Consider the following 144,179-nt stretch of genomic DNA (forward strand, 5'->3'; position numbering starts at 1 on the left):
AGAGCTGGTGGGAAGGGAGTCACATCTTTCTCCTGCCAGCACCCTGCCCTTTGCAGGTGTCTCTGATTTCCTGACAGGACTCCAGATGTCTTAATACCTCTGACAGATCCTCCTCTGACGGAGTTCTGCTAGTTGTGTACTGCTGCACAGAGAAACCAGGTCACAGCTTGGCTTGTAAAATGAGCCAGCGTCCAACCAGTGACATCTACTGTAGACTCTAAAACCCGGTCTGTACTCTGAGCGACAGCCTTCACTGGTTCAGCAACCCGAGAGCTTAAAGACTGCATTTCGTTTTAATCTATTTCCGGTTTTGCAAGTTTTGGGTTGTTAAATGAAAGCTGCCAGACCACATGCTATGTACCTTCATTTGAGTTCATTTTCCTAAATGAAAATAAGATTAAAAATGCAAAATGTGATTTGGGGCTTTAGCAGTATGGTTCGTAAAGAGTCCACAGCTCAGGAAAAACAAAGTGTATGAAACAGCTGTTCAATTGGAATTTTCTTGTGAGGATTGGTTGTCCCAAAAGTGTGAATGTCAGACTCGGAAAAAACAGGGCCTCCAGAGGGTAGGGTCCAGCCCAACAGAAAACTCTGGACTTCAACAGCTTGTGACCTGCCCATACCTTCCAGGTACTTCGGAGTTCTGAAGAGATCATGACCCCAGGTGGCACATTGTCGGGCAGCTAGCACGGCTGCCTCACAGCTCTTGGTTCCTGGTTTTGATTCCAGGATGGAACACCCTCTGTGTGGAGTTTGCATGTTCTCCCTGTGTTTGCATACATTGCCCACCAGTGTGTGATCCTCATTATCTGACCAAATATGGCATGAAATGTTGTATCCTGGTCATACAGTACATCACACCTGTAACAAGTAGATTGGCTATTGGCTACTTGCACTGTTCCAGTCTAGCTTGGAGGTTCATCTGATGAACAACTGAGCTGATGACTTGTGAGGTAACAGATAAATATATAGATTGTCATGGTATATTTGCAGGGTTTTCATTTGCCATATGATTTTGCCCAGCTTGTACGTTGTTTTACCATTTCTCCTTTTATGTGTGCCTCTTTGTGTGCCTCGCTGTGCTTATGTCTTGATTTCGCAAAGTTTGCAATGATACTTAGCTTTTACTATGGATTCCCATGAAAATTTTGTGAGGCCGCTTGCATGTAGGTGACTGAAATCGTTACCGTCGTTGACTGAATTCTGTGGTCCTACAGCTTTGCTATGAGGTTTGTGCAGAACGAGACTTGTGGAGAAATTTAAATTTGAACTCGGATCCTTGCACTAATATTTTCTGAGCTGTCTAACAGCATTTATAGGAGGCATGCTCAAGCCTGATGCCAGTCTTTTCTTTTTTGTTTTGCTTTCTTCCCATACAGGAATTCTTGCTAGCTCATGCAATGATTATAATGTGCATAACCCTTTACCCTTGTCCCTGATTAAATAGCTGTTAACGTTTATTGTGAAATTGAAAGAGAACAGAAGAGAGTGAAGAGATCTGGGGCAGTCAGCCAGGTGGCAGGTCTCTTAGGCCCCGAGGTGGAAAAGGAGTGGAAAGGAGCGCCCCCTGGTGGTTACATATGCTAAGCAGGAAGACCAGACTGTTTCCCTGGCTACACCTGACAGATGATGACATCCACCCCTGCCTATAGAGACTGAAGGAGGTCTGTCTTCACAAGTTCCTTTGCAGTCTCTCTTAAAGTCTGTTCCTTACAGTGGTGTTCTGTAGTGCACATTGCAGACTCAGTCAGACTAAGATTTTACCTTTATTCAGACAGCAGCATCTGTCTTTCAAACACACTGCCAGAACAGACTTATTAGTAATGGGACTTGATTAAATGGTCGCCAAAGGCATGTAATTAATAGACTTAATTAAGTGCGATGGACAACTTGTGTAATTTGCATTCCAGTCAGTCCTGTACAGCAAGCGGGCATCTGGTTTTTGTGTGAGCTGATTCTGCGTTCTTGGTGAACAGTTCAGGACAGGGGGCAGGGGGCAGAGTATGTTCTCAGCAGGGCTGAGGGCTTTACCCACTGTGCTCACTAGCTCTTTTAACACAAAGCACTGCCACATGCTTTCGAAAGAGACTACAAGGCTACAGTAGGTTTTCTTCCTGTTTTCCAGGAATTTTCTGGATGGGTGTCTCTGTGGGAGCCTCCGATTCACCTTTCAATTAATTTGTCAATGAAACCGATCAACAAGCAGGTAAATAACTAACAACAGAAGAGAGCTGGGGACTTTATAGCTAACTGTCCTGCAGATAGTTTTGTAAAGGACTTTAGCTTTAGGAGTGGTATTGCAATCAAAAGTATGCAGCATGGCTTTAATATTGCAATCAGATGTCTGCAACATAGCTTTAAATCTGGTACAGTACGTATGTCAGGACTCGCTTAACTATTGTTTATATGGGCTATCCATACAATTTTGTACCCTGCCATGGGCAAGATTTTGGGTTATGCTGAGGTATGTCTCTCAATGGCTTATTTTTCAGTTCAGCGTTGTTTTTCTAGTGTTCTGTAGCAACTCATATGGGTATAATTCCTTTACAGTTAAGTCATAAAGAGCAATCAGAGCAGCTCTGTGTTACAGGGCCTTTTTTGGGAATGTCATGTGAGCTGCCTGATACCATATTCATAGAAAATAAAGGCCGGGTTGTCTGGAGGTTGTGGAATTTTTGTAGCGGGGCCTGGTGCCAGAGATTATTTTGGAAATGGCAGTGCAGTGTTTTGTGGCTGTATTGGTGACATGATGCTCCCCTTTCCTCATATATTTATTTTCCCCACTAACTCCATTAAGGGCCATCTTTACTTCTGTCCTAGTCTGCCTTCAGGCCCTGTGTGACAGAGCATGCCAAGCTCCCAGGTGTGGCTGTGTTTGTGCGTGCTCCGTTGTGTGCTTGATGTTGTGTAATTGTTGTATTATCCTTCTTTCCCGTATATTTATCCTCCTATCTAGCTTTCACCTCAGCATGACAGGACGTCCTTTAATGGACAAGCATAGTCCATGTCAAACCACAGGCAGGCTTGACTTTGTCATACTGTAGTCTGTTAATAATGTGTTAATAATAGTGCATAGTTAGTCTTATATCAAGAATCTGTTATATATATACAGTACATGATTCTTCTTCTGGCAGTACAGTATTCAATGTCTGATTCAAGTTCTGATTTACCAGCTTGATTATAATTTAGCTAAAGGTAGCGAAAAAGATGAGTATGCAACTCTATACGATTATTTCATTTAATAGCTTTAAGTTTATTATTAAGTTAAATAAATAGATTATTTTCCTGTTCTTGCTCTTTAACAATGTAAGTCATGGAAGCAGATATGATTTTAGCGGAGTGCTAAATCATCACATCACTTTCAATAACCTTATCTAATTCAGGGTCTTGGTGTCCCAGAGCCTATCCCAGGAGTAGGAAACTGGGCACAAGGTGGGATACTGGTCTCTGCACTGGACAGTTGCAGAGAAAAAGAATTATGAGCAGTCTTTGTTTACTTGCTTCCCAGGTATTTAACCACCTGGATTTAATTACCCTTAATTGTGCTGAGGAAATTAAGGGTCCACTAATTATTTCACATGGACTGATTCTTTATTCTTCATTTTGTTTTGTACTTCATTCGCCATCGAGTCTCAAAAGATAATTGAATCCTTTTAGCTATTTAATAAAAGACCAGTTTCGATTAAAATGGTAAGAAATTGTAATTTTGATAATGGGGTGTACCCCAAAGTTTTCAGTTCAGTTTTTTGTCATATGAAATGCACATAAACACAGAGCAGCAGCAGCAGCAACAACAATAAGTGAAATAACATGCATGAATAATTGCTGAAACGAAAGTTGGGATACACAAAACCCACAATACGAAACAGGCAAAGACACACAGACGAGAAGCAACACGCAACACGTTGCCACTCTCCGGCGCCATGTTTTTTACTCTGCACAATACCAATTACCCAATAATAAAGTAATAGAGGTTAAGTATTGGCTTCAGACAACAGCTTTGCATGTTATCTAAATGTACCTGTCAGCGCTGTCTCCTGAGCGTCTGGTACTTAGAAGGCTTTTATGCTGATAATATGAGAATTACATCACATCCATTCAATAGAAATGTGCTTGTGGTGATTTGTTTGCACATGTGTTACTGCAGTTTTTCAGATTAACATGTACAGAATATATACTCTACTTTCTCAACATGATTAACTGGGCGTCTGCTTCTCAGCTATAACTTCATCATCTTTAACACATCAGTGCTAATAAGTTGACCAGATGAATCCAATCTGACTGTCCCATGGTACTGCTTAGAAAAATTAATACAAGCCTCTTGGTCATTTTTCTTTAATTGGTCTCATTATGGGAAGGTTGCATATACTGTACATTGAGATTATTATCTCTAGCTGGGCTGGGAGCTCAGCGATTTGGATCCGTGAGGGTTCAGGGCCTATTCTTGCCTTTCTGTTGTCCAAGAGAATACACATCATTGCCAGATGTTTTCAGCATCAGTCTTGGCACTGGAGGGGGTGACCGGACACGTCTGGCTGAAGTCAAGAAAGCAAAGAGTTTGTGATTAACGTGCTTGTTCAAGCACAGTTTTAGAAACTGATTGGTCAGGGGTCATTCAGTAGGATTTTCTTTTGTTGTTTTTGATGTTGTGCTAAAATAATTACAATAAAGGACATGATCATTATTAGGGCTTGTCAGAATAATGACAGCTGTAGCAGTAAGGGTGGAATCGATGGTTTTTGTAAGGTTCTGCCAAACCGTGATGAAACATGGCTACAAGATGGTTCAGTTTTCATTAGGGAGGAGGGTAATTAAGTGGAATATTAATTCTTATGACGATCCCTTTATCTTCTGGTGTATGACCATACTTCCAGCTCAGAATTCCCATTGGCTGCCCTCCTGCTGGCATTACAGAGCATTCCCCCCCCCCAACAATTCCAACCTGCGCCGTGTTTACAGCGTGATGCCTTCATTTCATTTCTGCCTTTCCCTGGTTCGCCGGACTTGAGGCCATTTCATTTATTTTCTTATTAATCAAAATAGCAAATAGCACCTCACCCGTGCAGTGATTGACAAGCAGCTCAGTAATTGAATTCCCTCATTGAGACTCGGGTATAAGAGACCACATAATGCCTTTTGTTCCAACTGCTCCCATTGTAATAGTGGATACATTTCTACTTCCTGTCAAGGGTTGCTTAACCCCTATTGACCAGTTAAACTGAAGTCATAAAAACAGGCAATATTTTTCAGAGTGCAGAGCTAGTGCCCCTTTCCTTAACTACTCTGGTGCGCACAGATATGTATTTGTATTTATGAAAGAAGGAAACAACACATATGACAAAAAGTAACAAAACCTTAGTTTTCCAGAGAATTCCAACTAACTGTTTTAAATATACGGGGCTAAGACAAATCTGGCTATGATACAGCACACAGACCAGCTTACATTAACCAGATGAAGACAGAGACGGACTGCTAGTCCCTTAGAATCAGGTTAAATACCCTAAGCTTCACTCCCAGCTCCTCCTGGTGGACAGATGAAATTCCATTTGAAGCAGGGGCAAATTCAGGTCAGTAACCCAGCACACGGTGATGGAACAGATAGGAGACAAGGACTGCGTTGTGGATCCACAAAAGGCCGTGCTTGAACAGGACCAGTGCTGTCCGGTTCACCATACTGGCACACCTGATTTTTCACACTGTCACTTCTTGTTTAGTCCCGGTTCTTCATTGTCATGCAAAGAACTAAATCAATTCCCCAATAACTCAGCCATTTACAATTTAAATCAGTTTAGCTTCAAAAGACATCTGATCATAATTTGTCATACTGAACACTCCAATATACTGTATATTTAGGTTTTTTAATCCAGGGTGTTAATACTTTGAGTTTAGTTAATACAAATTTCCTGAGCTTGTTTTCTGTCTAATTATTCTGACATTCCCAAGGTGACATTTGAGCTTTTTTTTTGACTGGGTACGAGGATCAGTTTTTTTCACAATTTATAAGGATAAATCCACAATGAAATGAGGCAGATTTCTATCTGTATAGTCTTTAGTCAAAAATGGGGCTTCCTGTTGTTTGCACATGGAGAGACACTAGTTTCCAGACTCGTTTCTGTTAAATATTTTGCCAGCATCAAGTATTTTTTAGATTGGGAAAGGGCCATGCTGACTCTGCTTTTGTTCCACATCAAGCGCAGATGGTCTGTCAGCGTCCCGTGTGGCAGTGAGGACGTGCTCAGTGTCCTGGGTGTGAGTGGCCCAGTAGGAAAAACCCTGGGTGATTGAGTCCAGCCTGTGTTCAGCCAGCACTGAAGACCAACACTTGCGTGAGAGAGGGAGAGCCCAAGAGCAAGAAGAGGAATTCTGTTTTCAAACAAGTCAAATCCTTTGTTTTTTTAAATAAATGTGAAAGGACAGGATGCCAGCTTCATTCCCTCCTCAGTACAATGCCCCCTTGGACAGAGTGCAGCCCTTTATAAAGATTTCTCTGTGGGGACAGGCTCCCTTTACACACAGCCCAAACATCCCTCTGAGCTTGGAGACTTGTCGCAGTGTAGCAAGTGTTTACAGTTCCAGTCCTAAATTGAGTTTTAATGCTCAACTATATCTAGTAGATGGAATGGCACGATGGCACGATGGCACAGTGATTAGCATTGCTGCCTCACAGTGCTGGGGCCCTGCCTTCACTCCTATTTGGTGCTATCTGTGTGGAGTTTGTATGTTCTCCCTGCGTTCACATGGGTGTCCTCTTAAAATCCAAAGACATTTAGGTTAATTGGCTTTTGGGAAAATTGGCCCTGGTGTGTGTGTGTGTATGCTCTGCAATGGACTGGCATCTCATCAAAGGTGCGTCTTGTGTTGAGCCCATTGCTTGCTACGATAGTCTCCAGCTCCCCTATGACCCTGTACTGGATAAGCAGATAAGAATATGGATGGGTGGATAAATCTAGTAGTTCATTAGTTAATGTGTTTTGAAATATATGCACGCCAAAGGTCATAACTGTGATACCCACAGAGTAATATGTTTCAGTGCAATAAAAATTATGTACTGTCTGAAGGCCCCATTATTTGGAATTTCAGTGTTACCCTGATTTGGCTTATCTTGAAAGATGATATAAGACTCATGTTATACCCTTACAATAATACCCCTAAATAGGGTGCCCACTAATTAATCATTCCTTTTAATAAACCACTGTAACAGTTTTAGGACCTCACCTTTCCCAGGAATAGAGAAAGTGTCAGACTGGAGGGAGTCTGATGCTCTGTCGAGTCACTCTGGGCCTAGAGCTCTAGGTAGTGATGGGTTTCCTGCTGCTTGCTGCACCACGCACTCATCTCTCTGAACTCCTCTGGGGTGGCCTGTTCACCCAGGGCTAGCCTCACACCCATCCAGTGCCTGGGAATAGAGGAATAGAGAGTCGGGCCCTTTCCTTTGCCAGCAGAAGACATCACGCACCTGTTGGAGCGCCCAAATTTGCTACCGCTAAAAATGAAAAGGACTCGATGCCGAACAGCTGTTCTCTCTGTGCTCTCTAGCTCTCTTGCTCCGTCTAAACTGCTCGCAAATGGACATTATCATGCCAATTTCCAAAATGCTCGTTATTATTCTGTCCATCTATCTGTTTTCTAACCACTTTATCCCATACAGGGTGGCAAGGGAGCCCGAGCCTATCCCAGCAAGCAGTGTATTTCCAATTCCATGTGTTTTGGTTTCTTCATTGTATATATTTAAGATAAAACCCTTGAAAAGTGCTTGTGCAGTTCACCTTATTTTAGCACACCTATTGTGTGTGGTACTTTACCATGGTTTTTGGTCCCTATTTTGCCATCCCTATGGGCTGCGATTTACCCCACGGTGCAGGAATGGCTTTATTGTCATTCCCTAAAAACAACAACAAAACAGGCCGCCGAAATTCTCTGTGAATAACTTGACTCCATCAGCTCCCTTGTGTCTAAAAGGACAATATACACAAAACCAGGCATTCTTGGGAAGGCTCCAGTACAGCCCCAGGCGCAAATGAGAATGCCAGCAATGTAAAGCATTCACAACTATGTGTAGTGTCACTAGCTGGCCCCCACAAAGATGCTCTTCTCAACTGTCAAAGACACCATTGTGACATCAGGGGAACAGAACAACCCTGTCAGGTCCTTTATTACTCTGACATTCCACACATGCTGCACTCTGGTGCTTAACACACTGGACGTCCATTTGCTTCCCTTTCATTTAGCCTGGCTCCTTCTTTCATTCTCTTCTTTTTTTTTCCTCTTGCTCTCTGTCCCCGGCCTTTTTTTTTTTCTTCCGCCAGACCCAGTGACCAGCTGATGCCGAGATGCCCGACGAGAGGCCGTCACTCATTCCTGTGCGTCACTCATTGACCGCAGGTCCTGGCTCCCGTGGAGGAGGAGGAGGAGAGTCTCGCACTGCCTGGCCGTGATGAGACACCAGGAAAGGGACGCCTCCCAGGACCCTGTCAATCAGGGCCTTTTCGAAGGTACAGTAGAGAAGAAGAGCAGGCGGCGCAGGCTCTGGCCTTGAGCAGGACCAAAGCGCAGAGCGTAATCTCTTGGAGAAGAAAGGGGGATAACGAGGACTTTAGCCCGCTTATCCCTTTTCGGCCTCAGCAGAGCACTTGGTTTTCCAACAGGGCGGAAAGGCCTAAGAGGATAACATGTCTCAATCCTAGGCCCGCAGGGCAGTCATACAAATTGAGAGCTAATTCCATTGTCCCATACACCTTTGTCATGCTGTCCAGCTTGAGTCTGGGGTTGGTTCTTAGACACCACAGGCTTGTTTGTTTTGGCTCTGAAGGAGGGCCACTGCTCATCCTGGGAATCTCAGTCCAGGGCTCATCCTGGGAATCTCAGCCCCCCCCTGTGGTGCCAGCGGAGAATTAGGCTTTCAAACCTCCAACAACGCCCTCCCCTCCTCCTGCCGCTACCCCCCCAACACAAACACATACTGCCCCCCCCACTCCTCTCTCTAGGTGCCTCACCAGGGCTGATTGACAACTATTTAGGGGTAGACTGACAGGAAGACATTTTACATATGTACGTTGCCTGCCTTCCTGTCACGTCTTCCTCCTGTCGCCATCTATTGTGATGCTGGGTGCAGGTGGAGAGCAGCTCCCAGGCTCCAGTGGCACAGAGCCCAGCCTGCTCGGTCCCAAACACGTGGAGGATTAGGGTCACTGCTCTGGGAATGCATTGGCAGTCGAAGTGGCATTCCTCACATAACGATGGCAGGGCCCTGACTGCCGACGTGAAGGCAGACACATTTTTAACAACAAAAAAAAGTAAACTTGCCACCAAACCGTTCCGGAGCCAAAACGAGACAGCCGGTTGGAATACCCGCTGTGAGGCAGCCAGAGGAGACACCTTGCTTTGATTTCTCGCATTGAGATAAAGAATGTTTTAGCCTCTTTATCTATTTTCAAAAGCATTTCAAGGTGTAAAATTAGTGCGTTGTGTCACTGGCATAAAGATGCATTTCCAGTTAATCAATAGGTTGCATCGAGGCGAGGTGTAGGGTTTTTATGTCTTGTGACAAGTCGTAGAAACATAGCGTTCCCCTGTGTCTCACTAAAGACACCGAGACTCATAAAAGCTAATCAGCTGTGAATGTGTGCAAAACTGACATTGAATACAAAATACAACAATATAGTCTTCAGAGCCATCACTGGATGATTGTGACTAGATTTCTCCAGCCGGCAATACACAAATGGCACACACAATTTTTGTCAGTGGTGGTGCTGGGATTGAGTGATCAGGGCTTTCACAGCTTTTGACGACACAGCACCTCCTGTGGCTTCCCAGGGGACCACAGGCCTGCAGTGGCAGCGTCTAGAATTTTGGAGTCCAAATTGTTTATCCCTAACATGCCGGAGAATGAAAAAATGGCAGGAGCGAGTTTGAGCAAAGAATAACACAAACCTTTTCAATCCATTTGCAGTTCTGTGCATACAGAACTTTACATCGGGGCACGTCATAATCCCTCTTCCAGAAATGATATTTTTTTATACACTTTTACGCCACAATTTTAAAACATTGCCAGTCGCAAGTCACAGCTTGTTTACTGAAGCACTATCCCTTTCCGCACGTTCAGGTGACATGTGACTGCACTCGGAATTATGAGAATTCTAGCCACTGAAGGCCGTGACCATTGCAGTTGTAGGTAAATTCAACAAAATGTATTCATTCATTTCCTTCAGAGGTGATCCCACAATTCTGAATTGGCGTCAGAAGAGTCAAACAGTATGTAGCAAAGCCATTGTACCACCAGAATGTGACAGAGATGGCCTCTGGGATATTGAAAGCTCATTTGAAATGCCCTAACCTTGCCATTCATATCTATGTGGTATTGATACAAGACAAAGATATTAAGGATATGTTGATTGTGCCAATTAGGCAGCTATTCCAGACTAGAGATACTTGGCTTTGATTCCTTTGTCTGAATGATTATTACGTTGGCAATTTTCCATTTCATAGGCACAGACTGCCTGAAAGAATCACATGAAATGAGTGTCCTATGAATAACATCCTTTATTTCATTGACTTCAACTAGGTAGATACAGTGCCATCTGGGTAAGTGACATGTTTGTTTTATGATCTCATGTATTTTGCGTATGCTGAGATAATTTAAAAATACTGTAAGTATGGTTGTCTTAGCCTGTGGGATGTTATCAATGCCCTTCTTTATGAATGTGTGTAAAAAAGCTATTTAGAATATTTTAATTGTGGAATATATGGGTTAATGGAAGTGGGTAAGAGTTTTACATTGATATGTCCTGTTTGAATTATTTGGGGGCGTTTCAATACAATGAGGCAGCAATAAAAGTTGGGTTCTTTGTAATTTTGTTCCAGTTTGACCCTGTGCATATGGTGCAACTGTGAAGCTCTGTTCTGCTGAAGCTCCACACAGCATAGATCTGCTGGGAATTGAGCTTGGAAAAGCTATGTAAGGGCAGGGGAGTCTATTATAGTGACTGGGCCTTTGAGACACACAGGAACTTTCACACACAGTCCCACAGTCCATGTGGTCCCTGAGGGGATCTGACTGTAATAGTTATGCTAATGGGGTACCTTTCACTGTACAGCATGCTGTTAATAAGCATTTCCAGGCTGCAACAGTTAAGCCTGTAGACTCATACTATTGCTAGCATTCCAGGTTGCTGGAAACGTACCACGCAATTTCAGCGCCCGTAGCTCCCCAAGACAAATGGAAAAATTGTCAGACAGCGATGGAAGTTGAGGACTTTGTCCTGCAAGACAGTCCCCATATGAAGCTTTATTGTGAGACACAGGAGTGTTGGGTCTCTGTACTGCAAGCTGAAGTTTGTTCATCTTCCTTCACTAATGGCTATACCACTGATGCACTGCCAACACCAAAGACTAACCCCAGCGTTTTTAAAGAGTAAAAAGAAAGAGCTACTCATTTACTTATTTTAAAAATGGTGATGATGAATAAAGATCTTAGACATAGCATATGCAGGTCCAGGCTGTAGGGAATGACTTTTAAAGTAATGTAAGCTATGAACCCTTGTATCAGAAAGAAGAAAAGGCCAAGGAAGGCAGAAACACTTTCCATTGGGGGGAGGTTGTGTTACATTTTATGCCACTCAAAGTGGGTCTAAATGTGAGTTATGTGACACTGTAGTGCTGTGGACTCACTCAGACGTTTGCTGTCAGAGTCCTAACCCTCAACATCTGGGAGGACTGAAACCAGGGAAGTTATTCATCTAAAGGGATATTGACACTATTGTGAGACATCCACCCATCCATTTTTATCCAATACAGGGTCTTTGGAGAGCCAGGGCCTATTCTGGCCAGCAACAGGCACAAAGCATGGTAAACCCTGGACAGCCAATTAACCTACTGTACCAGTATGAGTGTGGTGGGAGGAAACAGGAGCACCTGCAAGAAACTCATGTGAACACAGAGAGAACATACAAACTCCACACAAAGGGCACTCCATGCCCAGAACTGAGCCCAGGGCTCCAGTGCTGTGAGACAGCAATGCTAATCACTGAGCCACTGTGTCTACATTTTAAAAGTTATTTTTATGATCTAAAATAATTATAAAATAAAATAATCATGTTATATTGATCTATGTAGTGTGTACATAGCTGCTAAGCAAAGTATCATGTTATCTCTTAAAAACAACTTGCTCCAATTTCTTGTTTTTAAAAGCAGTTCCTTACACAAGTATCTTTTAACTAGAATGGGTCAAGTTTTAAAAGTAACTTTCCTTAACGCTGGGCACTGATGTGAAAAGGATACAGTTTTGTCAAGATCAGTCCATGTGATTGCACCAAGCCCCATATAATAGGGAGCATCTTAAACTACCTTGGGAAAACAGTTCAGGCCCTCAGTCTATTTCTGGGCAAAATCAAAACTTCAGTATCCAAAGATTATCTGCAGCTTTTCCATTAAGTTTTTTCTTGCTTGCAAGCAACATGCCTTTCAAAGGGAGCTTTGCTCAACTGATGTATTAGGATCAAGTCCTTCAGCTTGCGGCTAATGGCAGCACTTACTGCTACACCGCACAGTAATGAAATAAAAGTACATTTCTTCAGGGTCCTGGGTGCCTGTCGGCTTGAGGAGAGGCGTGCCGCAAATCAGGTTGCTGGTCTTACTTGATTAACCTCATCAGTCCGGTCCGCAGTAACTAACGGCCCTCTCTGAGGGCCGCTGAGGGGCAGGGATGACTGGGGACCATGGCACAGCAGAGAGGTCAGACTGGGATAGACACAGAGCTGGCATTGTGAGGAAGGAGGGAGGTGTGTGGGACTGTGTGGTGTAGGGGGTTCTCCTTTCAGATCTGAATACAGTATCTCTTTGGTTAAATAATTTCATTGTGAACAGTTAACTTGCTCTTAAGGTTTGGCCAGAGTGTTTTTACATACTGTAACTAATTTATGACTGATTTATTTCAATATGTGTAAATTTAATTTTTTTGCCCTCACAAAATAGAAGAGTACATGCAGAGAAGAGCAGGTCAGTCCATGTCCAACTCTGGTTACATTCCCAGGACAGTGTTGCATAAAATCTACTAGGTCTTCACAGAGCTCTCTCTTGGTCCAACACCTGTTGGCGTAGTTCTGTGTGACACCTGGGCAGTGCTCCAGCAAGTAATTACATCCCAAATTGCACTTCCTGTTAGTATTTTTCTTTTTGTCTGCCAGTCACTGTCGGTACAGCTTTGGGGCTGTCTGAATTGACACAAACGTGTGCGCCATCAAGTGTCTTGAGAGGTTTTTCAATTTATCGGCATTCGCAGTAGAGCACGCCGAGGGCAAGTTCCTGTCCTGCTACCATATTGCAGTCCTCAGAAATCAGGGACAGGCGATGAGCTGTTTGTGTTTTGGGTAGGATGGATCACAGCTTTGGGACATCCTGTTCTTTAATATGTTGGGAAGACAATATTGTTACAGCTATACAGGTGACTGGGAAGTGTCTCTAAGAGTTTAGATAAAGTGTGTATTGCCTGGCAGTGTAAACATTTCCAGCCTTAAAGCAGAGGGGATGTTTGACGCAGGGAGTCCAGTTCCTGTGATCAAAAGCAATCATAAAGTTAATCTTGGTTTACCTTAGTTAATTAAGTCCTGGGTAAATGATTGAGTGTCAATCAACAGTCCAGAAAGACACCATATAAGCTCAGATCAGGAGGTAAGAAAGAGAGAGAAGAGAAAAAGAAGAGAAAGAAGGTCAGACCACAAGAGAGAGAGGATAAGAGATGCAACTTGAGGCTTGTGCCAGGTGAGGGTCCCTACTTCATGATTATCTTAACAAAACCCGATTGGAGCTAAGTATTTGAACCTTGCTAGAGCGAGCTGGCTGTTCTGTATTTTTAGAGAATTTAGTGAATAATACCTCAGTTAAAGATGGACTTTCCTGCTTGTGGGTGCGTTTTTAGAATAGGGAGATAGGCTCTCATTTATTTTGTGCCAGTCAACTTGCAGAGAGAGAGAGATTTAACTGCATCTTGCACTGCATTTTTTTTTATTTAGAAGCCTACAGTATTTCCTCTAAATTTTGGTCTCTGTAGGCATTATTTAAGAGTTTAATACTTAATAGCAGTCTGGGTTTTCTAGGTGTTTAGGATGTTATGCATCTGAATCACTTTGTCTGTCCATATTATAAATACAGTAACTTGTGTGCTGTATGTTTACGTTGTGTGTTGTATAGTGGTTGTCTTGCCATTGTTAATAAATATTTGTTTGACCACGTATGCCTGGATTATTACTCTTTTCACCAAAGCTGTACCAGAGAACAAAGAATTCACATGCCTCTAACTATACCAACAACCTGAGTATAATCTGGCAGAAATCACTTACAAATTGGGGGTTATGAATATTTATTTTATTGTTGACTAATCCGCTCAGTGAATTCCTGCCTATTCTCCATTTTCGTAACCCCCATTTGTAACCATATGTACATAAAGGCATACAGCATATACACACATGTACAGTATATTTTAATTTTCCAATTTGATTTCATCTGTGCTTTGGCACCAGTTGTAGAACTTGTTTTATAGGTTTCAGGAGGTTCAGAATTCTGCATCTTCAGTGCAAAATAATACTATTATCACAAAGGGTTGATGGAGTCTGGAACAAGCTACTTAGATATCTTGCTGGAGCTTATACCCTGGCTTTTTGAAAGAAGTGTCCAGATGTGATCCTTGGATCAATTAACTACTAACTACAAACTAACTGCTGCTACCCAGGCATAAAGTACTGAATGTTCTATCTCCAGATAACATTAAGAACTTATCACTTCAATTAGAGACTTTGCAAAATAGTCAAAATTTTACTTAATTGGTTTAAAGTGCTAGCTTTTCACTAAAGATTTTATTGTGGAATATAGTTTTACTCTTGGTTTCACTAAACAGCACACTTTGTGTTTTTTTTCTGCATGAAGTTTTGCTTGTGTCTGTATTATTCATGCTATTGTACCCCACTTCGAATTTTTGGAAAAGGTTTCTAAATAAATTGAATAATATTATATTATTAACTATAGTATTGTACTTGCTGCTTTGTATTCATGGGGAATATGCCAGTAGGCTCCAGGGACTATGTATCTCCATTACGCCTCTGCTGTTTGTTAAATTGCAGCTAATTACAGCTTTCTGTCCTGATTAACCAAGCATTGATGTGTTCATTACACAAACTCACAGAGTGAAATCAAGTCTACAGTGGTGTCGTGTGATTTACCCCTGTCGCGTAATTGCAAAAGATCCCTTTTAACTGCAAAATGATGAATTAATAAAGCATAACAAATGCATTGGAAAACTGGGAGAACGTGCAGAATTAAATTGCTTATCAATGGTGAGCTGTTAGAAAAGTAAGCACTTTGAGCTCTTGAAACGAAACACCTCGTTTTAAGGGGTGCAAAGCCTTCTTAATGTATAACTGCATTGCAAAAAGTTATTAAAAGACATGTAGCTATTACTAAAGTAAAAATGAATGAATGCTCTTTACATGTATTACAGATCAGAAGGTGTTAAAACACATATTTGCAGTCCCTGTACTGAAGTGATACCAACTGATCTTTTTCTTATATATGACTCATGCACACATCTGTTTCACATGAGAGACTGAGGGCACAGCAAGAACGAAAGCAGATGACCATTGACTTGGCTGTTTTCTTGACTGCCTTTATTGTCTCATGCTCCCTTCCAGACCCCAAAGTTCCCAGTTGTGTAAAAAAATTGCCAGCAAGTTTACAGACTAAGACGAGCTCTATGGATTCCTGCAGTTGTGATTGTTCTCTGCTTTTCTGAAGCTCATAGTGTGACAGTGGATTCGTGTTGAGTTCTCTAGAGAGCAAGGTGTTCCCAGCTGCAAGAAGCTGGTAGACATGTTATCCACTGTTGTGCAGTGATGGTCCTGTCCCGCTAACTTCCTGTGCAAACCATGTGACATCCTGGAAGGATCTGACTGGCCGCTGGTCAACGGCTGTAACGTTTTTAGACAAAAAAGAGAATTTGAAAATGAAAACCCTGAGTAAAATATTGTGCATTACAAACCTTGGATCTGAACATTTAGAAAAACAAAAATGAGACACAAATGAAGCTAATCATAAGAGGAACCATAAAAGTTTTCTGCAAAATTATGACATCTGTCTATAAGGGATTATTTGCTGCTATGGCTTGAGGACAGGTGTGCGCAATTTTTATATTAACTATTTTTTTTTTACTTTCCTGCCAATGCCAGTACTCGTGTGACAAACTCGATTAGGACACTGAAACAGAGCCATACTGATGTAACCCTGCAAGTCGAAATGTCATAGGTATATTTTGACTATAAAACCTTTGCCAATATTTGATCCTTTCTTACATTTTTATTTACTCATTAGCTTTAACGTCTCGGATGCGTAGTTATTGACACCCACAGTACACCATTAAACTGTCCAAAGACAGCAGCATTTCTTGAAATAGGTAACAGTACAGCAGCCCTGGCAGCATTCTGCTCTGTCCTTCCACACATACCTGAGCTCATTATCTGCATCTTTTGCACAGGGGAAGTCTTGTCCTTTTGATTTATGGCTGGGTTTGTAATAAAACACTTTGGGCCAGAATAGGCAAGGCTGTCGAACAACAACGCTGTGCGTTTTGCGAGGACCTGAAATCGAACTCCCCATAGTTCACTGCCAAAACACTGCTCAGAGCATCGTGTGTAAAAATGACTTTCTTTTCAGAACTGGTTGTTAGAGATTCTTGGTTCTGGCCTGCACGGTTTCCATGGGAACCGTACCCGCATACCTCCAGACCGCTGTCGGGCCCTGTGTTTTTCCGCTGGGGCACTGAGATCTACTCCATCAGGCTGACCGACAATGTCATCGCTGATGGGTTGTGGGTCCTAGATCCAGCTGTCCTCTGCGCTGCCTCCTAGAGATGAAATAATCTACCTGCCACAGTCAGAACTGCAGGCTCACTCCCCATCTTCTGAAAGAAACTGAAATCTGCCCTCTTCATATATAGTAACTGACCACAAAGACCTGTGACTGACCATCACTTACTGACTCAGCTCTTATGTCACCACTTCCTGTCTGTCAAGCAGCACTGAACCATCTCAGTGATCTGCAACATCCTGGCACTTGATTAATACTGTGCTGACTGTTTTCTGTGGGTCTATGGCAGTTTTATGCTACTGTCATCTGCACTCTTTGCATTTCGACTGGGTGTGATTGCAAATTGCACTGGATTAAAATTCAGGACTTTTGCCCAGCAGTGCATACTTCCATCTTCAGGAAAGTGAAGAGATGCTTTTTGTCCCTAGAGAGCGCTTAAAGCACCCTGTCCCGATGCCATTATACAGTTAGTCTATTTTGGATCAAAGCATCAGGCAAACGAAGAACTGCACATATAAAAAGCCATCTTCTGACGCGGCTTTGTTCTTTTGACGACTTATTCCTTCAACATTGAAGTTCTTTTTGATGCACAAATTGTTTGATGGACAAAGGTTAGACAAGCAGAGCCAGCTGTAAGAATTAGGATTAGCATAAGCCTGCAAAGTATTTTGTTTCAAAATCCATGATGTACCGAGAAGGGTAAGTGTGGACACTAAACGTCTATCATTCTGCAAATGAGCATTCCGTCTTTCCTTTCAGTAGACACATTTGCCTTCTTGGAGCAGTTTACTTAAGGTATAAAAAGGGCATTCGCTCAGCAGCCTCTAAAATATGTTTTCGATTGCGATGCCCTTAATGGATTTCTTGTTGAAGCAAGCGCTCCGCTGACGTTACGTAAGATGCATCTGCTGCTCTCTTCATTAGATGAAAATTGAGGTTCCTCGGTGACGTCCTTTTGGATGGGTTAGATGTCATTCACTGCAAGGCAGCTCTCGGCATCGGCGGCCCGATCTCTTCTCATGTTCACTTTACACTTTCTATTAACCGCTCATGCGACCTGAAAGCGCAAGGGTTTGCTGTTACACTGAGGTAATTCAATTAGGTGGCCGCTGACGAAAATTGCCCAAGCATTGCTACTAAAAATTGCCTCTGTTTATTTATTAATTTGAGAAAGTGCTATAGTTCTAAAGCTAGGATTTCTTGCACTGCACGGATACGGGGTAAAGCATTAACGTCCGTAAGGGTTTTTTTTTAACCGTCTTCTGTAAGTTCACTGTTTTTCGCAGCAGCGCTTTCAATCGAGGTGGCTGTGACGGCGGAGGGAGTGAGCTGGGGTCGTCGCTCCGGCGTCTCCAGGCCTCCAGGAAACACGAGCGGGCAGTGAGGAGCGGGTGAAAACCAGCTCGGGGGGGTGGGAATAAAGAACTTGAAGGTTCGTTTACATAAGGGCCAGTGTTGACATGGTGCATGAGGGCCTTTGAGGTCTGTTTCGATGGCCTTCAGTGAGGACGGACCTAGCAGTGTCAGGGCCCAGTCTGCCGGAGCTTTGAGTGGAGCAGGAAGGGTCTGTTCGGAGCTCTTTACCCTGGGATTGACACTCCACTGCCTCCCCCTTTCAGGCTCAGCTCCTACACCGCAGTCAGAATGTGTTCACCCAAAGCTATACGAAATTCTGAACTGCTCACCCACAGGAATGAGTCCAGACACACAGTACTTCTGCTGCTACAGCACAAAGGTGTGGCATGCCATTGTAATAATATAATACTGCTGTAGTTAGTAGCTAAGCCATTCCTGCACTGCCTTATTTAATAACTGAAATTCCAGCCTCCAAGAGACACCTTTACTTATTGAGGTACCCTTGTATACATACCGTAAATGTGTAAGTTTCCAGGAGGTTACTTCATTATGACAGATGGTGATGTACCTATTGCAAATCTATTCATTCCAAAAGAGAAATCAGAAGCCCTCAGCCATGCCTCACCGTCCACCAACCTTATGAAAAGTGCGAATGTTGTCCAGATATTTTTAAAGTACATCTAGAGGAGCAGTTTACTGACTTATCTGTGAAAAATGCAGCCAGATGTACTGTCCAAAGAGGGAGCTAAGCCCGTTTCTGGAGGGAACATTTACAAAACACTGAAATTAATATCATGATATTTCAAGTTCCTCAACAATTAGCAAGAACCATGTGGCTAAAAAGCAATGCAGCATCTGTGGAATTAGGCAGTGGAAAAAAATGTGTGGAAACGCAAGGACAGGGTTGTGTTTGTATGATAAAAGAGTTATGAACTTTAGAAACTCTTGGAGCAAATGTTGTATTCTGACATCACAATGGCATCACCCAAATTTTCACACTGTATTTACCTTTCTTTCTCCTTGGTTTTCATGTCTGGAAAGTCACACGGCCTGTGATTTTTTTAAACCTTTTTATACCATGTGTACATGATTAAAAAAAATGACTTTTTATATTTTATATAAAAAGAGTTGCTTCTTTGCACTCTAGATGGTCACCCACAGTTAACTACAGGGAGGTGCGAAACAGAAAAAAACCCAACCAGAAGACATTTGTTTTGCACAAAGGGTTGTGGGAGTATTAAACAAGCAATGTATCACCTGGCTTTCAAGAAAGGGCAGGATGAGATCCTCAGATCGTTCAGCTACCAGCAACCAAACCAGCTCGAAGTGGCTGAATGCCCTCATTTTGTTTGTAACCTTTCTTATAAATATGTGCATATTTATACCTCAGTACGTCCCATAGGAGAGAACATTAGAAGAGCCTGATCTCTGCAAGGCTCCATAAGGCTTCATGCACAGCATTCCAGAGGCACGCACATGCCTCTGTTTTGCTGAACCATAGCTCATAAGTGTTTTCAGATGTCAGTTTGTCAGTTGAGGCTGGGCTGATGAGACTTGGCTCAAGGTGGTTTTTGCTCAAATGTCAGTCTAACAACCTCAACAGCTGCACGCTGCAGCACAGACGAGCACTAATTGTCAGAGACTGCCATGAGTCAGACAGATAATGGAGCGATAACCTGTTACACCAGAGGGACCTGAAGCCTGGTTTATGAATGAAGAAAAACAAACCAGCATCTCAATCTCATTCGGGGCTCGAAAAAATGAATGTACAGTAGGTTCTGTCCTCAAAAACCGCTATTTGTGTTACTCTTATTGCCCCGATAAATGGCGGGATCAATATTTCGGTGCACCACAAAAACGAGACTTAAAAATCGGTGCAGGACACAGACAGCCATTGCTTCAAAACATCCTGCAACCCCAGCTTTATTTTGTTGGCAAATAATTAGTTCATAATAAGTCAATAAGGCCACCACATGCCATTGAGTTTTTGTAATTTTCTCTCTGGCAAATGAATTTTATTTATTAATCACAGTGGAAATGCTCTCCCCTTGTACGTGGAAAGATTGAGTATAAAACTAAATGCAGATGAGGGGTGTTGCAATTATGTGCTCTGTATTCTGCATTCCGATGGCTTAGGATCACTCACGACCAAGCTAAAAATGTTAAAAAATGCAATAATATTTTGATTCCACTCCTAAATTAATAAAACCTATGATGCAGTTTTGCTCCAGTGTCGTTCTGCTGGCTGTGAGGAATTTGTAGATGATTTTGACAGAACTGTTGCATCCAGGTCCCTGAACTGTCTTCCATGTGTGGTTTAATTCTCCCTGAGTACACCATTTGGATCTCTTCACAAAGAGCGGGAGTCGTTTTGGCCTCTTGGCTTATCATATGATCTAGAAACATTTGAGTCGTGAATGGATTTGAATTGAATTCAGTCGCCTTCAAAACTGTAAGGAAAGCACCCCCGTTTCATTCGTAGATTGTTTACAAGTATTTTACAGTAAGTGGTCATTCTGCATTTACATCCTTGATAACCAAGCTGTGGAGCTGTGATATTTGTGTCCTCATTTATTTCAATTCCAGTTCTACACATCATTTTACTGTCAGGCCTGAGAGTTACTATGTTAATTAATCAGCTTTACAGGTCTGTATGAACTGCTTATAATCTCTGTCTGTACATTTACTGTATCAGCTGCAATATACTGTTAATGTTACTGTTAAACCTGTGTGCTACACCTATTTCTTCACTACCCAGGCTGGTTGGACTTTGACATTCGATAAAATCTTGATAGGTCATGGATTTTATGCAGTTTTCTACAAGACACAAGTAATTTATGTTTCCAGTGATCTGTGGAGTCTCATTTCAGTTCCCTCATGTTTGGTGTCATGGCCATTGTTCACTATCGTCTGTATGTAAATATTTGCAGTCATACTATAGATCCTTGTGAACTGACACAGTATTAGTTAATAGCCCTGCATTGGGCATTTAAGACATTTCCTGAAATTTCCTGTTAAAAAAGTAAATTAGGATAAAAAAAGAGAATCATCCAATTCAGGTACACTATCCCTGTGCTAGCATTATTTTCTGTGTCTCCTCTTCACATGACCATTCTTAATAATGAATTGTGTTTTCATTAACCAATGAAAGCAACGACTCTTTGGACCCAAGACATGAAAATAGACAAACTGATGTGTGAGCAATCCTGGTAATGTGGCACCGTTTCTGCGGCAAGGCATTGCTTTCTCTCAATCACTGTCTTTCTACGCTGCTTTCCTCTTCTCTAAGCTTCACTCCCGGAATTTGGCCTGAGCAGGACATTTCTGCGCCGTCAGATTAATTACCTCTCTCGCAGACTTTAAATAAATGGTGGTGTTGTGAATTTACATTCCTCGTTTGTTTGCTTTCGCTCGTGGAAAACACGCAGCCGGTTTGACAGTCTGCCACCCCTGAAGACAGTGATCTCATTGTGAATTCGGGAAGCTCGTGGCACCAGTACAGTTACATGATTGAAAAGCACAACATGACAAACAGATGGAGAAGCCTCGTTCTCAAGTGGAGCTGGGACTTTTGCTGCCAGATACTTAACCTATGAGACAGGTGTGGAGTGCCCACTAATTTCTTATTAAAGTGGAGAAATATTTTAGCAGTGCGCTGTTATTCTAGCCCCTGCCCGAGAGAGCAGTTCTCATTACTGAATGCATTTGTAGACTGTGGGGAGGGATGCAGAAATGCAACAGGTGTTGGCAGGTTTGGTATAGTTTCTGGAGACAAGGCTATCACCATCTCTCCTCAGTTCCTTTTCAGGAGATCTGGATATTGTTCCCGGGTGTCATACTGGTCCCAGCAGAGCGCATAGGGGGTGTAATCCTGCATCAGCTCCAGAGCATCACTGCCTGAGGAGCCCCGAATGCTTTCATGCCTGGGAGGACTGTGAAGGAGAGAGAGGAGTTTGCACTGCTGCCAATCTTTGATGAAGAAAGGCAACAGAATTAATTTAGCTCTGGAGCGCAATAGCTCTGGAATCACCCTGATCTGTGACCTCTGGGGGCACTGTGGCTAAGGAGCTGCGCCTGTGGCTGGAAGGTTGCCGGTTTGTATCCCACGGCCGGCAGAGGAATCCTACGCCGTTGGGCCCCTGAGCAAGGCCCTTAACCCCAGCTGCTCCAGGGCTGCCGTATAAATGGCTGACCCTGTGCTCTGACCCCAAGCTGCTCTCCCTGTCTGTGTGTCTCATGGAGAGCAAGTTGGGGTATGTGAAAAGACAAATTCCTACTGCAAAAAATTGTATATGGCCAATAAAGTGATCTTATCTTGAGGAGTGCTGTGTTGTCCTACTGTATCTCCCCTGTTGATAGATATAGAGTTTTGTTTTGCTTCCATTGGAAAACGTGAAAATTGATGAGAAAGTAAATATCCAGATTAAAGTCATTTAAAATTATTTATGCTTCGAATTAAATAGAAAGAAAATTTTAATTGAAGAAGCATCGTACCCATGTTTGCTCATTTTCAGCAGCGAATTGCAACTTTTCGTGATTATGTGACAAACTGTTCTGTTGGCAACAAACCCGAGAGGCTAAGATGGATCTGTGTTTGCTTTTCGGGGGGGTTGTATTTTTAAATATTTTATTTCAGCACTCAATAAAGTTGTTTATCTAAAATCTTTCCCCTATGATACTAATAGAACACAACATGGGGCCCTCAGTTAAAATTCAGAGTAGAATCTTTAGCTAAAGCCCTTCTCTAATGTACTGTAAGCTGCTCTTGATTTCCACTCTGTCGTTTTCTTTAGCAGCTATGTTAAAATTCAGAAAAAGCCTCCCTCACCTGTATTGCTCTGTGGTCTCCAGAATTTTAATGGACTGAAATGGTTTTGTGTTCATTGTAGGATAATAAAAGATGGGTCTACAATGCAATCTGGGCATGGTTTGGAATTGTGCAGTTCTCTGCTACAGATATCCAGCCTACATCCATTACTTCTTACTTCCCATGAGTTACTAAATGGAAGTCAGGGGGGTTGTCAGGGTCTTAATATTTTTTTTCTGGGATTTTCAAACATTCGCAATTTGGCACATCACCTGCTTGATTGATCATAGTTCAATTGCTTTAACACGTCTTTTGACCTTGATTAACCAATAGGTACAACTCTTCCTCCTCTGCAGTTTCTTCTTCCATGGTTTTGTGTCCTCAAAGGTTCTAGAACATTCTTGAAGGCCTGAAGCTTTTAGAACATTCTTGGAGGCCTGAAGCTGCTTCGACCATCACCAAGGCTCAATTCAAAATTCATGGGCATTGTTCTTCTCCGCTTCACTCAGCAGTTCATCATCTCTTCCTGTAGGTCACTGCCCTCTAAAACTGGAAAGGTATGTATTTCATGCAGAACTGTTTAGCACCGTTTTTATTTTCTGTCATGGTCTTTTGTTATTTGGCATACTGTTGATCTTCAGGGTGTATTAGGTATACCCAATGGGAGAGCTCTTTATCAGTTTGTATGTTTTTTTTTTTGGTTAACTGTGGAAAGTTCAGGATTGTATCTCCTGAGAAATAAGAAGGACTGGCTATACTTATAAACTCTGCTGATCGGTATGGGGGTCCTCTGATCTAGAGCATTGTGACGACTGGGGGTTGAAGCAGGGGTTTCGCCATACATGTTTTGTAAATTGTGCTCCTGTGCAGCTCAGAGGATTATTTGTAGCTCTCCAGCATCTGTGATTTTCAACATTGTGCCAGTGTCTGCCTGACTCAGATCACGTGCCTCAGGTTCAAAGTGTGAGGATGTGACTGTGGAGGTGTCACTTTCTCTGGGCAGTGCGCACTCACCACAGTGTTCGACTTGTACCAGTTTTATTCATCCATCCGCCTGTCCAGGGTGGAGCAGTAGCTGCCCAATTAACCTCTTCCCTTCCACAAAAAACAAAGTGGAGCCATCATTAAAGACCTAATTAAATAACTGGTGTGAAATTAGGAAAAGGGGGGGACACAATCTTTTAGCCGGGCAGTACATTTCTGAAAAGCCTCTTCTCTGCTCCCTTCAGTCTGACCAAATCCAGACCTGTTTTCTGGCACAAGGGAGAGTCTCTGTCCAGACAGCCAAACTCAGATCCTTTCCTGTTTGTCTGCACCCTAATTGGAAAGGCAATTTCTACCCAAGAATTGTTTTTTTTTTTGCTTTGCAGAAGTTAGCTGGTCCTTGAAAACAAAGGAAAATAGTCTCACTTTCAACACCTAATGTGCATGCAGGATGTCAAAAGGGATTCTGTCTCCCGCCAAAACTGTCTCCAGTCCCTTCAGCTGTAGCACAGGGCTTCACTGAGACAGATGTTGTGGCTCTCCCTTCGGTTTCAGAATTTGTGAGTAACCTTTTGAGGAAAACAACAAATTGATCTCTTCTTTTCCAGAAATTAGCTCACTTGCTGCATCTTGGTAATTTCCTCCGTCTCCGCCTGCAGCCTCTGGGTAGGTCTGCCTACGGAGAGAAATTTCTTACCACAACAATGGCTCTGGTACACAAAACAATGGCGTCATTTACATAATCAGTTAATGAGGAAGTGGCCCCTGGCTGTGTGCTGCGACAGAATGAGAATGGGGTTTTCAGTGACTTGGGGGACCTCACTATGCTGGCGATACTTTGAAGTCTTTCCCTATGACAGGAGGACACCTCACTGCCCAGCCTTATACCAGTCCACAGGCAGCCCTGCCTACCTAGGGTGGTCAAAACCAGGGAACTATGCTAACTTCTCTCAGAAAGACATTAAGACTGCAAACCAAAGGAGGCCACTGGGCAAATGTTTCTTGCTTACTTAATCTATAATATGACAAGGTGGAATGTTAGGGTTATGGTTATTAATCCTTCAAGGTGCTTATAGAGTAATTACACAGATATTTGATATACTGTATAGCGATAGATATAAATCAACATAACAGAGATGTGTTTCTTCAGATTAGGTGATTTTCGGACTTCTTTTTTTATAAAAGAGGGACCTACTGTACATGGTGAAAGTGTGTTAAGAGTGCCTTAAGAATGGTACAGTAGCTCCCAATTATAAATACTATGGTGATGCAGAAGACTTTATGTTTTAATGTTCACTTTAGAATTTCAAATCTCTAATCTATTTATTATTAATGTTAGCAATTCTGATTACTTTTAATGCACCTGCAAATACATGTTTAACTGCAGAATATTCCTAGGTTTTGGCATGTGGTCTTGAAAAATGACTTGGGGTGTCTTACGCCACCTTGAATAGTCCTCAAAGACAGACATTAAAATGTGAGTCTTGCGTCTGAAATCACAACGGACAATGTACAGTGAGCTTGTCCCTGCAGATGGGTTACTGTCCTCAGGCTTTTGATTAAACAGCTGCGTCCTCAGTACAGTGAGAGATGTAGTACAGCAAAAAGAAAAAAAAACAGATTGAAATATCAATGGACAGGATTTCAGCTGTGCTGTTTCGGAGCCAAAACGATTCTGTTTGGATGTAAAATAATACATTCATCCATCTTGTAACTGCTTCATCCAGTTCAGGGTTGTGGGGGAGCCTGAGCCTATCTTGGTAATTAATGAAAGCAAGGCAGGGTACACCTTGCATGGGATACCTGTCCATCTCAGGGCACACACAGACAATTAAGCTGCTAGCATGTCTCTGGACTGTGTGAAGAATCTGGAGCACCCAGAGGAAACCCACGCAAACATGGAGAGAACATACAAACTCCACATAGATAGCAGCCCAGGTCAGTAATTGAACCCAGGGCCCCAGCGCATCAAGGCAGCAATGCTAATCACTGCAGTTTCGTGCCGCCTTATATAAAAATAATATTCTATTTTATTTCAAGTTCACAGAATCCAACAGTAGGTTCAACAGCATTGAGCTTTCATTTGCTGCCTTCCCTCAAAATCTTATCAAAAGGTGAGTAATATATACAGTATTTGAATGGTAAGTCCCAATTAGGTTAGAACTGTTATACTGCTAGAAGCAAATGTGTCCCACAAAGACAGGTGGTGAACACCTGAGCTGTATAAGATTCTTCACTTTCGATTTGGTCTTGTTATGCCATATTGACCTCTAATTTCAGCAGAACATTTGTTTACAAGTTTTCAAGAGCCAGATTGGTTGAATGTTTTTTCTCTTCATAATATTCTGCAATGAAAAACAATAGAGAAAGAATTTTGGGTATTTATCTTTCAGCTGTGTTATTATTTTGCATTTAACTATGTAAATATCAATATGGTGTGCCGTCCAAAAGTGACAAAAAAGCCAAAATTGTTACCTTTGGGTTATCTCTTATTTGATCTTATCAAAACAAAAACATTCTTGGTATTCAACCCAGTGACCATAAGTCTTGGGACACGCTCACTTTAAGCCAATTTCAGAGTTTAAAGTCATTTTTTCCTTTGCAGCAATAACTGCCTGAGGTCTGCAACCCAGTAACCTCACCAGACCCTTTATGTAATCGTCTGAGATGCTTTAATGCAGCCACTTTGAGTTCGTGCCTATTCTGAATAGTTTTTTTTTCCCTCATTATATAAAATGCTTTCTCATTTGTGTTTAAATCTGGAGACGGACTCGAGCAGTCTGAGGTTTTGCTACTTTTTTCCCCTGATGAACTCCCTGGTTGCGCTGGATGATGGTTTTGGTTTCCTTCAGCATGTTGTGGTGAAGTGCCCCCCAAGAGGAACGGAAGCTTCGTCTTCTGCACAAGCAGAAAAAAAGGTTTCTAACTAGCGCCAGCACGTTGCATGGATGAGCTGACGTTCTTTCTTTCCTCACACTTTAATCTTCCCATCACTTCAGTAAGGCTTCAACCTCATCCCATCTGTCCATAAGACCTTGTTCCAAAACTCCCCTTAGTCATGTTCATCCTTCCAAGCATATTCGGAAGCACACTGGAGGTAATGTCCTGACCTGGGGATCCATGACCACCTCTGGCACGCGAAATCACTGGGCTGGTTTCGAATGTAGGCATGAAATGACCCCCCAAATAAATCTTCTATTTATTCATGTTAATCTCATGCTCAAAAATACAAATTTCTTAAAGGGGAACTGCAGTCCCAGTTTCTCAGACTGGTTATTAAATCTCGGTAACAAAAAAGTAAATTCACTGATGTTATAGGACAATTTTACAAATTCCGAATCAAGCACACAGCCGTGAGCTTAGTGAAAGTAGTTTATGTCGCCATGTTGTCGCAAACCCCTGGTCTCACCACTGCCGAGAGCGAGAGGTCAGAAGAATTGCAACATGAAGCGACCCCTTCTTGCTCACTAGTCCCCATAATGACTACTGTAATGTGATGTATGAACAAATGAGTACAGGTTGTGCAGTAGACATTTCACTGCAGAAATGTTCCAACATGATCTGCATGCAGAGATAAGAAGACATAAGTATTTGTAGGCAAAACCATCTCAAATTCAAGAGAAATATTTCTATTGGATTGAAAGAGATGTATTCACAAGCCTGCTTGCTCACAATGTCCTAGGGCCGCAATACATCATTGGACATTTTGTTGCCTCGTTCTGAAACTCACAAAGTGGCGTTGCACATACCTGGAAAAATATTGTTAATTTTGTGACATAAATTAGAGGTTTTGCAAGTTACTGTGTACATTTTACTTTTATTGTGGTTTGAAATGCACATGTTAATGCTGATTCTTTCTAACCCCAAAATATAAAAATAGTGTTGCAGTTCTCCTTTCAATATAAAACAAGTGTTGTTGAGTGTTGCCTTTGCTGTCCCAGTGCATTTGAGGGGCTGTGGGGGGGTTAAGCGATGGACACAGGGATGAGAACACTTCATTCTAACTGCATCAAACTGGAGGAAATGAGTAGGAATACGGAAGCTGTGTAATATATCAGTAAAAACATGCTGCTCTGCTCCTCGGTGATCGCCGGCTGAGATTTTCATTCATGACTGTATTCTGCTACATCGGTTAAGCAGGAAATTGAATTTTTAAGCTGTTGCCCCCTGTGTGCAATATAAACCTCCAGCTGGGCGTCCTGTTTCACCTGTGCACTTCTCACTGTCAGAGCTGGTGGCAGCAAATTCTCCTGCCACTCAAAGACTGTGTGGACCTGAAGACTGAGAGCAAAACAGGGGAAGTGGAAGAAAGATTATAGGAAGTCCTACAAATCTGGAGTGGGAATTTAAACGCTGAATAATGCTAAATGAGATCTGTAATGAGTAATAGGGGTGAAAAAGACAACAAATATGAACATTTGTCAGACCTTAAGGATATGTTCTTTTGCTGGCTGTCCTCTGTCAAAGACATGTGACCTTTTTACTAACCTGTGAGTGTCAGAGAGCAGCGAGTGGTCAGTCTGGCAGGACCTGCCCTTTTTCTACATCTTTTCAAGACTTTACTGGACCAGATCAGTGATATGAGAAAAAAAAACACATTAAATTAGCAGCCAAACCAACAGACACTGTGGACGTTGTGGCAATGAGAGACAGTGCAATATTTCAGGCAAGAGCCTGGGTATGAAGTCAGTTGCAGATTGAGTGAACATCTTCACTGCCAGATAAACCAAAAACTGAAGTGAAAAACAAACTAACTAAAACCTGTGGAAGAACATGATGCTTATTTCCTGAGTGGCAGGAAACAGCTGAGCTGAGCTGGAAAGGGAGACTGGAGACCCTGGTGCTGATTGATTTGGACAGATCATGCACTATAAACTCCTGCTGAACCCTGAACCTAATTAGCACTTGGCATCATGCTCGCCTCTACCTCTTCGCAATTTTAGCCACATCCTAGCGGTTCACTAGCTGCAGAGAAAAGGCATGCAACTTTAACAAAGTATCAACAGCAGCCTTCCTTGACAGAGAGACAGGGAAGAGCGATAAGGAAGAGGAGCTGATAACCGAACTTAAAGCAGTGCTGGATGTAGAAGCCCTGGACCTGAGATTTCAAAGTTAAGGTTAGTTAGAGTTTTAAAGACTGTACAAAGAAGTGAGGCTCGGGCCCTCACTGACTACATTCACAAGAAAATAGTAGCAAAGCTTGAAAAAGGAAACACATGCTCATTAAATCTACTTTTACAAGTATTGGGTCATTTCAGTGTGTACAACTGTCAAGGTAACAAGTAATAGGTTTATTCCATGCTGAAAAAAAGAAGAAAGAAAACACAACGTTTCGGCCATGGAGCCTTCTTCAGGTGTGAACCTGAATTACAACTGTCAAGGTGCTTGCCTTAGGTTTCGCTCCTCACAGAGATTGCCAGACTGCACTATATATATAGACACTAGATATGTAGGCTCAGAGCTTAGGACACAATTTGAAGACTAATTTGCAGGGTCATGACGAGTTAATGGCAATTTGTGTCTGGAACTGGTCCATGTCCTGATACTCCAGGTGGTGGAACAGCAATGAAGGGAACAGCTGCACACCTAGTGCGAAGGGGTCAGTACCACAAAGTCTTCCCCTCTGAAGGCCCACTTCCTGCCCTTCTTGCGATAGCAACATGCCCATGGACGGTAGAACTCTGCAGAACCTGCAGCGTGAAATTCTGTTTTCTCCAGAAATAGTGCGCACCAATTAAACAGATAACGCAAAGGGAGGAAAAATAAACTATTGTAACGCTTATGGCCGACAGGTACTGTGTAAGAGCCGGCGTACCAGAGCAGGTGACGGCACCGCCCTTCCCTGTGATAGCAGGACTACAGCTACTGGGCTGTGGAGAGATCTCTCTTTAGCTCACCGTGCTGGGTCCCTGCTGAGTGACGCCGGAGTTCCGGGTTCGAGCCCCGGACGGTGCGGGGCCGACCTAATGCGGCAAGGGCGCCCGCCTGAGCCCGCGTTGCGTTATACTATTTTAGTTCCTTTATAATCATCCTTCTGTCTTTGGATGCTCTTCACTTAAGTCATTTATGTCCATTACCAATGGCAGGGATAAAATGAGAGGAGTAGGCCACCCTGGTCTTTAAGTGCCTCCTTACTTACTGCTTTTCATTCCATGTCAGGCTGTAGCGACTTCATTGAACCAATTACGTGGATAAGCTGTGTTTCAAGGTCTCTAAAATGTGCAGGAACCTGACACTTAAGAACTAGGTTTGCTTTCCTTGCCTAACAGATCGAGCACAGTAACACTGCAGTCAGCAAGTCTAGCAGAAACCAGGTGAGGTAAATGCCAAGAATTTCATAAACAGTCCATTTGCAATGGTTATTAGCGAGTTACATCTATTAACAGGCGATGCCACTTCAACGTGCTTGTTAGTCAAGTCTCTTTTAGCTTGACCATCACCAGGTGCAAACTTCTAAAAGAACTCTTATTAATTCTCACTGTAAGGGTATTGATAATAGGACATTTTTGGGCTTCCAAAACACGAAATGTAAGGCAAAATCTGGAGTATATTTCTGTCATTTTGAACCATCTTTTAACGAACATAAAGCATCGGTTAGTTGAACTAATGGGGGTGTTGTAGCTGAGAAAAACTTTGTCTATAAAAACAGACAAAGTAAGGTCTAAAATTAAATCACAGTAGATCGGCCAGATGTTTCATATTATAACACTCAACACAGAAACTGATAACACTAAATTAGGATTTTAATAACATGGCTTCATTTGAGAATAATGTACCTTATATTGCAATGTGCTGATTAATATGGCTATAAACCATTACTAACCCACTGATGTATTTGAAGGTTTGAGATTTGTAGCCTCTATATAAAAATTCTGAGGAAAATTAATAGTGTCTTTATGGTTTTTTCCCCAGTCAACCATCTATTCATGTACTAATGAAGCCTGGTTGTGCTTGGCTTCACATGCCTTGAGTGCTATATTGCCCCATACTAGACAGTCTGCTCATCTTAAGCTTGGTAGTCTGGTTAGGACATTGCAATAGTAGCTGCAGATAGTCAGCTTCCAGTAATTCTCCTGTAATCTGCTAATCCCTGCCATGTTAAAATGACCCCCCTCCTCAAACTCCAAGTGGAACTGTCCATTTCTGTCACAGCAAATCATATTGCAGTGATCCTCCTGCATCTGCCCAGATCTGCAACATTAATATAACCCCCCCCATACACCATGTGGAACTGTCCAACTCTGCCATTACACTTCTGCACTCATGTGTTAGTCTTAGTGTCTGGCTCTGAGGTCTGTGCAAGGCCAAACTAAATTCTTCTCTGTCATGGCACATACTGTATGCATAGTAGACCGCGCTGTCTCATTCACCCCCTTTGCTTCATGTAAAGCTCAATTTTTCTCTGAACTGAATATTATATAATGGTTCCTATCCCAAGAGCAACATTTAAATAGCATGGTCTTTTGTAATATTTGAGAATTAAATCCAGAAATGATTGTGCCTATCGATTGAGCCCTGCCACAGTCCTCATCAAGTATTAAACACAGTAATGAATATTTGATGGCACCATTAGGGCTCAATTACATCTTTAAAATTCAAATGAAACCAACCGGGTGAAAAGTGTGCCTCGCTCATGTAGTTGTGGGTGGGCAGGAACACGGCTAGCCAATTCAAAACACTGTTTAGACAAGGTTTTATTACCCAGATTATAAACAGGCATTAGTGTTGATTTCAATGGTACCTATTTTGCTTGTATATTTTTGTTTCTGTTCCAGTAATTTAAGTTGAATGTTTCATCAACCTCCAAGCATGCAAAACCAATTTAACAAAGTACAGTAAATAAGCAAGCACTCAGCTGGCAGAAGGCAGTATTTGAACACCAACCACGTTGTTGTACAGTATAACTGCAAAGTTACACTCATCTGTTTTACCTTCAGAGTTCCAGGCAGACCTAGACGTAAACTGGAAGGATTAATTCCAGTCACATCTATGGAAGGATTGTCTACTTAAGCAATGGAAACATAAATTGTGCAATCTGCTCTGAAAATTACTCTTGATGTGTTGTTAATGTGTAAAGTTGTCTGAGCAAGTGAAATGGTAAGAAAAGATAACTGTTTTCAGTCACGTAAACTCTGTTTCGGTCTCATGTGTTTGGTTTGTCTTACCTGCAATTTGTTTTTCCTATCTGTTATGTTGATTCTTACACACAACGGAAGAGCCCTTCCTTATGTCAAATGTCAAATATCTTCTCATGAACTGGGCTTTTCAAGTCCATGTTGAAAATTATAAGGGGTTGTCTTACTCTTTTTGGCTCCTAGCATCTGACTAAATTATGTCAGATTGCAGTTTGAAGTATGTTTGTGCTAAATGGGAAAGCAAAGTGGTCAAGCAAAGGAGATCAAGGCACTTTTCAATCTTTAACAAGTGCTTTGCATGTATCACAGAACTATTACCTACTTACTGATTCCAAAGTATTTGGTAAGAAAGATACATGAAATTGACTAAGACAAGAGAGAATAATTCACTCAAAAAACTAAAAAAACTAAAAAGGATGAACTGTAAATCTGGCAACATATTGCTATATCCTTCTATTTTCTTTCTCTTTTACAGCTGCCTTACTAGGCTTTTCCAGGTTCTTCATTAATGAAGTAATTGCAGAACAGTCAGGTTCTACAAAAGCCAAAACATGCACTGGACACACAATGTGTGCAACACTGCAAAGACAAGCGCACACACAGCCGGGTTCACATGTAACTGGGCAAACTTGACCTTGCTTTTAATGTCGAAACAGCAATAGGAAGTAGCTTTTAATCTGAAATGAGTTGCATGGGGACGGCAAATTAGCTGAAATTGTTGCTGGAGATTTAAGAGGAGTATGAAGAGCTGGATCAGCCCAGGATGGATCTCGGTTTATGATTACCACATGTTCTGGTCCGGCGAAGAAAAAGCAAGGAAAAACCAGCTCTGGAAGGAGGATGGTAGTGTTTAGGCGGTATTAGGATTCAGACAGCTGGCATTGTGTTAGTGATTGTTAGACTAATCATCCGCCCAATTATGTAGGAATGTGGCGGAGAACGAAAAAAAACGTTTTGTTTTGACAGCTCCGCACTCTGGTCTCTCTCGGGGATGAACTGAAATCCTGGAAGGCAGATATCTTGCTTAAATGACAGAGGAGCCAGTAACCAGAGCCACAGCTGAGCAGAAGAAAAACCATTTGCTGGGCCTAGTTAGCTGGTATGTTTGGACAGAGGGCTGACAATTAGCTATCAATAATGACATCAAAGTTGGGGTTGCAATGGACAGTCATTATCCCTGCACCTGTTGTGTACCACATAACCTTATTGAATCCTCAAGATCCCTGCTGCACAATTTAATGTAAATATTACTATATACTGATACAACTGAACTGTGATGGCATTTATTGTTTTTGTCTTAGTAACTTAGCAGATATCTTTATCCATGTTCATAGCTCTTACCTAAATGCTAAAACATACAGTTTTGCCTCGCACAGTTAGCAGCAACATTTTTTGAAGCCTCTCAACGTATTAAAGGTGTTTTTTTCATTTATGTACCATGGGTGACAGGGGCAACTCCTGCTATGCCCCTAAGCTCTGGAATTCTATCTGTAAGGATTTCAGAGGGTCACCTTCCTGGAGCTCTTTGAAATCAAGACTCAGAACCTTCTTTAGAAGAAGATTTCTTTAACTGGTTCAGTGTCTGCCCATTTGCTTCCTGACTGTATTCCAAACCCTGTTTGTAATTGTGTAAGTCTGCTGTCTCCTCTCATTGTGTTCTTTTTTCCTTACTGTAAAGCACTTTGAGAACCCACTTTTAAAGCCCCTACATACTGTAAAATAAGGATGATTTCTTATTCTTATTCTGATTCTGATTCTGTGTGAGCCTCACCTGTTTTGGAGTAGAAGCTGCAGGCCTGTACCTGATTATTCAGAACTGCTTATTGCTTTTTCCATCCTAAGGTGGCCATGCTTGTAAATGCAGGCTCTTGTCTGTGAATCAAGAGGATACCCTGGAAAGCCTCCCTTCCTTTGCCAGCCTCAGCGATGAGGTCCTTGAGGAACACAGTGACATAGCTGATAGGGTGCACTTCTTTCTGAGCAGTGGAGAATCTCATTGACATTGGTGAGTGTTCCAGCTCATGCACTTAGAGTGGAGCTATCAAAAGAACTGGGGTGCTGTAAAGGTCTCACATGCTCGCTGCAGAAAGTGCTTAGGTGGGCAGAAGTTCATTCATCAATTTAACAGAAATCAGTTAAGCAAACTGGAGCGATGCTGACAGCTCTTTGAAATACTGCTGTTCAAGACCTAAACTTCCATAATGTATGACATCATGATATAGATACTCACACACTTGGACTGAGTGATATTATATTGCTGAACATAAACGGATTATGAAACGTGGGTTTAAAAAATACTTGAAAGTATTAAGAATGTTTTCAAATAATATTGCACAACTTGCTGTTTTTATCTCTTTCTATCTTTCAGCGTGGAATTAATCTCTACCTGTTTTTTTGTTTCCCACAGTATGCTGTTTTCTTTTTTACTTTAAAACCTTTTTTTTACTTTTAATAATAATAATAATAATTACTTACACTTATACACTTCACTCAAAGCACTTTACAGGTAATGGGGACTTCCTTCCACCACCACCAATGTGCAGCATCCACCTTTTATCTTGAGAATAACATGTTGGCTATTTCAGGTAGCACACAATCTATGTGTATGTCTCTAAGGTTCCGGTGTGCAGTGTTGGTTTCCCCCAGTGAGCAGTCAGTCAGTGTTCCAGTGTATAGTGCTGGGTTTCTACAGTGAGCTTCAGTGCTCCAGTGTGTTTTCTCTACTCCTCTGATCTCTGCAGAATTATATAAAATCCCAAAGTACTTTCCAGGATATGAACAGAAGTCTGACCTGAAATACATAGTTAAGTAAGGGTTAATTAAATAAATAAAAAAATCTGAGTTTGTTTTCCCCTATATACAGTAGCATAAACTAGTAGTAATATCAGACAGAATATTATTGTAGTTCTGAGAATTGGAAGGACATGGCTTTCTCCTGGCCAGGGCTCATTTAGTTATGTAGGTCCTACAAAAGGCAAGGCCATTCCTGGGACTGTCATTCACGTGCCTGAAGGGTTTGCTGAAATCATCAGCTGTGTTTCTGAGTTTGCTGTGCAGGTAATATAGCCCAGCTGACAGGCAGTAAGACAGTTTGTTCTGGACATTCAACTTCATGCCAATGGCCAGTTCAGAAACAATTTTTTCTCCCACTGCAAGGACTCAGCTCCTCGTCACAGGAAGCTGTCCTAATTGCCAATTTTCTGTACGGCAAATTATGGATTTTTTTCAACTTTATTTTCCGAACCATGCCTGTAATTATCTGTAAAATTTGAGCACCGAGGGAACAAGCATTTACCTGCCAGGTAAGGATAAGATTGCTTTTCCTCTAAGTCATTCAGTCTCTCTTTTATTTAAAAAAATTGAATTTGCCTGCCTCTATACAGTATATCCATTGTAAATATGATTACCACAGAACAGAAAACAGGGGCTATGTCCACACAATAATACAGAAATGAATGATTTTTTGCTTATTTTTGTATTTATTTCAACCGATGAATGATCCAATCAGAGGCTGAATGGGGTTACAGATGTTTAAGTGTCCATCTACTTATTTTTAACGAGTGCTTTGGACTGCTTGGAAATTAACCAAACTGGGATCCTGTTTCTCTGTGACATTGCTTTTATCAGGAATATTTCATTCAAAAAAAGCTGCAATCTAGATTGCCAGATGGATAGGTAGAGGGACAGGTAGTGCTTCAAGTGAGCTACGCTGCTGTGGATTAAAAAATATGGCAGTGCAATTGCCAGCCCGCTTTTGAGTGTTACTGGCCACCCTGAAGGACAAGAGAGAAGAATGGATGGCAAATAAAAAATCATTACATGAAAGCAGAGCAAGGAAGGTGTGTGGCTTAAGAGCTGTTCGGATCATACCTGTGAGTTTCTGATGGGTCGCCAATACCCATCATGCCTCTGGGGTTTGAGTAGGAAACTACTGATGAAGACAGAAGGTGGGTCCTTCATGGCTGAAGCCCCTACATGTTGGAGCTGCTGTCAAGGTCCAGAAGGCAACAGTAGACCCTAAAGGTATGGAGCTGGAGACAATGATGTGAATATATCATCCCTCCGATGGACAAACAGGAGGATCACAAGCACCTGGAATACAGCTAGGAAGAGAAAACAGCAGATTCTAAGGTCTGAGGCTGCATCAGGGAGGTTATCAGCAAAGAGGTTCAAGTGGAAGACCAGACCATTAGGAATGCTCTCACAGATGCAGGGAACAGTAGCCTGATGGTGTCATACACTGTTTGTCTGCCTTGCCAACAGTAAGGGCCCAAAGAGGCCTAGTCAGGAACAAGACTGGACAAGACTGAGGCAATTTTTGAAAATGCCAAAGAGCCTCTGCACTGGACTGTAGAATGAAACAACAGTTGTATATGTTATGGACAGCGTGAAAGGAAAAAGGACTCAACAAAGTGTTTGATATCCCCTGTAAAGCAGAAAGTCCTTAAACAGGAGAAGGAGAAGACTTGGGACTGATGTCAAATGTGCAGTGATATTCCACAAGAGAACTCAAAAGAGGGGGTCTACCTCAAAGAGACAAGAGAGTGGGGTGACTGATGAGGAGACCATGAGTGTGACAGCAGTGAGAGTTAAAGAAGGAAAGCAAAATTGACAAAAAGAATAAATGCAAATGAACCAGGAGAGACGGCTACAATAAATTATTTGCAGTTGTCAGGTGCATTACAAATACCCAAGAAAAACGATGAGCTGAGTTAAAACAAGTGTTTTAAGATGACTTTCAAATGACTGCGTGTTGTGGTGGTAGTAGCACGAGCACGAGCATGGGGAATTAGATCATTAGTGCTTTCCTTGATCCCTGTGAAGGTACAGCACTGTCCTTTGCTTCCTGTGCCTCAGGCAGGGCTCCACTTCCCAGTTTCCAGAAGGAGGGACAGAGCCTGGAAGTGGGGAGTGTGTGTGTGTTGGGGGTGTGTGTCGGGGGGGGGGGAGGGCAGGAATAGCACTGTGCAGGGGGTAGAAAGGCTTCCTTCTGCTACCTCACATCTCTCAGCAGTGCCTGTTGGTGCAATCCGGGTGAAAAAAATCTCCATTGCTAGCTGATACATGTTCACATCACACCGCACAAACAAGTCAGGTTACGCAGGACTGTGGTCAAAGAGAGTGTTATTGGTACGTTCCCAGGGTGCCTTGCATAATCGAAAGACAGTTCGAGTGAAACCATAGATCTGGGATGGAATGGGGCTATCCCAGGACAGCAATGACCCATCGTGGGATATGTGCTGACCTGGGTCAAGTGAAAAAAGTACCTGGACGGTCCTTCGTGCACAGTAGTAGCAAGAATGACACTGAGAGGTGCAGTGGCTCTTAGTAATGTATATTGCAAGTATACAGATTTTTTACTATAATTTCCATATTTGAAAAATGTAAATGATGTTTTCCTCATGTTTTAGCTCTATTCAATTTTATTAGTTATCCATAGAAACATTTTAAGCCAGTCTGTGTTCCATAACCTAAACAGGCTTTATCTACTTTGTAATGCATTCAAAAATAGTGTTGTGTTTGAAATTGCAACTTCAGTTCTTTGGGTTGTAAGGTGTACAGTATGATAGGTTACTAATGAGAATAGCTTTACTGCTGGGAAAATCTTTTCCAGATTTCTTAAGGTACAGTATCTCAGAAAATTAGATTCAATAACATAGAATCAATGTTTGTTCCAAACTCCCCAAAACTTCGTTTAGCTGTATACGTTTAAAATATGGGAATATCTAGTCTACATTACTATGAAGCATCAAACAAGTTCTACACAAATAGTTCAACAACTCTCTTGCAGGTATCTGTGAATCACAATCTCATAAACTGGACAGGCTGATCCCAATTTTAAAGTGGACAAACAGCGGCTTTCATTACGTTTTTAAAACTTTTGTCAGAAAACACGTTCCGTCTGTTTTTTCTCTACTTGCTCTGGAACACTGGATCTATCAAAAACAGCTGTACACAGCAGATATTTTAACAAAATAAACTCAAAATTACATTGTAATATTTATCATTTATTTCATATTGCAGGATTCTGTAAGTTGCCAGCTCAGCTCTGTATGGACTTTATTCCTTTGTCACTGTTGTCTTTAGTAACAAAGCTCTGAATGACAGTTGGACACCAACTAAATACAGCTTGATTTTGTTTTTACTCTTCCCCTTAGTGACTGTCCAAAGGAACAGCAGGGAAACCTCAGCAGATTTCTGACTGAGCAAATTGTGTGGAAAAAAAACCCCAGACCAGCTTCAATACGGAGTCTGAGTGTTGGAAAAGGAGAAATAAAACAAAACAAAACCCATAATCATAATAAAAATGCTTAAGGGATCCAAGATAAAAACCACTGGGGTTCTTATTTGCTGGACAGGACACAATGGTTTTGTTTAGTTTGTCGGAGTTTTGATTTTTGTGGTCATTTAAATCTACTAATTTCCCCACCCCAAACATGTCTGTTTTTCACTGACTGTGCAGTCTGAGATTTTCATACAGGGTTTGAGTGAGACAGATGAGAGAAGACGGGGCCTGATTAATGCCCAAGGTAGCTGGAAAGTGCGCTGGCTTTTCTGAAGTCCTGGAGCTGGAATAGGAAGGACGGAAGGAGGTGAAAGAATCAGGAATGAGACTGGAAAGGCTCCAGCAGTCTAAAATGGGGGGAAAAATGAGATGTCGGCACCATTTTCCTCGCAGTATGGTCAATGTGTTCTCACTTATTGCTTACCACAGCATTTCATTGACATTTTTAAAATTAACTCAAAAGCTAATATACCCACTCAGGAAAAGAGCCCTTGTTTTTTTTTTAAACCAGAAACTGCTAAAAAGGAAACCGTACTTTCCTTTAAACTCATGTGACTGTATTTCCATGGCTGTAGTTGCCAGCCCACAAAGCCTGCACTCCTGTCTGCTTGTGGTGATCACAGTGGCCATTTGTCCTCCTAAATATTATCAGGTGTTTCGTGGTGGTTTGGTATGTCTGGTCTGTCCCTATACCTGTACTGTTTTCTTTTTGTGTTTTGTTAAAACCCTTTTTTATTTTTAACACTCTGCTCCACAAACATCCGTCCATCCATTTTTAACTGCATTATTGCTGAGCCTATCCCAACAAGCAATGGGTACAAGGCAAGATACACCCTAGACAGGACAACAGTCCATCACAGGGCAGAGAGACACAGACACAGTCACACCAGGGCCAATTCTGCCAATTAATGCACCAGTATGTCTTTGAACTGTGGGAGGACACTGGGGCACCAGGAAAAAAAACAACACCCGAACATGGGGAAAACATATAAACTCCACACAGACAGCACCCCAGGGATTGAACCCAGAGGCTCCAGCACTGCGAGTCAGCAAGGGCTAACCCCTGCACCACCATGCTGCCCCTGTCTTTTTTATTAAAACCTTCCTGAGCAGGAAGGGCTGCGTCACAACAGGGGGCCAAACTGTCTCAAAATCAAAAGCAATATTTCTATTGGATTCAAAGAGATGTATTCACAAACCTCTTTATTTACAGTCTGATTGGGCTGCAACACGTCACCGTAAGTTTCGTTGCCTCGCTCTGAATCGCAAAACATGGCGCATACCTGGAAATGTTTGTTTTTTTGTGTGATGTAAATCGGAGGTTTTACATGTTACTTTGTACATTTTACTTTTATTGCGCTTTGAAATGCACTCGCCAATGCTGACTCTTTCTAACACAGAAATATGAAAATGGCCTTGCAGTTCCCCTTTAATTCAGCTGGTGAGGAAACTTCTCTCAGACCTGTAGCTGATCTGCTGTATAGTAGGGCAGCTGGCGCATAATGACTATTGCTCATCATCAGAGCCGGCCCCTTGCATAGGTGAGCTAGGCCACCGCTTAGGCCCCCTCAAGGTATAACAGTTTTTTTTAACCGCCACGTTTAATTGTGAGCGAAAAGTATCGATATAGCGTCTCTTTTTGTTGCTGCCGTGGATTATCCTAATGAAAGCCCGATGAAAAACTGACTACTCATAATCGAGTACGTTTCTGAAGCGCAGAAAAGAAGAGCGCGATACCTGTAAGTGATCTCAAAACGGAGGTACGCCAAATCGAGTCATTGCAATTGCATTGCATTTAGTTGCGAGTCTGTCAGATCCGTGTAAACAGCGAACGGTAGGTGAGCCACATTTTCAATTGTACTGTACACATGCCGTGTGGGTCACCTGGCTAAAAATCAGCGCTGCCCGGCCAAACAAAAGCATGAAAACAAATGTGCAGTACAAACAATTCAGCAATTATACGTCATCGGCATTAAAACGCATCAGTTTCTTTGCGGTTTCTCCTGTATTTCATTAAATGGGGGGTTTGTAAAACCAGCCTGTAGCCCTTCGGATTGTGGTCACTCTCCCAGTGACAGCGGCAGTAGCAGAAAGGTCAAACATACAGTACCTGAGGTGATCTACGGCACAAGTACGTCTTAGTGGACTGGTCATCATGAGCATCAATCGTGCAGTGGGGTCGACTAGTATTGTATGAAGATGTAATTAATGATTTTGCCTCCAGAAATTTGGGTGAATTGATTTCTTGAACGTTTTTTTTAATAAAATGTTCCCATCTGCTAAGACCTAACTGAGCTCACCTCCCTTGTTATTTAGTGCACTTAATCCCTACTTAAGTACATATTGATTTCTACGATTCCTTGCTACAAAGGTTTCAATGCAGTAATTTCCAAGTGACGATTTGCTATAATTTGAAAGTAGCAGAGATCCTGTTTATTATTATTTGTTGTTGTTGTTGTTAATGTTGCTATTAATGACTTTCAATGTTAAAATACACGCTGTCCTTGTAAAATGTGTGCTTTTTGTTCTTGTTTGGAACTTATTATGTGTTCCTCAAAGCTGGTTAATATGTTTTCTAGTTATATAATTAATTTATTTAATAGTTCTAAATAGTAAAATAAGCCTGTGCTGGGAGCTGATAATAATAGTGTATCTAGAGGGGCTCCCCTTTCCAAAGTCTTGCCTAGGACCCCCACAAAGCTATTGCTGGCCCTGCTCGTCGCTCAGGTGAGAGCTGCACAGAATCTGAATGATTAAATTAAAGATCTAAATTACGATGACAACACAGCCTAGTCTTAGAAGAACACTGGGCAATGTAGTGGGTTCTCTCCCAGTTTGACCTCATCCCCATGTATATGTACTTCCAGTTTTAGAATGCTCAGCCCTAAAGGGGAGCAGAAGATAAACAGTCAACTAACAATGTAAGTTAGCTGGGTGGTTTTGGATCAGTTCTAATTGTGAAATGTGAGAACGAGCCAGAACAGTCTATTAAGGTGAGGGTGTACTAGGAGTCTGTTAAGTTGAAAGTTTCTAAGCACAAAGGTTCTAATTAGTACTTGTAGTAATTGCAAAGGAACAAGTAATAGGTTTGTTCCATGCTGAAAAAAAGAAGAAAGAAAACACAACGTTTTGGCCATGGAGCCTTCTTCAGGTGTGAGCAACTGAACTACTTGTAGTAATTGGGCTATTGAAGTGGTTATTAAGAGTCAGTATAACCAGGACTCAAAGATTCCATTAATCATCAAAAGACCAACAGGAACACTAGCACAGGGTGACTTTACACATGGTAATCTGCATTCAGTGAAAGTGGAAGCTCACTTGTCTGTTTCTGACTAGGAATCAGTTGCTTTCTGATAATGGATGAATTATTGAAGGTAAATTATATGAAGAATAATAAGAATGAGTTGTTCCATCTTAAATTATTTTATTGACAAAAAGACATTTACATCTCACTATACAAAAGGAACAAGGCCATACAATAATACATTAAGGACAACATAATTACAGAAACTACGTAAACATTTGCAGAACAAGGAACACACAATAAAGCATAAGACACATTAAACACAAGGCTGGACAGAGAAGGTGTTTTCCTTAATGCTGTAAAATAAACCCTTTACAACATGACACACCACACAAAATAGTAAACGTAATACTGAAAACATCTTGAACAACATTGTGTTACAACAGAGGATGGTAAAAAGTTTTTAAAAATTTGTCTCCTTTATTTGATTTTTTTTGCTGAGTTAATATTTTCTGGAACTATTTTTAATTGCTCCAGTATTGTCACTTTGGTTTGCTGCAAGACCAAGGACAGACAGGAGGAATCTAACTGAGAAATATTCAGCCAAATTACAGGTGAATCAGTGACCCTTGTCCTCCTATTCAATCTCACACCTCCAGTGCAACCACAAAGTACAAAGCAAGAAATTACATTAAGATACAGTAGTTCTTAACATTTGACTATGTTCCCTTCAAACACATTAAAAGAAATAAAAGTATTATTACAATAGGCACAAAAAGATCAAATTAGATTGACACACTCTCCATTGTTCTGTAACAATGGGAGCTTTATCGTCTGCCTCAAGTGTAACTGAACAAAAAACAGCACCTTATAGTATCAAACTTGAATAGAATAAAATAATCCCTCAGGGTCTTTCTGTGTGGTTCATTCTCTTTAAGGAATCCATTGGAAACAAATCACCCAGGTTAAAGCTAAGCAAAACCATGCCTTTTGCTGTTTAGCCAGAGCAAATCAGATAAAAAAAGAGAGCTCTTCCTTTGCAAAACCACGTGCAGTAAGTGTTGAGATGCTGAGTTAATATGTTACACTGGCCAATCCACAGGTTGTGCCAAATGCCCAAATCAATATAAGACACGACATTTTTGGATTTTCCAGATTTTGCCTTTCCCATTTTTGCACAACACTTTTGCAGGAAAATACTGCTGGAAAAACTAGAAGGAACAGCAGCACACATTGGGAATGACTGTGGTAACTTGGCACCTTTTTGAAAAGGTGAAAAACATTTAGAAAAATGTCTGCTGGAATACTGGTGGAGAGTTAAAGTTAAGTATCTCTGATGTGGGGACAAGATCGTTCTGCTCCCTGAGTTGTCTGTTCTCTCTGCTGGGGCTCGATGTCACAGAATCTGAAGAGGTTCTTATATCCTGTAGAACCTGATTCTGTGCATCTGCCTCTTACAGAAAAATGTTGAGTCCTGCCATGAGGCAGGTAAAAAAATGAGAAAAAAGCCACAGTATTCCACAGCAATATTACATTTTACACAAACTAGACATGCAAGGACAGCAATTTTTTACAGGTTTTGGAAAGGACACCTCAGAAGTAACTTTCCCAGCAATTTTGTTGAAGCAGATATCCTGGCTTCTTTCAAGAAACAATTGGATAAGATCCTCCAGTCAGGACAGGAGTCACTACTTTACACAAAGGGTTGTGGGAGTATGGAACAAGCTACCCAGCCACATTTCCTGGCGTCTTCCTAGAAAGTGCTGGGTGAAAAGCTCAGGTGACATTATCAGATGGCTTAGAGGGACCGAGTGGCACTCTTGTTTGTGACCTTTCATACATTCATTCCTGCAGTTTATCTTTGTCCTGAATTTGGACCAAGTCTTAAATCTGGTATTAGCTTGCGGATACGTATTTGCTGCCCTGACCTGAGGTGACACTGGCAATCTGGGAGCTGTGCATTAAGGTGCTCGCAAATTAGACAGCCAATGTTTTTGGGTATGGACGTTTTGCATAAAATCATTTTAAAACCATTTTGCAAACAGAGATTATAGCTGCAACAATGAATCGTTTCCCATCACTTGCAGCCAATATTGATGGGATTTATAAAGGCACAGTAAATGATTGTTGCAAACCAATATGTATTTCATTTTAAAACACTTAACCTGATAAAAGTGCCCTTTGGCCAAGCTGTAACACTCATTCACAAAAACGTTGCATTTGAAGAATGAGACTCAGATAGACAAAACCCGTTACCAAACTGAAAAATTTAATTAAAAACCACATTTGCTTACCATCTTTTGTTTAATTGTAGCCGCAGGCTGCCCATCTCAGTTTCTCACACTAAGCTCTTTAATTGGTTTCTTTTTGACCTGTGATGAACTGCAGTATTTTTGGTTTGTGCTTTATAAATGCACATCTCTGTGCATGGACACCTTCATTCAGACAGATTCTGTATACCCCACTGACACCAAAGGTTCCTTAATCAAGTCATGTGCAGCAATGTAAAAATATATAATTACTGTTTTTCATACTATTTTTTCACAGATTCTGTGTAAGGACAGTTTAAAGCAATAGACAACCTACTGGAAATCACTACAGTAAGGCTCTAACAGCCTTACTTCAAGCCAACTCATAACTAAGGCACGAAAAATAGATTTGGTTCCAATTAACAGCTCTGTAATTCAATACTTGGAAAAAAAAAGAAAAAACACAAAACAGGTCTGAAAAACAAGTCTGCTAAAAAAAAACAACCTAGCAAACCATTCAATGAATTGATGTTACACTAAATTAATCTGAAAGCGTTTGTCAAAGTCAGCTTGTAAACCCTGCCTTGTAAATTACAGAAAACAAATTTAACACTAAACACTTGGGAACACTGCACTGCGCTTATTAAAAAAAAACATAGTACAAAAAGTGGATTTCTGCAAAATACAATTGCGCCACGTCCCTCCCAGTGCTACACAGACACGAGCTCTTGAAACAGAACTTTACAGAGTTAGGACCGAAAATTCATCTGTCTCCAAAATAACGATGACCACCACCAAGAAGAAACAACACCTCGTCTCTCGACAGGATTTTCTAATTCTTTACAAAAATATATGTGTAATTAAATAGCAAAATATACCTGTTTGAAATTGGGCAAGGGTGGGGTTCTCTCCAAACAGCATTCCTCTGAAACAAGCTCTTTCCTCTCCAGGCTCAAAGCTCCGGATAAGCCTGAGACCCAAGGCCTCTTCCATCTCTCCCAATTTTTCAGTGTTTAAACAATGCAAGCCCCCAAGTGCGCAGATGGAAAAATTAATATCAGACATTCTGGTTTGTTTTAGAGATCCCCCAATACATTCTTGTGCTTGCCTCAAGGAGGGAGTCTTTCCCTTCCCTCCTGCACGAGATTCGAGAAAATCTGAAGCTGTTCCAGGATGTGATTCTCCATGCGGCTTGACTACACACCTCTTCCAGGCCAGCGAGATGGCTCCAAAGGCGTTTCTGCGTGAGGCCGAGCCCCGTCTTCAGAACCAGACTGCTGCTTTCCCTTTCTCCTGGTCTGGAGCTGCCGGGAGAACACACAGCAGAGTCAGAGGCAAACTCTCTTTGCTGGAGTAAAATTAGTGAAGAAGAATTAAAGAGTCCAATTGGGGACATGAATGAAAAATAAATAAAGAAGGGGGGGAAATCAATCATTAAATGTATTTGGAAGGGTTTTTTTTCTATACTTTAAATGACAATTTCTTCATTTTGTTACTATGCAGAAGGGAAGAAGAGCAGTAATAGAGATTTTATTTGGAATATTTTCAGTTAACACCTTTAAAAATGGTATTTATTTTATTTTAAGTGATTTTTTTTTCCACAGAGCAAATATACCCCCCCCCCCAAAAAAAAAAAAGAATCAAAAATGGTTTATAAATGTGCCTTTCAGAGGTTCAAACAGACCAGACATCAGGGAGCCTTAGAACTAGTTACAGAACAAGCTTACATTCATGTGTTACAGAACAGTTGCATACTTTCAGAAGCTGGTCAGTAAAATAACACATTTTCTGATTGGTTATATGTGTGTATATTTGCTGTTGCATTGAAAATGAATGTTTCACTTATCAATCAGAAATCTTTTTATGAATATTGTTGTATATTTGTAGAGTTTCAGCCTGTGCGTACTGGCCCATTCCCGGTCAGCGCTGGGCAGCTGCCCTCACCTGTGTCAAAGCCCACGTCCACCGCCGTATGAAACACAGCTGGCCAGGTCTGGGTGTGCGTGGGGGCAGGGTCCGGCTCACTCTTTGTGACATCACAGTGTGGGGCGGGGTTGCAGGCGGGGTGCACGTTGGGCAGCAGCAGGGGGCCGTAGCGGGGATCCAGGGCGGAGCCGTGGGCGGGGTGCAGCATGGGATGGGCATGGGGGTGGGCCGGGTGGGCACGCCGGTGGTGCACGTGGGAGTAGACTTCGTGGACGTGGGGGTAGCCAGGGCTGGTGGGGGCCCCCAGTGGGTAGTGCCAGGAGTCGGGCACGGCAGGTGAATGGGGCAGTCCGTGACCCCCCCAGGCACTGCTCTCGGGAGAGTGGAACGCAGTGGCCGGGGAAAACTCGGCCTGGATGCCTGGGAGGCCAGGAGCGCTCTGGGAGTGGTAGGAGCTGTTCCAGAACGAGGCTGGGAAACCCATGCACTGCCCACCAGACAGCGACCCTCCCTCTGTAACACAAGAGAGCACAGGCAATTAACACAAGGGGCTGAGGAGGAAGACTGAACACTGGCACTCTGGGACGAAGTGTTGGTCAATCAGACAGTTAAATATTACAGCAGGTGACAATGTTCACGATCGTCAAATTCAAATTCAGGTTAAGGAAAATGCAGGACACTAAATCTATAAACCATTAAGCACAGGAACCAATCTACAACTTTCTTAAATGTATTTTCTCTCTTATCGCCGACTTAAGAAAAGGTGCATAATGGTCTTTCCTTTACTGAAAACTTAAATTGGCTCTTTTTTTAAAAAAAAAAACATTATTTCAAAAAAGCTCAGGTTTATTGTACGTCAAAAGGAGCACAATTATTTTTCCATGTAACTTGGTTATTATCCTTATTAAGAAGAAAACACACTGGAAATATTGTTTCACTGGCCTCGATATAGTTTTTCCAGGAAATGATCTTGAGTTGTAATGACAGGAGCTTCATGGCATTTCATTTTGTATCCACCTCACAAAACATTCATCTGGAATCATGCTAACTAGATTTTTTGTAATTTTTATATATATATAATGGTATACTGTATTGCGATTTATTGTACACTATATGTCATTACTACAAGAGTATCAACAAAGAAAAAGGTAAAACACTACTATGGCTAAAATTGTTTTGCTACATTCTTTCAAAGTTTAATCAACCTACAAGTAAAAAATAAAAAGCTAATTTAAACAATGATCCAAAAATGACATTCCACAAACTGGAGTCACAAAAAACAAACTCTACCGTACATCTTGAGAGTAACGGTCGGTTTCTCACGATCTCTATTCTCTCTTGAGTAACACTGCCGTCAAATCGAAAGTCCCTCCAAAACACTCTGGACACGTTGGACTGCTTTGCACCAGCATTCTGTCCAGTGAACTGCAAAGAGCTCATTGGAACCCACAGTCTTCCTCGTATAATACGACAATCTACGAAAGGTTTAAGCACATTCTGACTCCTGTTCCTTCAGCTGCCCTGGTAATCTTTTATTACCCCCAGCCTCTGCTCAGACAGCAGGCTAGTAAAATATTGCTTTCAACGATTTGACCTCAGCCTCGTTTTTCACTGTTAGCAGCAGAGAAGACTGGAGTGATGAACGGTGTTAGAATTTAACTTGAGAGACTATGGATTCACTGGGAAAAGACTAGCAAGTAGAACAGGATGATTAGAGGATATTTGGTGCCTCTGGATATTCCATATGTTGAAAGACTAATATTCAGACAAGTTCTGCACAAGAAGTGTCATAGTCTTCAGTAAGAGAAAGACCATTAAGCACCATTTCTGCGGTCGGCGCCGAAAAGAGAAAATACATTTTAATCTTAAATGTCAGGTACCAGTTTATGAAGCAGAACCTCTTGCACTCCAAAGTTTTCCAAAGCAGTGGGCTTTTCCGATTCCCTCGGAAGTCTCAAACTGCGAGCCTCTCACCTTTCCAGATGGAGCTGGCGGGGGTGCGGGCGGCCCTGGAGGCAGGGGTCCGGTCGGGGCTGAACCCGCTGGGCTGGCTGAGTGCGCGGGAGAAGTGCTGATCCACCACGTCCCCGATGTCCCCCCGGAAGTAAGTGAGGAGGACGCATCTGGAACTGAGGTACTCCGTCTCGGTAGGCTGTGGCTCCTTCGCCTGTGCCCCCTCCCCCTCCTCCTCCTCCTCCTCCCCCCGCTCTTCCTCCTCCTCCTCTTCCTCCCCCTGCGCCGGCTGCTTGGCCCGCGGCACGCGCACGTCCGGAGCGTCCTGCATCTTGCCAAAGGCGCCCAGCTTCTTCTGGAGAGAGAGGGATAGAGGGGGGCGTTGGAGGAGAGCGATACACGTGGCTACCCGGAGTGGGGCCGTTGCTGATGAAGACTTCCACACCGACTCTAACGAGGCAGGGTTCCCTTAATCAGAGCCCACAGGCTTGAGGGGGGTTGTAGCTGACCTCTACAACTACCCAGTCATAACCTTTGCTCCTATTGTATTCAGTACCACCATCTACTGTGTCCTCTCCTTGTGTATTCTCATTGTGTATTTATTTTGTTCTCGTCATTCTGTAAAGTGCTTTGAAAACCCACCTTTAAAGGCACTATATAAAATAACGTTTATTATCATTAACAATCACATTATGGAATAGCGCACGACCTGAGCTATGCTGTCTCTTTACACATTGGATTACAGATGCCTCTTATTTTGCACACTACTGACTAAGAGCAGTGCCCCTATGTATGCAGTCTATATCCAGTGTATTTTTCACTCAGTTTTTGACAATGGAAGTACTGCCCAGAATTCAGCATCTTCATACAGACCAGCAATATGCACAGTGCAACGTGAATACTGTATATGTGTGCGAACACAAATGTGCTCAAACATGCAAGTGAAAGATAATTATTCTTAATGACCAATTCTTCAGTGCTATCCAGATCTTGATATCCCTGTCAGTGTGGTACTGTGTATGGATTTTGGCTACTGCCTATAAGGTAATATAGACAGTCTTATGTCTAATATAGGTCTATAATGGTTTTCAGATATGTAATCTGTGAGAAATAAAGGGGAAAAAATGATAAAAAACTAAACTTTTTACATTAAAATAATTTGATTTCTTTGTTGCATATTGAGCTCTGTCGTATAGAAAGGATTAAAGCTTGTGAGTTTTTTTATTAGGATGATTCTGCACCAGAACTATTTTAGAACCATGCCAGAATTCTGTATGGTCCTGTAGATACTGAATACCAACTGTAAGATTAAGTTACTAATAAGCAGAAGTCTGAGTAACAGTGGAATCTTATGGCCAAATAGACAAAAGAACCTGGAATTATACAATCATGAATCTAGGTTATTTTCTTGACTTCTGATTTTCAGAAAACTGATTCTCCCTCTAAATGTAACCCTGGAATATATAGAACACATACTAATAATATTCAAATAATTATCTATTTTTAGAAAAAAAAATGCATTTTAAAGGAAATCAGTACGTATGGATTATGAATTACATTTTTTCATTCCCCCTACTGACCATACTAAATGAATAACGAAAAGACTTTTTCTCTCATTTTTCAATCCTGTATATGCTACTGTATATGCTATGTACAGTAATATGTATATTACGCCTTAGTTTAAATGTGCATCATACTGAATTGTAGCAAACTATTTGTACAGTTTCCCTAAAAGCTTTACATGGCAGAAGCTAAAGAAAGTCCAGAAATTGACTTTATGGCGAACACATAAGCCGGAATGTCTTAGAAACTTTCGGCTGCTTGGAACAGCTCGCGATGTCAGCACTGGGAGCGATCTGTCAGCACCGCGGCCACACGAAATTCACGCCACGGCAAGCTCAGGCTCGCTGAGGAATTTCATTAACACTCGCCTTGAAGTTATTTAATTGAGACGCCCAGTTCTGCGCACAGATGTTTGCAGGGCACCAGCCACATAGAGGAACGTCAGACCCCTCGCAACAAGACTCCTGTCACATACCCCTTTAGAAAATGAAATAACGAGCCCATATTTAATTCCGCACCTGCTGCGGAGAAAAGAACAGTACAAAAATAATAGTAAAAACAGTCATAAAATACAACATAAGGTTGTTTACAAGGTTAGCGCTAGAGAAGAGTTTTTGGAGAAGAGTCGCAAAGGGCGCAGCGATAAGACGGGACCCACCTGCTGCTGCTGATGGTGGTGGTGATGATGATGATGATGATAATATGCCGCCTTGTACGCCGCAGCCGCCGCTACCGCTGATGTCGATGAATACTGGTGAGCTCCATACGTCTGGTGATGATACATAACATCCAGACAACTCATCGCAGATCGGCCAGATAAGCTGGAGATGTAAAAATAAATAATAAAATACGGTAGCCTGCGCTCCTCAGACTCGGATAAACCCCTGTGTCAACATCCTCTCAATATAAACCTGCGGCAGGACAAAGACGCTTCGCCCGCAGTGAAAAGAGCGCTATTTGCATAAACACAAAAAGATCCCCATTGAAGTTATTTACCAGCAGCTCCGCTAATAGGATCAAGGAGTGGAAAACGAGCGCAGGCGAGTGCTCTGAACTCCTCTCGGGGAAGTTTTTTTGGGGGGGACTTGTGATTGGAGGGAAGTTTGCCACAGGCGTAAGCGGCGATTGGAGGAATTCGGTTGAGCGGTCCAAATGCCCTCCCTGCTCCTGCCATAAAACCACTCGGGGAAGCCGGGTTGGAAGAGCATTTTGTGCCACTACTGAACAGGGCGCTACAGGAGCGCATCGCGAAGTCGGTTTTGCCCCTTTAGTGATCTGAAAATCCCCCCTCCCCCCCCCCACCAGCATCCGGCTGGACAGAGAGCAGCCACGTTCCCGGGTGGACGAGCCGCGCGAGCCGGTGTGCGGATGCTAAGCATTCCTAATGTAAAGCGCAATGATTTGGCTTGGGACGGGGAATTTGGCTGGAGCTGGCGGTTCAGAGAACGGGGACTGTGATTCCTATAGGCTGCCGTCATTTAGCGGCGGGAGCTACATGCCAGCGTCTTCAAAATATTTTACAGGGAACTTTCTCGGCCTTTGCCAAGAGTGCATTTTTTAAGGCTGAGAAATGTTTCCCAAAATAAAAGCTAGAATATTTTCACATCCTGTTTTTGACTTTCCAAGTAGTTCGTTGTTTATTTTAGAAGTCAGATCAAACTTGTTACTGTATATGTAAACTATGTGATTATGCCACTGATCCAGCTCTTGTTAATGTAGGCATGGCATATTCTTTGCTGTACGATATGTCTATTACTGTACGTCTGTAAGGAAAGCTTTTTGCTAAAAAAAGGTCTCATTTCCAGCTTCATCCACAGCTAAAATGCACGCACAGAGAAAATACTGTAAATTATTTCGATCATGAAGAAGGCCTTATTGTCACTTGCGCAATTTGAACAAGGACGAGAACGCTAAAGCACATTTCTAAAATGCGTTCCGCACTTGGCACCTCGCTCTCTGACAAAGCAACTTCAAACCTTCCAAAAGTCAGAGCGCAGCAAAAGAGCATTTGAGCGGCAAGATTATCCCCGGGAATAGTCTTTCAGGCCCTTGCTGCCGTCACTCTGCCCACAGCTCGCTCTCTGCCTGTTCACCTGCTCCAAACTAATTACCTGTATCTCCAGTCTCGCGTAACCTTCAGCCCATTCAGATACGTGAGTCAGGCTTCCTTGTAATGGAGAGCTTTCAAAGCAAGTGTCCCATACAGGGGATCAATGTGTGGGATATGCCTTTGGTACTTGTACATCTCTCTTCATAAGACACTCTCTGACATCAGACAGTGCTCCTCTGTGCTCCTAGGACTTTAGCCTTTCCTGTTGTTGAGTCATAACTTAAGTGTTCTCAAAGGCCACGAGTGTCCCGTCACCACTCAGTGGTCAGATCACATAATCGAAAACGACCTTGCATTCTCCATTGCAATGGAAGAGCGCTGCGGTGGGTGGGGACTCACTTAATCCGCAACTGTAGTGCAACCTGTAGCGCCACCTACTCCCATTGTACAGCTCATTCGAAGGGCTGCATTTAGGAAACTGCAGACTCGTTTCCATATCCCACAATCCTAATCACAAATACGACAGGTATCTCGAGGACTACAGTATCACCCGCGAATACGACCCCACGTCATGCTTTTCCTATTTCAAAAAGCATCCTATGGGTTCATCATTTCGATGCGACAAAATCAATTTTTTTCTGAGAACACACATCACGCAGCACGATCAAATGCCGTTGGACTGTAATTAAAAATCCTTTTGTCAAACAATATGCGTGTCAGAAGAAGGATATTAGTTTTAAAACCCGATAACACGTTTTGTGCTTCTTTCCTATTCAACCTTAACTACTGTATTATCCCATGTGATTTCGAAAGAGGACATAACCATTTTTGACAAAAACTACGTTTTAGTACTGACCTTGAGTGTGTCACGTTTTGCAGTTTAAGAGTTAATATTTATTATTAGGTGTAGTTAATGATGATGATACACTGGTTGTATCTTAAATACCACACCCAAAGAAGAAAATAGACTCACAAGGAAATGTACAGCACTTCCTTTACATTTGTTTGTCTTCAATTTTATAAAAGTATTACCCATGATTTGTGGCTGCTTAAGATTTATTGCTTTTTCCTAATATCATCATTAAACTCACCCCCACATTGTTGTGTGTTGTGGGTTGCTCTCTGTTTGACTAATCATTCTTAAACCAGTATTTTAGGCTGCCTTTGTGCAACTCTGATGTGGTATGTACTGTACCTTCTTTTTACTCAGCTCTAGATGTGATTGACTAAACACAGTTAAAGTGAAGCTATATCAAAAGCCTCTCTTGTGGGGTTGCAGCTCTAGTGAAGTTCGTCACCTCACTTCCTATCCAAGTGATTTTGGATGTTTGGTCCATTCAGAAGAGCTGTTAGTCAGCACTGGCCCTTCAGATGACAAAAAGACCAGTTCCACCAGGAAGCCCTTCATAGGTTTGTAGCACATGAAGCTCTGCTGGACGTTGATTGAGATTTGATTTTTTTTTTCCTCCTGTGTGAAATGTGTGTCATGTTCTGCCTTGGTTATCCTGAAGTGCCCATCTCATGGTGTGCTGGTGATAGCATGAATCCTCAAAGAAACTTCTAGGCACTCTGCTGCCACCTAGTGTCAGCAAGACAAAGCCGAACCATCCCGCCACAGAAGTAAATACCTACTGTACGTAGCATTTTTTCTTGGGTGTGCTGGTTTAGTCATTTCAGGTGAAGACCAGTTTTAAATTAGGTTGGCCCGAAGCATTAGTTCCCTGGTTTATTTAGGCTCTGGACTGAACTGGGACTCAACATTAGGAGTTAAAATAGCAAGGGGATGTGTAAAGTCACTGTCTCATGCTGTAACTCAGTCTTGCCCGCAAGGCAGGGTACACCCTGGATGGGACGCCAGTCTATCGCAGGGTACATACAGACACAGACACACGCACACTCACACCCGAGTCAATTTTCCAGATACCAATGAATCTACCAGCATATTTTTGGAAACTGGAGCACATGGAGGAAGCCCACTCTAACATGGGGAGAACATGCAAACTCCATACAGATAGAACTCCAGGTCCAACACTGTGAGGCAGCAATGCTACCATGCTCTTCCATGCGTTCAGAAATACAAAATATAGAACTTCAGGCTTCCAAACCATTCTTCCATGTGAAGGTCATTCTTCAAGGGGCTCCAGAATTTTCATCCAGCTAGGATATTTTTTCTTTAGAAGAGGGAACACCTGTGATGCTATGATTCTGATTCTGTTATCCAGTAGCCTGTTATGCAGCACCTGTTATGGTAATCTTGTGGGAATCTAGACCCAATCTTTGGCTTTTGACCTACTGCATCTTTTCCAATAAGAGTGGTTATTTCAGGAACACCCACTAGACATCCATGTGGACAGTGTTCAGTGCACAAAAGGTGTGAGGGATGATGATGTCATACTCTTCCAATGACTCATCACTGTAGTTCTGTTGTTTTTTGTATCTTATATCCTTTTGTTTTGAAAGATTGCAGTTTTGTAAAATATGCTATTGACTGTTGTTTCCAATGACCCAGTGTTTTTTTGCCAAAGATTAAAAAGAGCTCTGATGAATACATCCATCCATCTATCTTAACCAAATTATGGATCTACCCTTAGCCATACATCTGCACAGAGTGCAAGACTGTTTTTTCCTGGGTTTACTTACCTTTGAAGTTTTGAAAATTGGCTTTAGTACAATTGCAATAAGAATAACACAGTTAATGGCCACTGATAAGGAAGGAAAACATTTCCATTAGCCCATGGCCAAGGTGCACTGCAGAAACATTCCGTAGAGATCACATGGTCCTTGCCACTCCATCACGAGAAATGAGAGCACACGCTTACTTTCCGATTTCTGAACAAATTCTCTCTAACCCCAGTCCATCTACAAAAGATATTCCCAGGTTGTGTTTCAAATGCCACTCTCAGATAATACAGTACCTTTATTCATCTATTTTGGCAATGTGATCAAATGAAACAATTCCAGAATAATGGACATTCTGTTGTCCAAAAAATCTTGGTTATACATGTACTATTTCTGCAGACTTGTATGTTCTGCACAGTGACTTTCCTTTTGCTAAGAAATGTATTTTGCTGCTGTGGTCTGTCTCCAAGGTACTGACCACTGAAATGTGGCTCTTTCGGGCATCTGTATTTCCACCTCTGGAAAAACTGACATTTGATCTCCATTCACGATCTGAGCATTTACGAAAGATACATGGTCACCCCTTTGGACTTAAATTCATTTTTTCCTTCTTTCTAGTATTATTTAGGTACTGGAGGGCTGTGCAGTTCTGTCCTTATATGTCATACACATTATTATGCGGTTTATTTCCTTTTGTATCATTGGACAATGATGTCATTTCACTTTGAATGATGGGTATGCTATAAACCAGCTATGTACTGTTATTGTTACTGTTAAAAGCAAATTAAAAGAACGTTAAAAACTATGAACGCACTAGCTATACACATCAGACCACAAATATATATGTTGCATTCCTGTTACCTGTTAATGAAAGCCCATTTTCTCCATTCTTGAAGATTGTTGGTATGAGAAATGACTCTGGGCAGCTTTCTGATTTTACCACTCTGTTGAACACAAATCAAGCCTTTTTTTCTAAAAAAAAGGAACATATTCAGACAATTAAACGGCGCAGACATGCATCTTAATTGCCATCACAGTGTCTTCACAGGAGCGTCGTGTGTTCTTTCTGGAGGCTTCACTTTTAAGTGGGTTTGGCTGAGTGTTTGAGATAAGGTTCATGTGCTAGATTCTGAGCAATGGCCTTATGCAAGCTATGGGTTAATTGTAAGAAAGCAAGTGTAACACTGGCATAATGGCAGCACTGTGGAGATAGAAAGCGAGTAATTGCTTAGTTTACATATTTCAATAACTGCAGCCCCATTATCCTTTGATGCCTTTTTTAAGCAGTACTTCAACAGCCACTGCAATCTCTGTTCAATATCTAGTTAGCTGAAAAGATATTAGTGTTTTATACTTCTGTGCATTTTATAATTTAAGCAAACCCTTAGTTTGCATTTCATTATGGAGCACTTTACATTTAACCATGAAACGGCAGGCTGGCTGCTTTGTCTCCTGCTCAGAGAAATTCCTTTAAGATTACTAAGCCCTGCTATTACCATAGGTTCTGTTTTAGTGCACGTCTTCTGGGCTACAATAAAATAATTAATCTCATTATGACCGGACTATAACTGTCACTATGCATGTCAAAAAAGTTCTATCAAGTGGAAAAATGTGTATTTCTAAGAATCAAGGCCCTTTCTGGCTCTCAGAAATGCTGGGAGAAATTGTGGCACTATTAACAGAAGCTGCAGTTGTACTAGTAATGTTAGTAGCAGAAGAGGTGGCCATAATTTGGGCAAGAACTATGGTACCAGTGTTAGTACTAGAGGCAGCAGCTGCAGTAGAAGTGATTGTAATAGTAATATCGAGTTTAACATTCCTGGATACAGATTAGCTGACACCGAGTTCAGAGGTCAGACGATCAGATCTCTTCCAACCTCTCTTTCCTGTATCTCATCTGGTAAGAGGCCAGTCTACGTCACCCTCCCTGTTCTCAGGATGGGTAAAGCGATTCGTTTTTCATCCAGCCACAACACTGACGATTTCTTATTCCACTCTTTTGCTCATAGAAAGGAAAAGTTGGCACCCGGGGACTTAATCCATGCTTCAACAGTTGGTGCATGAAATATTTATATACTTTTTGTTGCAATCAGTGTACTTGAAAGTTGCAATCCAATTGTCACTGTGTAGCCTGAAATAGTCACATCTCGGAAGTTAAGAAAGGCTGGACCTGGTCAGTACTGAGACAGCAGGTTTATGTTGCTACCATTAGTAAGATCAGTAGGTGGCACTCTTCATTTTAGATCATCCATCTATTTTCTAACTGCTTGATCAAATACAGATAGATAGATACTTTATTGATCCCGTGAGGGTCATGGGGGAGTTGGAGCCTATCCCAACAAACAACAGGCACAAGGCAGGGTACATCCTGGACTTCAGTCCATTGTAGGGAGCACATAGAAACAGACAGACACGGACATGCACACTCTCCCAGAAACCAATTAACCTGGCAGGATGTCTTTGGGCTGTGGGAGGAAGATCAGGCAAACCACTCCACCCCCAGGAATTGAACCCAGGGCCACCCAGCGTGCGACCTCATTCTGGACCAGACGTTCTAAATCAATGTCCTTTACACGAGACATTACATTGGTGTTCTGACCGTTTGACTGCTGACCATTACAGATCCCATGCCTGTTTTGGAAGTGTAGGGGTGTTAAACCTGGTGCTCAGGTTAAACGGCTCTCTGGCTCTTTGTACAATGTGGCTCCACTAAAGCAACTTCTTCACCTGATCTACCGTGTAGTGTATCAGTGGGGTTTGCGCTCGGAGGATGAAGTGAGCTCCATCAGACGAGTTTGGAATGAAGAGCTCCTTAGAAATTTCAGTTGATTTAACAACAAATTATTGTTATACACGGTTAATCCTTATAGCTTTTCTGCATACAAGTGATTATGTTCTAAATCTGCCCATTAAATGGCCATGGTCATTTACTCTCCAAGGAACATAATTAAAGAATTTCAAAGAGAACTAATTATATAAAGAAGCCAGTATAAAATGAAGCAGGTGCTTAAATTAGCCCCTCTTTCAATAGCGGGGATTGTCCAAGCAGAGTACTCTAAAACTGGATTTTAGAGCCTACAGCACTGGGAACATTCATGGCCTCCCATTTCAAAGAGTGTGTGGAGAGCAGGGCTGGTTACATAAGATAAGTGGGTGAAACAGATAAAACGCTCTCCTGAAGTCCCCCTCTTCTCATTGAACTCCTGCACGTGTGTTCTGAAGGGCTCTCTCAGGCCCCACGCACCTGAGCACCTGAGCAGAGACTGCACCCTCTACAGTTTGACCCAATTGGTGTTACACTAGCTGAAAAGCAGTATGGTTTAAGGATCCCCTACAGTGGATGGGAAAGGATTTATAGACCCTTTAACAAGCATTGGTTTACACTTGTAAATTAAATACTAAATGATCTGAAGTTGCCCTTTGTAAAATTCCCCTTGAGATTTTGAGAATCTATTTGTCTTGAGTAGTCCATCTCTGTATTAGAATTAACATGTTTCAGTTCTAGGGCGTGAGCATACAGTTGCAGTGGGTTATGGGTTGAAGGCTGATTAGATCTTGTCCAATCACAGCGCAGTACTATAGGAGACAGAAGTGTCTTCTGATTTCTTGTTTTGTCCTTTTGCACATACTTGTATAAGATCAGCTCACGTGAAGATCTGTCTCTGTATCTCTCAGTCCATCTGTCCATTAAACCATAATATCTTTTAATAGTCTGTAGGAATTGATTTATTTTCTACAACCACTTGACATCAATATTGTCTCCACTAATTTCTTGCATAACAAAGCAATAATAACAAAGCCACCCTAAATCTTGTGCCTCTGTTTACCTTAAATGATTTTGCTTTTTAACTGCTGCCAGCTGTGCCTTAATCCTTATTTTCAGCTCCTGCTGTATATGAGTATCATTGTCCTGCTGTATTCCTGAAAAATAAAAGTCTAGTTCAGACATGAAGAGCTTCTCAGCAGATCTTCAATTATCAGCCTGCCTCTGCTTCTATCTTCTTAATTAATAGACAGCCAGCAATAAATTGGAGACATTGCTGGCTCAGTTCTCTGTACTGTATATCAGAATTGTGGGAAAATGCAGCCATAATTCATTAAACATAAAGTAATGAGGATCAGCAGATAACTCATTAAATTTTGCTTGGCTTTTATTTGGTTTAAAGAAAATTGAAGCGGTCTACAAACAGGAAATTAAAATAAAGGCCATAACTCATAGGACACAGAGGGACAAAAGAGAAAGGTAATGTATTGTGTGGACAGAACAGTGCCAGACACTGGCAGGGATGACAGAAGAGTCACCATACAGAATAGGTACACCACTGCATCTTTTCCGTATGGAGATGAAGTTGAAGACAAAGTAATATTAAGCAAGAAGACGACACTTGTGAGTCATGGCTGAGTTTTGACTGCCGTCAGTAATGTAAAACACCTGGCAGTGGCCACAGTTTCAGGCTTTAGATAGATAGATAAGATAGATAAGACTTTATTGATCCTGAAGGGAAATTGATGAATTTTTAGACTTGCAGGTTGGCACTGTGGCTCAGTGGTGACTTCCCAAAGTCCAAAGACGTACTGATTATTTGGCTTCTGGGAAAATTGGCCCTGCTGTGAGTGTATGTCAGCCCTGCGATGGACTGTTGTACTGTTCAGGGTGTATCTTGCCTTGTGCCCGTTGCTTGCAGGGATAGATTCGAAAATGGATACGTTTGAAGCGCTTAAGATCTCAGACAGCTTTCTATTAAAAAGCTGACACATCTCATTCACTTTCAGATCATATTTTTATTAATACGTTATTTGCCTATTGACGCCTCCAAACGAAGAGAAGCAGGAAGAAAGCACGCTAGCTGCTGACAAAAAGCTTAATGTTATCTTTTATTTTCTAAAGTAAAAAAAAAAGGCTCAGATTAAGGTTTGTGAATCTTTTTAGCTCCTACTGTAAAATGTTTCGGGGCTTGAATCACACATTCTGGTAAAATCCTGAAAGACATTGAACAATTGTCAGGACATATCTAGTGTCACACTGTAAAAAAAAAAGATGGAAAATGTTAACACAAGGTACTACACTGAAAGGACCTTAAGAAAGAATTATCTCTGCTGACTGGACCAGTCAATTTCCAAGTACGCAAACAGTGTTTTCTGAGCCCACTTGCTTCTCCAACATTTTTGCTATAAACTGTGGTTCGTGGTTGGAGAGAAATATTTTTTTCTTCTATTTACTTTTCAATATTTCCCATATACTGTACTTTCTGGAACTCTAACATAAAACACTCTTTGCAAAGACACTTGTATTTGTAATATTACATGCAAACATGTGCAGAACAATCTGTACAAACAGAGAGGACAAGTGTTCCAACATACAGGGAAAGTCATATTTCTTCTTTCTTTATGATGGAAAAAAAATATTTGCGCTTTTTTTTACTACCCATCTCCTGGGAAAGCCTTGGCTAGGAGCCCAACAGTATATTAGAGCTGAACAGCCTATCAGCTTTAGCCAAGGGACTTGACAAGCACTTCATATTCTGCAAAACAGCATCCATTGTTGCAGTGTAGTGCTGCATGGGTACACATAATTGCTTTTACTAAACCAAAAGGCACTCAGAACATAACATAAAAAGAGAGTGGTACAGGTACTTGAGTTTGTTCTGGAACCACAACCATCACAATCGTGAAGGATAAGTAAGGTCAAAGTCTCACATTTGCTGGTGTCATGAAAGGGAATAGTACCATGTACCCCCTTATCCAGCCCCCCCCCCCAAATTCTAAACCACAAAGCACTGTAGTTGGGCCTTACTGTCTTACTATACCTCCATTATCAGAAATCTTAATCTGTTTTATTAGGATCGAAACTAACCTGGACCTATACTAGAAAATCAGATTACCTGATCGTAGTGCCCAGATAACACAGAAAGCTGGGGATTCACCCTGGATTGGAAGAAAAGCATAATGCTCAAGCATAACCCCTGGGGAAAAAAACATGCAGACTCCACACAGAAGTCTGGAATCTGGCACCCAGGGCCAAAAGCTGTGTGGCAGCACAGCTAATCGATCTCTGTTTTTAGCTGTTTTTTCATTATGTTATTTTAACATTTTTTACGTTAATTTAAAATATTTTTTTCCATATTGAGAAACCCAACCTTGAAAGTAGAATTTTAGAACTATTCTGAAAAGCTTTCAGCAACTTTAAATGCCTGGCTAGAACAGGTAGTGTAGCAGTAGCATTGGTAAATTCGGTGTAAAAATGAGGAACCATCCACACTTCCATCTTCTATCTGCTTAATCCAATTCAGGGCCATGGGAGATAGGCCAGAGCCTATCCAGCCTAGTGATGGTACACCCTTGATGGGCCAGACTAACCAGGGCCAATTTTCCCAGAAGTCAGTTCACCTACAAGTAGGTTTTTGGACTGGGGGAGGAAAACCAACACAGGGAGAACATACAAACTCCACACAGATAGCACTCAAGGGCCAGTATTGAACCCAGGGCTCCAGCACTGCTAACCTCTGTGCCACCATACTGTCCTATGAAAAAAAAAAAACAAATCAGAAGCAAGATGAATGTAATTGTGCACTCATTACAAACAGTTTGAAATGGTATGAGAAAGTTCAGTACGTTTATATCTCAGTAAAACACAGGTCCACTGCAAAGCAAACAAGGACAGGAATGCCTTCCTTCTCCTTGAAAGAAGAATGTCAGATAACTTGACATAGCTTTTGAGTAAACAATGGGGAAAAAATGAATTTAAATTTCTAGTACTGTCTGCCAGTATACTCTAGCTGTGCTCCTTTGAGACCTCCACAAACACAGCCCTCCATCCACCAACTCTAGGTTGTGGTTACATTATATTTTCTTCCAGGACCCTGGTGCCTTCTTTACACATTTTCACCCAGTTTCACGTCAGCTTTTTACAGACAGAGGTATTATTGGAAGTGCATTTAAAACCAAGAACAAGAGGGACATCTTTGTCCAAAACGTTGTAGGACTCTGAAACAAGCTACCCAGCCATGTGGTTGGTGATCATACCCTGGCTTCTTTCAAGAAATGGCAGGGTGAGATCCTTTGGACCATTTGAGTACTAACTACCAAAAGGGCTGGATAGGAGAAAATGGTCTCGCCATGCTTGTAATTCTTATGTTCTTATCTCCCCTGCATTCATCTTTTTCTATATAAATGCACGAATGAACAATGGAACACAAACCACAGGACACAAGTGGAAACTATGTGGAAGTGCATTAAAAACCAAGAACAGGAGGCATTCCTCTACACAAAGGGTAGTTGGAGCATGGAACAAGCTACCCAGCCATGTTCTTGAAGCTCATACCCTGGTTTCTTTCAGCTTAGTTCTTCTCTCTTTGGCTATATTAACTGCTAACTACCAAATGGACTAGATGGAAGAAACTAACCTCCTTTCGTTTGTAGCCTTTCTTATGTTCTTATGCTAATAATTCAATGCATATCTGATGGCTTTTTTGCCGTGTACAGTATGTGGAGTAGCAGGACGGATAGTAACTGTGGAGAAGATGGAGAGTCCTTACATATTCATAATTTGAGGAACCAGTTTTATCAACAGCAAAGACAAGCTATGTCCCATTGTAAAATTTTTATTACCCCCCACCAATAAATATACTGCATTTACAAACTATTCAATTAATTTGGGTAATTTTCCCAACATCTGACCATGCCATTTTGCTGGTGTGAGCTCAGATTTATTTGGATGGTGATCTTTGGTGAAAACAAATTGCCAGACCATCTATTTACAACACACTTCCTCTACTAGTGTTAAAACATTGAGCCCATCCTTAATATGAATTGGCAAAATTGTTTATTTTTCAATTAGTTTGTCAGCTGTTTACTTCAAATAGAATAAAAAAAACCTGCATTTAAAATCCACAGAGAGCTCACTTCACAACAGGCTAAATATTTAATTTCTTAAGTGATCCCTGTTGTGCTTGTTGCTATATTAGAAGAGAATGTTATATTATTTCCATTGAACATGATTGTAGATTGTTATAGTACTGTAAAGTAAAATAATATAGTATTTGGTGTTAAGTAGTTTAACCTGCCACTTTCCACAGAAACAGGTTTGGAAAATCTAAAAGAAAAGTGATTTTTTTGTGGAAGTAAAAGCTTAAAACTAAAACAGTAGCATAAACCACATACCGCTCATTTAATCTAAACTTTTTTGAGACAAGTTTCAAGAGGCCACTGATCACACAGAATTTGGATGTACATATTATCCAGAATCCTATTGCATTATACAAAAAAGTTTCAAAATGAACAAAAATGTATCTTCTTTTGACAAATAGATGGAAGAAATACAAAATGTAAGAATGAAATTAACATCAGGATGAAAGTAAGAAAGAAAAAACGAAAGCAGGAATTTTAAGTTTTTTAGTTATTTATTTAAACCAGTAAACATTATAATTGAATAATGGTACGCTGTTAAACATAAAAGTCTGAAACTTTATGCAGATAAGATTACTTATTAATGCTGGGTGATATTGTGTAGCTGCTGTGCTTGTGCACTCTGAGAGGTTTTGATTAATCCAAAGAGGAGATCTGAGCAGGAAATATAGGTCACAGCTGGGAACCTGGGAAAACAGTTTAAACAGTAAAATTTTTTGAGACATGTGGAACTGATTTGTGTGATAGACATTTACATGATTTGGGTCAGCATGATCTTCAGTCTTTGCAAAAAAGTTGGTATTGACAGGAGACTAGGCTAGCTAGGGGAGAGCCTCATACAGCCTTGATGCAGTTTCTCTTTTCCTTCTGAAAGCAGCTGAAAAGAAATGAAAAAGCACATGCCTGGTAAGAGATTGCATGGCTGTTCATTTGTGATTTTCGATCACAGCAATTTTGTCGTTCTCAAATTCTCCTGTTGTTCTGTGTTTTTGCATTTCTTTCTGGGCATTATGGGAAGTTCAGCCATTGCTTTGACAGAGAATACCCAGCACGAGCTGTTTGGAACTGGTGAGGTGTGAATAGCGTGTCAGTTGACAAATGTCGGCTGCATTCAATCAGTCCTCTCTTTTCTCACAATCTCTTCCTAAGAATACCGGATGTAATACATGAGAGCAGCATGGGGTCATGCCAGGTAATGCTGATGCCTGGCATCACTTTAGTCAAGCCTGGGGTATTGCCTGTGTGGAGTCTACATGTATCCAGATTTCTCCTGCCTTTCATTAACTGGCTGGGTTATTTGTTTACACATGTGCCATGTGACAGATCCCAATAACTTGCCTTTCATAACTGAGGCAGCTGGTACCATTAACCCAGCACTCACTGTGTAGCAGACGCTCTATCCTTATTCTTGAAATTGACTTCAGTCTCCCCTTTTCTCCTTTTTTAATGTTCTCCTCAAAGTTTTTGAAAATAATCACTTCGCATCTATCAAACCATCCTTGCTCTGTGCTGGAGGCTGAAGGCATTTTCTTCTTTCTCATGTAAAATAAAGAGATTCAGAGTCCAGTTCCTGACAGTACAAGCAGCTGGCAAGACAAGACACTAACCTCTTCCTCCTCCAGATGGCACTGTGGTCTATCTGTTGCATGAGCTACTGTACTGCACCTGCCTTCTCCATGGAGAAGAGATCCATATATCTATTTTTTGTTGTTAGTGATGTTAGTAAAGATAAATGCAATACCAAAGCTGAATGGATTGACAATCTTTCCCCCTTCTGCATGAAACCTTCGATTTATTGCAGGTACTTCATTTTAATTTCCATGGCTTTTAAGTGTAATATATAAACAGTGTAACACATACAGTATTTGCAGCGGAGAAACTCAGCCTTTTACTTTTGCTGTAGAACAGAGCAAGATAAAATAATGGCTATATTTCCCCATATTTGATAAACTATGACAACATCTATTAACTGCTTTCATGTTATAGCATGAGATACATCTTCATCTCAGCACCAGCTCTAGTTTAATGTAGATTCCAGCAAAGGAATTCAACTACAAAAATATATGGAAAATTGCGATGTCTGGAGGGGAGGCAAAATGGCACAGTGGTTAGCATTTCTGCCTCACAGAGCTGGGGCCGTGGGTTCAATTCTGAACCTGGGGTGCTGTCTGTGTGGAGTTTGCATGTTCTCCTCATGTTCATATAGGTTTCCTACTAATGCTCCGGTTTTCTCCCACAGTCCTAAAACATGCTGGTAGGTTAATTGGTTTCTGGGAAAATTGGTCCTGGTGTGAGTGTGTGTGTTTCTGTTTGTGTGTTCCTGACTTGTTCCTGTTGTTTGCTGGAATAGGCTCCGGCTCCCTCTCGACCCTGAATTGGATTACGCTGTTAGAAAATGGTCCAGTTCTACACAAGATGCTGTCCAATACAAGTGTGAAATTGAATAAATTATTCGAATAAATAAATGCCCCTTCTTCTGTATGAAACAGGAAAAATATGAAAAAGTGTGGAATAAGGACAAAAAGCATTTAAATCACAGCAATTACAGACTCCAGATATAAAGAGAGCTATTGACGTTGAATAAGCATTTCTAGGTGGCATGTGTGAAACAAAGAAGAAAATACAGTTATCACAGTGATTCCCCATATTCTGCTGTCTTCTGTCCCCTGGGCCATGGTTTTGTGAGAATGCTCTCCAGGTGTGACCCAGTGGACCCTTATCAGAACACCTGGGTGGTTTAGCCTTGTCTGCGTCTGACTGGAGCAATTAAGAAACTCCCATGAGTCAAAACATCGCTGCAGTGCATGTGTGCTTGTGGATATGAGGAGCACCTCCCCTCCTCAGCTGCTCTCGGCTCCTCGGGACCTGATAGCATTAATGTGGCTGAACCAGGAGGCTTGGTGGTACTATATCAGCACACCCACTGTCAGCAGTCAGTCTGTCCCAGTGGGCAATCTCCTGCCATATGGTTTCATAACATATTCCTTGTCATGAATTTAATCCTTTCTTGAGCATTTCTTTTATTTGTGTTCAGTTAAACCATAAGCCTGCGAAACATTAAAGCAACTACAGTACAGAACAGACCACATACACTTGTTCCAGTGATGTACGCAATGTGCATTACTGCGCCTCAGTAAAAGAGAAAAGGAGAGAAACGTGCTTAGACGAAGAACCTGAAAACGTCATTTTCCGAGCTACTTTATCAGCACTGTCCCATCTCAGATCTCATCATCTGAGTCACTTTATCAACAGCACTGTCCTGTCACATCATCTGAGCTATCGATATCTGATCCCTAAGCAGAATCCCCTGAAAGAACCCCATTGGTTTATTGTGGACCAAGAAAATGCAATAAATAAAAGTCAATTAAAGGTTTATTTTTTAATAGTACCACGTTGCAGTTGGATCCAGGTGTGACAGGATAATAGAGATATATAGCATCGTATTAATATCATTAGATCAGCTGTTCACTCTGTAACTTCAGCTTTATCTGGTTAATGACTTAGCCTTCGGTATGTACATTTCAGATCACCACAGAAGGTTGATTTGTAAATCCCAAAGAGTGTGACATTAATCATTCATTAAATTCCCATTAACAACCGTACTATTTGTGTGGAGCATGACCTCGCTCTGCTGCAGTACGTAAAAACTTCAGAAACTGTTAAAAGTAGAAAACAAATCAGTTCTAACCCTTTGTAATGTTGTGACCATTGTTGTAAATGAATCCTTAAGCAATTTATTGTTCCTTTGATAATTAATCATCTACCATTTTCTTTGGAAAAACACTGCCTAAGCTTGTTATGCTAAATCCAAACTCATTACTTTCTTTTTATAGGCTGTACAGTACCTGGGACAATTTTTTGAGAGTCAGATTGCTCAGTGTTAGAAATCATGGTAACTACAAAGTCATCAGTTTCCAAAAGCTTTATATATACCCCTGGGTGTGAGATTTTTGCACACCTCATTCCATTGTCTCATTTTATTTCTTTATTGTTTGAGTTATGATGAATTGAGCATCCCACAGGGACTCTCTGGTCTCAGAGCAGCCTGGATGATGGTTTGATGGACAGAACGTGTATTTTAGCAGGAAAAGTAGGTAAATACTGTAGGACGTTTTCAAATACAACATACAGTTCAAACACAAGATTACAGTTGCTGTATTTTCTAGTTCACATTTCATTTTCTAGTGTTGCATGGCTTTTACACTCAATAAAACAGTGAAATTAGGCTGCATGAGTAACTGGGTGTTTCCCAAGTTTTATAACATTAAATAAATACACTGCTTTATACCAGTGTATGTCTTGAATACTGGCTGTTTCAGTCAGGTAAGTCTATCTTATGGTGTATCTTAACATTCAGACAATAGCTTAAATTTGACTGAATGCATCCTAATATTATTAAAACTGTTCTAGATCCATGCCTACCAGTTAGACGGACCTGAGGATCCAGGATGTCGAGGGACTTGAGCTCTCTGGGGTTCTCAACAGGTGGAGCTGGAGGAACAGAGGCCAGTGGGTCTGTGGCCATCATTTCAGGTTTTAACAACGATACATGGAACACCAATGATGTCCGATGCTCTAGGGAAAGGGCGAGGAGATAAGTGATGGCTTCCTCACGTTCGTGGAATCTGCCGATGAACCGGGGGGCCAGCTTCCGAGACAGTGTCAGAGATGGAGGAGCCACATGGAGAGTCACACTCATTGTCCTAGTCTTAGAGGTGGGGCGACTCTCCAACGACATCGACCATCCTGTCTTGTCACAGCACGGCCTTCTGGAGGTTGGGCTGTACGAGTTGCTGTACGACTTGCTAAACCCCCTCCAGGTTTCAGGCGGGTCTGTCCATGGCAGGGACATTTGCGGACTCTGCGGACTACCCGCAGAGAGGAGGTTGGAAGCCGGACTGGCACTCAAAGGGTGACATCACCGTGGAAGTGCTCATCGAGATGTTCCTGGGCTCAGCCCTGGGCAGAAGGGGTGCCCAGTGGTCCTGGGAGGCTGACATGTGGCAGTGCAGGCAGGTCTCCTGCTCGTGGCTGACCCACTCCATTTTGGCCATTGGACCAGGGACGGTATCCCGATGAGAGGTTTTCTGTTTTGTTACAGAAATAGTTGAGTCTCTGCAGTAGCAAATGCAGTGAAACTCCAGGGTCTTGTTTTTAACCTGAAACTGTACAATATGTGCGGATAAGGGAAATGGTTATTTGGACAAGGAAATGAGCAACACTGTAAAACTGCAGTTTTGAAAAAAAACCTATTGTTTATGAAGGCAGGCGGAGATGCCTTCCTCAGCCTTGTTGACAATAAGAGAATGAAATATAACAGGCCTAAGACAAGGCATATTAAATCTCCATTTACATCTATTTATTTTCTGAGCGTGTAACCTAGGGAGGTACTGTCTGAAGTGTTTTAATCCTGTTAAGAACCGTGAAATAGCTACATTAATGACCAACAGAAAACATGTGCCCATGTCTTCAGGATAATATCCCTTTTTGTAAATTCATTATTTTAATGGATTGTTCTTTATAGCAGGGATTATACTTTAAAAAGTCTACGAAAAAAAAACAGAATTAAAAATTGTACAGTCCATTAATAGTTCCATGAACTTCCAAATGAAAAGTGGCCTGTTTAATGAGGTGTCATAATGGTTTGAAAATCCCAGTCACACTCAGTATGCTGTATTGCGTACTTTTAAAATTGTGTAGCGGGATAAGGAAGTTGAAAAAAAGAAGAAATAATTTTCAAAGTTTTTCTTTCACTAAGCTTTTGTCATTTCAAAAAGAAAGATGTGAGTGAGAGGACAGTAGCAGTTTAAAAGATTATTTCTCCACAGGGTGATTCTCCAGTCATGATACGAGCTGCAGTCAGTGCTGTGGCTTGTTGGCTGGTGCCACAGACTCGTGGATCATATGATCAGTTTCTGACTGGGGTAGTTCTGTGTGGAGTTTGCATGTTCTCTTCATGTTTGCCTGGGTCTTCTCCAGGTATGCAGACTTACTCCCATATTCCAAACATCCCAGTTAGGCTAATTTGTGACTGTTTGGGTAATTCCTGACCAAGTTATTACCCACCCACCCTTTGCCCTATTCTACTCTTAATAATAATGATAATTGCTTACATTTATATAGTGCTTTTCTGGACACTCCACTCAAAGTGCTTTACAGGTAATGGGGGCTCCCCTCCACTACCACCAATGTGCAGCCCCACCTGGATGATAAGACAGCAGCCATAGTGCACCAGAACGCTCACCACACATCAACTATCAGTGGGGAGGAGAACAGAGTAATGAAGCCAGTTCAGAGATGAGGATTATTAGGAGGCCTTGATTGGTAAAGGCCAATGGGAAATTTGGCCAGGACCCTGGGGTAACATCCCAACTCTTTTCGAGAAACGCCCTGGGATTTGTAATGACCACAGAGAGTCGGGACCTCAGTTTTATGTCTCATCTGAAGGACAGCGCCTTTTTACAGTACAGTGTTCCAGTCACTATACTGGGGCATTAGGACCCACACTGACTGCAGGGTGACCGCCCCCTACTGGCCCCGCTAACACCTCTTCCAGCAGCAACCTTAGTTTTTCCCAGGACGTCTCCCATCCAGGCTCACACCTGCTTAGCTTCAGTGGGTTGCTGAAAAGAGAAGAAAGAAAACACAACGTTTCAGCCGTGGAGCCTTCTTCAGGTGTGAGGGCCTTGAGCCCGTTGCTTACTGGGAAAGGCTCTGTGACTCTGTATTGGATAAAGAGGTTAGAACATGGCTGGATGGATGAAGAGACATTATACTGTACATATAATACAACGCTGGAAAAAAGGCCCAGGACTTCTTATTCTTTCAACTTGTCTACATTAGCTGTGATTCAGACTAATGTTTCTCATCTGATACAGGGCACTTGTAAAGAACTATACTGTACCTCAACTCTCCATCTCTCTCAGTGACATACAAGTCAATTCCCACGAAGTGTAAGCCCTATTAAGATTACTTTACTTACTTTTAATTATTTAAATGGATTTTATTTACAGATTTAATTCAGATATCTGAGCTCACTGCATGTTTGGGCCAAGTTCTGGCAGGCTGAGATTCCAGATGATCGTGGTCCACAGCAACATTTTCTTCCCATTTTCAGAACGCACAGAGAAACAAAACAGAGCTACCGTACGTATCTAATGGGAGACAAAAATAGTCTGAGTGGGAAACAAAATGTTATAGTTCAAAGCATAGAATTTAAATCAAGGGTTGTTTTGTTAAAGTTGTATAACTCAATTCAAATACTGGGCACAATTCAGGTCACCACATTATAGAAGAGATATGGGATTCTCATCCAGAGAAGAGCAACCAGACATACTCTAGGACTTAAGGGAATGTCCTAAACTAACAGGCTGAAGGAACTGAAACCTGAACCTTTTAGTTTTGATCAGAGAAGACTTTGAAGTTACCTGCTAGAAGTATTCACAAATTTTAAAGGTCTTGAAAATGGCAACCCTGTGTACTTATTCAGTACGAACAGTGAAATATTAATATTTAAGACACAAGATAAGATCACTTTACTGACCATGTACAATTTCTCGCGTTAGGAATTTGTTTTTTCACATACCCCAACTTGCTCTCCATGAGACACAGACAGGGAGAGAAGCTTGGGGTCAGAGCGAAGGGTCAGCCATTTATACGGCACCCCTGGAGCAGTTGGGGCTAAGGGCCTTGCTCAGGGCCCCAACGGAGTAGGATTCCTCTGCTGGCCGTGGATTACGAACCAGCAAACTTCCAGCAACAGGCGCAGATCCAAGTGGAAACCACATGAATGTACATTTAAAACTGACAACAATAGGAGGCACCTCTGTGCCCAATGAATTGTTGGAGTATGGAACAAGCTATCCAGCCGTGCTATTGAAGCTGTTTCATGAAACAGCTGGATGACATCTTTGGATTAATAAGTTGATGAGCTGACAGATATTTTCTCATATGCAACTTTTTTATGTTCTTAATCAGTCTGATTGTAAGTACCTCTGGATTTTTCTTGTATGGTTATCAGAAATATAGTGATTCTGTAGGTCAGTCAAAGGGAAATTAAATTGAATTTACACATAGAATTAAAAGTGTATAGTGCACATACAGTATGAATAAACCATTCATACAAGAACACTAGTAATTGTGCCAAAGCATTCCTAACTGTGGTAAAAAACAGCAAAATAAGTAAATTACAGAAAGATATAAGAGGGATATTAATGCAGAAATTCATTTGTTATACTTGATGTCTTTTAGGCTGTTTTGCATGAATGAAGGGATTTATCCTGGAAAATGTTTTAACTGCTTGACAAATTCTCTCTGGATGTTAACCGGCGCTGGTAATTATAGACACTGAAGTCTGAATTGAAATAAAAAAATCCCATAAAACTTCTAGGCTGCGCTGTTAATGAGGCAGAACCATGCTAAGACACACCTACGGGGAAGACATCAAATTGAAAATGTCCTGTTTGTTTTATAATGCTTGACTCTCTGGGTAAGGGCAGACAAATATTTAAATTCAATCCAAACACCATCGCACACAGTTCACACAAACACACACATATACTGTACACACAAACACAGTTAACACATACTGTACACATGTACTAGTGCACACACATAGGGATACAAACACATACTGACATGTGACATACTGTATGTGAACTCATGTACACACACAAACACAGTTAGCACACACATGCACTCATATAAACACACATTTAACACATACACAAGTTATTGTCCAAACACACAGTTAATGCATAGACATGCACTTGTGCACACTCACTGTTATGCAAACACAGGTGCACACAGGGATCTGACACATGTGCTCTCATTTACAGTCAGACAGATATGTGCACTCATGTACTGAATTTCCTCATTACGTATAGTGTTTATAGTATTTAAAAACTCATCTTGAGAAACAGATTCAAATAAATAAACCATCTTTCAAAGTCATTAGTGGTATGTACCAAAGGAGCTCACGCTCTATTTCATATTGGAAATGGTACCTTATACTGTATATACAAAATACATTGATGTCTGGTATCTGAATATCTGAAACACAGCGAAGAACCCTTTCTTCGTAAGTATAGCAGCACTTACGTACTGTGTACTCTTGTACATTGGTGCACGTGTGTGTCAGCCTGGCAAAAAGATTATTGCATATGTGTCGTATTTAAATACTGTACAGTGTATGCATTCATAGGAAAACATCAAGAGATGTAAGTTAAGTTTCGACCAACGATATTTCAGTGTTTTTTTTCTTTTTTGAGGAAAATGCAACATCGGAAAGGGAAAAAAAATCTTAATTAGAATAAAATATGACATCTAAGAAACAAATGCTTTCTCTGCAGCGATTTCTCATGTGAGACGTGTTTCAAATGAAATGACCCGGTTTCGTCCGCTTCTTGTTTAGTCTGTATATTACCAGCTCTTTATACAGTATACCCGACCTTTAATTGCTTCTGCCCGATTCAAACGGTAATTCTGGAAGGATATGAGAATCATAGCTCTATTTTAAACCTCAGCATTTATTCATGCTAATTGGTCGCTGCTCTTGATGACCGTATAAAAAACGTGCCCACTTTATCACAACCATCTCCGAGGGCTCTTTCCTATCAGCTCTGTCCCGAAAAGGCCGGATAATTGAGTTGAGTTGTTCTAAGGACACAATTTCACTTTAAATTTGATGATGGTGGTGCGTGACTTGTAAAATTCAGAAACTTGGTTAAATTACAGTAGCTGGATATGATGCAGTTTCAAAGCTAAAGACCAAGTTGCCATTGATAGGAAAGAAAGTGCACAGCCTTCATTAGTGACTTTTCACGTTTTAGTATACGTATTTTCTGCAGATAATGAGCAATTGCCCACAGTGAACTCTTACGGTTGGCTGTTTTCTTTTTAAATATGATTATGTTATTTTTTATAAATACAAATGCAGCCTTTTTAAGATTCTGCCAATGATATTTTTCATTTCAAGAAATTAACCACCAGCGTGTTATGAATCACTCTATAGGTTTTTTGCGGTAAGGTATATTTTCAACAATAACACGTATAAACATGTTATAAATGCAAATGAAGCACGCTGTACTGAAAACCAGCATTTTATTTTAATCATATGAAGCGCTGAGGCCGGTAGAAATAAGTGAACAGTGAAGAACGGTAATTCGCTTTTGTTCTGTGTTTTTGTTTTTGCAAGGGCAGCACTTTAAATTAGAATAAAAAGACGAAAGCGCCTCTCACACTGTTCTGTGGTGATTAAATAGTTTTTACAAAATCTGTCGGGTATTTCTCATTGCTGGTTACATAGCGCGCGAGGCTGGGGTGCATTACTAAAGCTCGGGACGCTGTTCTTGTTTCTACAGAAATGAAACCTTCTCGTATATCCCACATGTCCCGCTGAAGGACTTGTTCTCCGCATGCCCTTCTGACTTTAATAATTCAAATCCCCAATGCAAATAATCTTCATTTGACATGGTTGAGTAATGCTACCTGATGGTTAACCCTCGGGCTTAGTTACCGTGCTGAGAGGAAACTGCGCTAGTGGAGCACACAGCAGTTCAATTGGCCTTTTTGACTGAATATCTGTTACGTACTGTATAGCCAACAGGCCAAAACTCAACCGGGTGCCGACAATGTTTTTTGAACTTCAGAAGACGACAAACTTCTTTTTTCGAAAAAAGATAGAAAAAACGGGGGGGCGGGGGACAAGTTTTAAAATTAATTATTTCAGACACAAGTTATTACTCGTTATATGCACATATACTGCATCTACTGCACACACGTACTGAACGCAGGATGAATTAATCGGTAGTTAGGACACCGTAAATCATAACGTCGGTACTGTATACCGATAGGTGAAGAGACGTGATACTATCTGAAGGCAATAAGGCGAGGATACACTGAAATAAAACTAATCTGCAGTTTCTCTTTTTTTCCAAATTGTGAGGAAGTTCAAAAAAGCACTTTTGAAACGTAGCCACGAATTTTATTACCTGCTCAGACTTGGGTAGTATTTCACCAACGTGCATATACAAGACAACGTATCTGCCCAAGTTGCTGTTGTTATCCTAGCAAACAAGGGAGTCGCACGGAACTGGCGCTGATAATCTCTCATTATTCTCAATCCCAGGGTGCCCCTGTAGCATATTGCTTGTGCTCCTATGGAGCCCGGCTCGTCCCGGGGGCTGGATGATTGGAAGACGATTGCGGAGTATATTACCACCCTGCCTGGGGACCAGCGCACAGTCATATAGTATTTACATGCCACATGGCAGCTGTTCTCTTGTAAATCTGTATCTTGCGAATATCCTTTTTATCTGCATGAGACAATAACTCAGTCTCATTATTTGGGTCTCGTGTGGAAAAGCCTGGCTACGTTTTAGCCAGGCCTTCCAGAACATGGAGATTTTTATGCGATAAAATATATACAGCACAGTATATATATGTGTGTTCTGAGATTTTTTTAGCATATTATTCATTTCTCGTGGTATGTTATTTATCGCTCAACATGCTGCTTTTATTTTGTTCTCCTTCAAATGGCTGCTGGTCTGCACCATGCAGTGCTTACAGTGCAGAAATTGTATTGTAATGATCACGTTCCGCACACAGGCAACGTGAGAAAGTCCGTTTTTCTAACTGTAGAACAGTCTACGATTAACACAGTCTTTTCTCACTAAAATGTACAGGGACACAGGTACAGTAGCTACGAAACGAGTTTTTAAAACCTTATTTGGAGCTGGGATGAAATGGAGCGCGGAAAGTACCAACCACCTTGCAATTCCAAACCGCAAAAAAAGAAATATTGAAATATCACTCTGGTTTCAGAACCTGTAAATGGGAATGAGTTTCAGGATTAGCAATGACTAAAAAAACTTTAAACGTGATGCATATTATTTTGGTGGTACAATCTTTATCACTAGAATATACAATACTGTAAAGTGTAATAGTCTCAAATCGCCTGTTTTACGGGTCGGGGCAGTTTTTTAACCTGGTGTAGAACTTTCCTTAGTTTTTCTATGGGGATGGATAGGTTGGCACCTACAGTATACACATTATGATACAAAACACATGACGAAGGTTAGGTTTAGAAATTAGAACTGTATTTAAAAGATAAAAATAAACTTTTAATGTCCATGTTTATGTAATAATGTAATATTGCATACACAATATTACTGTACATGTTGTATATTACATGCATATTATATATCATATATTACATACTACATGCATTGAAGACATTCTTTATAAATTGTTCAAATTATCTGTGCTAGACTAATTTTATATTTCAATGAAAATGTCTTATTTGACTGTTTTCCTGGGCAATTAGCACACTAGGGGTGAGCCTGAGACAGGCGAAGAACAGTGCGAAAGAGATAAATGTTTCAGAAATGCCACTCAGGGAATTCCTCAAAAGCTCGCAACAGATTTGTTCAGTTATGAGATGTAGATTTTTTAATATACAGCGACGAGACCCTCTATTGCAAATAAAATGTAATTTTGCCTCATTATTTCAGCCTGAAAATATTCGGCGGGCTTCAGGCAAGATTTATCACCACTGGGGTTATTATCATTATAAGAACATTTAGCAGAGGTCCCTGTTGTCAGCACTGCTTATCATAAGAAAACATCTCCCTAATAACCTTAACAAGAACAGTGCCTGAGGATGTCCTGTGTCTTCTGCTGAAAGAGCCACCAGTGTGCTCTCTGTGGCACTCAAATGACACATCCTCTTCCCTTCCCAAAGTCACCCAGTCCCTAATTTCACACTTTACTTTTAATAGACCTATTTGCTGTCGGGCAATATTGTTCCGCACTTGCTATCCCGACAATCTCCGCCATCACGCCAGGTCTTTTCGGCAATCCAGCTGTTTTTGCAGATGTTGAGGGCTTTAAGAAACCGCTTATAGGAAGGAGTTACGATTTCTTTGTTTGCAATATGGATCTGTGAAGATGCAGATGAACAGTAAAATGCTCGGGAGTCTTAATTTTTTTGTTTCACGGTTATTGTTCTGGGACAGCTCTAATTCTTGCACCGGTCCGTAAAGGAGGGGGTGGGGTGTCCTCGTAAAATACCGAATTACTGCCCGACTCTTGGGTGTAGCTTCAAAAGGGCGTTTTCATCACAGGACACAGTGGCTGAAATCCTTACATGTTTAAAAAATATTTCTTTTTTTTCTAGCTTGCTAGTGGCAATGATACAAACCAAACAACAGCTTTTTACAGAGCTCTTAACTGTACTCTGCATTAGCAGTTTTAAAGAAGAAAGAAAAGTTCATAAATGTTGAAAAGGGTATTTACTGTATACTGTATGCTTCTCTGAAGACATTAAGTATCTTTTAATTTTGAATCAGGTTTACACTCTAGTGTGTGACATATACTGTATATGTACTTTTAGAAGAGGTTGCATTGAGTGACTGTACTTCTCTCTATTCTTACAGTCTCTTTTTATTTTGTCCTCCTTATCCACTTACCCATTTTCTCTTTCTTTTTTACTTCATGGCATGGAATTAACCTCCTCTTGTACATTACGGCCTTTTATGGACAACTGTCCTGGTCAGGGGGTGAATGAGCCCAGCATTGTGGCAAAGGGTGAAAAAGAACAGTAATTAAAACGAGTGAGATTTTCCACCCAAAAGCAAAACACGATTTTATAGCAGCTATGACACAGAGTTTCAGTTCAACCAGCCTTACTTTACTGCCAATCCAGCTGCTGTAACCCAAAGAAATAAACAGTACTTCCCAGCTCATGGAATACAATGGGAGATCATTCCCTGTTCAAGGAAAATGAAGCAACATTACAATGTTTTAAACAGCAAGGTTGCACCTTAATTATAGTTTTGTTTACACTGTAGTTTTATGTAGCTTCCACATGGTTAGGATCCTAGTTTACCACATCACACCTTGTACAGTATCCTGTACTAACACACTTTTAATACCCTATACTTTACTTTTACTGTACTGTACCAAACTAAGACTTTAATGAGACCAGTTTTAGTGTTGCATCTATACTGAAAGGCATTACGAATGCAACACATGCATATCTGAACTTATAGCATTTATTGTATTTGTATTTTTAATGCCTCTTGGTGTATTTGTGTAAATAAATGTTAGTGTTTTCTCTTCAGAGACCCCACTCAAGGAATTCTGCATTGTTTTCTCAAGCTCGTCCAGTTTGCCTTGAGAGTCTCACATCTTTCAAGTATGGGATATGCCTGACTCTTTTTTTCAACCAAGACCACACAGGAACAAACTACAGTCCTGACAGCATTTTCCTACAGAGACATTTGGACCCTGTTCCAGAGGGAAGCAGGCCTATCCCCACGTTAACCTTCAAACCTGGAAACAATGAAGAAGTTTAGGAACTTCTTTCATCATTAACCTCAACCCCCTTTGCTCCATCATCATTGTGAACACACTTCCAAAAGGCTCAACCATCAATATGTCACGTCGGATTAAGCTGTCGCCTCCTTTACTGTAGGTTGGCAGCCGAATGTGAGGTTGATCTCTGGAGGAAACGGTAATGAAGGTGATTAGGAGCTGGCCCTGCCGCAACTCTGCCTGTGAATTGATCTCCCAGGAGCTCTCCTTCACAGACAGCTTGGGTACCACAAGTACAACCTGTTCACTCTACATCAGGGGCAAGTGAAGGACTTCCCGTTTCTTACTCTGTGCAGTACAATTTCAGCAGAAATTACATTTCCACAAAACATGGATTTCAAAAATAGAATTCTACGTTATTTAATTATGTGAAGATTAATGCCTCAAGCACATTTATATTTTCACCTTGTGCGTATGCAGTTACCTTTTGTCATTTTGCATAACCCTAGGCTTAGTTCTACGTCGCAGGTATTATCATAATGTTTGTGATTATACATGTTTTTTTTGTGGTTTATAGCTTTTTAAAAATATTGTTATGCCAGTCTGTGATCCAGGGAGGTTAACTTTCATATTGAAATCAATCTTTTCAGTCTTTAAATTTAAATGTAAATTGCTTTTTACACAATTAAATTAAATCTCAATACACCGCCCTCTATACCTGTGTACTTGAATGATTTCACAGCCCGTCCTCGATCAGAATAACCTGTCCTCAATCATCCTCTGGTAAAGATTGTGGCAGCTCAGAGTCTGTTCCAGAAGTATTAGGCCTGCACCCTGGATCGTACCCCAGTCCGTTGAAGGGCGGACACGCACAGGCAATTTAGAGACACTAAGTAACCTAGCCAGCATATTTTTGAGAGGTCAGGAGGAAAGCATCTGGAGAGAACTCAGAGAGAACAAACAAACTCCACACAGAAGATAACCCAGTCTGGAATCGAACCCAGGACCCAAAAGCTGTGATTCACTAGTTCTAACTCTCACAACCCTTGTTTCTTATGTTTCCATAGGTGCTAAAGCAATCCTTTAACTTTTGATAGACTTTTTGATAATACTGTACAATGTTTCTAAGTGCCTTTTTTTCAGGATGATCCTCAGAACTTGAGTAATTTTGCTTTGTAACAAGTAGAAAATATATAATACCACTCTATATACAGTATCCCACTTTGTCGTGATGCAACACTTCAGAATTTTCATTCTACTGACAAAAATATTGAAAGAAACTCAGGCAGACTGCACAGTGATTGTAATTAAATGGCACTGAATAAATCCAAAAGCATCTTACAGCTTTACATCTGATAGGATGGATTGAACCATCCTCCTTACACAGTACCTGCACAATTTAGTCCACCGCACACTGTCTAGAGGCAAAGGTGATCATTTTGGTCAATTTTTCAAATTAGCAGTTAAAGTAAATAATTGTTCAGAATGAGACTTTCTCTTGTTAGATATTGCACCTTTCAACTATTACAATGATTTTTCTTCATTGAAAACTGTTTTTTTTTGCAGTTGAGTGGAAAGCTTTTAAAAGCAGTCAGTTCACTCCTTATTATGGGATTTCAAAATGGCTAGTCACAAAGAGCACAAGGTGAAGCACGTACTAATTATCACATGCAGCACTACAATTAACATGGAAGCTAAATGAATCTTCCCAATATACCATATACTGTTTGTAATCTGTTAAATTCACCCTGAACTGTATGTGGTTGGTTATTATTCGCGAACAGCGGTCCTTTATTGATATGCAAATAGCCGTATAGCGGCCAATATTCAACTTGAAAAATGTGGCATTTTTACATTTTTATCACCGAAAAAAATATCTTCCAGTTCTGTTGTTTCCATTAACTTTTATCTTTGACACTGGGGATGCTTCGTCTAATTTTGAAGGGATAAAAGACTCGCTGATTATGCATGACATTCAAGACAGAGACGCTTATATTTCCAATATCATTAACTGCATGAACTCTCTGGTCCTGCAGCCCAGTTACCTACCATAGGATCGGCATTGGCGAACAGCCTGCAAAGACACGCACACATTTCTGGACGCAGACTACGCAGTCAAGGCGGCAGGAGCAGCAGCGCCCCCTGGCGGATGCCGAGAGAACAGGCGTAAGGTGCAGCCGTGACGTGAAGCCCGGAGTGACTCAGTGTTGTCATGTGAAGGAAGGGGAGTCAGTTCCTGCCTGCGAACAAACCAGGAAATTAAGACTTGTAAATATTCGCCGGACAGAGCTGCCTTAGTTTTTTGTTTTAGCACCTAGATAAATTATTTATTTCCATTTGATTTGAAACCCTTGCGCCGCTTTTCACAAATCGTCCCAAGCTATGGCTTCTTTATTCAAGAAGAAGACGACAGATGGTGAGTTTGTTGCCGGTTTCCAAGTTGTTTGGATGGGCCTTCCTTACTCGTTCTAGGCATCTATGGGTTTGGGGAAAGAAACTTTTTAAGTATAAAAAACAGCGTAGACGAACAGAGTGGAAGGGTTGTCCTGAGGCACGATGTTAGATTTTAACAAGCGCTACAGTGTGCTTCGGTCTAGAAAGCCGGATTTATTTTCGTGCTACAAGGACAGATCAAAAAGTTGATATTATTTGCCATTCAGGCGATGAGCGAGTGCCGGGGGTTACAGTCCCTGCGCTCTCTTGTTGCTGTGAACAATCGGTAACTTTCAAAGGGCTGGCAGTGCTGATACACGTACATCCCATCACGGAAAACAGATAAGGAACAAAAACGCATGTCGCATTGCTTAAAAACACGAAGGACAGAAATGAGCGAAGCAGCACTTCGAAAAGAGCTCGTGTCTTTTGAGGAACATGCGTAAGTCTTGATTTCTAATAAATTAAGTGTAACGTATTTCTAAAGCCCCAGCTTCATTTCTCTGAGCGCAAGTCATGCGGTGCACATGATATTACTCACACCGCGGTTAATTCATAGCCAGCGCAGGCAGTTAAAAGTGTGTGGGGGGGAGACAGACAAACGGACTGCCAAAGAAGAGATCTGAATACCTGGATAATGATCGGTTTTTGTGATCCGCTTCTTCCCCCTGCGTACTGTTATCTTTGCGCCGGCTGGGCTGCTTGTTCTTGAAGTACCTGCCTGGCTGTAGCTCTGTCGCCTGTTGTCCAGGGGCTGTCGTTGTTGAGTCAGAGTCACGCTTCCCTGTTCTCTAAAAAAACAGAGCCAACCTGCTTGAATGCCTGAGGAACACGAATACAGGTGCATAAATTGCTACATAACATTACTAACGCCTGTCTCCAAAGAGAGTTACATTTATACCTATTTATAAAGCTGGATGTTGTACTGGATAAATCTGGAGTCTGAAGTACCTTGCTTAAGTGTATTCTCATATACATGCACACACACACAAATATACATACTGTATAGCTTCTCTTGTACAATTTAAGCAATATATCCTCCTAGTAAGCAACAGACTGAGTTTAGAATTGCTGGATATAAAAGTCCTTAAAACCCAGGCAGCAAGAAGACAAAAGGGAGTGATGAGCCTCCTTCTAGTCCCTCAGCCCTGCCTCACCTGACCTCGCCGCTGCTGTGACTGACCTGTGCCAAGTGGCGGCGGCGGCGTCCTCCGTGTGGGTGGCGCGGGCGGGCGCGGTGAGCTCGGTGCCAGCGTGTGCCCGGCGTGCGGTCCGGGAGCGCTGCGCGAGGAGGTAGTTTGTCCTGCGGACGTGCTCGTGTGTTTTAAACATCCCTCCCCTCCTCCCGTCTCGCTGCTCATCGCTACGTCACCCCACTCCTGAGCGCCTGTTCGCGTTCCTCGCACCAGGAGAGGTGAGCTTCGGAGTCTGACGTGTCCCCCGGATGTCTTGCCGAGGGGCCGGACAGGACAGACATCAGCCGAAAACTTTATTTTTTTTTTTGCAAGAGCTTAATTTTGTTTGGGGGGGCTTAAAAGAGATGGTGCGTGCACTTTAGCCTTCTCTTTGGCTGCTTCCCAGTTTACAAAAAACGTGGATCGTGAAGAGACTGGAATATTGATCAGTATGCTGTCATTTCCATTGACTCCCTTATAGATTTTTCAGCTTTTTTGTTTTATCTAAGAATCTCAACTGCAGCAAAAACAGCAGCATGCATCTTTGTGGTTCATTGTGCAATGACTTCAAAGTTTCAGCAGATTCTGGTCATTAAGGAACAGCTTTCAAGAGTCCTTTTTAACTTTTAACCTCTGCTGAACTGTTACCTTTTTCTTTAGAGAAGGTGCAGCGCAATGCTTTTATTCCTCTGGGACGAGAGCAGACTTTTTCCATCCTTTTCAGCTAGCTGGTTCTGTGGTGCCTGATTCTCGGGCAGGCGTGGGGTACTGGCAGTGAGACTTGTGCAGTTTTTAAGTGGAGCCCGCTGTAGGCAGTGCAGTTAATTCGGCACGTGTCTTCATTAGTGTGGCTGCTGTTAAAAAAACAAGAAAAGGCTGCTTTTTCAACACTTCAGCCGTTGAGGCTTCTTACTCGCACCCGGAGAAGCTCACGAGCTGAAACCTTTTGTTTTCCCCACGTTTTTTGTTTGTGTTTTTTCACTTTTCAGGGCAGAATTAACCTTTTAACTGCTCGGCGGCCTGCCAGCGCACGCCGACGCAGCTCCCTGCTGGCCCTGCTATTAAAGAAAGTTTGATTTGCCCCTCTGCCCCAGGAGGGCTTCTCTTTTGTCCCCCAGGTGCCGGGCCCGCTGACAGGCTGCGAGACGGAAACCCGGTGCGTTTAGGCGATGCGGGGCTTTGCCGCGTTCAGTCATGCCTTCAGTGTCCGCGCTGCGTTAAGGAGCCAAAGGCTGGCACTGGGAGCCCCTGTGTTTCGCGAGCCGTGCAGCGAGCGCGGACGCAGAGCTCCGAGGCGGGCCCGTGGGCATTCCCCGGCTCTTGGAAGTTTAATTGCCATTCATGAGGTGGCAGAGAGCGGGCTGATTGGAGTGCAGGAAAGCGTGTCTTCCCTCCAAGCCCTGCTCCTGTGGCATGGTGGCCTGACAGCATGGGGCGTTCTGATCTGCATAGAAATGCGTGGCTGGGGCTTTGTGACAAGCCAGACAAGCCCAGCTCGGCGGGGGGGGGGGGGGGGGGGTTGCCGGCAGACCCTCGCCATCCACTGCCGCACAGTTAAGAGATCTGTTCAGCTTTTCACCACTGAGAATGATCGTCCGTGTCTTAAAGTAGAGCTTGTGTTAATGATGGAGACTCGCGTAGCTCTAGCTGACAGATGTCATAGAAATAACGTGCTTCATTTCTGCCTTACAGCACATTTGGATGAAGACATTGTTCACGTAGTCTGTGTTGAGGCGGCTTTTACGACGTATTACACCTGTTTATATTATGAAAGGTAAACAGCTTGTCTTCTACAATGAAGCATCTGAAAAGTACATGTGAGTGGTATTTAGCATTTAGTAACAGCACAGATTGGACGCGTCCTGCCATTATGGGTTCTAACACTTACCCCTTTTATCAACATAAAGTACGTCAGTTCGGAAAAGAAATCTGCAGCAGCAGCAGCAGTTCTTGCATGGAGGCAGCTCCACGACAGACGGCATGGTGCCCTTTACGGGGCGAGGAGGGGAGGGCGTTCGTGGAAAGTGGGAAAGAAAGGGGGTTCTTGTCGGAGCAAGGAGAGAGCTAGGGCCCCCCCCCAGCAGCCGCAGCCGGGAGCTGACGGAGGATTCAGCAGGCGTGGGAGTCACAGGCAGGGAGGAATCGGAGCTTCTCAGGTTTCCTGTACTGCAGATCTGTGTGACAAATGTGAGATGCCTGATTTACAGTAGCCAGCAGCTATATCGCCCTGCAACTCACAACTGGCAGCTCACTGTAGCTCAGCAGGTGTGCGCCTGGTCAGTACCTGGATGGGAGACCTCCTGGGAAAAACTAAGGTTGCTGCTGGAAGAGGTGTTAGTGGGGCCAGTAGGGGGCGCTCACCCTGCGGTCCATATGGGTCCTAATGCCTCAGTAGAGTGACACTATACTTTAAACAGGTGCCGTCCTTTGGATGAGACGTAAAAAACAAGGTCCTGACTCTCCGGGGTCATTTAAAATCCCAGGGTGTTTCTAGAAAAGATTAGGGGTGTAATTCCCCATTCCCCAAATTCCCCATTGGCCCTTACCAATCATGGCCTCCTAATAATCCCCATCTATGAATTGGCTTCATTACCCTGCTCTCCTCCCCACTGATCGCTGATGTGTGGTGAGCGTTCTGGCACACTATGGCTGCCGTCGCATCATCCAGGTGGGGCTGCACATTGGTGGTGGTGGAGGGGATTCCCCATTACCTGTAAAGCGCTTTGAGTGGAGTGTCCAGAGACACACTATATAAGTATAAGCAATTACTATTAGTTATTCTTATTAGTAGTAGCTCAGTGTTGCAATACTAGTGAATGTACAATAGGAAATACTGTATAATATTTAGTATATAATCTGACTTTTGTGTATGTCCCTTTAATAACAAGTTGTTATCATTAGTTGGGTCTTTTGATTTAGAGACAAGGAGACAAAAGGATTGTCTTTACCATGAAATTGTTCAGATTCATTTCCATTCACTGCAGAGCCTTAGTGTAATACCACACCATCCACTGTAGAGGAAGTTCCCACATTGACCTTTGACCCTGAGCATGACGTGAATTGCGCACCTTTAGGTGTCGTAACGGCAGATAACACCCTGCCCCTCCTATGATCTGCTTGTCTTGCTGTGCGTTGTGAGAGGTGAAACTTCAGAAGAAAAAAAAAAGCACTTACATCGCTACATTTCCTTTGACATTTTTGTGAAATCTGTTGTAAAGTGCTCTTGAAAAACGGATGTAGCAGCTTTTTTTAAAGGCCTTTGGACCTTTAAATAACCCAAGAGGTTGTGGGTTCAAATCCTGGCCTCCTATTGTACCCTTAAGCAAGATATTTCACTCAGTTTGCTTCAGTAAAGCATCCAGCTGTCTAAATGGGCACAAAAAAATAAGTCTCTTGAAAAAAAGTGGCTGCTGAATAAATTAATAATAATAACAACTGGAGTTTCATTATAATATTCAGAGGCCTTTGACAGAATTGAAGCTCTTTGATTTTTACCACCATCAAAATGCTTTTAGCTTTCGTAGAAGTGTCGTCTGTCCAACACTTTGTTTAAGTTGCCTTCATTTTTCAATTCTTGCTTATGGCGTGTGGTGTCGAGAAGTATAGAACTCCCAGCCATACGCAACTCCTCTTCTCCCCCTTCCGGTAGACTTCTGTCTTACGAGCTCTGATGTCCTCAGCAGGTGGTTTGGTGACCTCAATCGAGCTGCCTCTGTCTCTCTGTGCTGAAGGACAGCCCTTATCACTGCAGTGCCACTGGCTACTGCTTTTTTTTTACCACTAAGTCATGTTAAATGTCTGTCAGTCTGGAGCATTGTGCCACGTTCTTTGTTGTGACAGGATCCTGCAGCTGATAGAAACTAGGAAAAAGGCTGTCATGCTTTCTCTTCCTACAGTCTCTCCAGCTGCATCTTTATTATGCCTTTTGATGGTCAAATAAACTTCACAGGAATATTACTGTCCTGCCCCCTGAGCCTTGTAGAGCTCTGCAACATTTGCATCGCACTCCTGTCATTAAAAATGTAGTCGGGAGTCGCGTGTTAATTATTTTCATATTGTGCTAATTAGATGGAATGCTAGCAGGATTGATGGCAGGGAAACGCACTTAGAGCACAGAACAATTACTGTAAGTCAGCATCTCTTTTTGTCCTTTGTGTGTCACAGATATCATAAAAGAACAGAATCGCGAGTTGAGAGGGACCCAGAGACAAATCGCCAGAGACCGGGCAGCTCTGGAGAAACAAGAAAAGCAACTGGTAAGTTGAAAATCAGTGGGATGGACGTCTTATCGCAGAGAATCAGAGGAGGCAAGACAAAGTCTCTGTGTCTCTTCCTGTCAGCTAAGACGAAGGTGGGGGGGGAGGGTCTACTCCACGATGCTAGGGGATTGTCTCTGAAGACGCTAACGGTGCTCGATACCCGTTGGCAGGAATTTGATTTCTCGCTCAGCCGTCTGAGGGTGGCCTTGGAAATTGGGCACCGTTGTGGTTTTTTTCCTCAAATTTAAATTTAAAGAAAATCTGTAGCAGCGTCCGCATCTATCTGTGCCGCCCGCCACCGGAAATGGAATACTAGATTTTTCCCGAGAGAACAGAAGCCACAGAAACTCAAATCCAGTGAGTCGCTGCTGTTCACTGCTGATCCTGGAGGGGGCGCTGTGTTTTCTGGTTCCATCTTGGACACTTACTGACTTTGTTGGGATTGCTCACATACTGATCGGCATCACCATCATTTCAGGGTCTTAAATCATCAAGAGTTTTAAGTGACTTATCGAACTGAGCTCTGCAGGAGAAGAGTGGTTATCACTGCCCTGAATGTGGCTTTGTTTATACCTCTCCCGTGTAGACTACCAATTGGGAAAAGTGAGAGCTTTCCTTCAGTTTGCAACTTTCATGCAAAACCTGTAGCACTGCGCGGTTTTGAAAGTAAACATCCGTATGCATCTAATTGCCTCTCTTGGGCGTTCTAATTATTTGTTAATTAATCCTTCTTCTAATTAATCCAGACAAAGCTGTGTTGTGTGTTTTTTTAAAAGCCAGTTTTCTGAAGACGAGGAATGACATGGAAGACTTTAGCATAAATCTAGCTGTGCTGAGCATGATTCTTCAACAGAATATTTTTTGTGTGTTTTATTGTGCTCACACCCTTGCAGGATTTTTGACTCTCTTTACTTTTTTTTTTGAATGTAGAGTAATTCTATTTCTCAGTAGTTTGTTCTGTGAGCAGCGTAATGAGAAATGCACGATACCTTTGGTTTTTGTCTATCGTACAGCTGCTTCATTCACTACATCCTAATAGCTCTGAGTTAGCAAAATTGCAGGGTTTTTTATAGGCCATTAAATAGGGATTATGTTAGTATACTAAGCTGTTTTCTCCCAAGACTTGAATGTAGAAGTACATCCATTTTTTAAATTGTAGTCCCAACAGCCATATTTTCTAAATAACCCATATGCTCCAGATCTGTTGGATTTAATTACCAGGTGGTAAATATTAATGGAAATGGCTTCAGAGAATAAAGAATAAAGCATCTTTGCCGAGATGTCTTTGAATCATAAAATATTCCATAATATTGATAGCTCTTGCATATATCCGGGCTTACCTACTATTTATAGTTGCTCCTAGTGCAGCAATGTAGTAAAATTATTTAGTCTATGTATTTGATTATTAGTATTTGTCATGCTTCATGACTTCTATCGTTATTCAGAGTCAATGTTCTTTATGCTTTTGGAGAGGAATAATTCTCCGTTGCTAAACAAAGCCTGCACAAAGTGTGTTTGCAAAAATGTTATGGTTTCTGACTCCGAGTTGACACAGACATTAAAAATAATGAATAATGCTTTGAGTTTAATGGGACTTCACATGTAAAACCTCAAAAGGTTGCTTAGTCTCCTCATTAGCCTTTGAATGTTAAAACGTTCATCTGTGCATGATATAAAAATGCTACATTCTGTTGGCATATAGGTCTGTGTCTCCCCCCTCTTCAGCGTAATAGCTAAAGATCCAGTACATCGTGACTTCCCACGCAGAAGGAAACCCAGGCTAACTCTGAAGGACTGAATCGGACTGCAAATTTGTTTTTTGGAAAAAAAAAACTCTGCACCCCTTAAAGTTACGCCACTGGCCCGATGTTTGCTCACGTGTCAGGAGATGATAATTTAGTGTGTTATGAAGTCAGCCACTTTGTTGTGTGAGTTTTTCTCATTCGCAAGCTGCTCTGATTTGACCGTTGGCCTTTTGCTGGGTCAAGCGCTGCCTGTCTGAATCTGACTTCATTAAGAATGATCAGGCGCCAAAGTGTATTTTCCCCGCTTCTTTAAAACGCCAAGCCTCAAAAAAGACCGGAAGCGTAGGTTACAGTCCTTTCACCCTGTGGAAGTGCCGGCAGTGCTGGGGCCCGTGAATGGAAATGTGTTTGTCCTCGCTGACTGGCGGCATTGTTCTGAAGCTGTATCACCATCTTCCTGGTGCTGGGTTTCAGTGCTGCTGATTGATTTCCTTTTTATGTACCATTATGCTTAGCACGCACATACACCGGTCGCTCAGGCGGCACCTGCTTGAAGAATATTACATGATTATCTCCTTGGTGGATAATTTGCCTATTCAGCTGTTCAGCCTTAATCTGAAAGTTGAGTGAGAGGCTTTTTCCGTGAGGTCTGTCGGATGTGGGCTTAATGCATCCACGTGTGTGCTCAGAACACTTGCTTTGTTTGTGTTCTCCCTCTCCTAATGACAATTTAACTTGCCCATGAGTTGGAATGACGAGGCGGGAGCAGTCAGGAATTAAAAGACCTGATGTGAAAGCGATACAAGTGCAGTCCACCTGGTTTCCGATATTCACATTCGCAGATGCATCACTTATCCTTGCAGGGAATTTGCTGCGATGGCAGTAATAATGCTGGGTTTTTATGATTAAGAGCGATTGAAATAGCACTGTAAATATTTCAGAGAATCTCTCATCGGAGGTGGGCAGCCTTTTCCCTAGGCAGTACGTCCAGGATGTGCCCTGGCTCTGGTCACTCAGGTAGAGGGTGTGCAGTCCTCTCAGTGAGAGACAAGGGCACAGAATGTGAGGCATAGAAATGATTGGCCACATGTGGTACAGCATGTGCAACTTCTGCTGTGTGTCCTTAGGTTACACCAGCACAGTCAAAACAGTCCACAAATAACTGTGGCAGATACACTAATAACAGAGTGTGTTTGCTGTGTATCTATTCCCCGTTGGCTTACTTGCTTAATTAGCTTAAACATTGAAAACAAAAGCGAATAAGAGAGACAGGTCACCATTTCTGTATCTCCATACGGTATGTCCCTTACAGTTAGGCGGTAGATGTAGTTATGGCTGGGTTAATTATCTATATAGGAGCTGATTTAATGGTCTAAGACGTCTGTAGATTGGGCTCTCAGATTGGGCAGGATGAGGAGAAATCAAACTGTTTATTTGCTTGTGTCCATACAGATCACAACTCCAGTGGGGGGGAAAAAAAAACAAAACAATTTGAGGCCCGGAGATCAAACTGTAAAGGTCAGACTAGATTCATGTAACTTTTCAGATTATTATCTGCTACAGGTGGGCCTGGAAAAGACATTCATTTTTACCAGTGATGTGGCATGATAGTGTTAACAGTTAATTTTTAAAAAAGGAAACAAAGTAGCCTTCCTGGTGGCATTTAGAGGGATCCTTCTGTCTGGCTTATGCCACCAATCTCAGTCTTCCCCCCAGTTTTGTGACCAGGACGAGAGCAGGGTTAGTGTCTGTATTGGTGACTATACAGTTACTATACAGTGGAGGCATGCTGCAGCTGTGAGTTTGAGCTTTGGTTGGAGCATTTTGGGTGATGTAAGTAGTGGAGTACCACAGGGATCTATATTAGTACCACTGCTCTTCATAATTTATAGATCTTGAGACTCTTGTATAGAAAGTAAACTAGTCACTTTCGGAGATTATATCAAAATAAGAGGATGGGCCAATACTATAGCAGCTACAATGGAAATTTGAAAAAGGTTAAGATAGAATTCAAGTGCAGTGTCATATACACCTAGAAACAGAGCCTTAGCCTTGAACTGAGGGGACCAGATACAAGTACTCATATTCCTCTAGGGCTCCGACACAGTCAACCCAGTGGATTTCTTCAGAGTGAATAGTGAAATACGAATCAGAGGGCAAAAGTGAAAACTACATGCAAATGCATTCTTTACACAAAGGGTGATGGGAGTATGGAACATGCTACCCTGTTATGTCATTGAAGACGATACCATCGCTGATACTAGTTACACTGTTACACTGTTCTTGTGTGGTAACCACAGCTCCTTTCTTTCACACAGGAATTGGAGATTAAAAAAATGGCCAAGACGGGGAACAAAGAGGCCTGCAAGATTTTAGCCAAGCAGCTGGTCCAGTTGCGGAAGCAGAAGAATCGGACGTATGCCGTGAGTTCAAAAGTCACCTCGATGTCCACGCAGACCAAGGTCATGAACTCCCAAATGAAGATGGCTGGTGCCATGTCCACAACTGCCAAAGTAAGAGCTGATTGTCATTTGCCGGTCATATTTCTCAATCGGTTCTGTTTAATCTAACGTTTCACAAGCTTGAATTCATGGTGGTAATGTATGTCTGAATCTTAGCACCAAACTGAAGTATTCCTCTTATTCTTCACCTCCTTATGGGGCTACAGAAATAGTTTTATGTTAAAATTAGGTCATTTGCTATGAAGTACTTCAAAAGGATGCTGGAGCAGCCAGACTCTTGACACACTCCCATTGCACACTTCTAAGGTAAACTACAGCATGCTGTGACCAGACCAGGAGAAACGGGGAATATTTGAACTTTCTGTAGATGTAGGTTATTGCTGCTGATATTTTAAACAAGCATTTCTTTGCACCTAAGCTTATTTTATTTTTAATCCTTTTATTTAACCAGCTGAGCCAATTGAGAGGACATTCTCATTTACAACTGTCTGGAAAGTACCCGTTTATAAAGCAGGGTGTTACTGGGGTAATTTGAGTGGGAAACATTGCTCAAGGGTACAACAGAGATTTGAATCCATGACTTGACTCCAGGGCCAGTTGTAACCTTATGTTTTGCCCATGTAACATATTTTCATTCTTCATGCTCTGTACCGTGGGCAGATTAAGAGAAAGTAGTGAGGGGATTATATCATTTGACAATGGTTGACATTTCTTCTGAATGGTCACTTTGTGATTAAACATCTAGTGTCGGTTTCCTGATGCTCATCTGACTCTTGACTCCTAGCTTAGCATCAGACCCAGGAATCAAGGATCAGGGATATCAAACCTATGTGCCTTTACCCTGAAGCTGCTGTCCTGCTCCAGACATTTCACAAATGTTATGCACCTGTGTTGCAAGTGAACGGTGCTCTCTCTCTGGAACAACAGTTGTTCCTCTGAGAGGTTGGCATGTCTTAATAAGAAAGTCTGTATTTCATGTTTCGCACACCTGCCGTTTTCCAAGTTAATCATGTCAGCATAGTTGTGAAAGTTGGAGAAGGTACTGAGTGGAACTAAATTACCCTTTTGTTTTCCATGGAGTCATGTGGATCTAGAATTAAACAAAACTTGGGAGTAAAATATTTTTTTTCCCCCTCTAGTGGGCAGTTCCTGTATATTTCAGTACAAACAAAAAATTAGGTCGGTTTTGATAAAACCTCAGTACTCAGACACAGATTTGAGATTCGTATATATTCTACGTGTATTGTGTATGGAAATTTAATTACCCCCATACAGTATATATGATTTAAAATGTACAAAGACTTTTGCTTTTCCCAATGATCTCAAATATTAATTGCATTTTTAAAGAAAAATGTGAAAATGAGGTCGGATTTAATCATTTATAAACAGTATGAATTAACCTAATTTTTAAATATAATTAATTTTGTTGCATTTAAATGAAACAAACTAATTGTTAATGAATTCTTAAGTGCATTGCAGAGAAGACGGGATAGCATAGTATTGGCTTTAAATTATTCAGAGGCAATCAGGAGGGAAGAAAAAACATTAAACACGTGACTCAGAACTTATTCTACTTCTTTGAACAGATCATTAATCATTATTTTCATTTGATATGGAAAACACAGTACAGTGAGAATTATTTTAATTTCTGAAAGCATAATGAGGACCTCCCCTGGCTGAATTGATGTTCAAAGGCTCTCCAGCTTTAAAACAAGAGAGATCAAGGGTGTGCGCTGTTTTCAGGGAAGGTGAGAGGCGCTGTGTTAGAAAATAGTACAGCCTCCTCATCTGCTCTCGGTGGTGAGAATGTAGATCGAACAGTGGCGATGAGAACTGGTGCTCGATACTCCACCTTTCTTCCCCGGTCCAGTCTGTGAGTTTGCCTTTGACAAGGGTCAGGCAGAAGTTAGAAATGGGATTAACACGTAAAAAATGTAGGAAAGGTTATAACTGGGAAGAGGCCATTTGTGCCATTTAGCATATTTAATTACAGGTAGCTCATGGATCCAAGGATCCTATCCTGCTGTCCCTTTATAGCCAGTTGTAACCTTTTAGTTAGTCAGCGTAACATAATTTCATTCTTTGTGCTCAGTACTGCGGGCAGATTAAGAGAAAGCGGAAAGGGGGATTATATTGGACAACAAATATTTCCCCTTTTTCATATTTTCTGCTTTTTTGCACATTTCTGTCACTGAAGGTACAACTTTGTCTATGAAATAAATGAATTAGGCCCCAAACTTTAGTGTTATTTTTTTCCACTCAGGCTTACTTCATATATTTACGCTGGTCTGTTCACCTACCTTGCAAGTCCTAGGAGGATTAGGGTTATTTGGTGATTTCAGAGGGGCATCACTGAGACATGCATTTATAAAACCTACTACTATTTGCTTCCGGGGGTTCTCCACTGCCTTGTTTGTGCTCTTTTTATGTGACATTCTTCTAAGTCTATTCTGTGCCACAGTCATTTTTTATGTCTCCTTTAAATTGACAGCTCTGTCTTTCCCTTTCCTTGACTAGACAATGCAAGCTGTCAACAAAAAAATGGACCCGCAGAAGACTCTGCAGACAATGCAGAACTTCCAAAAAGAGAACATGAAAATGGGAATGACAGAAGAAATGAGTAAGATGAAGGCTGTTTTAATGCGTTGTCTATTAGCTGAATATTTCAATAATATGTGCACGTTTATATACATATATCAGAACGAACAGCTTTCAGGTTTATGGTGCAAGTTATGAACATGCCAAGATCCTAAAAAGTTGTTCCTTGTGAGATACATTTTTGGGCCAGTCTTATTGATCAAAACAGGCTACGTCATGCTTATTTGAGAAATAAGAAACAACTGTCTATGGCTGCTAACTTTGACTATATACACATGAGGCAGAATTCGAAGTGCTGGTTCTGCCCCCACGCTTTGCCTGTTTTCATAATGCGAGTCTTTCTGTCCGTTTCAGTCAACGACACCCTGGATGAGATCTTTGATGAGTCCGGAGACGAGGAAGAATCCCAGGACATTGTGAACCAGGTGTTGGACGAGATTGGAATTGAAATTTCCGGGAAGGTAAGGGAACAAGAAGCCAGTTTCTTGGCATAAAGGCCATCGGAAAATATCAAACGTATTGTGCCGGTGCTTTCCCCGGATAGATCAGAACTGTAAATACTCCTGATTGCACGGCCTTGTCAGTTTGAGGTGCGTCAGTGTCTTCAGACTCGGTGTCATTCGGACTTTTTCCGAACGCACGGCTGTTTTTGTCTCACAGCGTCTGTTTGTAAGTCAGGAAATCTACAAGCTTGTGTTGTGTTTTACTTGAAAAATCGGGCTTTTGTCCAGATTGCTGTCGGTACGGGTTTAAAGCTCCAACTGTAGGTGAAAACAGATGAGTTGTTTGAGGTGTTGCCACTAAGTGTTGTCTGTCGCCCTTGTGATAAATGGGCTGCAGCAGTACTGTAGGTCTGGTCCCTCTGAGGAGCCCCTGAAGACACTAACAGTAATATGTGCTAATTTGCCTCCGGACTAATAATTGCTTTGCATTTTCTACAGATGGTGAATGCTCCATCAGCAGGCAAAAACCTCCCCTCAGCATCTACCTCCAAAGCAGCCACGATTTCAGACGAGGAGATTGAGAGACAGCTGAAGGCTCTTGGAGTAGATTAATCGGCTGCTCCCTCCTCTCCAAATGGATCTGCATCTCTTCAAAATAAAGTGCTACTTGAACGAGCAGGAGCTTTCCCCCCCCCCCCGCATCTTCCTTCATGGATTGTATCTGTGGCAACCACGGGGCTTCAAAAGTGAATCATTTTAAAGAAATGGAAATTTATTCTTCAGCCTGATTACCGATAAGCGTTGCTTTTTTGCCTGTTGTGTTACGTTGAATAGATATGGGTGAAAATTAAGGTTTGCTGTTGTCTTGGAATTGGTAACCTGCTAGTAGGTATGGGGCTTCAGAGGTGATGATAAATGCGTGACTGAGAGGTTTGTCCAGGTTAAAAGTCACATGATACTGTCCATGTTAGGAATGATATCTTTAAAAACTATATGCAATCTACTGAGAAACAATGGCTTGCTAAAGGTGACATCGAAATGCTCTGTGGAAAGGTTACACACTGACTTCCTGTAATGCAACTTTAAACAACACAAAAAAAACATTGACTGCTATGTTACTACCAAAAGGGCAGTTTTATTCACTGTATTTCCCTACAGCTGTGCTTGTAACAGTGGAGATCTGCTCATGGTGTAGTATGAAGAAGGGTTGTACATCTCTTTAGACATTTAAATGTTTTTGAATGGGGTGGGTGAGGGTGAGGCAGGGGGAGTCTGTTGTCATCACTGTGCATAGACCCAGTTGTCCTCTGTTGGGGTTCACAGGGATGGAAATAATCGGGTGACTAATGTCTTCTTTGTCTGATCATTGTCTGAAATGCTGTGAATAATCTTTGCTTATCACATAATGCTTCCTTAATCTTGTTGCCATTAATCATAGTTGGATCGAAACAGTAGGTCAGCACTATAGATAATCATGCCTGGAACATCGAAATCAGAGCACAGACACCCAAATACATAACAATAGGAAAGCCATAAGATTTTTGCTGTAATGCTTGAGGTTTAAAAACTTACCATTTAGCAAGGTGACCTCCAAGTGTTCCTGCTGTGATTATTCCACTTCCACTCTGTGGAAGAGGGCAGAAGCATCAGGCTGATCCACAGTAATGAGAATTCAGTGTTGTGGTGATGGAAAGCACACCTTTTGTAAAATATCTTGGAACAGGTGACAGCAGGTCCTCGTTGCTGACAGAGTCATTCTAGTTAATTTCACAAATATTCACCATCACAATTTGGTCCATGAAGGCATGAAGGAATTTTAAAAGCAATGTGCGTATTGCTTTATGAGAAAGAAATCATGATGGTTTTGTGTTTTAGCCTGTGACGAATTTCACCTCTTCATCTGAGGGCTGTATTAGCATATAGGGTTCTCGGAGCATGAAGCACTGAGGTTTTTCTTGGTTTGCTATTGATTAAGGAACTACTGTCTATTTTGTTAGGAGCTTCATTATGTTATCATCTGAGCTCAGGTGCACACAGACACAAACAAAAACTGTGATCTCTTGCAACCCTCAGTGCAACACATTTGTATCTTAGGGATTTGAGAACTCTGATAGACGTGCCTTTGGGAGCTAAGCCTTATTGGTGGACGGTGTAACATGACGGCAAGGGGCACTTAATAAAAGCAACATGAAAATGGATCTCTGTACAGCGGTATAGTCAGGGATGGAGAATTAAAGTCAACTGTAGGAGATTAACAGCCTTATGCCAGCTCCGCTCTGTTGAAGTTGGAAAGGCTTTGATTGATGTAGACGTTGCCCTAACCCCTTCTTGATTCGCACGAGAGTTCTGCATCGCATTGATTAGTTGGCTTCCAGCAGGGCTGAACCAGGGCTCTCCATGCCACTCCTGGTCTGTCAAAGCTGCACACAGGAGCGGCGCCCTTCTGCTCCTCTCCTCAGCCGTTGACCTCCCTTTGCTGTCTTGCTCTTTCTTGGGTAGCCTTTGCCACTTGTGGTTGGGCTCCTATCTCCAGTGGGATGCATATCTCTGAAACATAAGGAGACGGAAAAGGACTAAAGCTCCTGGAGAGTGAAGACATGTTCTGAAGGCACTCTCATAACTGATACTGGAAACTTTCTGTCCAGTGCATGCTTTTTACCCCCCAATATGCTACATTTTCTTCATCAGGTGCACCCTGATGATGTATACCTTGATTACCTCATAGATTTAACAGGAAGTGTTATGTGTTGATGCAGCTGGTTCGGGTTTCACACTTTCTGGCGTTTGAACATTATGCGATACATCGTTTAGACCTGTTTTAATCATAATAAACACAGGCCCGTGTCTCCTTGAAAACGGACCCTAACAATCGCAAGAAAACACCCGATCTCTTTCAGAAGAGCCTCCAGTAATAATCAAAGCAGCAGCACAACTTTAAGAACACGGCTGCAGCTGGGAGGATCTAATTTTCCTTCCTTCCTGTGTTTTACCAATCCCCAAAATTAATAAACTCTAAATCCAGCATATTCTTTGATCTGTTCATATGGAAATGGTTCCTATAAATTTGGGTCGGATGGCAAGTAGAATAAGAAATTGCATAAACATTCCCAATTGCACTACCAAACTCTCAGATTGACTTTGAAGTTCATAACTTGAACCAGTGCTGCTGTAACACATTGGCCCTTTTCTGTAAGAATAAATCAGTCTGCTTACGTATTTCTTCCTCACGATCCATCAGTGTGATTAACAGAGACTGACATGGGGTACTTTTACTGTTATTAACAGTGACACTACATTTTTAAAGCACTCGTCTATAAATATGATTTAACATAAAGCTTTGCAGTTTCTTCAGTGGGTGTGAGTAACAAGGTTTATTGTGTATTTCAAAAGTATGAATTTTAATTGTGCTCACAAACGGCGTCTGGCACCTCTGCATGGATGGCTGTGAAGGTTGTGGTTTCTTTCTACAGTAGGTTTATTTAATAACATTTAACTAACATTGGATAAAAGGTTTCTAGGCCTTTTAATTACGAGGACTGTAATGTTTTTCATTATAACTATTGTACAGTTATTTTTTTTTGTTATTCCTTGCCACAAATAAAGTTTTTCATACGCGCCATTCTGTGTGCGGTTACTGCCAGTAAGCTTGTTACAACAAAAAGTTGACTCGTTTTTTGACCAGTCTTTTTTTTTAAATTCAACATTAATCAAAAAGGTTTGCTGCGGCATTTAAATCAAAGCGAACCAAAATTAATTATGTTCACATCTTAATTAATTCTGAATATGTAAGTTCTCTTTTCTTTGTGGAAAAAGCTGACTGTGCTATTTACATTTTTAACTAGCTATGCAGAACGTACAGAAATAACCACGAACAATTAAAACAAGTGTTCTCACTACAGCAGTCTTTCATAGCAATAGTGAAGTAACTGGTAGAGAAAAATGTGTTTCTGTGAAGAATGTAGATCTCTTATCACCTGATTGCTCTTGTGCTAAATGTATCCTGTCCTTTCGGAATTTTATACTGTATGTTGATCAATATCTCCTTGACTATAAGAGCTGGAAGTATTTAGTGGTTATAGAGTACTTGAAGGTGGTCCAAATCAACAATGTAACAAGATAGTTCAGGTGGGTAGCTGCGTCTGCATGCATTGGCTGCAAAGGAACAAGTAATAGGTTTATTCCATGCTGAAAAGAGAAGAAAGAAAACACAACGTTTCAGCCGTGGAGCCGCCTTCACACCTGATGGAATAAAACTATTAGTTGTTCCAATGTAACAAGATTACAAACAAGAGGAGGAAGTAGTTCATAGATCCAAAGCTCATCCAGCTGTTACTTGAAAGAAAACATACAACTAACTACCTCCAGTCATAAACCCACAGGCACATGGGGGTCCCCAAACATCCATCATCCAGCTCAGACCAGAAGTGCTGACTGAGGCAGTGCTGTAGGCTGACATGATTGTCTGTGAAACCTGTGGGCTAAATCATCCAACATCTGGATGGCTGAATAGAAGCAACATGAGAATCTCATAGACAGGGCTTTTCAGAAGATGAAATTAAGCTTAATCCCCATCTTCATATTGTATAACAAAGTTCAAAAGAGCATGACAGAGGAGGCTATTAAGCCCATCCAACCCATTTGGTAGCAAGTAGCTGATCGATCTGAGGATCTCATCCAGCTGTTTCTTGTAAGAAGCCAAGGTATCGACTTCAAGAACATGGCTTGGGCAGCTTGTTCCACGCTCCCACTACCCTTTGGGTAAAGATGTGCCTCCTGTTCCCCACTTACAGTATGGGCCAAGCAAACACTGCTTTCTCCCCTCATGAAGGGGCTTCGCCTATCGGCAAAGGCTTACAGAGGGCTCTGCCTCTGCTCAATGTGGACAGTGTAGAAATCTGACTCTGGCCTGGGTGCATTTTAAACAGACAGCTGCTGCTGTACATGACATCTCAGAAACAGACGGAAGGTGGGGATAACATCATCAGGGATAGCCACTGTCCCATAAGTTGAAATATTTTCTATGATACCATTACGATTGGTAATGGTTCCTCATGAACAGTCATTCATGTTAATAACAGGGTGACTATGGCTGGTTTCGGACTATAAAGCCTATGTAACACTGCTGGAATTTGGGACCCTGTGGGGGCAGCACCTTTTGTGTGTCTTCTTCCAGTGTTTTCTGGAAATGACCATTTTCATCACAAATTAAAACTCATCTCAGACCATCTCTGAATTACGCTGCGACTACTTACATACCCACAACAGAGTCTGTCCCAGCAGATCTGTGCAGGACCAACCTCCTGTGCTTTCAAAAAACTCTTTAAAAATTTTTCCACACATTCTGACAGGCGGGATTATTGTAGTTAAGGCGCCTTTTAAAATCCCACAGTAAGTGACCCAAAGCCAAGCATGGTTTTGCTGTTAGGTGCTGTTAGCAAAATCCTGGCTGTATGCAATGGAAAAGCACAGGATTCATTCCTCTGAGTGTAGTCTACGAGGTCTCTGCATACAGCTGTATGCGTGATGAACAGTGAGGAATTATTGCAAATGCAGAAAGCAGCTTATTTCTGTGCTCTGCAGAGTAGGACTCACTGGAGGGCTGTTGCAAAGGGGATGAAGGGGTTGTGATTGTGCTCATCTCCCTCTGGCACTAAAGGAATTGCTTTTAGCTAGGTTTAGCTAGGAGGCTGGAAAGACGGGCCTACTCATTTTTCCTTTATACACTTGCCTTTACAGGGAAAGAAACCTAAAAAGTAGCCTCATTGTAATTTTTCTGAATGGCCCAGCGCTTAACATGCGCTCTCTTTTCAAATGCGATCACGTTTCTCAAACATGTATACGTACACGAACCGTCTCGACTCGTGGTACACAATGGCTGGAATGAGGTTTGGGTTTTGGACAGGGGAAATGCCTCTGCTGCTGCCCATCTCGCCTCTCACTCACATGTAGGGTGAGGAGTTTTACGTAGGCCAGAATGGCAACAGGAGGTCACCACCCATCTCCTTTCATCTCTGCCACTGTTGAGCAGCCATCGCAAACAGGTTTATTTTGACAATGTAATAAAAAAGTGGCAAGTAAACCAAAAATCAACAGAAAATATTGGCACAACACTTCGGTTTATTGGAGCATTATACATCCTTTTTTCCTGAGCAATTTGGATTTAAATAACAAAATACTGTGCTGCAGCTGTGTGATGTCATAAAACTGCACTGTGTGTGTAATGTTTAGCATTTCAGTCCAGTTCCATTTCCCAAAATGGGGATGAGGATAATCTGGAGGCAAACAAAATGACATGATTTGAATGACCATAACAACAGCACAAAATACAAGCATGCCACTCTTGAATAAGGGAGATCACCCGGCAGCTTGTCTGTGACAAAATGATATGTTTGACGATTACGAATGGTTATTCCAAAATAAATCGCCTCACACATCAATAAAATGATTTGTGTTTTGAGAACTCCGAGGTGGGAGCGGAGGAATAGTGGAGTGGTTTCCCCAGAGAGACTTGGTGGAAGTCAATGAGTGTGGAGGTGTTTGTGGTGCAAATTGTGCCAACACACTGCTGTTGTTGCCAACCAGGACAGAAACTTTGCAATGTTTTAATGTCTTATCATATATATAAATAAAAGCTATAAATTAAATTATATTTTGTCCCATTTTCTGTGACTTATTTTGATGTTTCTTAAAATATTATTTTTAATTCTATTGATTTTAGTACTCTGCATTGGTCTATATGGAATATTTAGATTTCACAAAAATATACATAAATAATGAAAGGCATTAACAATGCAATAATTGAATATTGGAACCAATGGCTTTTGTTGACATTTTTAATGCACCTCAGTATATACAGTATATCTTCCTGAAATCCAGTACTTTATGATGATTATTATTTGGTAGGTATGTTTTATTGCATTAGGTATCGTATACAGTATATATAATTAAACAACATGTATTGTATTCAGGGAAATGCCACATGTTCACATCCACTCTAATTACAGGTTTATGTCAGCATAAATCATGTAAATCAAGAAATATATAAGGAAGGCAAAATACCACAGACAAAAAATATAAGTAATGGCTTCACAATCTTACAAAAACATGCAGGTAGGGAGGTTTGTTTATGGTCACATTAATGGCAAGTATCTTCCTTGTTACACTGTGTGTAAATATTCCCATCTCAGCCCAATAAAACCATCCAGTGATAGACAGGACAACAGTAATTCAGCACAACCCCAGGACAATAAATTGAAAATAACCCCATGAGGTGACACTGTTCTGAATACACATGCCTGCTCCAGGATCGCTGAAATATGTCTGTTGTCATTCACGACCGCGCAGAATTCAGGCAACTGGAAGCGTTTGGGCTTGTAGATCCCGTGGCTGACATTTGACAAAAAAAAACAACAACTAGGAAACTGGTGACAGAAAAGGAATGGATGTCTGATGTTAAACATTTTCTGTAAAGTTGACAAGCCTTTCTCTTTGGTAGCTGCAATGCTCTTTCTAATCCAAGAGCTTTGATAAATACAAATCCTTCCTGCTTGTGACGCAATGTTACTCATTTATTTACAGAGACATTTTTAAACAGAATATTTACCATTCTGTGTGTAGAGTTTGAGGTGGCACAGTGGAGAAGTGTTTAACACTGCTGCCTTACCTGGGTAATTTTCTGACTGCTCTGCTTTGTGTGTGGAATTTGCATGTCCCCTCATGTTTAAACTTGACAGTACAGTTTCATTTCACCTCCCAAAGACATGTTGACTAGGTGTGTGTGCTAAAACAACCTCATAGCCGTTTCCTGACACTCTTTCCATAGTGGAGTCCTGCCTTGTGCCCTGTGTTACCAGGGTAGGCTCTGGGTTGCCATGACAAATTCCAGGAACAAGCAGCTTTCTGATTACAGATACCTGTAGATGCATTGGTTTATTAACATAATATCATGGCCTTTTCTTGGGCCTAAGAAGTCTGGAGAAAGTCTTGACCTCAGAGCAGCCAACTCTTGGGTCAACAGTTAATATAATAACATGGCATATATTACATATTAATTAGCAGTATGGAAAAACAGTACTATCAACTAGAACACACCTACAGTACAGTTGAGGCTCATTGAAAACAGGATGACTATTATTTTTTGCAATGAGCTGAAAAAAAACTTCTTATTCTCTATGTACAGTATATTCACAGTGATGTGGCACATTATAGCTCTGATTTACTTGAGAGACTTGTACTCAGTAACGGAATTCTAGAATTCTGAAAAATGATTCTCATCTTAAGGCCCCATTTCTTTAAGGAACGGCAATAATTAAATTAGAATTGAATAAGTTAAATAAATTAAGCACAGAGCATTTTAAAAAAAGTATCAGCACAAACCCTTGTACTATCAGGACATTACTGTAATTGTAAGGTCTTTTGTTTTCCCTCAAACATAAAGTAAAACTTCAAACTTGTTTCAAAGTGGTCAGTCCTGTTAGTTTTTTTGCTTGTTTTCCTTATATTGGAGCAGCACTATGGCTACTGTAGTAAGGGTATCCCTGTGAGAGAGCTGATTTAGCATAGGCTGTTTTTCTTATCCGTGGTCATTGTTACTTTCAGGCTTTAAATAGGTTGCCACACCTGCCCCTTTCTTTGCCAAAAAACATAAAATACAGGACACTGTGGCATTTGTTGCTAATGAGCTGTGAAATGCAGAGACCCTGGGCTCCCTATCTGCAGATGGCAGTCTCCTTGGTAAGAGAGGGGAAGGCACTGTGATGCAGGCTGGTCTTCACACGCTTCTCCCTCTGTCTTCGGTTGCAGAACCAGACCCTGACCACCTCCTTCTCCAGGTGCAGACCCTCGGCCATGCGCACGATCTCCTGGGAGGACGGCTTGCTCTTCTCCCCGAAGTTCCTCTCCAGGGCCTCCTTGGCAGCCAGGCTGAGCGAGTTTCCAGCGTTTCAACAGGGGAAATATACAGTTCTGTTCAGATACAGTACCAGCACAACGAGCAGTAACAGTCTGGGGATTAAGCTCATGGAAGACACAAAGACTGACCCCTGTAGTCTAGTAAAACTCTTATATTGTGGAACAGCTCCTGTTCTGGAGTCCTGGAGGTTTTACAAATATCTTTCAGTTGAATATGTTTTTTATCTCATTATGTAATGCAGCCCTTGGGACAACTACAGCCCCCCAGAACAGGGTGTGACCCCCGCTGTGCCTGAGGGCACTTACAGCCTCCGAAGCCCACGTCCGAGGCAGTCAGGGTGTCTTTACCTGATGGTGGTTCTCCGCTTACGTTTCCTCTCGTTCATGCCAATTTTCTCATTAAACAGGGCTGCGGAAAGACATGACAATATGTTTTACACCCGCAGAGCCACAGGGAAGACTACAGTGAATCTATGAAATATCATGCTGCTGATATTGTAATGAAGAATTGAATGCTCTGAGCCAGCAGCCATGTCACCCTGCAGCTTACAACTGGCAACCCACTGAAACTAAGCAGGTATGAGCCTGGTCACTAGGCTCACACCTGGGAAAAACTAAGGTTGCTGCTAGAAGGAGTGTTAGTGGGGCCAGCAGGGTGGTCACCCTGTGGTCTGTGTGGGTCCTAATGCCCCAGTATAGTGAGATGGACACTGTACTATAAAAAGGTGCCATCCTTTGGATGAGACACAAAACTGAGGTCCTGACTCTCCCAGGCTGTTTCTTGAAAAGAGTAAGGGTTTTACTCCAGTCTCCTAGCCAAATTTCCCATTGGCCTCCTAATAATCCCCATCTATGATCTGGTTTCATTACTCTGCTCTCCTCCCCACTGATAGCTGATGTGTGGTGAGTGTTCTGATGCACTATGGCTGCTGTCACATCATCCAGGTGGGGGCTGCACACTGGTGGTGGTGGAGGAGAGTCCCCATTACCTGTAAAGCAGTTTGAGTGGAGTGGCCAGAAAGGTGCTATATAAGTGTAAGCAATTATTATTTTTCTTTTTGCTGTTGTTCCTCACCCAAGGCACGACAGCAATAGCTGCAAGTGGGAACTCAAAACCACAACCCACCAGTTATGAGTCCAGAGGCTCACCCACTGCTTTGTGGTGTCAGAATCATGATCATTATCACCATTATTATCACCATCATCACAGAATTCTCAATTTGGCGCCATTTTAGGCACAGCTGAAGATCTGCACCATGTGCTTTGTGTATTTCAGAAGAAGCAGGCCTGGAGCACCACTGGACAGACGCCAGCCAGATGACCCACTTGGACCCAGCTCATGGCTCAGCCTCACACACACAGGGTTCCCCCCGGCACCTCCCTGCAGGACTCCTCACCGCCAGCCTGCTCCGCCTCCTCCAGCCACTTGGCCAGGATGGACTTGAGCTTGCAGGCATTCTTGAAGCTCAGCTGCAAGTTCTCGAAGCGGCAGATGGTGGTCTGGCTGAACTCCGAGCCATGCACGGCGGCCAGCGCCTCGCCCACGTTCGTCTGGGTGTAGCCTGATGAGCAGAGGCGGGACACAGGGACATCAGGGAGCTGGAATCTCGGACAACATACTGTACATTTTCAAGGGCTTGCAGCACACTGAAGAATTAAATTATTTAAAAAAGACTAGATACTTGAAAAAGCAGGCACAGAAAGGGCAAAGGCCTTGATTCAGGAAAATTGGTGGTCTCCTGCTCAGCTGGCATCAAAGGAAGACAGATTGGTGTGATTTTTTTGAAGTTTTAGTCTCAGCAAATTTGACTTAACCCGTACAGCAAAGGGGCAGCCCCCTGGCAATAAGACGAGGAGGCTCGGACCCCATTCAGGGAGAGGAGTTGCCCAACGGAGAGCTGCCGAGGTGGAGACGAGTTGGAGGAGGGATTAAAAAGATGAGTGTGAAGGAGAAAAGGCTGAGGTATAGGATGGCTAGCTTTTTAAATGTAGAGAACGATGTCGGGAAAGACTGATTTAGAACAGCTGAGGAGAATTGCACTTGGGCTGCTGTCTTTCTCAACTTTCTTAGTAAACTCCATGCATTGAATCTGAGATGTTCAGTCCACACACATTATTTGTAAATCCGGAATGTAAGTAAGTGTATTCTTTGTGTGGGAAAATGAAAGGAGTAAGGATGAGAAAGCTTTGTGCTATTTGGAAAATATCACATTATTTTTGGATGAAGAGTTTGTGGAATAGCACAATGCTTGTTTCTTTCCCCTGGAAAAAAAAATCACCCAGGGTGCTGTATTTCTTCAAGAAAAGTGCTGATAAATCGGCGCATGACCATTTGGCATGGTATTTACTGGAAACAAAAGCCCCATAAAACTCTACTGCAGAAAAAAATAGTATAAAAAGTAGCCAGATTTGGCAAAATAATTGAACTGAATCAAACTGAGGGTTGATGTCACTTGTGAAAAGGCCACTTGCTCTTTTTCAAGACACCATTAAAACACAGCACAGAAGATCCATCCATCCATTTGCTTTTGAACCACTTCATCCAATTCTGGGGTGTGGGGGAGCCTGTGAATATCAGTGGGTGCAAGGTGGGGTACACCCTGAACAGGACTCCAGTCCATTGCAGGGCACACACAGACACACCTGGTAGGTTAAAACCTTTTACTGTCTTAGGTCATTCTGCTTGGAATTTCCTCCTCTTAAACATTTTATTATATCTCTGCAGCAGAACATACAGTAGCAGGAGCCTGTTTCAGGTCTTAAATTGAATCTTACCCTCTTGGCTTTGAGTGTGAACAGTCAAGTTTCTTTTATTTCTTAATGTGTCCACTCAGCAGACAAACATATGAAAAAAAACAGCAGGCGAAAATGTGTTTGGGGTCTTCAGAGGTCAGCATTTTCAATTCTAGGCCTGTCAGGTAGCTGAAAATGCGTGTAGGGCTTGTCCTAGGTGCCTACTAGCTTGGATAAAAATTTGGGACAAATGGATCAATTTGAAAAAATTCAACATAATGTTTTGTGAAGACTGGACCTGGAATGAAATTTCTCGCATCCCCCAAAAAAATGAGAAAACTTATTGAAAGCAATGACAATAAAAGCCATTGCAATTGCCGTAAAAACCTTTCGACACTGCAAGAGCAAATCTTACCAGAGAAGCCAGTTAACCTTCCAGGTATGCCCTTCACCTGTGGGAGGAAGCCAGAGCCACAGAGGAAACTGAATACAGGGTGAACAAACTGACACCATTCCAGGGATTCAACCCAGCGATGCTTACCAGTGCACCGCCCTGAAGTATGTCCGTAATGTAGGCGTAATCTCCCAACACAGGAGATAAACGTTTGAAATCCACCCACATTAAGGAAGTTTTTTGCATTCATGTTGCGGAAACAACAATATGCGTCCTTTCGGCCAGTTCCTTAACTGAATTTGCTTGTTTTGGAACGTGACCTTGTCGAATTACATTTGTGAAGCAAAAACCATGACAACCCATGCTTTCTCTTCCCCCTGTTTCCCTTGGTTGCATGTGTTTACACCGGAGGAAAGGCCTGCGCAGGGAACGGGACTCACCCAGCTTGATCCTCCTGAGCTTGAAGTCGTTGGCAAACTTTTCCAGCTCCCTGATCTGGGGCGAGTCCATGTCCACGGGCTCCTCCGGGGGGCGGCTCTTCTTCCTCAGCTCCTGTTTGAAGTCCCCCAGACTGGGCTCCTCGGACAGCAGGGCCTGGGGCAGAGGGGGGAAGGGGTGGCCCAGGGCACAGGAGCCGGAGCTCAGCGTGTGCTCCGGGAACTTGTACAGGCAGGGGCCCAGTCCGCCTGTGGACACAGACGTACATCCCCCCGGGGGGGGGGTCAGAGCTCATAGCACCACCTACAGTATTGCGCAGCGAGGAAAACCGGAAAAATATTAAACGGAAGCACCATTTGTCCTGAACGCTGGCACTGGTCCCTGTGTCGCTGGCAGTGCCATGTTCCAAATGCCAGTCGGAGACTTGGAGGGTTCCTTGCTCATTGGACGCTGAGGAAGACTACAGTCGTGCTCGTCTCGTTACAAAACAGAAAGCAAAGAGCTCCGAGACCCTCGGGGGTCTTCAGGTGCAGAGAAAGGAGGGTCCCCGAATAACTGTGGTGACACATCACCCCAGAGTTTTCCGTGTGAAACCAGACATCTGACTCCGTGATTTGTTTTGCTCTTATTGATAGAATGGCCTTGACTGTGTTTTTACTGTGAGTTTTAGTGTTACATTTTATCTTTTGCTCAGTCTCTTATGTGTTATTACCAGACCAAGGCACAATTGTAGGATCTGATGGTCTGATTAGTTGATTTGGATGGTGAGAGAGATGTGCAAAGGAGGTCCCAGGTGCGAGATTTACACATAGGAGAGCGAAAGTGTGCGAGTTCAGGATATAACCTTCCTACTGAACTTCTGTTACAAACTCTTTATAAGCTAATATGTCTTATTCAACTGTACATATGTCCTTGGATCTGCTTTCTGACTGGATTGCTCAGCGTCGAACAGAGGTCTGCAACCTGGGTCTATAAACCTATAAAGAAAACCGCTTAGTACAAACTTCTAATTAACAGGATTAATCATTTTATGAATAATTTTATGAATAATCTTTATGATTATTATTGTTTTAAGTAATAAAAAAATTCATAAGAAAATATCATTGGGAGCATTTCCTACTCTATAGGAATTCCACAAGCTAATCACATCACAACACCTAAAACACTCCCTAATATTGTTGTCAATCACAGTCTATGTAAGGAAATGTTAGAGACATCCATTTTCAACCAAATCCTTTAAATCCAGTGCTTTTGTTCTTCTGTTTACAAACCTGATTTCTTTTGAGTAAAAGTGGTAAACATCTCCACCTTGTGGCTAAAACCAAGACAAAAGGAACTCTATGGATGCACACTCCTGAAACTTGGTGAGGATGTCTTTTGGATGTTGTAGTGACCTGCTCCCTCAAAGGAATTGCTCCCTGATTATGATGCCGTACACACATGACATAAAACCTGAGCAATACTGGATCTTCAGGAAGTTGCGTTTCTGTTCAGTGTCATTCATCCATTCATTTTCTAACTGCTTCTTCCAATTCAGGGTCGCAGGGGAACCTATCCTGGCAAGCAACTGGTGCAAGGCAGGGTACACCCTGGACAGGACAGCAGTCCATCACAGGGCAGACAGACACACTCACTCCTAGGGCCAATATTCGTAGAAGGCAGTTAACCTACAGTACCAGCATGTCCTGGGACTCTGTGAGGAAACTGGAGCACCTGGAGGACATCCAGGTGAACATGGGGAGAACATACAAACTCCACACCGATAGCACCCCAGGTCTGAAATTGAACCCAGGGCCCCAGTGCTTTGAGGTAGCAATGCTAACTACTATGCTTCTGTGCCATTCCCAGTGTCATCAGAGTGTCATGGGGGTGGTGTGGTGGTTCTGTGGCTAAGGATCTGCGCCTGTGGCTGGAAGGTTGCTGGTTCGTGTTCTGTGGCCGGCAGAGGAATCCTATTCTGTTGGGCCCCTGAGCAAGGCCCTTAACCCCAACTACTCCAGGGGTGCCGTATAAATGGCTGGCCCTGCGCTCTGACCCCAAGCTTCTCTCCCTGTCTGTGTGTCTCTTTGAGAGAAAGTTGGGGTATGTGAAAAGACACATTCCTAAAACAAGAAATTGTATATGGCCAATAAAGTGATCTTATCTATCCAGTGGCCTTCATGATGTCAATAACTTGCCATTTAGGAGTCCCTGTCTGGTCTAAAAACACCCATCTACTGTTCATAACCATTGTGTGATAAAGCTGTGAGGTTCTGGTTGTATTATTAAGCCACGGATGCTTGACAGTTTCTTCAAAGGTGTTATGTGGATAATCTCTCTCCTGCCTATAAGTAAAGACAATTATAAGTGGCAATTGTTATTTTGGACCCCAAGCTTGCAATACAAGGAAATTATTTTTAAATCAGGCAGCACTGCTGGGTCCTGTGTTCAGTCCTGAATGCAGGGGGTTGTTATCTGTGTTAAGGTTGTATGCTCTCCCTGTGTTCACAAGGGTTTCCTCTTGATGCTCCGGTTTCCTCCTATAGTCCAGAGACATACTGGTACCATGTTAGCTGGCCCTGGTGTGAGTGTGTGTGTCTGTGTCTGCCCTCAGGCAATCTGTTCAGGGTGTATCCTGCTTGCTGGGATAGGTGACCTGTTACGCTGAATTGCATGAAGCAGTTCTAAAATGGATTAATTGCTTTTACAATAGTTTCAGGATGCTCAATGGGCTCTCTGCAGACTGCACTTCTAAGACATCTTTAGAATATTCCTCCCTTAGTCTGCCTGTATTAGAAAAGTGATAGTGTGGGATACCTATCACCATGAAAAGTTTCACACAAGCTGTATGGCTATTTGCTATGTGTGGAGCAATGGCTAGGGCTCTGGACTTCTAGCTAGGAGGTTGTGGGTTCAAATCTCAGGTAAAATGCTGTTTTTTTACCTTTGAACTACTGTAGGTACTTTGTATATACAGTATTGTTTCACTTACATACTATAAGTTTCTTTGGGGAAACATGTCAGATAAACAAGTTGGTAAGTAGTAAATAATTTGAGTGATTGGGTCAGAGATGGAGTGTTCATGCTCTCCTGGGAGGCTTGTGTGGAGCCTACATAGGTTTTTAATAAATTGTTAATAAATAACCATAGTGCTGGCTATTGCTGTCTTTAGCAGCAGTAAAGATACAACTATATTAAGATAAAATATCCAGAGAACTGGTATTTATTCACGTCCAGGGTTGTATGGTTCATCTCCTAGACCAGGGATGGACAATCCAGGTGGGTTAGTCTATAGGTTTCCTAGGTCTCTTCAAAGCACCAGCACCTGAGAAGCAGTTAAACTGGTCCCCACTAACCAATAACGAGCAGGTGGAGCCTGTTAGAGCGAGTTAGAATGAGAGCCTGTATTGGCCCTCTGGGACCAAGACCAGAGTTGCCCTCCCCTGGTCTAGCAGCCATAGGTTTAGACATGGCTGGCACAGCTTGTACTACATTTTGATTATTCACTCAACAGCAGAACCTGGGAGGACGGTGGGAAGCTTCCTACTAGGCAGAAGAGCGCCGTTGGGTTTTCAATGCAGGTCTCCTTCAGGACCACCAGATGGCAGTGCTCTGCTACTAACTTGAAGGCAGAATCAGCCTTATTCGGCCGGCTCCGGCGCTTCTGAAGGGAAGTGATCGTTCCTAAATATTTGTTTCTTTTTATGGAATGTACGTACATAAATGCATTTTGAGGCTTATAAATCAAATCATTTGGAATAATTTTTCTGATTTTATAGAGTGCCTTTCCACGGTGATCTTTTAAAAATGTCTTTACAATGAGTCATATTAGACGAAAGTGGAGCTCTGCTTATTAACACTTGATTATAATTGCGTGTAATTAGCTGAGAAATTAGAAGCACATCACACGCTGATCAACAGTGACTCCCTGTCTGACGTCTCATCTCGGAACGACACTGGCTAGCTTCCAGAATCCTATTATTGACTGAATCTTAGTGGCATCTGATTGTTTCTGCTGGTACCTGTGGTAGTGGACAGGACAGCTTTCTAACTGATGAAGTTTGTTAGCTGATGAGTCACGGACTGGGCTGCTCTGAGGCTACAGGTGCATTTAAAAGATTTAGAAGATGGAAGCACCTTCAATCTAAAGAACCTGGACTGACGTCATAACGTTGTGATGTAATCTAATGTTGATACAATGCTTTAACAGTAGTTGTGGTATGGTAAACTAGGCATTCTTTATTTACATTGTATAGTCTTTTCTCATTCTTACAGTGATGGTCAAGGTATTTTCTGTACTGACCAACCAGAGCTGAAACATCTTCACATTTAATGGATGGCACATTTTTTACATTTACTTTGGACTGTGCTATAATCCTGCACGACACAAAACAAGATTTAAAGGTGCATCATTACAACTGATTGATAAGAATCACCATCAGGTCATTTCTCCTAGAAGATTGCATGTAACGACATGCACATTAGAAAACACCACAGTCTGCTTTTCATACCTTAGTGATGTGTCTGTGATTAGTTTTCCAATATGTATTTAAATATAGATTTATTAGAAAGGAAGTAATCGTATTTTAAAAATTAAAAGGAGCCGAGATCTTTCCTAAGTAAACACCGTAAACATGTTCATTCTTAATTCCATATCGAGATATTAGGTAAATGAATGACTCACTGAAATTACTTTTAGAAAGTTCATATTATTTTTTGAATATATAGCAGCTAGTGTATTTTTCTATGAATGACTCACACCTTCATAAATGTGATCTATATATTCCACTTCCTTCTCTCTGTTTAGGCAAAATTGCTCTCCTGTTTTTACTTAACGTGTATCTACTGTAAGTGATGAAGTGTGAGGTATCTACTGTAAGTGTATCTAAGTCTGAATGTCTTAAAGTTCACATATCTAAGAGAGCACTTAAAACCAAATTTCCTGCTGTTGACACATTTGTAGATATCCCCATTGTGCCCAAGTTTTTAATCTGAGATCTGAGATTTTATGAGATCTTGGCGCAAACACTGTGCCTGGAGGAACCGAATTTGTCAATACTTTTGAGGAATTTGAAAACTTGTATCAGGATCCCCTGTAGTCTCTTTGTTTAAGACTAAAGATACTCAGTTCTATTAACTAGTCATAGTAGGAAATAACAATACATCTAATCATTGTTCTTTAGACTGATTCCAGAGAAGAAATGTCTATATACAGTACAGTATACTGTACTTTTTGTAACGTGGTGACCAAAATCATGTATGATATCCTAAATACTTCATTATAAATTATTCTAAAGACCATTGTACACATTTTAAAATAATATCTTTGAGATAGATTCTACACTTTTAACAATATATCCTTACATTCAGTTTGTTTGTGTTTATGGTCTGAAGGAGGAAAGTTATCCTCTACATCTCACTTTCTTCAGGATCACCAGGGAAAACCAATCTAGAGGACACATGTACACTTAAAACTGAGAACAGGAAGCACTTCTTCATTCAAAGAGTTGTGGGTGCATGGAACAAGATGCCCAGCCATGTTGTTGAAGCTGATAAATTCATAAAAACTCATTACAACACAAAAATGCATTACACGTCAAAGAGATGTTGAAATGAAACCTCTTAATCCAGCTTTTTAAATAAAATTCGTATTGTAGGACAACAATTTTGCTGTTATTTCACTTTGCTTCTATGTAATGTAAATTTTATTTGCTTGAAAAAAACCCAAACACAGATGCTGTAGATCAATTGCAATGAACTGAAATAAGCATGCTAGCTGGGGATGATCCTCAGATAGCACCTTACTCCACACTAAATCTGCAAGTTCTTTCCAATTGACCCCGTATGTCTGTATTGAGCATTACCTTGTAGAGTGTTGGCTCCATTCACAACATTGGGGTGAGGGACACTGCACGTCTGCAAAATTCTGGTCTGGGAGATGCTGGCTGATAGCATTTCCTGCGCTGTGGATTAAAGACCTGCGTAAGCCGAGACCAACGCCTCTCTGACTAAAGTGCAGTGCTTTAAGTGCCACAGGGAGTCAAAAAACAAGACTTGTTTTGATGTGAAAGACAATTTCTTGCAAAATATGACCATGCCGTACTAGCCTGGGGCCCCCTCTACTCATGCCCACCCCAAAAAGAAAATCCTGTATGATCCTAGAAAAAAGAATCTTCTGGTTTTTGAGACGAGATGTTTAATGGATTGATTCAAATATCAGAATGGAGTCCTTCATGAATCTAATGAGAAATAACTTCTTCTATATCGCAGGAATATTAAAGGTATTCTACAAAGATGCCAGCTGTATAAATGGAGAAGTCTCAAAAAAGTCTCTTTTGTTTCTAATTAGAGGTAAAAAGGGGGAATTCATTCACCTGGGCAAATTTCTACAAACAACATACTGTACCGCACATAAAAAGTGCTAAAAAAACCCTCCGTTCTCCCTATCCTAAGAACATAACTGCAGTTGCGGTGACTCTGGCTGCTGGTTATCTCTGGGGCTCTGATTAAGCAGCCAGGTGGTTGTCATTTGCCTTTTGTGTCTGACTGTTTGGCTGAGTGTGTCTCCCTGAACGCTGGACTCACCTGCCATCATGCCGTAAGTGGTCTGCTGGTTGCCGTAGTGACAGGCCGGCATAGAGTAGTGGAGCCCGGTGGAAGCATTGCCGAGCGCCGAGGAGGACAGATGCATGTGGGAACGCTTGGAGGACTGGACAAGGGACAGGCCAGAGGGCACTGCAGGAAAGAGAAGACAGCACCCCGTCACAGCACCTGCGAATGGGCAAACAACTGAGGCAGCGCAAGCCACGGCCTTTGTAATCTATACAGCACCTTGTCAAGCAATGGCACCTCCATATTAACTCAGTCCACACATCTGGAACATTCTCATAAGACTCCTGCAATGCTGCTCAGTTATGGCGTTTCATAATGATACATTCGCTTTTTTTTGACAGGGAGTAGAGACAGTAAAATGGGAAAATGATTCACTCTAGTAAACCTTAATTAAAACTTCTTTTCCACACTTCATGTGTGGTGAGTTATCGAGGGGCTATAAACCACAGTCTTTTTACAGAGATCATAACTTGGCTTCTTGTGTTCTCATCCCGAGCTGCTGCTGCTTTTCATCTGAACAATTAAATATCTGTTCTCTACCCACATGAGCTTAAATTGTCATTAAGACAGTTTAATAATAGGTTATGAATCCGTAACAGGAAAGTTATGTATTAAAAAAAAGATCAAGATCCAAAGCTTAATTTGCAAATGCCCTTGATTTCACAAATCCAGAATACCACCGTTATTCTGACCATTAATCTGTGTCCAAGCACGAGAGATGATTATAAAGAACTTTTTTCCAGGACAAAAATACATATTGAAGCCTCTTTACATTACAAAAAACAACAGCAGATGGTTAGGTAAGTCACAAATAAGTCACGGTGGGGGCAATGTTCTGACTTTTGGAAATATGGATTTTCCATTATTTATTCTCCCCAGTGAGAGCCTGGTTTTCCTATTATGTTTCCTTTTGTTGCGCAAACATTGCTGCAAGATGTAGAAGCAACTTCTCCTCTCCTCATTATAAACGTACTGTACTATGGCGTTTTCACAGGGAGCAGAAGTGAGGCTGAGGTACAGTACAATGAGAGAGAAGTTCATTACACATATTCGCACAGGACAGGTCAGGCTCATTATTTTATATCTCAAAGCTATTTGTTCTTGTCTCAAACTGTGACATTGCAAAGGGCCAAAATGCGAGGAAGCCTTTGGCCTTCTTGTAACAAATTAATCCATTGATCTCATTCATCCATTTCTTTAAAGAAGCTTTAAAGAATTGTATTCCACGCTCCCACAACTTGTGCAATTTTTAAAATTATTTTTAATCTTTGTTATTTTTTATTATGGTGACCACAATTCTATACAATGTTCTAAATAAGGGCTTATTATTGTAATGAGCAATTCTATTCTTAACATAACATCTCTTGATTTTTTTTCAGTGCTTTAAGCCTATAATACTGTTAGCTTTTAACATTGTACTGTACATGATGCATCTGTTGTCTTAAATCTTTTTTACAGGTAGCCTCTCCAGTTTCATAAGTATTTCTACATCTTCTACAGATGTTGGTATCACCTGAGAACTTGACTTGTTCACTAATTATACCAGAATCTGGATCATTGATATAAATTAGGAAGAGCAGTGGTCCTAATACAGATTCCTGTATACTGTAAGTTGTTAATTAATTACTTTAAACAACCTGTATTAGTGTTAATTACAATATCAAAATTTTCCTTTTTTACCAGGCAGGAGACAGTACAAAAAAGAAAGAAAACAAATTCCCATTTACAACACTGTCCATTATACAGTATCTTTCAACAGCCTGATAGCAACTACTGTATACTGATGATTAATTGAATGTTTATTCCAAATGCTCAAATTGTCTTCAAATATTACTGCAAACAGTGTGCATAGCTAATTTTGTTAATTATAAATACTTTTTTGCAATCCTTAAAATGTTGCCCTTTTTACTAAAGACAAAACCAATTATCTATTTCAAAAGCTCTTCGGGAGCATTTCCACTGTAATTTTTTTTTATATGAGACAGCCACACCTTGAGAAATAGATTCAAATTCATCATTTTGTAAATTGCAGACATGTTATCAGTGCTTATGGACAATCACCAAGGCAAAACACAATGCTGTTGCAAAGACACGTAGATTAAAATGATTTTGGTATGGAGGACCCAGCAGTGCCTTATTAAAAGCTTGACCAACAGAAAAATTCAAGCCCAAAAATATGTTGCAACCAGCTAGAACCTGGGTTACTTTCTTGAACATACCGTATTGATTCATCTAATGACTTTAAACCCATTTCATCAGTTCAGGATGGCAGCAACAGTATAAAAAATCCATTGCATTTAAAAGGGCAAACATGTTCACATTTCCTTGTTTTGTCTAAATATGAATAAAGGATTAAAAGTAATTTTAGACAGTAATGATGTTGTAAAACAGCCATGATTTCACCTGCATATTTTCCCACAATCCATAGTATTTTATGATATTATTTTGAAAGATCCTTGCTGACTTCAATGGTGTTGTATTATTGTCAAAAGGTCTAAACACCCCAAAAATCTGAAGTACACTCCCTTATCCCCTGTCAGCATTAGGGGTGTATCCAATGCAATATGTACTGTAATAACTTCAACACAATCAAAACCACTGAAGCACTCATGCAATGGCAATTAACTGCATGCACACACCTGAGTTTTCCTGATGATCTAAATTTCCCTTAATGTGATACAAGCTCTGAAATATTATTAGATTATTAAAACAGTAAGTTCGGCACAGCATGAGGGTATTGCTGATGGCTTTTGTGTCACAATATAGTCACTGAAAATTACACAATTCATTATTTCCTCCTAACGTTTTTAGAAATGCGCCACGCATGCAATTTCTGGAACACAGGACAACTACAAATTAATCTGCCAGGAAACATCAAATTTAATAGTGGGTCCTTACCATGCAGGATTTCAGGAGCGATGCCTTGCATTGTAAATGCCTTCAAAATTGTGGCTCCCATATTCACATAAATCATGACTCTTGAGACGCAATACTTGCTTTCCCACTTGTAAAATTCCAAGTACTAATATAGTGTAGCATAAACACATTTACACCAATGTTACCTTCTTTACTCTCATTCATAATCAAGTATAACAGTATGCATGTTGCTGTGTTCAGCACGTGAAGAAAGCGTGATTTAGAATCATCTTTAAAAATTTTTTAGTTCACCTTGTTGTTAATACCTTTTAAAAAACAAACACTGCTTAATAAAGTTTTTGCTCACCAATAATTCCTAACTAGCTTGATGCTTGGTTGTATGTGAAACCTTACTGATACAGGTAGGTTAGAGTACAATAAAATAAAACGCACTGCAAAGCTTCATTTAATTAATTGGAAGAGCCTGTATCCTGCTATAATGCCATATCTCTGCTCCTTCACAGAACATAGAAACAACTCAAGGACAATTTGGTCTACCAGATGTTCCAGTGTGGTAGCTTTCCTTTACAAAATGCACCATTTAACTCAACAAAAAGACCAGGACAAGGTCATTAGATCGTCTCCCCTAAGAGCAAAGAGCTTATTTAAAGTCTTTCCTTTCATCCAACAAAATAAAACTAATAGGGATGGGACAGGTGCAATACAGGAACAGCAACCTTTCCATTTTAATTTTAATCTGATGCACTGAAGTGCTAACTGAACTGAACATTACTCACAATACAAGTTATTCTTATTTGTGTCTTCCCTGCAGAGGTCAATGAATAGGCAGTTTATTCCTATTCCTTCAGAAAAATGGAGACAGGCTCTCACAAGCACGCACATACGGAAAGACTTGCTATGGCAAATGCACACACACAGAAACATCACCCACACACAGAAACATCTGCGTGCCAGCAAACATGCAGACGTCCACCTTGCCCTTCATAAAAAAGAAGAAAAATCCTTGCCTGAAAACAGCACAGAAAGAGAGCCTCTGCCTTATTTTCTAGGGTCAATTCTGGCATCACTTGGCTTAGATCGCGCCACAATCAACAGTTCTGATCTCAAGGGTTTTGCAAACCTGGAGATACAAGCTAAAAATTTTAAATCACACATGCAGCAGTCTCCGTTTTGACTGGATGGAATGCTTTAAGAGCACTTGTCCCTCACGCAACAGCTTGAGCTGAGAAATGCGTTTTGGCATGATTTTCAAAAAAGGTGTAAATGCACTTGGGTCAGCCTATGCATAGTACACCAGCCACTCCTGTCCAGCTTTAACTCACCAGTGCTACAGTACATGTTTCTGCAATTGCTGCGATTTTCAAACTAGTCTGAGCTTTAGCAGGAAAGACCATGTGTCTCCATTGTCTTTGCAAAGCCAACAGCAGGTGCGTGACCATTGCTGGATTAGGAGGCTGTGTTTTCCACCAGCTTAGAGAAGAATGGAGCTGCAAGACTCCCATTATTCTCATGTGGAGAAATACTGAAGTATTTGAGGTGCCACAGGAGAACCCGTTAAACCGAAACAGCGCGACTCAAAACTGTTTTTAGAGCAGAACCTTTTATCTCGGGGATCGTGGCGGCTGGTGTGGAATGGAATCAGCGGGGCAGACTGAGCGTCGCGCGGCCGCGGAGGTGCGGGGCGAAGGCCAGGTACCTGCGGGCACCATGCCGGCGGAGTGGTTGGAGACGGGCAGGCACTCGCCAGGGCCTGGGTGGTGCATGATGAGGGGCAGGGCGGAGGAGTCGGCGGCGGCGAGGGCGGCGAAGGAGTCGGCGCTGGCGAAGGCCTGGCACGTCATTCCCTCTACCGGCCGGGGCGTGCTGCGCTGGTGGCCCCCGGCCCGCGGTCACTCAGGGGCCCCGCTGGGCCGCGCGAGGGCTGGGTGAGAGATGGCGCCGCGTACCTGGGTGAGGATGTCCGTCTTCTGAGGATCCCTGCCTTGCATAAACTCATGAGACGGCTGTCTGGCGCGCTCAGGCCGTGTGCAGGTATTTATACTGGCCCCCGGAGCCTGCTCATTCATTTTAATTCTCCTTCTCAGGGGTATTACCATAGAAGAGCCGGTACCTGTGTCCTCTGGTACAAAGCAGGATAATTAGGAAAAAAAGGGAAACCCGATACTCTTTTTTTTTTCTGCTCACCTCTTACTAAATCTGTGTGTGCGTGGAAGAGGCTGGATGTGATTTTGCTTATCCTTTAATGAACATTAGCCCCAAAGCGCACAGAAAGAACAGTCTCCTCGGCTTCATGCTCTGAAGCGCTGCATCAGAACAGGGTGTTTTTAGATTTCATGGTGGGCTAAGTGTGGTTTTTGCGCTTGATCTCTCTCCCGGAGATAAATGAAGCTTTCAATACTGAAGAAGGAAACTGATTCCAAGGTATTGTGCAGTTATCAGTGCACAACGCGTTCACACAGCACCACGGTGAAAGTAGAATAACTAATCCAAATCATTTACAATACTTTCACCATCGATCAATGTGGATAAGATTATATATGCAGCTGTGTAAACATTTTAGATATCACTGACACCTCCAGGAGTTAAAATTGATTAATATTATGCTCCTCAAAACTTTACTCAGAGCCTCCACTGGTTTTATCTATCTCATTTGTGATGGGTTTCTCCCTACATTTATAGGAACCATTGTTAATACTATGGGTGAGAAGAAACCAAGCTTGTCATTGAACAATTTTTAATTCAGACTGGTCAGAACAATCATAAGCCTAATCACAACAACATAGGATTAAAACATTTTACTGTATTTGCTCATATGAAGCATCTGATATGAAGTGTTGTAGCAGCTAATCCATCACATTTACCAGTCTAGTCTAATTGACTCATTGTTAGGTGATCTTTGTTGTGAACATGATTTGTTTCTCTTTACACTTCCATAAAGCTGAGATGATACTTAATTATTTTGAAGCCATGATTGTCTATGTCTGTGATTTTTGCACAGCAATGTATTATAGTACAGTTCTGACCAAGGTACTGTATCTCATCACTTTTGAAATCAAGTTAAAGTTTCAGGCAGATATTTTGGGGAAGGCATTTTGTTAAACCTTACACAATCTTAACCTCCAGACTACACTGGCAACCTACAAAAGTGCCTCATAATAACAGATTTTTATGCTCTGCCTTGAAAATAATGATTACAGGAAAGACAGCCTTCAGGTCTGATTGCATTATTTATTTCCTCATCTAACTGTCCACAAATAAAACCCAATCAAATCTCTAAATCTATGAGAGGGAAATTAGACTTTTCTTAAATTAAACTTAAATGACTTAAAAGGAAGCTTTGCAAATTCCAAGCATTATTTGTTGAACATTTTTTCCCTTTCAAAGTTTGTGTTTGGGATATTTGAAAATGCATTTCTCTCTTTGTTATTTCCAGATGCTTCATGACTGTGAGCTTTGACCGTTGTAGAGAGCAGGGTGATGAAGGAGAACAATAGTTATTCTGCATTTGGAAGCAACTAAACACACCTCCTTTTGTTTCTGGGAATGTAGCAGGAGGTTTAGGATGACTGTGTTTGTTTAAAGAAGTAATTGTGGTCTTTAATTATAATTAGCTTAATGTCTGTGTTAAGATAAGGCCTGTTGGTGTTCTACCTGGGTAGACAGCAGCAGAGAACCAGCTGGCTGTGGTGGATTAGAAGGATGTGGGTTGTTTTGTGTATGGATTTGTGTAATAGTTAAAATGAGTCTTTCTAGAGATGTGAAGCTGCATTTTGATTCCAGTCCTTAACAGTTTTCATTCCCACTTTGAGGCTATTCTACCCCGTATGAACGCCTGCACTCTAATTAATTTAAACACTTGTGTTTGGTTTTTGGTAGCAGTTCCTTGAAAGAAGAAGAAGCTTAACTTCCATTCCTATGATTCTTCTGATAAAACTAACTAATATGATACTATATGTTTTATTAGCCCAGCCAGGTTACAGTGCTTTCAAACTAACATGAGTTGTTTTAAATGTTATTTTTAAGAACTCCATGTGCATCACAGATATACTTGAAGTGCACTCACATAAAGTATATGCAGAACAATATATCATTAAAAAAATAAGGTAAACTCCTGGGTGGCTCAGTGGCACGGTGGTTAACATTGCTCCCTTGTAGTGCTAGGGACTGGAATCAATTCCTTTGGTGTTACCTGCATGTTTATATGTTCTTCCCATGTTAGTGTGGGTTTCCTCCTGGTGCTTTGGTTTACTCCCACAGTCCAAAGACATATTGGTAGGCTTATCGGCTTTTGGGAAAAATTGGTCCTGGTTTGAATTTGGGAGTGTCTGTGCCTGTGTATGTCCCGCAATGGACTGATGTCCAGGGTGTATCCTGCCTTGAGCCTGTTTCTTGCCAGGACAAGCCCTGGCTTGCCTACAACTCTGAATTGGAATACAGCAGTTAATAAGCAGATGAATAGAAGGTAACAACCCCTCTTCACAACTTGTCAGGAACAGAAAAAACAGAGTACTTTAACACCACAGTCAGTTTTATCATGAGTCCACCCGATTTCTTACCTGATAATGCTGAATGTTAGTTCTGACGGGGCTGGCCTTGTACAGTAGGTTTCTGCCTGAACCTACACTAGCCGAAAATCAACAGCCTCCCACACAAGAGTGCAGATCCCCAGGTCATGTCACAAAAACTGGTGTGGATGTGGTCTGATAAGTGCAGCAAGGACTGACCCAGAGGTAAACTGGGTGTCCAAGTATTTCCTCCACAGATGAGAATGTTTCCAGCATTAAGGACAAAACCAAGGAGACATGTGAGGCATACTCTCATTGCCAGCCAAGTCAACATTTCCCAGATAGATAGCTGGGTCTTAAGGAGACTCACTGATATAAGAAATCATCCAATGTAGGGCGCTGGCTGCTAATATTAAACCTACTATATAGAAAAGAATAGATCTTTGAAATATATAGAATAAAATAGAATAGCTATTTGACACACAGTATATAAATTAGAAGTGAATAAATATTTGACACACAGTACTGCCTTGCAGAAGGCATACATTTTCTGCACATTTTTACAGAAAATGAAATCCATTCATCTCACTGAAATTCATTTGAATGAAATTATGAAGGGGGTATGATGTAATGATGGACGTAAAATACAATGAAAGGTTGACCCAGCCTTCACAGATGCTCTAAATATTGCTTGATGAGCAAGAAAGGTCCTAGCCGCTATGCTTTGGAACCAAGGTCTGCTTCTGTGGTCTTCTCAGCTGAGGAGACAAGGTTGATGATACAGTACATGTAATCGTCACACACTGGACCCAGCTAACCACACTGTGTCTCAAATGGGAGCTCCTAGGCCACTGTCCTCACAGCCCTGGAGTGGCGCTGAGTGATCCTTAAAGCAGCATCTCTCCAGCAGACATTTATAGCTTGTCCAAGAAACTACTGTCTTGTCAGACAAAATAGGGTCCAGTCATTACTTTTCACCACCAGGCAACCCGTCAGACACATATAAAACTACATACACAGCCTGATGTTTAAACACAAAGAAAAATATGCCTGAATTTCTCCCCTGATGCCATGTTTTTGTTCTTTAAGTCAGAAGCTTTTACAGCACTGAGGGCTCCTGATTATGATTTTGGAAGTGCAGTCATCTAATTAGTTTATACAGCACTTTTTTAACATCTGTAGAGGGCAATGTATGCGCAAGTACCCTTGATAAGAGATATGTAATTTTCTGTCTGAGTTCTGAAGATGAAGCCCGGTTTAGAGATGTTAAAATAATGAGCTCCCAGTAGCCTTGATGTTTGATCTTCTCTAATGGAGATGGGACTGAGTTCCTACCACCATTTGCATGATTGATTTCAGACTGTGTGCGAGGAAAAGTCAACGGCAATGAATATGTAATCAGAAACGGAATTATCTTATGTTTGCTGATGAAGAGATATTAGTAGCAGAACATTTACAGTGCTTCAGACCTGGAAGAACAAGTGTCAGGAGTATACAGAAAGATGCACTTGAGATATACTGTAGCACAAAATGAAAGAAGAGATGTTTTGAATCACTACAGTATGTGTCTTTTTTGCAATCTCATACATTAGAGGAGTGGCACAGTGGCGCAGTGGTTAGCAGTGTTGGGGTACTGGGTTCAATTCTTTGGGTGCTGCTATTGTGACCGTCACAGTTCCGCACGGGGTCGTGCCCTTGCAACACCTGGGGCACGAACCTGGGTCTCCGGCGTAACGCAACAGGGAACCAACCTCATGAGCTAAAGGAGCCCTTCCTCAGCATGTGCAGACCCACCTGGATAATGTGACAGCAGCCATAGTGTGCCAGAACACTCACCACACATCAGCTATCAGTGGGGAGGAGAGCAGAGTAATGAAGCCAATTCATAGATGGGGATTATGAGGAGGCCATGATTGGTAAGGACCAATGGGAAATTTGGCTAGGACGCCGGGGTTACACCCCTACTCTTTTAGAGAAACACCCTGGGATTTTTAATGACCACAGAGAAGTCAGGACCTTGGTTTTACGTCTCATCTGAAGGACAGCACCTGTTTACAGTATAGTGCCCCCGTCACTATATTGGGGCATTAAGACCCATATGGACTGCAGGGTCAGCACCCCCTGCTGGCCCCACTAGCACCTCTTCCAGCAGCAACCTTAGTTTTTCCCAGGAGGTCTCCCATCCAGGTAGTGACCAGGCTCACACCTGCTTAGCATCAGTGGGTTGCGAACATTGATGGATGCATTAGATTGATTTTCGTGTTGGAAGAGAATGTTAACAAAAAGATGGCTCAGTCCTGTGGTCTTACGTCACCTGCTGAAATTGTGACAGGTCAGCGGACTGATTAAAAAAGGTAGAAGAATTATAAACATTGAGAAGTGTGAAATTGCACTGGAAATATCGGGGACAGGATAGACTGTACAATGGTGCATTTATCCTTATAATGTGTGCGCTTTGCTGTTTATCAAGACTCATCCACTAATAATGCATCAACTTGAGCCTTAGATAGCATTCTGGACTGATACAGAGAAGTTTCCAATAGTGGTTAAAATTGTACCAATGTGAGACAAGCCATTTTACAATGGCGATGATATGAAGGATAATTATTCGTTCAGAGGGAAACTTTGAGAAACTGAACTCTGTTGTGAGAATATAATAATTTTATTATTTGACACTTGGTAATTCTCTGCATGTTACAGGTATAAATGCAAGCTAGGCCATTGAACGCTGTTTAGAAAAGAAAAATCAAAATCTATCTTGCATGAAGCAAATTGATTGTCTTGCACTGATTGATGTTTTTTGTCCTTGTCTCTTTCTTTTAATCTTTTAAATGGCATTTGCTGTCTTTATTCCAGCAATTTCTTGGAATTTTTTGGCAGTGTGTTCTCTGTGTGCAAAAAAGGAGTCCATGTTAAGGACATCAACTTTGTACCTGAAGATAATGTGATGATGTGACTATGCTGCATATCATAGAAAAACATTGCTCAATGTCTCAATCAATCAATGTTCAATCACAACTGCAATCAATGCATTTTTACACCATCTGCCCAGACATTTTAATGTTTTCAAATAAGTGTTTCATTTGATGTTCTTCTTAGATGTGTTGTATACGACACAGAAGTTTTATTTTACAAAACTAATATTAAAACAAAAAAATACTAATGCTCCCCCAAACATAAAAAACAGTATTTCTGGGGGACTGTTTGCCCTAATGATGTAGTGGTGCAAAACAAAGAAAAAAGTTACAATCAAGACATTTATGTAAGACCAATGACACTAGGAGGGTGGGCTGGTGGCTGTACAGCAGTAATAAAGTTGTTCACTTGCAAAAGAGGGTGACTTTGCTATTAATGCAGGCCTGGATTTGCTTGGACCCAGACCTCAGCACTATTTGTCTCAGGAAATGCTGTCAGTGGGCAGGAATGACAGGGCAGCAGGCAGTCAACTGTAGGATCTCCTAAGGTATTTTTTGGTACCACTACTAAGAAACAGATCATGTTATTTGTATTGCCATCCTTGCTGGTTTGTCCTAGAGAGAAGGAAGAGAAAGACAGGACATACTGTAGCACTGTAAGCTGCAAATTGCAAGACTCCTGGGAGGTCCACTAGGAGGTAGTTTCATACCAATAAAAATATAAAAGATGAGTACTGTACATGTGCCGAGATTAATGTCAGGCCTTGCCAGTCATTTTAACTTCGCTCATTATATTTAAGCATCATGACAGAATGGTGGCAGAGTAGATTGGTCTTTCTAACAGGACCTGATCAGTTTGTGTAGCACTGCAACAACTATGAAGGTCTTTAATTCTGTAGGCGTGCACACATAGCCAAATTATCAGATACCCCAGGTATGCATGAGGTTAAAGGTCACTCCATTCAAATCCGGCTGCATATGTTGTTTTTCCACTGTCACTCTGTTCCTGGACTGAAACTGACAAGTTAATTGCAACAGTGTAGGTGTATGCCAGAGGTAACACCAATTTGTCCGTGTAATGGTGAACACATGTCCATCGTACATGTCTGTGCACCAGTTAAGCATCACATGCTCCTGTGGTGTTTGTCTCTCATTTTCGCATTGTTTTTCCCCTGTCCAAAATAATCAGTTCTCTGTAGCTGAAGTTTTAACTGCTTCCAACAGGGAAACCATTAAAAGTTACCTGACAATGTAAAGGCAAAACTGTAGCTCTGGAAGGTACAAGAGTAAGATTGGATTTGTGAACAAAATGAGGAATCAGGTAAGATGTATTAGTAGAAGTACACAGGTAAGAATTTACTGATGCAGAATGAAAGTTTTACCATGCTTTTACTTCATTTGATATAGTCCATGTAAATTTGAAAGTAACAAACTACAACTACAGAGTACATGAAAGGCTATTTAATGATTTCTCTTGTCCACAAGAAACACTGACATACTACTGTATAGTGTCAGAATGAAAATATCAGTACGTTGGTATCTCTGTTAACCTAACATCTCTTTCAGCTGCTTTCATTGGAATGTCATCGGTTTTACCGATGTTTAAAATGATATCACCCTACTTCATCAAGATTTCACCAGCACTACAATGGGCTTGGACACCTCTAAACTATGGGGTTGGACAGCATACAGATCAATATAATATTGGGCTCAAGGTCCCCATAAAGTTTGTCTTCCATCAGGCCAATCAAAGGCAGAACATCATTCACCAGTTAATAAATCACTGCATCAGTCCTTGGTTCCAGAGGTTCACCAACAGGCCAGATGCTGCCTGGGTCATTCAAGACAGTCATTCCATTGACATTCGACCACTGAGACAATCACCCTGTACAGCCTCTGATTATGCAAGCTATGTTCCAGAAGATTGGATCTTTGTATGTTCCTCTGGACTTCTGGGCTGATTCTTCTAGGTCTAGCACAATCTTTTGCCACAGCAGTCAAAAATAGCCCTTACAAAAATACAGCAAAATACAGCAAAGATACAGACAGACCTTTCTGGGGGGAAGTTGCCTTCCTATTTCTAACAGATGCATGATTTTTGTTTCTGAACAAACGTGCTGATTCCTGAAGCTGAGCATCTCAGGCTTTGTGCAACGTTGCTCATAGACAAACTGCCTTCGGTCGTGTCTACATCGATCGGGAGACCTTTACTATTCAGATGGGGAATTATCATGTCCTCCCTTCTTCTTATCTAAACAACAGACATTGCACTGAAACGTAACTGGCATTTTGTACATTTACATAAAATGTGGACAAAGCACACAACAAGTCTGTTTTGCACATGTGTGTCTCATTCTGAATAAATGCCCATCCCAAGGAAAACAGTACCAGAGTAAAGCAATTAAACACTGCATTCATTGTGTACTGTATGATGTACAGCAGAACCTGTAATTTACAGCAGAATCTGTAATTTCATCTCCATTAGAGATTAAATTCGGATTATATTTTCACTGTGCGTTGATGGATGTTTCCTGTTTTTTGTGGCCTTCAAAAAAAATGCATTTTCTCTTTCACTTCTCTGCTTAATATGATTTTAAATCAACTAAAAGGAATATACTTTCAGTGTTGTTAGAAGAAATGTAACTCAGAAAAAAGGAATTCACAAAGGCAGTGGAAGAATAATTTTTAGTAATAACGTAAGGTTATTTTTTCTAACAGAGAATGTATTGTTCTCTCCATAGGAGCACATCAGATAAATTGATTTAACAGTAAGCTCATCCATCCAGTATCAGATAGATACTGTATATACAATAGTACATCCCTACAAAGGGTCAAGGTAACCCACAGACTATTTTGGAAAGACAGGGACTAAACTGTACTTTGGACAGGACTTATTATTAATATAAAGTCTTCTTTTTTATAAGTTTAGAAGATTTGGGGGATTTCTTACTTACATTATTCCTCTCCTTTGTATGTACTGTAGGCCATACACAGCAGTATTGTTGTACTCTTTCAAACTATTGAAGGTATATTTTATGCCCATTCTGTTCAAAACAGTGGCTTGCAGCCCAGTCCGATGAATTAATAATATCAAGCCTTTTACAAGACTGTATAGCATCACAGGCAGGGTATACTGTTCTTTTGTTTTTCTAGACACTCAACTCTGATCTCACATTTTGTCACTTTGTCCCTGCACACAATAAAAAAGAACGTGAAGTCCCACCTATTCTGACTGTGCATGTGAGAAGCATTTGTCGCATTCAAATAAAGATGAAATTGTTTTCAATATTTACATGATCAAAAAGTACTGTATGTTGCGGACCAGACAAAGTGTAAAATAAAAGCAGACGATTTTCTTAACAGATCTAAGTAATTTCTACTCTGACAAACCTTGTAAAGTTTTACAGTCTAACAAAGAGGGAACCTACGGAAGCTCATCAGTGCCACGGAGAAAAAAAGACCTGTATCTCGTTTATACAAGAAAAGTATCTCAAATACGTTTCCGTAGGAACCAGTAGGAATCAGATTTTGTTAAGTATAATTTTATGCAGAGCCACTGGTTCGGACCCAGAGTGTGCTTATTTTATGTATGATATTAAACCTTTAGGACTGAACGCGGGGCATGAATGGGAAAACTTCAGGTAAAAGCTTAAATGAATACCACGTCATACTAAATTATAAAATAAAATGCATGTTCAATAAACCAATATTCAATTAAAGTAATAAAGGAAAGGGAATAAAGAAGATTGAAATTTGAATTATTTCCATCTGCTTTAGGTTTTGTAATGCATAAATTAAAGCAGGCTCTCAGGCTTCGCTCTTCTTAGTATACATGTCTTTAAAAAAGCATCAGAGCTGTGATAATGCAGAACAACATTTACATAATTCATAACCTGGCTGTGTTTGTCCTTTTGTGTACACATATATAAAGGTCTCACTCCTAAACAGTGTCAGAATAAATTTCCTTGAAGCTAGGCAGAAAGATAATCATTTTTCATAATAAACCATAAACCATAAAGCTTGCAATGCCTTTTCTTTACAACAGGATTGTTACTCTTCTGTAGTGCTGAATGACACAATGATTAGTTGCAAACCTACAGTAACCAGAGCATCCTGAAATTAATTTTGCACTCGACAGTATAGTGTGAAAGTCAATATGGTGGCTAACATACTGTATGTTAGCTCAGTATTTAAAATATTGCACCCAATGTAGAAAGCATCCAACAAGTCAAAGCAGAGGATACACTTATCATGAAGATAGTGCCCTGTATTTTCAGCAGTGCTGAGCCACTGGGCCAGCAAGGTATGGGTTCAAGTCCCAGATGGAAGCATTGTGGTTATATCCATGAGCAAACGTTCCATTCAGGATGCTCCAGTACAACCTGATAAATTGGATACTGACCACGTCATCATAGCCAATGAGATTTTCTTCTTGATCTGGTTAAATAAAGGTTTCCTTTACAGTTTTTTACAGGTGGGTAAGGAAGAGGGATAAGGTGCTGTAAGCACAGATTACAGCACTTTGGGAAGAAGATTTTTCCCATGAAGGAGCACAAAGCAGATTGGGCTGGGAAACCTAGAGGATGTACAGTGCATCTATGAGGCAAATCCCTGTCTATTGAACAATGAAGGTCTGTGGGCGTAATTGAGTAAGGGCTGACAAAGCTCCCCTCAACCTAATTAGGACAGAGGCAGCTCATCCCCATTGAAGAGGCATGATGGGAGACGGCGCTCTGACTCCAGCCACCTGCTCTGCCAGGACCAACGTGCCTTAGAGACACAGACGCAGGTCCAGATCTCCGCACGCTGCCAGTGGGAACAGGAGACACAAGCTCATTCCCACAGGTATCAGATACAATTGAAGAAAAAAAGTCACAAATCATGCAGCAGAATCCGTGACAACAACAATAACTTAGCAGGCATAAAAATGATGGTTTTCAGGACTCGAAGACTATACCCAAGACAGGGAGACAAAGTTTTGTTTTAATTACATGTATCTTCTCACAATGGCTCCATTTTAAATTGCCTACCATGTACCCCATTCATAAATACAGTGCCCAGTCAAGAGGCTTATTTGTATTGTATTTTCAGACACCTACTCTTACAGGCATTGGCATGCATGCGGAGCTGTGCTGGATGCTTATCTGTGGTTCTGACAGTAAAAAGGGACTTTTGTAAAACACGTCTTGCTGTGGGCAAAACAGCAAATAAAACAGAATATAAAAACAGGCACTGTGGGCTATTTCTAATGGAACCGTTGAAGGATTTCAAAGAGATGATTACATGTAAACAAGAAATAAAACAAAATCGCCAAATTAGCCCAATTGCTGCGTTTAGAATTAGAGAAAAAAGTATCACTGAAGGGGCTAGTCAGCCAACAAATATCACCAGTAACTCTCGTTAATTCAGTTTTTGCAGCCATCACAGAAAAATATTCCTCCAAAGAAACATTGTATGTGAAACCACCTTGGTGCAGTAAAGGCAAAGAGAAATTAAGTAAAAGTTTTTCTTCTAAAGAATAGATGATAAGGCCTGCAAATTCATTTCACTGTTCTGGAGTAATAAATGTCACTTGAAACTAAATGTCATTTTCTTCAGTAGGACGAATGGTAGAGCCCAGCATTGAGTTTCTTCATTCATATGCAAACATGAACTACTGCAGTGCTTGGTGCACTGATGAATATTTGAGCACCTATATATTTTATTCCACAAACATCATCTGTTCCGTGAGCCTGGAGCCTTAGATTTCACTGTTTAAACAAGACGGACCCTGGCAGTAAAGGTAATTGCATCAGCATATTCAGTGCAACTCATCCTGTACTTAAAGGTTAGCCTGGAAAAAGCATGGAAAAGTCATGCAAGTCAATAGATCTCTCCCTGTTTATCCCAGTGCTAACATTACTCCTACTTTTATGATGGATGACAGAAAGAAGGAACATGCAGAAATAAATATGAAATCAGAGTGCAACAAATATGTTATTTTTTATTCTGCAATCTGCTGAAAAAATGAAGAACCTGACTTTTACTACTGCCATATTAATATTAATACAACTGCCATAGGACCACTGATGTTCCATGACAATATTCAACACTATTTTTTTTAATTGAGCTCTTTTCAGCTAAAACGTTTTGTGTAATGACCTTTTGTACTAAAACCTTTGGTACTTTAGGAAAATAAGGATTGTGATGTGATTTAAAGAAACAATTGAAACAGACACATATACAATACATGTAACAGTGGCATCTGGAATGGGAGTAAATGTAGTATTTGAATGAGCAGATCTGTTGAGTTCTGTATTTAAAGGACTACTATACAGTAGGTTTCCCTGAAGGAGACCTTCCGATCAGCTTTAATCTCCACGGTAACTGAAAAGTTCTAATCACATTCTTCTGGTCATTAGAGAGACCAGAGGTCCTGCTCTTCAGCTGCAGTCCTTAACAACCTAATAGGAAAAAAGACACTTAACACCCCCAAAGCATAAGGATAAAAGAGACATTGAGACATGTATAAGACAAACAGATTTTCCCAAAGACCAGAAAATTAAAACATACAAAAAAATGGACGTTTCATATTACACTAATACTTTGGGACCTATAACATAGGATACAGCTACAGCAAGGTGAGAAGTCCACCAGCCTACAGATGAGAAATAAGTCCATCTGTGTGTATGGGGCTTATAATGCTTAAAGCTAAGAATGTGCTGGTAAGCTACAGTACTTGTACTACAGTTGTAGAACCCAAACACATACAGGTGAAACATTCTCTCACAAGAATTTTAATTTACAAGCAGAATTTGAACAGTGCACATATCTCTGAAAGGTGGCTGGGAAAATCATGTCCAATCACAAGCTACTGTATGTTATATCACATCTCATCTTTAGAAAATCTTGCTATAATTCTGGCTGTTGAAAAACAAGATTTTTATTTAATGGCATCAAAAAGGGAAAAAACTACAACCAGAACAGACCAAGAATTATGAAAAACAGAAACAACGCCTCCTCAATAGACACTTTACCATCCTAGAGTACAACAGCAAGAGGAACAAAATGATTTGCTAATGGCTAATCTAATTTGCTAGTTTGCTAAAATGACATTTTGCATTCCTTTTCCCTTTACTACTCAGTGATTAAAGTTACAGATGATGTTTTACTGGAAAACACCCACATTTGCTAATTTTGCCAAATTAAAAATTCAAATTCTACAATCTTTTTTTTTGCTGGAAAATAAAAATTATAATACAGTACATAATGTTTGCTTTTAAACTCATGACACAACTAATAAGAAAATATTATTTACAAAAGAAAAGTACACCCCCAAACCACAAGAAACCCTTTTGAAACTATCTTTAAAAAGGATTAGAAAACAGAAAGAAAATATAAAATAGTTTCTTACATTTGACAGGCACATTTCCATCCTAGAAATCAGGCAGTAAAGGCATCCAATGATGATATTCCCTCAGAAAACCCAAAATGCTTGCTCTTTATTTTAACATTTGACAATGGTATTTTTCTGTCTCTTCGAAGTTCTTCTTTCTGAATGCTCAGTTTTGTTCAGGAGACGACCAGCCAGATCAAGTGAAGATTTCCAAGGATAACATACATTTTATCGTGCACTGAATACATTTATTGAACTAAATGGTGAATGTTTAAAGAGTAAACTGATTTCTATTACTATCAACCTACACCTGCTCCAGTGTTTGTATTACATACCTTTTAATAGTAAAAGGACCAGGTTAGCTTTAAATGATGTTTAGATATTCAACAAAAGCAAAGGGGTTATTTTATAAGATCACCACAAAGTTAAATTTAAGTATGCGATATGTGTCATTCTACCTTTCTAGGCCACAACCACAGCAAATTATTCAAGACTCAAAGGTCAAAACTTCAAATTTGACAAAAGATCTTAAATTATTAAAATATGTTGGAGTGAGTGTATAAATTTAATGTTTTGGAGTCCAGAGAATATTATTAACTTGCGATCACAGGCAGATCACTTCACACAGGTAACTGTGCAGTATTTCAGGGTAGGTAAGACCTATGTTCTGTAAAATATTAAATTACTGGCTTCTTATTGCATCATGTTACGGATACCAGTGTGATCCTTCTCAAAAATAATTCTCAGGTTAATGTTAATAACTAAGTATAATTTTGTTGTTGTTGTTGTTGCCAGTCAAGTTGTTTGCTGCTGCCAAAAAATCCGTTCTGTGAGGTTGGATACATTTTTCTAACCACTTTACCCAGCTCTGGGTTGTGGGGGAGCTAGAAAGCTGTTATCTCGGTAAGCAATGGGCGCAAGGCAGGATATACCCAGGATAGGACGCCAGTCCATCTCAGGGTGCTAACAGACACAGTCACAAACACACACTCACACCAGGGCCGATTTTCCCACAGGCCAATTAATCATGTCTTTGGACTTGGGAGGAAACTGGAACACCTAGAGGGACCCATGCGAACATGTGGAGAACATACTAACTCCCCACAGATAGCACCCCAAATCAGGGATTGAACTGAGGGCCCCAGGCTGTAATGCTAACCAGTGTGCCACCATGCAGGCAGTACTTTCTTATAGATGTTGCTGTGATGCAAAAAAGTGCTGCCACATTTCACTGTGCTAATCTGAAAAAAAAAGTTTCAGTTTATACCCTTCCATTTGAGGTTTTCGTAGATATAACACCCAGAGAATCAGACATATTAAAAGGTTTAGTGAGTGTTTTAAGTTGCAATAATTTGCCTTAACCAGCTTAGTTGAGGGCTAACGTCCTGTTCATTGGACAAGGAGGGTGGGACTCCTTTGAAGAGTGAGGAGTGACCAAGGGGCAGCTGCAAAGGTGGACTGGGGTGGAGATGGGATGCAAAAATGGAGAGAAGGGGATCACGTACAGTATTTATAATGTTTTAAGTGAGTAAATGACATCAGGAGTGACTACAAATCACTGACAGCTGAGGCTGATTGAACTTGGTTGTTGTAATCTATTTCATCATAGTACCACTCCGTACCACAGTGGACAGCTAGAGACAGCCAAACGGCACTTGGAAGGGTTATGAATGGCCCAACCACCCCACCAGTGAAGAGCTCTCACTCAGAGTGCAGGTTCAGCCCTACGGCCTTCAGTGGCCAGCCGTGACCAAGATTCCTCCAGTGGATGTGGACAATTGGCACAGTCACTCTGGAACGGCAACTTTTGGTAAAACAGAAACCCTCCCAACTCTCTCTTTAACTTACTCTCCAGCAAGGCTCTCTGTAGAAAACCCAAAAGGAAGTCACGCGCCAGATTGTCATAGTAGGTAGGCATAGTCTAAAATGACCTTTTTGTGTTACTCAATGTTTTTCCCAGTATGCTGCACTCTCCTCCCTCCTTTGCCTGGATACCACTGAAGCCCACTTTAAAACAATCACATATAACAGCAAAACTGAATGGGTTGTGCAGAATGATTGGTTTGACTTATTTAATAAAAAACAATGTATGACATGTAGCAGAATCAGCTGAATGTTACAGTGGATGACACATTTCTAGTGGAAGTTTGTGACATTCATAATATGAGGAGACTTGATACAACTATTCAAATGGGTCAAAGGTTCTTTAACAAAGTCAACTGAGTGTATTTCTTCAGAATGAGCGGCGAAGCACAAACCAGCAGATACAAACAGAAATTGCATATACTGTATGATAAAGTGTGTTTGAAAACCAAGAACAGGAGGCATTTCTTTATCCAAAGAGTTATGGGAGTCTGAAACAAGCTTCCCTGCCATGATGTTGAAGCTTAAATCCTGGATCCAAAGGAATGGATGGATGTACGTGTATCAATTACCTAATAACTACCAAAAGGGTCAGATACGTAGGTTGAATGGCCTCTTTTTGTTCAGAACCTTTCTTAAGTTGCAAAGGAACAAGTAAAGGTTTATTCCATGCTGAAAAGAGAAGAAAGGAAACACAACATTTAGGCTGGGGAGCATTCTTCCACACCCGAAGAAGGCTCCCCAGCTGAAACGTTATGTTTCCTTTCTTCTCTTTTCAGCGTGGAATAAACCTTTTACCCGTTCCTTTGCAGCCCACGCATGCTGACGCAGCTCCCTACTTGAACTACTTTCTTAAGTTGTATGTTTTTTTGTTCAATAACTAAGCAAAAACAAAATCGACTCCTGCATTGTAAGTGGATAAAAAGTGCAGAGAATTGTATGTTATTTGACATTTTATCACCACAACCGACTTTTAAAAAAATACAGAAATAAAAAGTGAGAAAATAATCTTTCAAGTATCACTTCTAGTAGGTCTAAGAGATTTTAGCTCAAGCTAAAATCAGTTCTGAATGGGTAAAGTCAAGAAAGGGCCATAGGTTGTTTATGTACTGTAGGTGCTGTCATGATGTAGCAGGTCCTCCTTGAGGAAAAAACAAACCCTTCAGCTCAGTTTGTAATGTGCAGGACACATTCAGGAAATACTGCAGAGTGTCTGATGGGAAGGGACTTCATGTCTTTTGGCTTCGTGCACAGCTTTGTAATCAACAGTAATAAAACGTGCAGAAATCTGGTTCTATTCAGACTGATTACATTTTCTCTCCCTGCAATAGGCACTGAATTAATCAGCAGAACTTGCTCATCATTGCCCCAAACCCTGGCCTAGCTTGCCACTCAAAGCAATCTCCAGATCTTTCTATCACAAGCTACAACAGTGCTTTTTTATTACAGCTGCTTGTTCTCTGCGAACTTGGGGAAGAGATGTCGACTGCAAAGTGGTAGCTAAGCAACGGGTAAGAGAATATGGAAACTGTCTTTTATTCCGGACTCCTCTAGCACGGGATAACGCTTAGCAACGATTCGCTGCCAGAATACCAGCCACCGGGAGAGCATGGCGTCTAGAAAAAGTCGCAGTTCATTACCACCCGCAATATCGCACACACAATTCCTGTCATAGTTATTTTTCACTTGTCGTGCTTCCTAAGCAAACAATGCACTTTTGGAATAGAAGTGCAAGACAGAAGTGACGGGACTGTCTGATTGGTAGTTCGTGCTCGATCGGTTGGTATTTGGGATGCACTTAAAAAAGATTTCAGCATAAGGATAATGTACATAATAGCTGAGCAATATCGTGTTTCTCTGACTTTCACAAAAGCCATGTTGCATTATTCAAGAAAAATGAAACCAAAAAAGTGTAAACGAGGACAAGACGCAGAAGACGGTTGTTCCCTGCAGACTTACAGAAAGCCATGAAATTGATTACAACTGGCGCAGGTACTGAGTTCGCTTTCTGTGGAGCAGTGCCTGAGTCTAATCATCGGTAGTTATCACCAACAGAAACAACACTCAGGAAAGGCAGGAGACAAGCAGGTGGACTGACATTTCATATTACAGAACAGTGGAAAGACGCAGTTTAGGCAAAGCCGAATTTTTAAAATATCGGACTGCGTTTGAACCACGGTTATTCAGATAATGGTGACAACTTCACCTTTTAACTTCTCTTTATTTTAACTTAAGCTTATTAATTTACAGCCAAATACTGTGCGACACAAACACCATTGTGTCTTCTTCTTAGTAGTAAGTTCCAGGGGCAAACAAGACACGAAATATACAGTAGATTCTACCTATATTGCTACATATAGGGCAAAAGCTTTCTCTCCTGTTTGCATTTTAATTAAGTGAATAAAAATGTATTTTCGAGTTTTTAAAGTAATTTCTATATGTAAGTGTGACAAAGTTTGATTAAAGTGACTGCATCGCTCTCTTAGGACAGATTTATTATACAAGCAGGGGAGTCAATCGGACTGGTTGTAGTGAACTGAGAGTGTCAAAGATTCAGATTTCTTCTTCTTGTTTTGACATTAAAAGACTAAAGAAATACTTGACCTTAAAAGCTTCTATCCTACTTAAATAATAATAAAATCTAAAATGTATCTTAGGGAAAAACAATCCACAGTATGAGGAATTTCTTGTTCAACCTTGGTCAGATTATGCGAAATGTGTTTTTTAAAAATAAAACTTGCTTCTAAATAGTTTTTTTTTCTTCTCTGCTTGTGTTTCATCTCTGAGGACATTCATGACATGGAGAGTTTCATTTCTTAGGTCACAGGTCTTTAACAGGTGCCTTCTCTATTGTTAGTCATATTTTATAAGGCCAGGTATTTCAACTACTCTGATTAGCTCATTGGTCTATTCAAACATCATAACTGACTATTTATGTGCCTTGTTTGCAACGCGGTTCACTTTGACTTTTGAGATCGAAGACCAGTATATACAATTGAAAGACAAAAAAATAAGGAGGGTTTTTGACAAACACAAAAAAAGGTTTAAGAGTTTTTTTTGTCTGCTCAGAAAGAAAAGTAGCGATTATGCTTCTACTGAATATATTTCATGCATCAGTCCATTTTCGATCTGCTTCTTCCAAAACACGGTTGTAGGGCGGCCTGAGTCTATCCCAGCAAGCAATGGGCACAAGGCAGGATACACCTTGGATGGGATGCTAGTCCATCCCAGGGCCACACACAGAGACAAACATGCACACACTCACACCTGGGCCACATTTTCCCAGAAGCCCTTTAACCTACCAGTGTGTTTTTGGATTATTAGGACTGCAGAGCACCCAGAGGAAACCCACATGAATACAGGGAGAACATACAAAACTCCACACAGATAGCACCCCAGGAATTAAACTCAGGGCCCCAGTACTGCAAGGCTGCAATACTAGTCACTGTGTCACCGTACTGCCCTCCACAATGTATTGCATATGTTATTGTGCATATGTTATAGGCCATTGCTAAACGGGAGAAGTCCAGACTCATGTACTGTAAACTGTCACTTTGGAGCCACCCAGTGGTAAATTGTGGTATAGACAAAAATATGTCCAATGGTATCAACACAGAGACACACACACCTGCTGTACATACATTCACAACTTACAGTTCTGCCTTTTGGCTACATGTCTTACATACACAAAAGGGTACTTGTACTCTTGAGAAGAAAGTCATGCAAAATCTTTCAAATTCCCAGACACATTTTTCACTGTAAGGTTACTATTTACATTTACAGACTCTTACCAAAAGAGGCACATTTGTAAATTTTTCCAACATGAACAGCAATAGTAAAAACAGCACAGCTTATTACATCCTTCGAAGGACACATTGTGTTTTTTTTCTTGAAAGCAACAAACCAGGCAAATCTGTAGTGATGGTTAGTTCCTGATTTCTAGATCTCATTACATGTTTTTAATTTATTTGTATAGCTTTAAAAAAACACACACATACGTGTATTGCTTTGATACAATGGAAAATTGAAATGACTTCTGATCTAAACAATTGTTCAATCAAATTTGCTGACTACAAAAGACCCTCTATCAAGAATATTGCTGTACAGTATGCAGCACCTCTGATAGCATGATATGTATTTTTAAATGTAAAGAAAGAATATCTGTTAATGTGTTCACTGTGTATCCTATTACAGAGAAATTAGTCCCATTTTTAACATCATATCTGACTATACGTATAAGTGCCTTTCATGTCAGCATAGCTATACATGTTGATGAACAAGAGAGCTTTTACATTAATACTATGGATACATTACTGATTGAGACATTCGATTTTTATAACAATAGGTTTACTATTAAGTAATTTTTAATAGCTGCACAAAATACAACTTTTCTGTTCAACATTTTAAGAGGACAAATGAATATATCTTGAGAGACACTGAAAATGAAAGAAATGGATATTGGAATAAATAACATTTATTGCGTTTTAATGCCTTTCATTACATAAAGGGTTTAAGACTAAAATGCTGCCCTGACAGTTGGATTCAAACTGCATGTTACAATATTTTAGATATCAAAAGTCTTCATCAATCTTTACTAATGTTACACCTCTTGTTTTAAAAGAAGTGTCATATTTTATCACTGGATGATTAAATTTTTAAAAAGTCAACTTTCTTCTTACAAAAGTGGGTCAACATTAAAAAATAACTTGGTACCCTGCTGTCTGTTCTAAAATCATAAAAATATCTGATCCATATATTCAAAAACACTTTGTGTTTAAATCCCCATAGGACATAGGATATAAGGGCTTAAGTGTTTTGAATTGAAATAAGTGAATATTTCTATTTTAGTTGTATTCATTGAATAAGAGCACTTTTACCATTCCTAATCAATCTGTGTTAATATTACATCTTGTGTCTGGCATTTCTACATTTTTCTTAGTTGAACATAAATCTAATTGTGTTACTGTAACCCTCAAGAATGCAACACTTCACTATGGCAAATATCTCTTTTTGGATCGCTTGTATTACTAATAAATTGAGGTTATGCTGGATGTGTTCCCAGAAATATGTCATTTCCTAATAGCCTTTCTAAACCATTAAATTAAGTTTTCAGATCAAAATGGTGGTTCTTTAATGTATTTTATCTTCTTGTTCCCCAGAAAGGCCAATACACCCTAACTCTCCCCTCCCTCTGTAAAACTCAAATTAAGAGATTAAGAACATTCATTTTCACAGCTGTGGTTTGTTTTACTATATTTGGAACAACAGTATAATCTAAAGATGAGCCTAATCGAATGAACCTTTTCACAATTTGGCTGTCTCATAAACTGCTTATTCAGACAAATAAAATAAAAACGCTCTTTGGCATCTGTCAGTCTAATGGTCCCGTGAGGGAATTATGTTCCTAGTCTTACGTGGTCGTACTTTCACGTAACACAGCCTAAGGTTTCAATCAAAACTATTCATTAGTACTTTCAAAATGACTCCAAGGAACAAGGAAACAGAAAACAATATTCATCACTCATCAAGGTATGATTCATATTTCCTCTAGTTGTATAAATCATTGTTTGTATCATGTGTAAGTCTAAAAAACCCTCCTCTCGCATTATGAGAATATGAAGGTTAAATTATGCCTCTTTAATTTGCTTGCTCTTACATGCCACTAGTGTTCATAAAAGACTTATGAATTTTAATCCTCAGCCAAACTGGAGGGGGTTTGGTGTGTGTGGGGAGTGTGCTTTGGAAATTGGAATCAGTGAAGCACATCCTCTCAGATGAACCCTGACCTTCTTCATTAAGCTAACCAGCCATGTTGTTGTTTGGCTGGATGGGATCCTCAGATCAATTAGGTGCTAACTACAAAAAGGTGTAGATGTCTGAATGGCCTCCTCTCGTATATAACTTTTCCATCTGTTCTTCAGTTCTCATCACTCTCTTGTTCGTGCTACGGCTTGTCTCTTTGGGGACTGAGGCAGAAAGACAATCACACAGTTGGGAAAAAGCCTGTGGGGTAGTGATTGATAAATGAGGGTACCAGAAGAGTCTTTTGTTGGTTTTTGGGCATGGATTGTGGGCATGTGTCTGTGGTTAGTACAAGTTCACTCTCATAGTCTGAGAAAGGGGGCTGATGTTTGAGAAGTACAGGGTATGGCAAAAAAAAAAGATACTAACAAACACCACACAACAAAATGTAATTGGTACACACCAGATAGTAATGGTCTATGTATTCAGAGACAATAGGCCAAGCATACAGTACGTTCAAGATGCTCTCGTGATGAATTAATACAATTATCAGCCATCCATTTTCTAACCACTTTTTCCAATACAGGGGAACCTGGAGCCTATCCCAACAAGCAAAGGGCGTAAGGCCAGAAGGCAGGATACACCATGGATGGGACGCCAGGCCATTGTCGGGCACACACAGACGCAAACATACGCACACCAGCGCCAATTTTCCCAGAAGCCAATAAAACTACCAGTATGTTTTTGAACTGTGGGAGGAAACCAAAGCACCTGCCAGAAACCCACATGAACACAGGGAGGATATATAAACTCCACACAGATAGTGCTCCAGGAATTGAACCCAGGGCCAAGCACTGCAAGGCCTAATTCTAACCATTGTGCCACCATGCCACCTTCCTTTTAAACATATAGTGTCAAAACAGATAAAAAGGCTCGTCAGTGCCCTGTGACGCATATTCTGAAAAAGAAACTTTTGATTGAATTATTGAAATCTGGAAAGTTTAGATGTGATGGTGCTTCAAACAGATAACTAAAAGCAGATAATATAAAACAAATTCCTCACACATTCATATTTTAAGGGTGCAAGGTGTTTTGGTCTGTCCCTAAAAAGACAGCTGCACAGGTTGAGCAATTAATTTAATTAAGTGTCAGCTTGATTTATGCCTGTTAGTTCAGTTTCTACAGTTATTAAGTACTTTAAAGTAAGGAGCATGTTCAGTTCAGAGAATCCCAGAGCCATTAATAAGGTAAATTGACAATTGAATAATTGCTGATTAAGTTGAAGTGAACAGAGTTTTTTTCTCGGCAATGCTTTGTGCGAGTTCTGAGGAATTTGGATAATGGGTGGTTCCACTGGCCTGCATGTCTGCTTTTCTTTATTGTGTATGATTGTGTTTGAAAGGGAGATAGCATCTTGATTTATGCACTAAAAGCTATTTTGGCATCTACTGCAGTATTAAGTTGCAGTGGAGTTTTAACAATTGGTGTTTAAGGAGTCTTGAAATCTAAATTTGTGAATGATAGGCATAAAAATGCAATTAAAACAGTAATGCAAACAGAAAAGAAGACAATTAGGAGACATCAAGTTTAATTTCTGTCATGCATCAAAGATTTAAACAGACAGCACTTCAGTACCTCCACAGAACAAGCTTCTTATCTTATTTCTTGAGGAGAGGAATGGACTGTTTTACTCTTTACTTTTTCTACCTATCTCTACTGCTTGGTTTAACACTCTACTACATTCACCTTGGCAGAATGGAAACTAGACTGTTTTGGAGGATTCAGAGACACATGCTCACTTCTGAATTCCTGACCACAACAATGATGTGTTACGTCCCAGTGTGTGTTCTGTGTGTGTTTTTTCTGTTATGTCCACACTGCTTTAGCGGCGAGGCTTAATAATAAGGCAGAATTAAGTGTTTCTGAGCTTCCCAAATGAGGCCCCATTTCTCTGTTCATCTCTGTGGTGCAGCCACAGAGAGACCATTAGTGTAGGGTGATTTAAGGTCCTAGGACAGCTCCCAAAGGGGGATGCACTTAGCTAAGTCTGGCTATCATGATCAATGGTCATCCATTGGCGCCTATCTGTCTAGGGAGTGCCAGATGGACATCTGGACTGCATTACTAAGTGTCAGGACTAAGTGACTCATATCTCACCTTGATCAACCAATCAGGGACTGGTAGGGCTGAGTAACCCACGTGGGACTCTGATGCCCATGGAACTTTCAGCCAATCAACGAGCTGAAGTTCCTCCAGGTAAAAACAGGCAACACAGGCCTGAGAGATTCAGATTCGGGAGATTCAGTAAGATTCTGGAGAGGATTCTGTGGACTGTTCTAAAGGGAATTCAAAGGAGAATTCCAGGGCAGGACGGCCCAGGAGCAGAAGGCTCCCAAGGGCAGGACATTCTCGCAGCGCGCCTCCTGACCATCCTGAGACTCAGCCCGGACAACCACGGAACGGCCAGTGTGTCCGAGTGCCAGAACTTTCCTTTGTTCTAAGAGTCTAGAGTGGAGGTTGCCAGAGAGTAACCAGCAGCAGGCCTCGTGAACAGGTCGGAACTGTGGAAAGCTGAATCACTATTCATAACTAGCTCTTCATCAGGAACGACCCGGTCCTCTTCCTAACCTGCTGGGACTCACAGTCATCTTTTCTCCTGTGCACAAACTTTGCTAGTTAAAGCCAACACTAACTAGCTGGTCAGTGAGCATCAGCAGCGCACCGTCGCAAGCCGCACAGCACAGCCTGGCACACAGCCAGAGAGCGCGGATTGGACAGCAACAGCCTGCAACTGTTTCTTTGTGCCCGCAGGAGATCTGAATCCCCAAAGATTGGATGAGTATTCAACTTCACTGCATTACAGCTCGAGAATTCAATTGTTATCCCAACCAGTTGATATCGATTTAATTCCTAAGAGTTATGTACTTGTTTTGAGTATCTAATGTAGAAGTTATAACCAAGTTCATTTATGAAACGGTCTAAATGAATGATATACTGAACGTATGTCCTCTTGATATATGTAACTCTTCGTAACTGATTGAATATATATCTTTTGTATTCTGATAACCCTCTCGATAAGATCTGTTAGGTTTATATGCATATTCTATGTATTAATAAATGTATCCTCGTGTATTAGTACCTGTGTGTGTGCGTTGTTTGAGTTATGTCGCATGGTTGGATTCTAAAGCCATCAAAAGAATCAACTTTGTGATTTACTGCTACAATTGATAATTGTCTCAGTAAATGCCCAAACCCTACAGAACTGGTGCCTTCAGAGAGCCACAACGTTACATATTTGGCGTCCCTGAACGGCTATGAAACACTACATATTTGGCGTCCCTGGGTGGGCGTGGCAAGACTGAAATGAATCAACCAAGCGGAATAATTCATATAAAACGCCGCGGGTTTCATACACGATAATACAGTGTGTGCTGAAAGCCGAAAGGAAAAAAAGTTCCCCTTGCTCTTTAAGCAGTGCTTGATTGTTTTGTGATCTTTTGCGATCTACCGGGTTGATTGCATACTTGATCTTGTGATTTTCTGTGGTAAAACTGTGATTTCGTACTTAAAAGTAATACTCTTTAAGTTTAACGATGGTTGCTAAAAGGTCTGAATTCGAGTCGCTATTAAGCACTCTCTCTAGCAGTGACAAGTCCGACCAAGATCTCTTCCATATCTCCGTCAGCGGAGAAGCTAGAAGAATAAATCTCCATTCTCTGAGAGAGCTAGCGAAGGACATAGAGAGATTTGACCCCGCAGTGTCAGAGAATAATATCGAGAGTTATATTCAAGACCTCAGGTATAACCTGCAGTACCTGCCAAACGCCACAGAACAGAAGAAAGTGTTTCTGGTCAGGAAAACTACCAGCAGAGCTGTACATGAGTGGATGGCTAGGCAGATGAAAGAAGTCTGTAATGACTTTGAACAGCTTTGTCATGCACTTATCGAAGAATACAGTGCGTTTATTGACCCGACTGCCGCGATAGCCGCCGCTCTTAACATTAAGCACGAGAGAGCAGAGTCCCCTCGCGAATATTATGAGAGACTTAGATGAACTTATTTTGCAGGGCGAAATGATGAGGGTTGCGAAGAGAACATACATTTCAAGGGTTTATTCATTGCGAATCTCCACCCATCAGTCAGAAAGATGATCTTAATGCATACAGATGCACAGACCATGAAAATGACTGATATTAAGAGATTCGTGCAGAAAGCCTGGGAGTATGATGTCCAAAGTCGCTCTGAGCAAAAAGCTGCTAAAGCGACTGTGTTCGCCGTCAGAGCCAGCAGGGTTAATTCCCTCCTGCTCGAAGGAGCACAGGCTCCTGAGCTGGCTAAGCCCCGTTCCAAAGCATGCACACAGGACCGCACCCAGCGTCCTAAGTGCCATGAGAACACCGGGGGAGGGAAAGGGCTAGAAAAGGCTGAACAAAAGGATTCAGTAGCCGCCTGCCTGGCCAGGCTTGAATAAGTTTTATCAGGACAGGGACAACCGCTCCCCAAGGCTGCCGGAAGCGTGAATGAGCTGATACTCTCCACTGGAGGAGGCGGAGACCCGCCCCCTCCCACTCCCTCAGTCTATCTGATTGAGCGGAAGGGTTCCTGCCTGGATGAGGTCAGCCACTCCCAAGCGAGTGCTGACTCCACCCCTGAAGTCATAGAGCAGGCAGTAAAACACAGAGGAAAAGCAGGAAGCTTTTACCTCAAGGCTGCCATGGGAGATGTCTTACACAGTGAGACACTGATTGACACTGAGGTTGAAAGGTGTTTGATGTCACACGGCAAGCTCAAACGGGTAGAAAAAGAAAAGGGTATGCGACTCAGAGTGGAACCTTTGGTGGATCACCAGAAAGGCAAAGTGTGGAAACAGGTCAAGGCTCCTAAGCCTTCTGTACAGAAGGAAAGGGGGGCCAAGAGGCAGACTGTGCTCACACAGTGCCCACTGAACACAGAAGCCTATGTGGAGATTCCTTCTGTTCCCTCTGGACAAGAAATAAAAATATTTTCTTGTTCCCCGGATATACAGGGAAGTCGTGTCCCGGCTGAGGTCACAACAGCCTCCATGCCACAGGAGCGGTGCTCCAAGCAGCCGCCTGATCCACCAGGTAAAGCACACCCCTTTTACATCCCTAAAGAGGAGCAGATCTCCCCACCTGGCGATGAAAAGGAGCTTTCCCTGTGCACCCTGGCACCCAAGAGGGGTCAGGACCACCACCCTGCAGTGGTGGAAGGGATCCAGATGGCAGGAGAGCAGGTTGGTGATGTAGCCCTCGCCCTTAGCCCTGAGAGGTCCTCTATCAGTGAGGATCTGCTTGAGCAGCTGTCACGGGGCCACCGCCAGGTGCCCCTGGTGCAACATTCACAGGTTAGACAGGAGGTCCAGCTGGACGCTGAGACTACTGCGCTGTGGACACACCTGATCCCAGATGCCGATTCCCTCTGCTGTGACCCAGGGAACCTGCAGTCAGGTAACATTATTTCTCACAACTACCAGCTAGTGAGTGAGACTGACCTGATTGTTCCTGCCTCAACGGCAGGGTTGCCAACACACCCAGTCCCCCAGAAGGGACAGGGAATGAAAGCCGAGCCGGTTTTCTTACAGCCACCAGCTCAGTCTGTCAGTCTGAGTCTGACCAACAGTGGTTCAGCCATACTGGAGCTGGATGGTCAAGCCACCCGCCTGCCAGTGCAGGACATCGCAAAGAGGGGTGTCAGAATCCCCGCCTGCACTGACATGGGCCTGGTGGGTGATAGCGAGTTCAAAGACAGTGAACTAGCTATCCCAGTGCTGGGGCAGCTCCCTGAACCCCTAGCGAGGGAAGGGGGGAGCGAGCAGGTGTCCTACACCCACGCCCAGCAAACGACTGTAAACATGCTGATAGAGGGATTCCTCAATCAGGAGGTGTGCAGGGTGGACCTGAACAGTGAGAATGGGATAACAGTCCCAGATCACTCAGGTGCTCCAGATGACCACTCAGCCAAGGGTCAGGCATGCTCCACCACTGCACCGCCCCCTGCAGGTTTCCTAGAGCACAGGCATGAACAAATCGAAAAAGCAGATGCCCTGGAAATGGAGGAGCAGCATCAGCAGCTGCGTCAGATCTCCCCAGATTTCCAGGATGTTGGTGCCCAAGATGCCACATGGCATACTGAGAAAGACACCATGTACACGCTGCGCCAGCTTAGAAAGGCAACAGTCACTCAGAAGGAGATGACTGGGGTCAGCCACCCGAAAAGACTTTTGGGAGGACTGATTGCTGCCGCCACTGTTGCACGTTTGCTTTTTCTGGTAGGTTTGTGTGCTACTGGCACTCTCACCCTGACTGCCCCAAGAAGGCAGGTGTCAGAGATGCCAGAGGGTAGTGACAGACTGTATCGACAGCAGCAAAAGTTGGAAAGCTTAGGGAAAACCCTACAGGCAACTTCCTATGCAACAGGGTTAAACCTTATTCCCCAAACAGTGGACATGATTGTTGGTGTTATACAGTGGGTTTATGCTTGTGTGCAACAGGCCAGAATGTTGACACAAGACCTGTTAAGGGAGTTTAGTGCCACTGTAGCCAGTCTAACCACGGCACAATTTCCAACCCACTTGATTCCACTCTTTTTAGTAGAGGAGTATGTGACATTAACCCCATCGCTCATAGCTCACCCAGAAGGCAATCCGAGATTGAATTCGGTTCCAAATCTTGAGATGGGTATGGCTACTAAAGCTATCCATTGGCTGTGTCTAAACGATTCACCAATGAAGGGTGTAAAGCTACTAACGAGCAGAGGGAGGTTAATGAACCCCATGAAGAGCAGGTGGGAAGTAAATGGCTGGTCAGCACACCACATTTAACTGTCACCATGACTTGTGACAGGCATGATGCAGCTACCTAATAAAACAGATCCTTTAAGTTCCTGAGGAGGCCATAGTACAGCATAGGAACAAGTAATAGGTTTATTCCATGCTGAAAAAAAGAAGAAAGAGAACACAACGTTTCGGCCGTGGAGCCTTCTTCAGGTGTGAGGGGGGATTCAGGCTCACACCTGAAGAAGGCTCCACGGCCGAAACGTTGTGTTCTCTTTCTTCTTTTTTTCAGCATGGAATTAACCTATTACTTGTTCCTTTGCAGCCTACGCATGCTGACGCAGCTACCCACCTGAACATAGTACAGCATGGTAACTTAACACTGTACGGTCTGGAACCAGACAATATAAGACCAAACTTGAGGTCGTGGATGCCTTCAGGTGCCACACTAAGGAATTGGATAGAAATCCAAGAAACAGTAGGCCCTGAAGAGGTACAGGTAGTTGAGTTTGCTTTAATGGAACAAACCTCCAAACCACCCTAGCAGATACCCAACACAGGTGTTGTGGTTTATCGGGGGGCTGGGAACAGGAACTGGTGTTATTGTAACACTACTGCCGGGTAGCTGGATCATGACTGGATGTACTCTGAATGATGTACTCTCACATCAAGATGTACTCCGGGTAGCACGAATGAGTCAAAGGTAGCATGTCAAAAGAAAGGAAGTGACTTCTCCCCAAATATCTACTACAGAGGTATCAGATATTGACAGTGAGCTTCCTGATGTGTAATTCCTAGACTTAGATAATGTCTCCTACCGTGTTTATACATACTCCAGATGTTATTCATCCTGTTTGTATCCAATGCTGGGTCTGGTATGAATTCTCGAGGAGTAATGTGGACATTTAAGATTAATGTTCTAATGGCAAGGGACATCACTTAACTCTGTTTTGTTTTGAAGGCAACAACGCCTCAGGACCTCGTGACCTTCAAAAAGGGGGGATATGTAGCGGCGAGGCTTAATAATAAGGCAGAATTAAGTGTTTCTGAGCTTCCCAAATGAGGCCCCATTTCTCTGTTCATCTCTGTGGTGCAGCCACAGAGAGACCATTAGTGCAGGGTGATTTAAGGTCCTAGGACAGCTCCCAAAGGGGGATGCACTTAGCTAAGTCTGGCTATCATGATCAATGGTCATCCATTGGCGCCTATCTGTCTAGGGAGTGCCAGATGGACATCTGGACTGCATTACTAAGTGTCAGGACTAAGTGACTCATATCTCACCTTGATCAACCAATCAGGGACTGGTAGGGCTGAGTAACCCACGTGGGACTCTGATGCCCATGGAACTTTCAGCCAATCAATGAGCTGAAGTTCCTCCAGGTAAAAACAGGCAACACAGGCCTGAGAGATTCAGATTCGGGAGATTCAGTAAGATTCTGGAGAGGATTCTGTGGACTGTTCTAAAGGGAATTCAAAGGAGAATTCCAGGGCAGGACGGCCCAGGAGCAGAAGGCTCCCAAGGGCAGGACATTCTCGCAGCGCGCCTCCTGACCATCCTGAGACTCAGCCCGGACAACCACGGAACGGCCAGTGTGTCCGAGTGCCAGAACTTTCCTTTGTTCTAAGAGTCTAGAGTGGAGGTTGCCAGAGAGTAACCAGCAGCAGGCCTCGTGAACAGGTCAGAAC

At 41.6% G+C, this 144,179-nt stretch overlaps 3 protein-coding genes and 1 long non-coding RNA gene across 4 annotated transcripts; 1 reads left to right on the forward strand and 3 right to left on the reverse strand.

The window, feature by feature from the left end:
• Positions 1-44,913: 44,913 nt before the first annotated feature.
• On the reverse strand, positions 44,914-50,153 carry vgll3 (vestigial-like family member 3). Its single transcript, XM_088914772.1, has 4 exons — positions 50,010-50,153; positions 47,810-48,143; positions 45,854-46,348; positions 44,914-45,213 (listed from the first exon to the last, which is right to left on the reverse strand). The coding sequence occupies exons 1-4, from the start codon at positions 50,151-50,153 to the stop codon at positions 45,173-45,175; spliced, it is 1,014 nt and encodes a 337-aa protein (XP_088770898.1). The 3' UTR covers positions 44,914-45,172.
• A 15,126-nt stretch (positions 50,154-65,279) lies between these two features.
• Positions 65,280-79,465, reverse strand: LOC148836458 (uncharacterized). Its single transcript, XR_016090941.1, has 3 exons — positions 79,305-79,465; positions 78,291-78,481; positions 65,280-68,548 (listed from the first exon to the last, which is right to left on the reverse strand). It is a non-coding gene; the product is annotated as an uncharacterized LOC148836458 (long non-coding RNA).
• LOC148836459 (charged multivesicular body protein 2b) lies at positions 78,464-94,973 on the forward strand. The gene is made up of 6 exons (XM_088913416.1): positions 78,464-78,657; positions 84,014-84,105; positions 88,172-88,366; positions 90,833-90,935; positions 91,268-91,374; positions 91,855-94,973. The coding sequence occupies exons 1-6, from the start codon at positions 78,624-78,626 to the stop codon at positions 91,966-91,968; spliced, it is 645 nt and encodes a 214-aa protein (XP_088769542.1). The 5' UTR covers positions 78,464-78,623; the 3' UTR covers positions 91,969-94,973.
• A 5,091-nt stretch (positions 94,974-100,064) lies between these two features.
• Positions 100,065-115,140, reverse strand: pou1f1 (POU class 1 homeobox 1). The gene is made up of 7 exons (XM_088914372.1): positions 114,996-115,140; positions 110,396-110,545; positions 109,675-109,773; positions 103,834-104,079; positions 101,664-101,828; positions 100,615-100,675; positions 100,065-100,278 (listed from the first exon to the last, which is right to left on the reverse strand). The coding sequence occupies exons 1-7, from the start codon at positions 115,138-115,140 to the stop codon at positions 100,065-100,067; spliced, it is 1,080 nt and encodes a 359-aa protein (XP_088770498.1).
• Between the last annotated feature and the right edge of the window lie 29,039 nt (positions 115,141-144,179).

The sequence above is a fragment of the Atractosteus spatula genome, chromosome 4 (genome assembly GCF_055471065.1).
Source record: "Atractosteus spatula isolate fAtrSpa1 chromosome 4, fAtrSpa1.hap1, whole genome shotgun sequence".
NCBI lineage: Eukaryota > Metazoa > Chordata > Actinopteri > Semionotiformes > Lepisosteidae > Atractosteus > Atractosteus spatula.

Bases quoted from the DNA above. Each gene is read 5' to 3' on its own strand.
- vgll3 (XM_088914772.1), bottom strand. From the start codon at position 50,153: ATGAGTTGTCTGGATGTTATGTATCATCACCAGACGTATGGAGCTCAC. The intron at 48,144-50,009 runs GTGGGTCCCGTC...CTCTCTCTCCAG, and splicing joins ACCACCATCAGCAGCAGCAG to AAGAAGCTGGGCGCCTTTGG. The intron at 45,214-45,853 runs GTGAGGGCAGCT...TTCTCCCGGCAG, and splicing joins GGACGTGGGCTTTGACACAG to CTCCAGACCAGGAGAAAGGG.
- LOC148836459 (XM_088913416.1), top strand. From the start codon at position 78,624: ATGGCTTCTTTATTCAAGAAGAAGACGACAGATG. The intron at 88,367-90,832 runs GTAAGAGCTGAT...TTCCTTGACTAG, and splicing joins CCATGTCCACAACTGCCAAA to ACAATGCAAGCTGTCAACAA. The intron at 90,936-91,267 runs GTAAGATGAAGG...TGTCCGTTTCAG, and splicing joins GGGAATGACAGAAGAAATGA to TCAACGACACCCTGGATGAG.
- pou1f1 (XM_088914372.1), bottom strand. From the start codon at position 115,140: ATGACGTGCCAGGCCTTCGCCAGCGCCGACTCCTTCGCCGCCCTCGCC. The intron at 104,080-109,674 runs GTAATGCTCAAT...CTGTGTCCACAG, and splicing joins TGGAGCCAACACTCTACAAG to GCGGACTGGGCCCCTGCCTG. The intron at 100,279-100,614 runs GTAAAGACACCC...AAACTCGCTCAG, and splicing joins AAGCGGAGAACCACCATCAG to CCTGGCTGCCAAGGAGGCCC.